This window comes from Netta rufina, assembly GCF_964035555.1.
Source record: "Netta rufina genome assembly, chromosome: Z".
Taxonomy (NCBI): Eukaryota; Metazoa; Chordata; class Aves; order Anseriformes; family Anatidae; genus Netta; species Netta rufina.
In genome coordinates, this window is record NC_140126.1 from 39015917 (window position 1) to 39141244 (window position 125328).

A 125328-nucleotide genomic window follows, 5' to 3' on the forward strand; every position below is an offset into this window, starting at 1 on the left:
TATATATATATATATATAATTTAAATCCCTAAAAGTAATTTGAACATTAGCTGCTTGGAAATCAGTATTTTTCCTCTTTCATATTCAGGAAGTTGTTCTTACCCAAAGTATCTGAGCTTGCTTTTACATGAAACAGATATCCACGATGCTAGATGTTCCTGACAAGTGTTAAGAGGCCTGTGCACTTTTATAGTAGTTCTCCATTTCATTGTGATATGTTTCAATTAGGAGTTACTAACAGGATGAGCATGCTTTATAGGGAAGAGAAAAAAATCTTTAAGCTTTTTCCTCTTTTAATTTGCATTTCTTTTCACTTTATATTTTCCAGTATTCTGAGAACAACAGACCTTTCCTAGTGTCACTGGAAAGGACACAAGTAGAGTAGAGTAAAGGTAAATAAGTGTACTTTCAGAAAAGCTAGAATTCTTTAACTTACATTTTACATTACACTTCTCTAAAATTAAGCATTTAATTTAAGTAGATGATAACACTTTATTGACTTCCACACCATCAGTATTGAACAATTAGTCAAAGCAGAGACGCTTAGAAAATGTCTGATAAGATTCGAAAATGCCATAAAACAGACAATAAATGTCATTTTAAAAGTGAGTATTGTAAAATACATTATATGGAAAAGTCTTCAGGAGCTAGAAGCATGTAATGAGTTTTTCTGATAGGCATTCTTGAGTTTTTGTCTTTTTAAGATTCTTGACTGTTCATTCTTCAACATTATGTCATATTTTCACCTGTTTCTAAATATTGTAAATAAAACATTGGAAGATATTTACATTCCATTGTCTCCTTTTTCGATTATGTGAGTGTACCTTGGAATTCATGAAAGCACACAGCTTATTTGTATAACTACATCAAAGCTTCAGAATCAAGTTATGTATTCTACCAACATTGGAGATAAGGAGAATTTTTAATAGTAGAGAGAAGACACACATGCCAACAGCATCAGAATAAATTTCCTAAGATATGTGTATGTCAATAAACAATGAAGACTAAAATGAAACTCCTCCGTGTTACTAATAAGAAAGAAAAACTGAAAAAATACTTACTGTCTGCAACTAGAATAGACTGGAAAGGAAATCCTCATTCTCTCAAATCAAGAGAATCACAATATCTTAGTGGACCTACAATTTAATTAAACACATCTTAAATGGACACTGAAGCATACACAACACGATTTTGTTAAGACAACCTTTTGCCTGAGTTTTATCCAGTCAGCTGTCCAGTTGACTATTAACATGAATTATATTTGCACAAATCAAATTAACCATACCAGAAGGAAGTCTGAATATAATTGCCTTCTTGTAACCTCGCATTGCCTATAGGATCCTGTGTCTGTACAATTTGATTAGTTTTCTCCCTCTCCTTTTACCCTCTCTGCAGTATCTGCACAGTGCATGACTGCTCACGCAGCCCTCTGAATGCATTCTTATGGTCATTTAGTCCAGGCTTAGGTAAAAGAGAACTCCATGGAAGGCTTTCTGCAAATATACTGATACAAAAAATATCTGCCAGATGACATCATGCCCACTTCACATGGATCTTCTCTATAAGACATAAAGTCATACATTATGAAAAAAAAGCTGTCAAATAGAAAAACAAATGTTTTCTGTTTTGCAGTAATCAAGTAAACTTACTTGATTTTACCAGGTAAAATTGTGATAATTTGGTTACAAAACCAGTTGAGTGTGCACTGTAGGTGCAGTAGTCAGTTGCTTGTGATGTTAACAAAATCTCAAAGATTGTTATGAAAGAACAATTAAGATTTTAATTCTGGTAGTGGGAATAGCAATAGTGATAATGTTTCCAGGGCAAATATGACCGCAAGTATTTTCAAGTTTGTTCATTTGGATAAAGCATTCTCATTTGAATGAAACATTTCCCACTACCTCACAATTAATCAGTCAAGAAATTGAAAAGATGCCAGGAAAATTCAATTACTTTAGCACAATCATACTGCTATTAAAGCATAATTTGCATTCAGTCACTGGACACCTTAAAGGAATCATTGTGGTCTGCCAGTAATTTGAGGACTGGCTGCTTGGGTGATAGCCTAATAACTTGGAAGGTTCTGGTCTTTGTTAAAAAAGTCATAAGAGGTATGTGAAGCCTCAATTAAATGGTCAGAGACAGATAACATGGAAAAATGTCATCCATCATTCATAAAATTTCTGAAGTGCTCTGGAAAAAGGAAAAGAAAAAAAAAAAAACATGCTGGCTGGGATACTTAATGTACTTTCTCAGAATTTCTGCTGAGGCTAGATTCATAAAAAGTCACATTACTCATTTTAGGTTCAGAAACCAGAATTGGCAGAATATTCTTCGTTTGGGAGAAAGGCTTCTATTTGTGAACCTAGTGATATAATCTGCTTAACTGATACAGTTTAACTGATAAAGTTTAATAATTTTACTTCTTCAGAAGTGGAAATAACTTAAAAGTTTAGTAAAGAAAAAACACATGTAACATTTTTTGTTAAGAATCAGCACCACTATATGATCTCTTATGTAAATATAGTTGGGTTTTTTTGTTTGTTTTTTTGTTTTAATGTTCAGTGTCATGAACCTATTCATTTTGCAACTACCTAGAGAGCCTTTTCTTAACAGGAAAAAAAAAAAAAAAAAAAGTATATCATTATATTTGGATATATTTTCCCATAAACTCAACCCAATATTTCAATAAATGTCTTTGGTTGTGGCAATGCCCATTGAACAGCCTTTGTTTATTAAAGAAAAATAAAAACCATCTTCTGTCTACCTATATCTATGATGGCAGTAAAACATTATGATAGCATTAGGTGAATTTTGGATGGGAAGAGTTAAATTTAACTGGCTGGATCATTATAATTAATTATATGACTAAACATGTTCATTTAAGATCTCTTTTTGTATTTCAAAACACAATTTCTCACACAGAAACTTGGTATATATGACTTGATAATAATCATGACTGTATGAGAAATGTTACAGCAATTTATTTAGAATTAGCACTATTTCCCATTATGGAACAATTCGGTACCTGTAGCATAAAGAGCATACTTCCTATGTAGCACTTAACATTGGCAACTGCAGCCTCTAAGACATTTGCAGCTTACTCATACAGAAAAATCAATATGATACAATCATCCTTGGTGTCCAAACAGTGTCACAGTCTTTTCGTGGATATTTCCACCCTTTTCAATGCGTCTGTGTCAGGCCATGTACCCTGGCAACCTGCTGGCGTTGCTCTTTGTTAGGAGTATGAGATGTCCAAGCTTGGTTGATCATAACCACTTTTGCTACCTGAAAGCTGTCTGCCTGTCTATCTGTCTATCTATCTATTGATCCATGTACCCAACTACCTTCTTTGGACTGGAGTTTCCAGACATCCCAGAAATGCCAGCTTAGACCAACCTGCCAAACTCCCTAAGTCCCTGCTGTGTTCACTGTGTACTAGCAAAGCAACTCTGCCATTTATGTATGGCGTGGATGGTCTGTGCAAGAGAAATAGATGCAGTGTCTCTGGTGTCTGACTCACTGTGCACGCACACGCCATCGTGCACAGTGTGAGCTGCAGGCCTGAGCCACCCCCTGCCCAGACTACACATAAAGTGTTAAAGTGTTGCTCTCTCCCCACTTGTATCTGGGACACATTCCTACTGCAACGCTTGCAGAAAAAATAAAAAAATAAAAAAAATAATTAATAATAGTAATAGTAATAGTAATAGTAATAATAATAATAATAATAATAATAATAATAATAATAATAATAATAATAATAATAATTGCTCCAGTCATGTGCTCTTGTCATCCACATTCTCCATTTAGACAGCCGCAGTTTCCACAGAGGCCTTCACCCAATCCTTTCTCACACACATGGGTATCTGTTATTCCTACCTAGGCTATGCTGCGTTCCTTGCTGCAGCACTAGCTGCAGGCAGCAATTTCTCCACCTAGGATATTTTGTGGAACTAGAAGATAAGAAGCTGAAAACCAGCCAGATAGGAAAGTGGTGACTGTCTGCCTTCAGAGACGGCGCAGCAAGAGGCAACCTTTGAAGACACAGACATACAACGTGAATACTTGAGGTGACATTTCAAAAAAGAGGTCCACAAGCAACATCAGGGTGTTGTGTTGTGTTGTGTTGTGTTGTGCTGTGCTGTGCTGTGTTGTGTTGTGTTGTGTTGTGTTGTGCTGTGTTGTGCTGTTTTGCTGTGTTTCGCTGTGCCTGGCAGTGAAGCAGGCACACATCTCCAGTGCCCTCATGGAGCCGCCAGGTGGAGCAGCTTCCACCAGCACCAGCGCCGCGCTTCCTGCCACAACCTGCCCGTGGCCGGGGAGGTTTTGGCCATTTAAAAAAACCGTGAATCCGTGAAACCTAAAAGGAAGTAGGGTAGCGGGGCTGACCGCGGCACGGGTTAGAGGTGAATTAAGGCTTAGAGGCGGAGGTTTATGAGCCAGGGGGCATCCAACAGACACGGATGCGTGCTTTACAAGCCTGATACAAACTGAAACGAGGGCAGCGTTAGGAACTAACTGCACCGAGCAGCACCGGGCGGGCCGTGCCGGGCCGGGCCGGGCCTCCTGCCCTGGGGCGGGACCGAGCAGCGCCGCCCCACCGCGGTGCCGCCCTGCTGGAGCCGGGGGCGGGCCGGCGGCGGAGGGGAGGCCGCTCCCGGTCCCAGTCCCGGCCCCAGGTGCCGGTCCCGGTCCCGGTCCCGATCCCGGCGGGTCTGGCCATGGTGCTGGTGGTGGTCATGGGCGTGAGCGGCTCGGGGAAGTAGGTACCGGGCGGCGGGGCACCCCCACGCCGCGCCTCGGGGCGGCAGGGCCAGGTCCGCGGGTGGCAGGGGGACGCACACCTGCCCCGGGGCCCGCAGGTAACCAACCGGCTGTGCTTTCTTGCAGGACCACGGTTGGGTCGCGTTTGGCAGCGAAGGTACGACTGGGTTGTTCTGTGGTGTTTTGGCATTGCTTCTGACCAGAGAGCCTGCTCTGACTCCATCCGGCAGCCCAGAGCTCGCCCACGGGTGGTACCCAAACCTGGCGTGGCAGCTGTACCTTCAGGTGCAGTCTGCAGACGTGAAATGGGTGCCCACCACCAGTGCAGCGTGGGCTACTAACAACAGCCATTACCATCAGCTCTTGCTGTTACTGAGCTGACTTGATTTTGGGGATAAACATCATTGCATAAATGGTGATTCACGCGGTGGTGTAAGAGGCCGATAATTTTTGGGTGTCGTCCTGTTAAGTTCTGTGATCCCTGTTAGCTAGTCTGCTTTGGCTGAGTGATCCACATTCATTTCTTTTTTCTTAGCTGGGATGGAAATTCTATGATGCAGATGATTACCATTCTTCAGAGAATAAAAAGAAGATGGCATCAGGAATACCACTAAACGATGAGGTAATTTGTATGAATTGTCAAAGAATAGTCATCAAGACCTCTTTGCAAAATCTGACCTTTCTGCAAAACCTCTAGCAAATCACATTAAAATAGGTTGTGTTTCATGTAAGCTAGGCTGACTATAAACTGACTATAGGTTGAATGTGTAGGTCTGCAGTTAATAAGAGAGAGAGAGGCTTTTTATGTTACAAGGGATTCTGCAATAAATAATAATAATTAAAAAAAAAAATCAGAACATGCCTGATAGCTCAAATAGTTTGCTGATTCAGGATCTATCAGAAATCTTTCCTCTACATCAGCATATAGTACTGCAACTTTAGATTACGTGCTTTTGGTTTGAATTAAAAACACAAAGACAGAAAAAGGTCTTCCTGTTTCTCTACTGAAGTACATCACTCTCAACAACTGTAAAGACTACCCTTAACTTTCTGTTTTATATGCAATTACTTAAAATGTGTTTCCTCCCCTTCAGCCTGTTGTTTAACCTAAACATGCCAAAATGATCAAGCTTGGGTTTACAAACAATACTTACAAATTCAGAGTCTCGAGTAAATTAGAAAAGCTACAACAAGACACCTCTTGAACTTTTTGTAGGAAATCTCTAGACATGTAAGCCTGAGCTAGAGAGTTCTTCAAAAGAGTGTCTTTAGACTGAAGATAATATTGTAGGTACTTATTAAATACTTCAATTTGTTTGGAAGTTCATGAAAACCATTATGACATGTAAAGTGGCACTGCACAGTTGGATGACCAGCGGTTATTGGTGTATGGTGCCAAACAAGGAGGAAGTAACTCTTTTGAAACATCAGTGGTCCAAAATTATAAGGGCTTGCTTGAATGCCATCAGGAAGTGATTGTCTAATGACAGCAACTGTTGTGTTTATGTATCCGTGTTTTCATTTGTTGCACTCACACAGTAGTAACTACACTGAAAGATGGGAGCAATAGTTTAATGCTCAGTTGGTATGACAAATGCTGCTGTGAGCTTAGGGCCTAAAATCAAATTATACTAAGAAAACTACCTATCACTCACACTGCCTTTTCCAATCTCCTGAGCAAAGGTGTTGCAAAATTGTGGCTATGAGTACATTTACTTGTGATTGCTACTGCAATAAAAATGATATAATTAAGTTATTGCACATAAGTACATTTAGATCTGTTTTGACACCTTGGAGTAGTTCCTGAAAGCCTCAACTCTGATCTGAAGCGTTGTATGTATATGTCAAGACATAAGGAAAAAGAAGTAACCATTCAAGCAGTGAAAGCTGCTATCTTACAGCAGACTTAACGTTTGAATTGTATAATAGAAAAGTAAAAGTAAATTGTATAATAGAAGGGAGAGAGAATTTGATTGTCCTTCAAAGGCTTATGAGGTGCATGCTATGTGTAAATACATATTATTTCCGTCAGATACATCTAAGTATTTGTAATATAACAAGTACTATTCCCCTAAAAATACCATATTAATAAGATGCCTTGCACTTCTTAGCATTCAGGCAGTGGTAGCATATCTACATTAGTAAGAAAGAGAATGTAAACTGAACTTGCTATATATTTTAATGCTAATTTTCACCTCTAGTTAAATGTTCCCAATGTTAAAAGTGATTCTTTCAAATCAATTTCCCAAACAACTTTGAACTAACTTGTTTTGTTTCTAGGACAGGATTCCATGGCTTTGTACATTGCATGATATACTAAGGAGGTAAGAGAACCTCTGGATTTAAGGAATTCAGGTTAAAGACAAGATAAAATCCCCCCACCTCAAAAATAAGTATTTTTCCTCATTGTATTCTGAAACAGAAATGTATGTGATAGTGTAAGAACTTTTGCAGCTAGTAAAAGCATTCTATTTTCACTAATCTAAGGTGTCATAATAATTGCAAAGGGTGAGCTAATCCTTGAATCTGGGGTTATCCCTGGGAAAATCATTTATGATAGTTGTTTTTCTACTGTCAGTAGATCATTTCAAGGATCTGGTTTGATAATAAATCTGACATTGGCTACTTACAATGGGCATAGCCACAGAATACACTAATAATTGGATTAAAATTTTCTAAAATATTTTTAGTAATAGTAAGATACAGTCCAAAATGCTTAAGCATTTGATATTTAAAAGATATATTCAGAGGTTTAAATCAGGTAACCAACTCTTTATTTAACTATGAATTTTAATAATTATGTACTTCCTAAGCTCAAATTACCTTGCCTCATCTATTCAGAGACAAAGATAATTCAAAGGAAATTTTCTTAAACTTAAAAATGCTTTAAAAAGCTTTAAACTGGAGCACTTTATTTACATCTTGCTTTAATTCAGTGTGTTATGCTAAACCCCCAAGAAGCCTGCTTTGTAAAGAGGAATTAGGGGTATGGGGGCCCAGCTGGTGGGGGGGGCTCAGTCTCTCCTTTGAAGGAAAACGGTGTAAGAAGGAAGACGCTGATACTTCATGCCAGCAACTGGTTGCAGAACTGGTGTTGGCAAAAGCATTTTGGTTTCTATGACAATGGGTCCCTGCTGGAGGATCAGTATCTGCTTGGAAGAGGTGGGTCCAACTCATTTGGTGAGGTGCAGGTATGGCTGCATGGCTGCAGTGCTGCACTGGAGGGATGGATGCAGGGAGGAGAGGCTGGAAAGCCAACGAGCAGGAGTTGCCCTTTATGTGAGAGTGCCTGGAATGCATGGGGCTCTGCCTGGGGAGAGATGAGGAGCCAGCTGAGGGCTTATGGGTGAGGATTAAAGAGCAGGACAATACGTTGACATCGTAGAGGGTGCCTGCTATAGGTTTCCTGCCTAGGAAGAACAAGTAGATGAAGAAGCTTCTAAAGACGGCTCTTTAAGGCAGCCTCATGTTTGCAAGCCCTGGTCATCAGGGCCTTCAACCATGCTGATATTTGCACACAGGAACACCACAGCAATACAGGAGGTTTGTAGCATTAATGACAAATACTGACCCAGTGACAGACAAGACAACAAGAAGTGTTCTACTGAATCTCACTCATCCTACCGGCAGAGAAGGGCTTGTTGGGCATGTGAAGCTCAAAGCAGTGGCTGCAGTGACCACGAGATGGCAGCATTTAGATTCCTGAAAGGAGAAGGCAGGCAAAAAGCAAGAACACAACCCTGTATTTGAGAAGAGCTTACTTTGGCTTCTTTAGGGATCTGCTTGGAAGAGTCCCATAGAATTAGGCCATTGAAGAAAGATGGGCCCAGGAAAACTCCCTAATATTCAGAAATCACCTGCACCAAGCTCAAGAGCAGTCCATGCCAACAAGAAGGTCAGGCAAAAATTCTGAGGCCTGGGAGGAATGAGGAGCTTCTGGCAAAACTGAAACATAGTAAGGAAGCATACAGAGGGTAGAAGCAGGGACAGATAACCCTGGCAGAATGGAGAGACACTGTCTGAGGATGCAGAGACAAAGTTAGGAAAGACAAAGCCCACCTGGAGCTGACTTTCGTGAGTGATATCAGTGGCAACAAGTAGGGCTTCTATTAGGTATGTAAGTGGAAGGCTAGGTAAAATGCAAGTCTGCTGCTGGATTGGGGCATGGAGCATAGTGACACACAACATGAAGAAGGTGTTCTGTACCTTGGCCTTTCCTATCGATCTTTACTAGCAAGACTGATTTTTTTTTTTTAATTATTTTTTTAGCAATCTCAGGCTCCAGTCACCTGTGGGAAAAGTCTGGAGCAAGGAAGTTTTACTGCCAGCAGAAGAGGGACAGGTTAAAGAATAGCTGAGCAGAATGGACTTACATAAATCCACAGACCCTGATGGGATACACCCATGAGCATGGAGGGAGAGGGCAGATGCCACTCTCAATGATCTTTGGACAGTCATGGCAACTGGGAGAGGTAGTTGATGACTGGAAGAAAGTAAATGTAAAAGTAAAACTACTTTTTCTTCAAGAAAAAAGGAAGGGGGAACTGCAGGGAACTGCAAGCTGGTTAGCCTCACCTTCACCCCTGAGAAGGTGATGAAACAACTAATTCTGGGCACAGGCACATGAAAGAAGAAACTAGGTAGGAGTAGTCATCATGGGAGTAGTTGACAAAGGGTTTGTCATGCTTGACCAACCTGATAATCCTCTGTGATGAAATTATGGGTTTAGTAGATGAAGGGAGAGCAGTGGATCAACTGGGACTTCCATGAGGTTTTTTACGCTGTCTTGCATAGGATCCTCATAGAGAAGCTGATGAAATAGCGGCTGGATGAGTATATTGTGTGACGGATTGAAAACTGGCTGAAAGGCCAGGCTCAGAAGCTGGTATCAGTGGCGCAAAGTCTAGTTGGAGGCCAGTAACTAGTGGTATACTCCGTGGGTAAATACTGAGTCTGATGCAGCTTAGCATCTCCATTAGTGGTCTGAGAGTACACCCTCAGCAAGCTTGCAGGTGACCCATAACTGAGAGGAGTGTCTGATATGCCAGGTGGTCCTGCTGCCATCCAGGGGGACCTGGGCAGGCTGGAGAAGTGGGCTGACAAGGATCTCATGAAGTTCAACAAGAAGTGCAGAGTCCTGTGCCTGGGCTACTACACCATGCTGGGGGCCATCCAGCTGGAAAGCAGCTCTGCAGGAAAGGACCTGGGAGTCCTGGTGGACACCAAGTGGTGAGCCCTTGCTGCAAAGAAGGCAAACAATACCCTGGGCTGCCTTAGGAGGAGTGTTGACAGCAGGTGGAAGGATGCATGATCCTTTCCCTCCACCCAGCACGGGTGAGGTAACAGCTGGAGTACTGAGTCCAGTTCTGGGCTTTCCAAACTGGAGCTACTGGAGAGAGTCCATCAAAGGGCCATGAAGATTAAGGAACTGGAGCACCTCCCATAGAAAGAAAGAGAATGGGGACTGTGTAGCCTAGAGGCAGCTTGGGATTTCACCAAGGTGTCTGTTTATCTGGACAGGGGGTTGTAAAGACAGAACCAGGCTCTTTAGCGTTCAGTGACAGGTCAAGAGTGAGTATGCATGAACTGAAACATGGGATGTTTCTTCTGAACTTAAAGAAGAACCGTGCGTGTGACTGAGCGCTGTCAGCAGGCTGCCCAGCAGTGGTGGACTCTGTCCATATTCAGAAGCTGTCTGGACGTGGTCCCAGGCAACCTGCTGTAGGTGGCCCTGCTTGTGGACCAGATGACCTCCAGAGGCCCCTTCCAACCTCAACTGTTCTGTGAATTTCCAGACAGCACTAAAGCTTAAATGCTGATTTTACTGCACTCCACCTCCTCATCCTTTTTGAGTTATCACCATTATCAGGTGTTCTTTTAGTTTTTAAATAGGTTGGAAACAGAAGAATGGATTTTGAGAGTTTGAGAGTTCATGGGGCAGAAGTCTGCTGAACTGCTGGCACTCAACCTTTGAGCAAGCTGCTACCTATTCAGAAGCATCTAGGAGCTGAAATGTAGAGAAGGGGAGGTTTAGTCTGGCAAGATGCCTGCCAAAAGCCATCAAGATTGGCACTTGCCATAGCGAGTTAAGGCTGTGACTCATCACATCATATTTGTCTGGTTACAATTGCCTCCATGTGGTGATGGTGCATTTCACCTGCTTGCACTTTTACTGCAAATAGGAAGAGGGTGATTAACACGGCCACCAACTGCCCTTTGCCTACAGCCTGCTCCATGTATACCATGTCCCTTCGTGGATCATGGGATTGATCATCTAGGGGCAGGTTGAAGAGGAAACAAACAACACCAAACGCTGTGCACCATCAGCCTCGTATTTCCCAGAGTGTAGGGAATTACCTTGCATACGTAAAGCATCTCAAAAGTTACTCTGACAAAGTGTCATGTCTAGCCAGCTTCCTCAGCATCGTATTCCCTAGAGGTCTTCTTGCTCTGGCTTTATGCAGTAGCAATTACTAGTGTGTGCGCACCAGCTGGTCATACCTTGTTAGAGTGGGGGTTAATTTACTGAGAGATGTTTCTAGATTATTATGCTAGTTCCATCACTTTTTGTCACATGCTAGCCCAAGGCCTCTGTCTAGCTCCAGAAACTTTCCAAAATCAAGTCTACTTCAACAGGGCCTAATGCCAACATGTAATTGCAAGTACTTGGAAGCAGGTAGCATTGGTTTGCCTACCAATACACCCGAGGTTGTTCTCTACAAGGGTAAAAGGTTTGTCTCCTGTGACATATTTTTTTTCTATTTGACAGAGAAGAATCATCTAGCCAAGATGCTGTTCTGGCCTGTTCAGCACTGAAGAAAATGTATAGACGTGTACTAGTTAGTGGAGTATCTGCAATTGAAAGCAACCAGCCAGAGAAACCAGGAGAAAATGTAGCACTGAAGATCCTCTTTGTTCATCTGGATGGTCCTATAGAGCTCATTGCTCGCCGCCTGGAGAAGAGGAGAGGACATTTCATGCCACTGGAACTACTCAAGTCTCAGTTTGACACTCTAGAGCCTCCTAAAGCACCAGAAAACTTTATTACTGTCAGTCTAGAAAAATCTCTTCCTGAAATAGTGATGGAGATTGAGAAAGCCATTTTTTCAGGGTAAGGCTTTTCCAGAGTAAGATCCAAAACTACAAATGCAGAAATTCACCTGGCAATACCAGGGTTATGAAACATTTTAATTAATCAAAGCAACTTGTTTTTCCCAATACTTGAGTTAGAATGTTAAGAGATGGTTCACTACTCTTGATATTTTTATAATTTTAAAATGCTATTTAAAACACACGCAATATGAACTTTTAAAAAACTGTCAGCAATGTTTGAATTCCTTACCATATCAAGTTGAAATGTGTATTAGAATCTAAGCAGAGCCAGCTTTTGAAAATCCCATCAAGGGTTGCACCCAAGAATTATTATTATTTTTTTTTAATTTTTACTGTCGAACATGAGAAAGGCACATCTTCTATTAAATGATGGAATAATGTACAGCTTTGTTAAATGCCGTATATTTATTTTCTTACTAGTATAAAAGTAACATGCATGATGAAATTTCATGCCTGACATTGCCACTGTCTCACTGCCAGGTCTTTAACAAGTTGTAACTTCTGTGTTTGTGTCCTTACCAGCCTCCCCAGGGCAGTGAGGAGGCTGGCAACTTCACCAGATCTTCAGTACATGCACTGAACCCCAAATTGGAAAATGTAAGGGGAAAAAAAAAACAGGTAACAGTTGTGGGGTAATGTACAAAATACAACTGTCTGGAAAGCTTCAGAAATAAAGTGTAAGGAGCATCATATTGGCTTTCATATAAAAAGTGTAACCTTGGATAAAATACTGGATGCGTCAACCAGTGAAGATACCGAATATAAGATTGATGAATCACACAACTCATGCTTCAAAGCATCTTTGGAGTAATTTTTACCTGGTTAACTAGTTGACAAGTGTTTGCTTTATCATTTTGTATTAACAGTAAGCGCTTTGTGGCTTACCATGCAAATTGCTGTGCTTTGATCAGTGCTATAAATGAGCACTGCAAACTCTCAGAAGCAAAGTGCTAGAGATGCCTGGGTGCTTAACAGCCTCACATTTCAGATACCTAGTGACGAGTCAGAATATAAGTTTAGTCAAGTATGACAAATAAAAGAAATGGCACCCTCTTGTGGTACCTCTGCCTTTAATTCAGTCTTTGTATTTTCCCAATACACCACTAACAAGCAAAGTGCTTTTCTAGTACATCATCTGTTAAGTAAAGACTTAGGCTTTTTTTTTCCAGCTGCAATAAACTAGATCAAGGACACTACAGTAGACAGTAAAGCAATTGCATCCTGTCACAAACATGATTTAAACCCTCAAATCAAAAAAGAAACTTGGTTGTTTTCAATTGTTTTAAGAAGTTCGATTCCAGATTTCAGATCTGCGTGTCCTGTGTTTATATTGTGCTCACAAATTAGCCAGTATTAACAAAAAATCCTGCTCAACACGTATCAGGTCTCTTACCACATACAACAGCTCCCCCAGATATACTAAGATTGTGCATGTGTATAGCGGGAGGTCACAGAACAGTCTCTGTACATGTTTCATTTACCTGCCCAAATTAAGACTCTATTAGAGATGATGTGTTCAGGGTAGGCACAATTCAGGTTATTTATATTTAGCTCAAGTTATTTGGATAAAAGTTTTTCTGTCCTTATTTTGAAATGACTTTAACAAAAGCAGCAAAAACTGGGGAGGAAACATCTGGAATTAGAAACTGCTTTTCCTGCCTCAGACATGAGTTCAAGTATAGAAGATACACACGCTACCTCCTCAAGAATATGTACCTAGCAGTTTGTAACATGCTGTGTAAATGCTGTACATAACTACAAAAAGCACTTAGGAGCATTTTGCAGTATTATATTGAGGAAATAAAAATGAAATGTTAGTTCCCAATAGCAGTATTTGTTCATACATTAAATACAAGAAGGGTAGAATCATCTTAAACCACACAGGCTTATCTGTAAAGGCGGAGATCCAGCTGCCTGCCAGCTCAGTTCTGAAGTGAGATGGTTATTTTATTACACAGGCACTGAACAAAAGAATTGGTCTACATCATTTACAACACTAGCCATCTTGCTGACACATTCCCAGGTGTAATCTTTCCCTGTTAAAGAGGTAACGAAAACTAACCCACCTATGGATCTTGCCCCACCTCCTGATGTTTTTAAGTTGTTTTCTGACAAAACTAGAATTCCTCGTGCAAAAGATGGCTCACTGTTCTTCCAATACTTTTAAAAAAGTTACTGTTGTTACTATTTGATAAATATTGATTATACCTCAAGAAATAAACTTACTGCAAGGGCTTATTGGTATAATACAGAACAAATATCTTTTCTTGAATTCCAATGGAATTCAACTTCAACTATAGTGTCTCTTACTCGCATAGGTAAAATGCACACTTCAGGAACACATTCGTGCAAGTTAAATTCATTGTTTTAGTGTCTTGGTAAAGCTTGTTAAAAAAGCATTGCTCACCTCACCTTCATCCTTTCATTTGACAGTAGAATTATGGATGTTATGCATTGTATTCATGAAAATACCTACCTTCTGAATGACACGGGGTCTCACTTTTTTAAGGCAAGATCCCAGTAAAGCACAGCATTATCATGAAGTCGGACTAGTTACTGTGAAGATCCCACCTAACAAACAGCTATTGTGAAAGTCATTGTAAACAGGTAGTACTTATTCTACAGAAACTACTTCCCATGACTTCCCAGTCATAGCCTTCTACTCAAATGCAATGAAAGCTACCCACTGAAATAGAAGTCACTGTGAAGATTAGTTCCCATATGGGTTTATTATAATTGACTAGAAAATAAAGTAATAATAATTTTGTACCCAAACTACATGTATTTGAATAGGTTTTGATTATACAAAGCTTATCTTACCAGGATATTCTATTTTAATCTATTTACTTATTTACTACTCTGTGCTGCTGGATCTGAGACTTTGATCCAGAGGCACAGGCCAGCCAACCAAGAGACTTTCTTGAACTTTTCCCAGTAGCATGCATCAGCATTATTTTATCAATCTACTTACTGGCAAAATAAGAGACAAGGTTACTGGACAGTGAACTCTTATGTGTGAAGAATACAATTCAGTTACTGCCAACAAAACTGCTTTGCTGGAAGTTTTAAGTTGTTAAAAGTTTTAGATTTTCACACTTCGGTCAACTTTTCTCTTTTATATCCTGTTACAGTTTTGTTTCATTAAACTGGTTAACACCTTTGAGTTAAAACTGGTTTTAAGCCATTTGCAAGCCATGATTTTTAAGCAAGCTGAATTTTTACTTACCATCCAAAGACCATTCAAGTCAAGTTTAAAAAGCAATATGGGAATTCACTGAGAATATCTACAACTAAAGCAAATCCTATTCAGTAACACCCAACAGCATATTTTATTCCATAATCCCCACTACATCTAAAGTAGTAGTCTCCAGTATCATATTCCCCTTAGCCTCTTCCTTCCACTTCATACTCCGAGAGTTCTTTACAAATCCCAGCCCCAAATTGGTAAATATTCACAGTTTACGGTCAAAGGCCAGCTATTAAGGTAGTCAGTCATCCTGAATTCTAAATCATCCAATGCAAACACACAGAGGCAAGATGCTTAAAGATTTTTTAATTTATTTATTACCTGTGCACAACAGAGGTAACTACCAAAAAAAACTCAAAAGATATACAGTATTTTTACATGGTGTTTAAAAGCAATTCGAGTATCACATGACTGTGAAAAACTAATGTTGCCAATTGCAAATCAATACATGTTAAGATCTCAGTGGAACAAACCCAAAAGCCTTAGAAGCAGTTTGAGAGCACAGGGCAGTACTCCTTAAATTTGCACAATGATTGAAGTAATTTACAGTTAATCTTCAGGAATATTGAGACAATGTTACAATCCAAGTTTCTGTACAGTTAGATTTAAAGAGATAACCAGAACAGTACTTCTAGTATATTTTAAACGAACTTGCTTAAGCTTTTTTTTTGCTGAGATGGTTACCAAATAGGCTGAAAGATTCTACACCGAAAACATGTCTTGTGACTTTTTTTCTGGCTTTTTTGGTTACTTATAATTTCATTATATTGCAATGTGTAAATTCTAGAAATGAGCTGTTTCCATTTTATATACTGTGTTTATACTTTATACAAATTAAAGCAAAAATGGTAGATTACTCAAGTGGTATAAATCTTACAGCATTTTGCTAGCAAAAAGTACATGCTGAAATCACAATAAGCAGTATTGGTACCCACAAATTATAGCTTTAATTTGTTTCCTTTTAAATTTGTATTCTACATAAATTACTACTGAAGGCTAATGTTTAAGTAGTAAATAAATTGGCCAGTTGCAGGTGAGACAAAACCTGTTCACCCAACTGCGAAAGCTGATATTGTTTCAAAAAATCACAAATAATGCAAAACGAAAGAAGTGTGATGCATGCAACAACTGAGGGAAAATTCATTGATCCCCATTATTTGAAGTAAACTACTGCACTCCACCTTAAAATGCATCAGACTGATTTTAGTTATAACGAGACAATCCCAAGAGTCAGAATGAAATAAAGCAAGTATTTTAAAGATTTAAGAGCTGTTATCAAAAATAAATTACATTTTTTCAAGTTAAAGAAACACTGCTATGAAGGCTGAGAGCCCAGGAGCCTTTCAATAGCTGCATTGATGTCGCCTCCCGTTGCTATTAGTGCTTGCAAGTTTGCTTCACGGTTCAAAAAGCCCATTGCACTCAGCTGCTCCAGTTGTTGCTGAAATCTAACTTCTGGATTTTGTAACTGCTAAGAACAAAATTTTAAGCTATAAAACCATAATACGTATTTGGCAAAGTACATGATTTAAGCATAGTTGGTCATGCAATTTCCCCTGTCTTACTAAGATCAGCCTAAACCTTTTCACGTTCCTGAAACTAGAATATGACAGAAGTTCAACTCTCTATTGAATTATACTGTATTTGTGAAGAGTATCTACACTTAAATGACATTCTTGAACTACAGGAAAAGCTGCTTGTTTGATAAAAATGGAATACAATTAAATCTGGTAAATTTATATCCTAAGAATAATTTCTTAATATTAGCTACAGATACCAATTATATGCATATTATATACTGTGTAATATATATGCATATATGTAGCTATATATACGTACTATATATAGATAATATACATACATATACACACACATACACAAGATATATATAGTTTTGTTGTGTTTTTTTTAAACAGTTCAATATAGCAATGTTGGACAGCAAGATTTTAATGATAATGCTGCTGGCAATGGTGAATGCATTAGGCTTTCTTTGCTTGGTATAAAAATCAACTCTTTTAACGTTACAAGTATTTGTTGATTAAAGTTACCAGAATTTTAACTATTAGAAAGCTTCAGCATAAAGCAAGCTGACAGCTTTTATAAACTGATCCTGTGCATGTGGCAAAATTCTTCTAATTCAATTCAAAGGCATTTTTCAGTTAGAAAAAATATATGAAAATAACATGCTGGATTAATACCAAGACAGTTTTTGTAATCAATGAGAATTTAGATATTAAACAAAATTTTTGCAACTAATGCTAATTGTATTTTTGTTCAAATTCAACAATTTCATCCATGAAGAAATTACTACCAGTAATGGCTCCAAACCAGTACAAAGTAAAGACATAACCTGACACTTAAGAATTCACCTCACTGGCACCATCTCTGCCACCACCTGCTTCCCTAAACACAACTAAGCAGAATACTCCATCAGTAGCCTAGCACATGACAGCGTAACAAGGTACACTGCAGCCTGGACGTGCAGGATGTCCATGAAGCATACAACAAATTCAGGCCCCAAAAAAATGAAGTGTGGCTATTCCAAAGCCTACGACAGAGACTTAGTCACAGCTGCAGAGTAACAACAAAAAGCACAGATGATTGTTTTCATCAAGCTTAAGCTCTTTCCTGAGCCCACCTTTCGTTTGTCAATGAACCTCACCACCTCAATTTGCATCTTTCCAGGCATTTTAGAAATTCAGGGCTATGAAGATGAGCATTAAAAAAAAAAAAAAAAAAATCCTGTTCAGAGGACACTTTTACTCAAATTTGATGTTTTTCAACTATTTACTTGCACAGCTGCAACACCACTTTTAAGCCACTTCTGCTTTCTTTTGGCCATAATTATTCTGAGCTCTTCTTTCAATTCTCAGACTTCTTTTTGGTGGTTTAAAGTGAAAAATGATATAATCAATAATAATAAAAAAAAAAAAAAGAATATAGTGATCTACATTACCTGAGCATTTGCACCAGCAAGTGCCTGCAACATCTGTTGAACAAACTGCTGGTGACTGGGTTCAGTAGATCCTGATGCTGGACTTGTATTTTCACTGGGAACAGAACTAGAAACAGTGGACCCTGTAGGAGCTCCTGTGCTTCCCAGTCCACCTAAACCAGGATTAAATCTGCACAAATGACAGAAAGAAATACCTCACTTGAATAATAAACACAAGCATAATTATAATGTCTCTTCTGATCCTAAACTTAATAACCAAGTAAAAATACTGCCAAATATAGAGTGGCTAACAATTTAAGTAGCATACTAAGACAAAGACCATAGCCATCACTGTTTAAAAATGCACTGCATACAAAATCATGAAAAGATTCCAAAACAAGTCTAGTGAAACTAAACTAAAAATAAAAAAAAAAATAAAAAAAAAGGCAAAACAAAAGTCTTTATAATATAAAGACTCTCTACATGTAAAAAGAAGGAACAATACAGTACAAAAGAGGAGTTCTTGTCTAAACTTGTAAGACCAATTCTCACCCGGGTATAAGTCCTGGTGCTTCTGTTGCTAGTGTCTGCAAGCCCTGCTGAATCTGTAGCAAAGCCTGCATTGCTCTAGGGTTTGACATAGCTGATAATGTGTCAGGATTCTGCATCTAAGAAAAGAAGGGAAACTTGTAATTGAATCATATACACATGTTCAATGTTATTTTTTGATCACAGATGTTTTATAGAATCTGACATTCTTTCCACAGTTGTTTTTCAACTTGAAATTTGAATATTTACATGAAATCCTTCAGGTACATTATCATTTTTTTGGTAGAACTTCCACTGAAGGTCATCGATGAACTCTCTAGAGATGGGCAAAGTCTTCCAAATAAGGAGTACACCATGAAAAGTATTTTTCGTTACTTCTAGCAGACTATCACCTTTGAAGCCCATACGATTGTATTTGTCCATCATAATTCTAGGGTTAATCTCTGTTTCATACTACTGGTGAGCAACAATACCGAATACAATGAAACTCAGCAAAAAGATATCTAATAAAAAGATGTATTTCCCTTTCCTAGCTAAATTCAGACCACAGCAATAAGATCATGATAGCTTGTGCATGTGTTGATACTTTTAATGACCTTGCCGACTGTAGAAATATAAATACATACAGTACAAAATAAACCAGCAACCAAATGCACAGCATTAAAGAGCCCTCACTCTACTGTGACTTCAACTAAGAAGTGACTTTCACATCCACAGATGATATAAAATGCAATTCCTTTTGATTTCTGAAATGTCTAGAAACCAGCCTACTTTAGATAAAAATTTAAAACTGTGAGCTTATGCTCACCTCTGCTTAGAGATGCCACCCACAAGTAAAAAGCTATTTGTTTCAGTCACAAGTGACGCAGTCTTAGTACGAAGACTTAATTCAAACAGCAGACAGGCTGATTAATCTTAGCAGCCTTCACTTGGCAACTAGACCAAATTCCTTCTGCTGCAAAAACATTTTAGATTAACAAATAACTGCACATATTACGGTCAAAATTCCTCTGGTCCAGGGCAGAATTGCAGCAAATCTGTCTGGAATATGGGTGTGTAACAAGACACAGCCATCTATTAACACCCTGCATTCCTCTCTTGGATTTTTATATTCGTGATAGCTAGAAGTCAGAGAATAACTAAGCATATAGCTGGCAAAGTCTACCCAAGTCTTTAAAAACATTCTGGGTCCCCCAAAGTAAGTTGCTGCAATCACTGTAAGAAAACAATCTATAAACTGTGAATTACTGTCCAATATTCAGGAGTTGTTTATACAGAAAATGGTGTCCCGATGATTTTCAGAACACTTAGGTGATCATATCTCTACTAGTGTTACTAATTTCAGACGTTGAGCAGCAATTCTTGTTAAGACTCATAAAAGCTGCCAGTGGAGTATCTCACAGATGAGTTTTCCTAGTTTTGCAGGTAATTGCCCATTACTGCAAAAGATGTGTTTCCATTACACTCAGGAACATTTTATGGTTACTGTCCCCCAGCCCCATCATATAATGCCAACAGGCAAGTGAGGAAGTACAAACTGCAATATTGTCAACATTCTGAGATTAACACAGATATTTTTTCAGTTTAGTTCATCTGCTAATGCTATCCATCATCTGACACAACATAGTGAGAACTAAGAAGCGGCTGTATCTACACTGTGAACATGGTGTGGATACTGATGTAAAGAGAGATCAAAGGAACAGAAATCACAGAATCATAGAAATGATTCCTGCTGTGTCTTCGCTAACTAGCATTTATTTGTGGATTTCAAAATATAAGCGTGGTATTAGCTTCTCACATACTGAGTCATCACAACATAGTGACATCATGAAACATCACAACCATTCATGTAGTTAAAACAATTTAACTAGTTTCTTCTGAGCACTGAACTTGCTACTGTAATTCACATGTGTCTTAATTTGACTCATAACACTGCCTGCTTGCAGTAAGATCTTAGCAATATGCATTTATTTACTCCAATTCACAGGGATAAACTAATATGGGACAAATGTAGTGTCTAGAGAATATATGTAACAGTCTTTTAGCCAAATAAGAAAGGACAACAGCTTACTGAAAAAAATCACCCACTGAGTTGTGACATTTATTATTAACAAGTATCTCATCTTACTTGCTGAAGGAAAGTAGGAAGCTGTTGTCTCATTTGTTCCTGAAGCTGAGGATTTCCAGCAAATAAAGGATTATTCAACATCATCTACGGGACAAAAATGTTTAACATTAAAGACCAAACAGTAGAAACCAGTAGGCTTTAAGACAATTACTTACCACATATAAATCACAGAGAGGATGGTAATCATCTATGAAAATGACCTCACAGAAAAATCATCTGCTACTACTTTGACCAGAATTCATTATAAACCACCAACATGAAAACAACGTAGGGATTTGTATTATTCTTTATTTAATCTTTTTAAGCAAAAATACTGCCAAATACTTGGCAAGACAACCTAACTTTTACCACAAGACAATCCTTTTCTGCTCATGTCCACTACATATTTAAATGCCACAGTTTCTCTGTAAACATCATCTGCACAAAGTCAGGCATATTTTCCAAGCCAGTATTTCTTAAGTAAAGTGATTTCTGTTCTGTGAGTTCAGCATTTGACTTTGGATATTATTGCTCAAAGTAAAGTTTGGAAGCACTTCTGTACCATTCACAGAACAGCAGTATCTGTACTTCTATAGCAAGCAACAGTCACAGGTAAGAAAATAAAACCAGAATAACACCTAAAACTGGCATCAACACCTCCCCTTCACTTCTCTCAGCCTAGTGCTGGTATTTATTTGCTAGCAGATCTATCTCCTGTAACTCCTTAATTTGTTTTATTTAACTGTCTCTTAAGCAAGGTCACAAGTTTAGGGCTGTACACAACATACACAAACTTACAAGTTACTTCAAAAGAATGTCTGCAGATTTCTACTACAAATTCAAGGAACTCACTGCGACGGATTGTTAAAGGTAACCAGGTAATAATTTCATTGAGCTAGGCATTGACATACTTCAAGAACTGTGCCATTCACTGCAGACAGTTACTGAATCTGGTCAATACATACCTATCACAGATTCAACTGGGAAAAAAAAGAAAAAAAGAAACTTAAATGCATGCGTTACTATCTGAGATGCATTTACCTGTACTGCAAGATCAGGATTCTGGCTTAATGACTGCATCATGCTTCTCATATAGGGTGCAGACAACATGTTCTGCATCAGTTGTGGGTTTTCTGTTATCTGCTGTAATAAGCTCTGCATTCCTGGTGTGTTGAACATACCAGCTTAAAAAAAAAAGTACAAGGACACTTTTGTAAGCACCATATCAAATGAATTAGACTAATTAAAACCAAGAATCAACCACTTGATTTCTACAAGTTTTAATCACTGAAATGTAACTCTGTGTGGTTTTGCTTACACAGATGCATACTAGAAATATGTTAAGAAAAAGGCTGCATCCAACAAGCAGTCCCACCAGGCATTTAAATTATTAACTGTTTTCCTGTTTGTCTCCAAACAAGAAAAATACTATCACTCATCTAAAGATTCCCCACCTTTGTTATTTTAAAGCAATACCCATGTATTATCACTCTTAGTTTACTTTTCATGTTTGTTTTTGTACAGAGGACTTTGACACTAGTCAAATGTTCTACTAAAACAAACTGTAATAAAAACTTTAAATCCAAATCTTTCTAATAAAAGTATCATTCCAGCAAATTCTGCAGTATTTGTAAATATATATAACTACAATAATAGACACACCTCCTAATCCAGGTCCCAAATTTGGTATAGTTGAGCTCTGTCCCGTACTGCCAGAGTTGCTATTTCCAACAGTACTACTGCCACCACTCTCACCGCTGTTGCTGGTATTTGTTGTGGAACTCTGAGAACTGGACTGAGGAGCCCAGGGATTTGGTAAAGGATCTCTATTTTCTGTACGAGATGGCTGACTGTCCCCTCCTGATGATGCATTGCTTACTAAAGAAGCAAATGGGTTACCTCCAAACTACAGAGGAAGGAAAAGCAAACATATCATCTACAAAAGCCAACTGTTTAAAGTCCACTATAAATGGCAGGTTACCTTTCCAAATATAAACATGAAGATACATGTTGATGGCTGTTGACTGGTTATACTCACCAACCTAAAGTAACTCATTGTAAGTACTCTTAAGACTCCAACATTAAGAAACGCGAGCATCTCAAAAAAAAAAAAGAAAATCCCATTTCTTTCAGAAAGCAGTGTTTCTACTACACTAGTATTTTGATCACAGTAAGACCACCTCCTGTATAGCAGCTTCCAACTTCATCTTAGGTTCCAAGTCACTAAACAGGCCATTACAGTTTTCCTAGACCTCATAATTTTACAAGTCAAAGAAGTAAAGCAATTTTGATTTTTGTAGTAACTTAACATAGAAATTCATTAACTTTAAAATAGCTTCTTGGACCCACAAAACTTTATCTGTATTTCTTCAGTTTCAGAAAGGCACGGAATTTGTGAACATCTTTCCTCTGAAGAGAGAAGATGCTACATAGTGAATTCAAGCTTATAGAAATGCTTTGCCAAGTACACACTTGAAAAGTTACATTGTTTATATTCTTTCATTTTGGAAAAATATTTTCCCTCAGAGGCATTTGTAATCTTTTCTCACCTGTTCCTGTGCTGCATTCAACATTGGCTCCTGAATATCTGTGTACATACGTCGCAAAGCATTGTATCCACCTGGTATACTTTCAAGGTTGCTCAAGGCTCGGTCTTGGTTTCGCATCATTTCCTGCATCATTGCAGGGTTTCTAGCAAGTTCTAGTGTCTAAGGAAGTGGAACGTTTAATCTGTATTAATAAGAAATCCATTCTAAAGTGAAAACGTCAGCATTTGGCAGTATCTCAGTTACTAATATCTATTCTTGCTATGTCATTCAGTTACACAATAATGAAACGTCATGAACTTACAGAGATCTTTCTACATACCTGTCGCATTATATCTGGATTATTCAGCATATGACTGATCTCCGGATTTCTCTGTATCAGTTGCTGCATTTGAGGGTTAGCCATAATTAACTGCCTCATCAAGTCAGGATTTGAAAGCATGCTCTGAACGAATGGGTTTTCCATTATCTGAACCATCATTTCTGGGTTGGACATAAGTTGCCGCTGCATCTGACTTTGCAACTCTGAAAAGTTTGATGTATTTAAACCCAGGGTACTCAGACCTGCCAAACCTCCAAGGCCACCTTTAGGGGAGGAAAAAATGTAACTGAGCTTTCAGTTTCTGGTATACTTTTAAACACAACCATGTTCTTTCAAAATGCAAAATACTTGAACATATCCCACACTTCAAAATAAATGCAATAGTCCATCTTCATGAGCCTGATGAAGTCATCCACTTAATTTGCTTCTTTAAATAACAAGACACCTGAAAAAATGTTCAAATTGCATTGAAATATAACTTGTTAGAGGCCTTTGGAGTTTTCCCCTCTAACATGTTCCAGTGCATTTCTAATAATCATTTATTCATCTCCTCTTGTTTACAATATAACCAAGAGACCTCCTGTGAGATACGTTCATCTGATTCGTGTCAATATGGAACAGTGCTGGGGCCGCATGGTATGATGAATGTGACCTTCTGTCTTACATACCCTTGTATAACCACAAGTCTAAGAAAAACAGAATGGTTAATGTATATAGTTCTTGTACCTTGCAAAGGAATATTTTAACACGTGAAGTGTCAATAGAGAGCTATTTGTATTTGTATGTTCTTTCTTTGAAGTCTCTGATGTCTGGGGGTTTCAGAACAACTGCTAACAACTAGTAACTGTTATGGCTTCTGAATGGGACACTATGCAAGTCCCTGATATCTGCCCAGGTGGCCAGGAGATTAAGGAGAAGAAAGAAAGAAGCTGAAGGACGGCTAGAAGACAAAACTTGCAGGGGACACTGTGTAAACTTTTGACATGCTGCCAAGGAGTACAAAGGGGAAGGACAAGAAAAAAAAACTGAGAGGAAGACTACGAGCCTTCAGCATGAAAGATCCCCAGAGATCCCCAGGGGGACCACCGGAGACTGATGCGCATGCTCCAGTAGGAGGGTTTGGATCCTGGAAGATAATTATAATAGCCCTTTTTTTTTAAAAAAAAAAAAAAAGTAGTAATGAATATGTGTTAGCCTAGGAGCATAAAAATCAGCTACTTGATGTAACTGGTGTGTGTCTAGGTGGAGCGGAGACTCCTGACGCACCCAGCGCTGTTTGCTTACCTCTATTCCTTTAATAAATTGTAAACTTTGATTATAATCCTATTTTGGGACTGAGCGATTTATAACACTCCTAATATGACACGTATTCCCTATTCTAATTAAAAGTAGGGCACTTCTTTTTACTGCTGCACCAAGAACTTTTCATTTTCCTCCTTTGCTGAGTCTGAACAGAAAATCCACATTTTTAGAAGATACTAGTCTAAAGAACTGTTTACACCTAAAAAGCACTTGGCCTAACAGCTTTTTCAATTCTGGTTTGTTTAAAAAGCATAAGATGTAAAAGCATGAAAAAAATATTACAGAAATACACAGTATTTTTAAAATCAGACTGCAGTCTTTTTTCTTGAAAGAGAAGATTGAAACTAACAAATGATTAATTATAAATTTAGCAGGATTTTCCTGCTTCTGTTCCAGATCTTAGCTTCACGTAATAGATACAAGATACAACAGATGCACTGGAAAAAGTTTCAATACCCATAATGCCAGCAAACAACATCAGTGGGTCCTTACTACTGAAGGTGAAACAACCCATGTCTACAACCCCATCTACAACCCACACATCATAGATATTTGTTTTTTTTGTTTGCTTGTTTTTGTTTGTGTTTTTTAAGTCCTGTTTACTATAGAATAAAGTTTCAGTGACAATTATCTGAATCCAAGGGAAGATACCTACCATGATACCTAACAAAACATTCTTACCTAAGCCAAAAGGGTTACTGTTTGTTGAAGCTGTTGTTGAGGTACTACTGCTTGATGTTGATGTGGTAGCAGTACTGCCAGCGGTATTTGTTTGTTGAGCTGTGTGGTCTTGTGATCTAAAAGAAATTTTAAAATAACAAGTTTAGCAAGATTATTTAAATAAGGTCATTAAATACAGGAATAGCATCATCATACTTGAGAATCTTAAATTTCACTCTGATAACTTCTCAGAAATCACAGATCTCTAGATGGCTTCCTATAACAAACCCTTCTCAGACATCAGCAACATCATCTGTTCTTCACAACAGTAGTTTCTAACATTATGAAAATGGATGGGCCTTTGCCCCTCTGCAGCCGTTACCACCTTCTTATGCAATGCCTGGGACACCCAACAACATATTGCTTTCTCAGTCCTTACCTTGCTTCAGGAATCCTCGGCCTTATTCTGCAATAACACTAGCCCTCAGACAGTACCAATTACATGCCTGGGGCTTAAAGAAATAAAGACTAGCAAAATCTAATTTATTCCATGTCACATATTTAATAGGATGCCTTACAAAATGTGAAATTCAATTAGTGTTTTATTTCATTACAAGACAAATATCAGAACCTCAATAAAGTTTCAGACTCAGAACAGGGTAAAAACAGCTGCCCAATTCATATATTCATCACACCTGTCTATAGCAGAGGCATATGTTTAGGTGCTGCCATGGGGTGAAAGAGATTACGGAACTGAGCTCATTTAAAGCAAACTTGCCATCTACACAAAGAAATGAGGCTAGTTTCAAGCACAAATCAGTTTCCCTATCTGGTTCAAACGATTTGATAAATAACTGTACTTATTAAAAATCACAGTGTAAAATAACTCCAAGAAACTATTCACTCAAATCTCACACAAAGATATGAGGATTACATTATGTTAAATTTTACAGTTCAGCTCATCTCAGTGCCTTTCTGGTACAATAAAATTCTATTCTTGTTTCAATAAAGCAAAGACAGAACAAAATTCAAAAATAAAAAACATCCTTCTCCCCACCCCCCCCAAGGCTGAGAGATGACTCAGGTCCAGAGGCCTCCCTAGAATGTTTAAGAGCTCTGATTCCAGCTAAATGTCACATCTGAAAGAACCCAAGGGGAAAATGAAACATTTTGCAAGTCATCAACATGACAGTATAAATACCCCACCTGCTACTATATCCTGCTGATTTTGACCAGCATTCTTGTAAATGGCAAATAAAACATAGCATGCCGAGTCATGAATGTTCCAGGTGATATGGGACCTAATAACCTCATTCAAGTTCCTATTGATATTCCAATTATGAAAGAAAATTAATCTGGGTCCACAAGATCTAACAGTTCATTAAGTCCATAATCACTCCTATGAATTCAGTTTTGCCTGTTTTAATTTGCACTCAAAAAATAGACTTTTAGGTCCACCAAAACACACACACAATCTGCTGAATGAAAACTCACTCTAGAGGGAACTTTCCAGATAACAAGCTAATGATCTGGGAAAGGCAATACCTGAATACTTGGCTTTGACATAAGGTGGGTGAAATTCTGGGCTCCTGAGAAGAACAAGCATTAACAGCAACCACCAACTTTTAACACAAGATTACTACCATCAGCCAAGCAGCTGTAACTTCAGTGATGAAGATCATAAACTGCAAAATTGGTAACAGTGAGTATGAACTTTCTAATGAAGCTATTTGGTTTCATTTGTTCAAGAAAACACACAAATCTTTTCTCTGTAAGCAAAAGGTAAAAAAATAAACAATATCTTCTTTGGTTCTTCAACTGAGGAGCTATTTGGAGAAATAAATGTACCTCTCCACGTAACTGTCAAGAGATCTCAAAGCAGGAGAGAAAATTGGACAAGACTGAAAACTTCATTTCAGCGTGCTTCTGTTTTGAAATTGGGGGTATACACCCTCAAGATAGTGCTTTAGGTATCAAGTCTTTCAGCCTCAAGCCTTTGACTGAAAATCCTTGAAAGCACACATCTTTTAAATCTGCTTTACCATGATGTTTCCTCTTGTCAGCACCTAAAACGGTGTTTGCTTGTAACATTCAGAACTTCAGAGCATCTTCACTACCCATTAATAATCACTGCTACTTTGAAGCTGTATTGGCTAAATTAGAAGACTATACTGGAAGCCTGTATTATTTAAAAAAAAAAAAAAGTTTAAATATTTTCTGTAAACACTAGCACTTTTCAATAAAATACCTGTAACCAATCCTGGTTGAAAAATATATGTGAGGATTCCTACTTGAAAGCTACACGTGCAATGTTGTTTACAATAGAAAAGATGATCTTTTTGAGATCTAGTTTTGGAGGAGAACTTTTGTTTGTTCAGGTATATGGCATCAACAGTAGCAGTAACAGTTGAGAGAAAGGTATATGGCATGTGTGAAATGGTTTGAAGCGATTCAGTTCTGATACTCATGGCTGAAAATCAGCACTTGCCAGGCCACACTGGCAGGTATAAGGGTCTTGCTTTGGAGTAAAGCAAAAAAACAAGTATTTCGGTAAGAAGAATGAGAAGGTATAACATCATCCCGAACTACGTCAAAGAGGATTCCCACTGTGCTGGCAATTAAAGGAATCCTGGTTTCACTAACTATGGGTTCATGAAACCTCTCAAATGAAGCCTCTTATGAAACCACACTCAAGAGCCCAGTTAAAAAAAAAAAGTCACAACAACAGTAGAATGCTAGTTCAGGTACATGGAGCACAAAATTACAGTATTGGCTGATACTGAATACAATATTGAGATGGTCATGAGACCTTACTTTCAGCCATCACTTTTGACAGGTGCCTGAATGTAATGAAAATGCCTTTGACCTGGTGAGGCCTACAAAGTGTAAGCATACTTCTTTTCTCTCCTTACTAGTCTCACGCTCCTTCCTCCAACATCTGATCTTTTCCCACAGATGATCCTCACTACAGACAAGGGAGCCAGCTCAACTTGATGCATCTTTCTCACGATCATTTAGAAGTAGTCTCACCAAAACAAAACATCTCAAGCGAAGTCTGTCTGCTCATCCAGATAAATTAGTTCCATTAAAGGTAGCTCGCTCTCAAGAATTTTATTTCCCTGTTTTACCAAAGCAGTAAGAATTAACCACTTTTTTTTTTTTTTTTTTTTAAGTGTGAAAGGTGCACAACAGACACTTACAGTCAGTTAAACATGATATCTAAGAGAACTACAGAGCAAAAATGCAGCCAACACTTGGCAATAATACCAAAGTTAAAAAACTAAAGCAAAAAGACTTGAATTTAGAAACACAAATTCAATCAAAATACAACACAAGCCTGAGAAAAGAACATTGTAACTTCACACTTATTTTGCGCCAACTGTGACAAAGAAGCTGACTTGAGTGGTTTAGTGAAATCTAGTTTTGCCACACAGAAAGCTGTCGGATCAAGAATTAAGAATATTTTTACGTCCTAAAGGTAAATAGAAGTCTGTTTATCAATAGCCAGTTACCTGTTTTGTGTTTTGATAACCAGGTGAACGGTAAGTCCATCATGAATCCCATGCTGAGTCAAAGTATCTTGATCTTTTAAAATTTTTCCAGCAAATATCAATACAAGCTGATCGGTGTGGGACTTGAAACGCTTAGAGATTTCTTCCTTAAACTAAAAAAAAAAAAAAAAAAAATTACAGTTACATAACTGAATACCAAAGTGCTAAATTTCTTAGTAATTTAAAGGACAAGCTACTTTGTTCAAGTTTATCGTATTAATGCACTTGTTCTACATGTTCTGATTCACACAATCAAGAAACACTTCCTTAAGTTCACTCAACCTTTTTTTTTCCAAAGAAAGGCAACCAACTCATTCCTCTTCCATGTAATAAAGATGAAAGTGTTTCACAGTTAGTGTTTCACAGACCGCTAGTTATATAGCTGACAATAACAAAAAATCTGATTCCACTTAAAGTCACTCTGTTGTGCCTTCAAACAGGCACACATCCATGACAATGTATACTAGTACATACTACTGATACGTACCACACACATGCCTATAGGTAGTTTTATATAATCACATCTTTAATTACATAGCAGCATACATAAACTAATATATACTTACACAATTTTCTTTAGATACACGTATTTGCTGACAGACTGAGGATACAAAGTTACAACAGAATGAATCTGTCTGCACTTTCACTGGAACTAACCGAAGAAGCACTCTCTCCTCAGACAGTTTTGATGCCTTTCACAAACCAAAACCAGCACACTTTCCACACAGGTAAAAGATACTTCTCAGGTGACAATGCTTTCTCATTGTTGAATGACGTAGCCACATGAATTAGAGTTCCAGCCCAGGCCATAGTGAATGACCATATACCTCAGCTGACCTGGAACCTCCTCAACACCACTGAACATGGAAAGCCACTGTATGCCTCCCTGCCTTCTTAACCAGTAATAACCATGGCATGCTTTGGCTGAGTTCTGACTTAGATTTTACTTTTCTAGAGAAAAGCATTCTCACAGAAAGAAAAAGAAAAATCACAAAAGGTAAAGTGGAAAATACCCAGGAAAAAAAAACATTAAGGAATGACTATTATAGCAAAGCCTGGCAAATTCTTAAACACTAGTCAGTAGGCTAATTATTATAAAGGTATCCTAGGCAGTTAGGAAGACCTCCACGAGGTCACCCTATTTAACATTTTAAATTTAAATTGACCACACTACTTGAAATGAAAATTTCCAAGCATTCTAGGAATTCTCACTGCTACAGAAAATACAAATATTAATCTTGCAATAAGATATAAATTGCATTTTATAACTGGCATGACTGGAAAAAAAATCCCAGAGCATTATACTTTGAAAGAGAGTCTCTAATTGAAAGGTTTTATTGTAAAGGAAGAGAAAAAACAGATGCAAAGAAAAAAAAAAAAAGGCTGAGACACAATAGAGATAAAAGGCCTCTGTATATGGATAGGAGGTACTCCTTGGTTATTTACATCTGTTCACACAGTTAGTTCTGGTTCTTATTAAAACAACCTTTAAGTCAGATTTCACGCTGGTAATATTTAGACTTGCAAGTACTCCACAAAATTCCAGTCCATTTCTTCCCAACTGGGTCACTTACCTGAACCATTACTGGCATGTTTATCTAGCCTCTTCTCAGAGGCCCCCAGCGACAGACTCTGTCTTTCTTCCAAGAAACCTACTCCAGTGCTTCACTCTCCTGTTTCTTCATTGTCCTGCCCACCACGGCCAATGCAAACAAACTGTTCTTCTCCTAAGAACTTTTCCTTAAGGGCAGTGTTTTCTAATCCAATAATTCTCACCACTCTGAATTTTCAAATCCAGTCATATTGTATGGGTAAGACTCGAAAGTGGTCACAATATTCCACATGCATTCTTATCCACCCTTGCTAGGATAACAGGATGAACTCCACATCTTGCAAGCTGTATTTCCATTTGTAAGAAAAAGAAACCCATACGTAAAAATAGCAGTGCTGACTATTTAACAGGTATAAACTCCGGGCCCTTTTCTGCAGAGCAACGATGTAGGCAGTTGCTTCCTATTCTGCATTCTTTTGGTTAATTAGTCCTGAGAGCACACATTCCAGAGCAACATAAAAACTGCAGAAATACTTTAAGTTTGGTACAAAGATAATGCAGAAGAATAAAGATATTATGCCAGACCAAAGAACAACGTCATTACCTAAACCCATTTACTATCATATGTTCACAAGATGCTGTAACAGGGAGATCCACAACTTAAGCTCTGCAGGAGGATCTGGACAGGCTGCACCGATGGGCTGAGGTCAGCTGCACGAAGTTCAACAAGGCCAAGTGCCGGGTCCTGCACCTGGGGCGCAATAACCCCAAGCGGAGCTACAGGCTGGGAGAGGAGTGGTTGGAAAGCTGCCAGGCAGAGAAGGACCTGGGAGTGATGGTGGATAGTCGGCTGAATATGAGCCAGCAGTGTGCTCAGGTGGCCAAGAAGGCCAACGGCATCCTGGCTTGTATCAGGAACAGTGTGACCAGCAGGGCTAGGGAGGTGATCGTCCCCCTGTACTCGGCTCTGGTGAGGCCGCACCTCGAGCACTGTGTTCAGTTTTGGGCCCCTCGCTACAAGAAGGACATGGAGGTGCTTGAGCGGGTGCAGAGAAGGGCGACGAAGCTGGTGAGGGGCCTGGAGAACAAGTCCTACGAGGAGTGGCTGAGGGAGCTGGGCTTGTTCAGCCTGGAGAAGAGGAGGCTCAGGGGCGACCTTATTGCTCTCTACAGGTACCTCAAGGGAGGCTGTAGCGAGGTGGGGGTTGGTCTGTTCTCCCACGTGCCTGGTGACAGGACGAGGGGGAATGGGCTTAAGTTGAGCCAGGGGAGTTTTAGGTTAGATGTTAGGAAGAACTTCTTTACTGAAAGGGTTGTGAGGCATTGGAACAGGCTGCCCAGGGAAGTGGTGGAGTCACCATCCCTGGAAGTCTTCAAAAGATGTTTAGATGTAGAGCTTAGGGAAATGGTTTAGTGGGGACTGTTAGCGTTAGGTCAGAGGTTGGACTTGATGATCTAGAGGTCTCTTCCAACCTAGAAATTCTGTGATTCTGTGATTAACTACCATCAGAAAGCTGATGCCGTAGTATAAATGGTATTTATATTACTTTATCTTAAACCATGCCCTGTCACCTGTTTCTAGAAGCAGCTATTCACCCACGAGGTCAAGGAAACAAGACGCCTTTTATAGACTAAAACCACAGAGTATCTAATATTACTGGTATATAGGCATCAAAGGCTATACACATCCTTTTCCCTACTATCATGTGAAGCTGATTAGATGACCTGCAAAAACATTACTGTAAGACATGAATGCAAAAGCCAGTGTACCAGGACAACAAAGGAACCTCTACCGCAATGTATGTGCATGATCAAAAAATCACAAGGGATCACCTTTCCAGCCAGGATAACGCATCTATCCTGAGTACTGAGCCCATTTCAGTTAACCATGGCCTACTGACATTAATAGCCCAGTAGCAGGGTGGGGGGATAGAAAAGATGAAGTCAAGTCTTTGTTTTTTAATCAGTTTCACATGGATTCAGCACCATCTTAAGATTCCTGAAACGAATGAGAAGGTACTAAGAGATTCCAAGCAGGACTGAGCTTTCTTTGACATTTCACTCACAAAAGAAAAACACTGAAAAAAAATAGGTTAACATGGAATTTATTTTGCAAATGAGTCTGCTGATTACTCTCCACAATCAAAGATACCATCAATAGCAAAACAGGCCAGTGAACAGCACACTGTTTTCTCCTGAGGCAGAGGGAAGAAAAAGGAGGCTCACAGAACATTTTGAACACAAAAGTTTGGTTTTTTGTTTTGTTTGTTTTTTTTTAAATTGTCAGCATCTAATGTGTTGCTTTGGGGTGGAGGAGGTTTAATATAAGCCAGTCTTCAACAGCACCTGATCCCTGCCAGTACCAGAAAATGATTAGATCTACATTTGAGTGTTCTTGTGAGACCCAACCTGGAGCACTGCATTCAGCTCTGGGGTCCCCAGCACAAGGAGGACATGGACCTATTAGAGCAGATCCAGAGGAGGGCCATGAGGATACTTAGAGGGCTGGAGCACCTCTCCTATGAAGACAGGCTGAGGGAGTTGGAGTTGTGCAGCCTGGAGAAGAGAAGGCTCTGGGGAGACCTTAGAGCAGCCTGCCAGTGCCTAAAGGGGGCCTACAGGAAAGTGGGGAGGGACTCCTTGTCAGGGAGCAGAGTGATAAAACAAAGGGGAATGGTTTTAAACTAAAAGAGGGCAGATTCAGATTAGATATTAGGAGGAAATTCTTCACTCAGAGGGTGGTGAGGCCCTGGCACAGGTTGCCCAGAGAAGCTGTGGATGCCCCATCCCTGGAGGTGTTCAAGGCCAAGCTGGATGGGGCTTTGGGCAGCCTGGGCTGGTGGGAGGTGTCCCTGCTCATGGCAGGGGTTGGAACTGGGTGAGCTTTAACTTCCCTTCCAACCCAAACCACTCTGTGATGATGCACATAGCTACTGTTTGAACCGTGAAATAAAGTCAGAGAGGGTGGAACAGAGAACTTTCTCTCATCCACTGTGCGCAAGCAACTCTCACTGCTACTGGTAACTAAATCACAAGACCATTGCCCCACCATAAAGGTGAAAACACAAAAGTTTCTTTCAATTCAGACAATGTAAAGACAAGAAAAAGGACTGGCAATTACTTTACTCCCACAGATCCTGCCTGTGCAGTTTTGATAGGACTCCTCATCACATTTGGCAGATATTGTGCTACAGCACTACGGTAGTGAAAGACCATAGGTGTAAACTCTGGAAGCTCCTAGATGTGACTAGCAAAGGCAACTCTATCAATTTTATTTTCCCAGGGGTCAATCCAGTATGTACCAACTCAATATCTCACATTAAACATATACAACCAACAGAAAAGGAAGTAAAGGAAATGAGATGATGATGAGACACTTAGGCAGATGTAAGAAAATAAACTTTGGGACTTAGTACACTTTCTATTTGTACAACTGAACTAAGTAATACTGCCAGTAAGCTACAGTGAATGCTTTAAAATACTTCGTCACCTGGGAAAAGCAAGAGTGGAGGAGTCCGAAGTCTCATCAGCTGGCGAGAAGCAATGAGTGTTTATGTGCAGTTCTACCACGCTGACTTCCTTTTCATCAGCATGCTGCACTGCAAACAATAGTTTTAACCAACTCGATTTACTGTTCAAAAATTCAGTTCAAAACAGCTTTTCTTTCAGTGTAATATTAGGAATAAATAATGGCTTACCATACCGAACACCTATCACGCTCACAGAAACTAGCTCATTGTGCTGCAAATACAATAGAAAGTAAAAATACAATAAAAATAAGGTTAAAAGTGACATCACCTTTAGACAACATTGTTAAAGAAACAGTATAAAGAAATACAGTGAACAGACTGAAACACAAGACTAACATCTAGACAGAGTGTCCTGGTTTCCCCAAGGAGGAAATAAAAAACAAAACCAATAAACAGCTTTCTTAACTAGAGTTGTGAGAAACTAAGTTGTGTTTTTGCAGTAGAGAACTAATTTTCTGTATTCCAAGGTAGTTGTGTAATCATAACAAGGAGAAATGCTAAGTAGGTAAGTGGGCAGTAGAAGGCCTCACTCTTCCAAAGTAAGATAGAAGCTTGAGAGAAAGAGGATGAGCAGTGAGGGGACAGTAGAACAAAGATCACAGATACGAAAAACATAAGAAAGGAGAAATTAAAGGGTTGAAAAAAAAGAAAAATTGTACATGTATGGTATAGAGGAGGGTCGAGTAGCTTGTGAACCTGTAGTACTCAGCCAACGAGGAAACAGGGGAGATGATCAGGTGAATTAGAGCTGATGTTGAAGTCATGTTGAAGCACTTGGTCTATGTTATCCTTTTACCTTGTTTCTATTAATTTTTCTTTAAAGGATGAGAGCAATATTTTTTATTTATTTTATTTTTTTACATTTAGAGGATTAACTTTTTTTTTTTTTTTTAATAAACAGCAGTCCTTGTTAACAGTCTCAATTTGAATGATACTATGTGCAGAAGTCACACTACTTTCAGTAAAATTCAGCCCAGTGCTCGGCTAACAAAACTCTGCTCTTTTGTTCCATGCTCTCACAGAAACAGGCTCCACAAGTCATGTTAGGCCTCCTGTTACACCTCTCAGCTTGACTACCACTCAAGGTTTTTGCAACATTCAGGTGAACAACACTGTTGATGCCCAGCCCTGAACCAGCATGAAAATAATCCAACTTGCATAATTCCTACATGAGCTAGTTATAGTAAATATTTTGTCACTGAGCAAAGCCCATGTGTCTGAATATACATGAACTACAAAAGCTGACTAGAAGAGACTGTTCTGCAGTCACTTTGCAGAGCACATCCATACTTTACACCTTAACCTACTAACCTCCCATCATCTGACAAGTTTGTCTAGGAGGGTCCCTTAAAAAGCTATTCCAGGCAAAGTAAAAATCAAAAATGCAAACCGTACTTTGATGTCTTACTACATTAGGATTCAAAAGCTTTCTGCTGACTCATTCTCTGCCATCAAAATCAGCAACAATGGAGCTACCCACTCCCTCCAGAAAACGCTGTGTAAAAACTATAAAAGGAAGAAAACAGATCAATGGGAAAAAAATTCAAATCCTCTCAACCTTGACTTAATGCAACATACTGAAAAATTAAATTACAGTAACAGTCTGGAAGAGGCCTCAGGGAACTAACATCCAATTACTGCTGAAAACCCATGTATAGGAGGCTCCAGAAAACTGCAACTGCTTTGAAAATACTAAGCTACAACTTTATCTGGGTAACAATAAAAAAGCAAAGTTGCACTCTTCCCAAACCAAACTGTTTTGAGCTTGGTAACGGATAACAAGGAAGCAAAGGTTTGCATCTAAATGGCAGAACTGCAATTTAGACTCCCAGCAGTCCCTCAAATAACAGCCCTGTTACATACATATTGCCTTTTGTACAACAGAATCAGTGGCTACACGTACACCGAACCCAAGATGAGGAACCAGAAGAACCAAATAAATGCACGCACGGCAATGCAGCTGCTGATAGCCACAGTCTCCTATCCTGATGAATCATATCTGGTGATCTTATGACTGTGAATGAAAGGGTATCGACAAAAAGGGAGTTTTCATTGCACAACTCTTGGACGCTGTACCGGAAGGGGGACAAGTATTCGTGGTTACGGACAGCAAAGCACGTTTGGCAGAGCCCACTGTTTGCAGCAGACAAAGCAGAGCTGGAAAGTGCACCCAGAATCAGGCTTCCACACAACCCTTTTCTGTCTGTCCTGACTTGATGGAAAGTTACTATCTGCCCTTGCCCTCATCAATTACACGTGCTAGTTTCACAATCAAATTATTGCCTCAAATTCTTACACCAAATCAAACTGACAAAAAAGTAATTCTGAGAAACAAATTCAGATTCTTGATGAGTTTACAAGCCAAACAAGTCCAGAAAGGAAAACCGGGGCAGTGCAATCTAGTGGAAATACCCAGGACTCGTGTTATAGCCAGTTCTCTCGCTTCCAGGCAAACCTCAGCAAGCCACTCCGCTTCTTTGTGCAATGACTTCGGAGAAATGATCAGCGGCACCTCCCTCCTCTGAGGGAAAAGAGCTCTGCAACCTGCTGATGGAAACCATGGTGCTTTCAGCAGAACAAGACTGTTCTCTAGCAAGTCAGTGAGACTGGAAAAGGGCATAAAAGGACTATATGCAAATTGTGATTTGTGCAGTAGAGCTGCTTTTTGAGAGCTTACCCTGTAGTTGCTTTTTCACAAGGGACAGCTTAAGACGTCACATTTTTCAACTTCACTGCAAAGAGCTCAGGCAACATTTATTTTTCCTGAGGAAAAACCACCGTGTGAGTTACTGCCGGTAGAATTATTACTCACTTGACCACACAGGTAAATATCTCTAAATTATTTGACTTGAGCAAGCCTTAAATTTAATATGATAGAGAACATAAAACAGGAGTGAATGACAGACATGATGGCTAGGTCTGTCACGCATAAGTAGCTATTAACCCCATCACCATCAAGAAGTCTAAAACCAGATTTTTTCTCCATGTAACCACGTAATCCCCAATTCTCAAAATTTTGACCAAACCTTACTCCCACTGTTAGTAACCTCACTACATCGCCAAGGTTTGTAGTCACTAGATTCAGATGCTGACCGGCTCAAATATACAGAACATCTTACCATGTTACCTCTACAACAGGTATTAATTAATCCATTAGGATTTTCTCAGGCTTTCACAATTTCAGACAGTACACAGGAGAATCTTTTACAACTCCATGCTCCCTACTCCAAAGCAAAGGATGACCGATGACTGCAGAACAAACCCACAGAAATCCACAGGAGGAAGGCCAGCACTGTATTGGGCACTATTTGACATGGACAGCTCAAAAATCAAAAGCATCAAAATGAAATGTATTCTACATAAAAGTATCTGCACACAAAATACTTCATAGTATTCTGACAATCATTTATCAGAAAACACTTGATAAGTATCATAAATGAAAGTCAGAAACACCAGTTAACTAAGTCAACTGTCAGGAAAGACAACATACCTTCTTCTTCAGGTTTTTGTTCTGCCAAATAGCAGCTGTATCGGATTTACATGGCAAGGTTGAGTTAGGTGGGAGGGCTGCAGGGGTGGCCTCTGTGAGCAGAGCCCAGCAGCTACAACATGCCAGGTCAGAGCCAGTTCCAAAAGGGATCTGCTGCTGGCCAGAGCTGAGCCAGGGAGCAATGCTAGTTGGGCAAGCAGATTGAAGAAAGGGAAAAAAAAATCTGCCATGCAACAGCAGCTGGGACAGAGGACTGGAAAAGTGAGAAAATGTGTAAGGAACAGCCCTGCAACCCCCAAGGTCAGTGCAGCAGGAGGTGCTGCAGGTACAGAACAGCAGTTCCCCTTCGGCCTGTGCAGGGAGAGGACCCCGGTGGAGCAGGCTGTCCCCCTGCAGCCCATGGGTCCCACATGGAGCAGATCTCCACGCTGCAGCCCCCCCATGGGTGGAGGACCCCCGGTGGAGCAGGTGGATGTGGCCTGGAGGAGGCTGCGGCCCATGGAGAGCCCCCACAGAAGCCCCCTCTCCTGGGGGGAGCTGCTGCCCACCCGTGGGGGACCCGTGCTGGAGCAGTTTGCTCCTGGGGGATGGATGGATGGACCCCGTGGGACGGAGCCGTGTGGGAGCGGTGCTTGAGGAGCTGCTGCCTGTGGGCAGCCCCTGCAGGCTCAGTTCGGCATCCATGGGAGGGACCCCATGGGGAGGAGGGGCAAAGAGTGACCATGAAGGAGTGGCAGAGATGAAGCATCAGGGACTGACTGCAGCCCCCATTCCCCATTCCCCTGCACTGCTCAGGCAGAGGAGGCAGAAGCAGGGAGTGGGGAAAAAGGTGCTTTTAGTTTGCTCTTATGTCTCATTGCTCTGTGCAACTGGCAACACATTAATCTTCCCCAAGCCAAGTCTGCTTTCACCACAACAGTAATTGGTCAGCAATGTCCCTGTGTTTACTTCAATCCACAGACTGTGGGTTTTTCTTCATTTTGATATCTTTACCTGTTCTGCTGAGATGGGAGAGTGAGAGCACATGTGGTGGGACGTGGCAGCCCACCACAGCAGCCTGACATTGTTCTAAACCAACTTTAATCATATTTCCCAACTCTGAGCAGTAGAAAAAAAAAAAGTCAGAAACAAAGTCAGAGAATGATTTGGATTGGAAAGGACCTTAAAGATTGTGAATAATCAGAGTATATGGAAAAGTCCACGAAGAGTCATACAGACACATTGATAACATGTCTAAATGCAGCAAGACACAAAACCATGGAAAGGAAAATGCTTCAACTTTGGAGCTGAACAATTTATATACTCAAGAGTCTTGAATGACAACAGGAATCTTGATCACGATACTGAGAAAGAACAGCATATAACATATGTGGTCTCATCTTATTCTGGTTGTACCATTCAGTAACCCTTGACTACAAAGACAGAACTGGATTAGGTTGAAGAACAAAAATTAACCTGCGCTTATGAAAGAAAACATCATATCAAAGAAAACATCATATCAAGTGTTAAAAGCTTATGTAAGTTGGGAAAGATGTTCCACTACCCAATTACACAATGCTCCCCTTAACACCTTTATACCTGTGTGATCTTTGTAAGTAGAATATAGCCTCTTCAAGACTACGAGTAGCAGCAGGCACAAATCTGAAATACAGGATTTATGTATCTAATGTTTCGACCATAAATTTCACTCAAGTTTTGATCACAGAATAGAACTTTGTGAGATCTCCACTTGTCAAGAAGCAGAGTCCCAACAGGATGTATACATTAACACACATAATTCAATTAGTTTAAAAAACACAAGCTGATAAACATGCTACTACTGCAGACTGCACTCTGCCCATCTTCCCATCTTGCAGTCTGCATACACATCACTGGAGAGCAACTCTGAACCAATTGTAATAATAAAACCTCGAACAAGGTTCGACGCACGTTTTAACACTTAGCATTCCAAGTAGCACAACGTAAATCTCAGCAAGCTTTTGCTCTTCCAATATTGCCCTGTGGTGAAGAGAGAGTAAAGGATGAAGTCACATTGTTTTTCATATAACCAGTTCCAACACCGCATCACTCAAACCACCAAAGTCATTCGCATTAGGATGTGAGCATTCATTAACGTGACTACGCCTTCTCTTCATGTATGTGCTTTAACAAAACACACTGCTAAATCAGCTCTGCTAACCAAAGAACTGTAAACGTTTTATTGCCATGAACTCACAATATAAAGCAAAGGAGAAAAAAAAAAAAAAAGAGGACAGTTTTACTGAGCTCAAGTGAATGGGAACTCGTAGTCATAAGGCTCAAAAGTATTCGTTTTCACCTACATAATAGAAATCTTGTCGCAAAGCACTCTACAGGCCTGCAAATTCACTATCATACACAGTCAAAGAAAGGATATATTCGTTCCTTGTCTACACTGAGCAAACGTGCTCAGCACAAACAGTTACAGAAGGGGAAAAAAAAGAGAGATGTGTGGCACTTGCAATTAACTAACTTCCTAGAGCAGCTTTGCACTTGGAAGCTATTTTGTGTTCTAACCTGCTTACTGCCTGTTCTGGATGCACAACACAGAAGCAGCAACAGCAATTCCTGTGTTCTTGAGGTCTTCCAACATGGGAAAAATCCTCCCTGACGTAGAACAGTTGCAAACCTGGTTTACGTTGAGTTGAGCACACATTATTCAAGTTTGTGGACAATACTAAATTAGGAAGAGCTGTTGATTCCCTTCAGGGTAGAGAGGCCATAAAGAGAGACCCTGAGAGATCAGAGCACTAAGCATCACCAACCACATTAAAATTATAAGATCAAATTCCTGATCCTGCACCTGAGATGGTGCTATCCTAGATGTACATGCAGGACTGGGGACAAACACCTGGAGCACGGCCCTGCAGAGAGGGATGTAGGCTTCTGACTCATGGTTTAGCTCAGTTTGAGTCAACAATATGTGCTGGTTGCCCAGAGGGCCAACCACATCTTGGGGTACAGTAAGCACAGGATGGCTACTCCACGAAAACAAGCAATTGTTCCACTATACTCAGCACTGGTGCCACTTCACCTCAAGTAGTGTGTGCAGTTTGGGGCTCCATGACATAAAACAGATATTAAACTATTAGAGGTGTCCAAAGGAAAGCAACAAAGATGGTAAAGGGTTGAGAGGTTGTGACTTCAGGGGAGCAGTTGAGAGTACTTGATGTGTTCAGCTTGGAGAAGGCAGAGAGGTGATCCCCCTATTGCTGCCTACAGCTTTACGAGGGGGAGCAGAGATGGAAACTCTTCTCTCTGACAGGATACAAGGGAACGGCTTAAAGTTGCTCCATGCTGGGTGTTAGGAAAAGGTTCTTCACCAAGAGGGTGCCTGGGTGCTGGAACAGGCTCCTCAGGGCAGTGGTCACAACACCGAGCCTGCTGGAGTTCAAGAAGCCTTTGGACAATACTCTTAGATACATTGCTTAACTCTTAGGCTGCCTTGTGTGGAGCCAGGAGTAGGACTTGGTGATTCTCAGAGGCCCCTCCCTTCCAAACGAGGATGTTCTATGATTCTAGATTAACAGAGCAACATAAGATACATATTGTGTAACCCCATGTTTGGCCCCAATAGCTCTAAGTATTTATCTTAAAAAAAAGAAAAAGAAAAAAAAAAAAGGAGCTTTATTCTGGCAGCAGACTGAAAGTGGCCAACAAATAAGCGACTCACAAAGCCATAATGTCAGCTATTGAAATATGCCACTGAATAGTTTTTATTTTGCTGTATGCGTTTAGCACTTTTTTTTTTTCCTCCTGCGAATATGGTAGACCTGGATGGCCCATCCGTAACAACAAACACACACTTACTGATCCCAGGCACATCTGAACAGATGTTCAACTTGTTCTGTATCTGAGACTGACCTGTTTTCAGGGCTGACTCTAGAAGCATCGCACTTACTGCTGACGCTTATTATTAACAACAGTCTATGATTACAGGTTAAGAAAAACAGCACGATACTACTCACTAGTGGACGGTGCACTTTTTAGTGCTGGTTGGGGCACCGTCTAGGACTCACAGCAAACAGTGGACCCCCATGGACAATCCTATTTCATGGGAACAAAGACATAACTGTGAATCTGATCTGTGTACATGTATCCGACAGAGTTGCAGTACAATGTTTAGTTTAAGACATATTGACAACGAAGATGTTTCAAGCAGCATGTTCTGTCAATCACCTAAAAATGTATGTCTGTTTTATGTTCTTTCTTGCTCGTCTATTTCAGTTTTTGAGACAATTGCCCACTACAGAAACCTCAATTGGCATCCACATCTGAAACAATCTTGTTAAAGATATCCTACAAAATTCACACCTTAAGTAAGTGTATTTATACTTCCTGAAATACCCAAATACCCACAATCAGACTGTTTTTCAGGACAAACACGATCTTTTAGTTGGATCCAGCATATGAACCCTTTTATTAAAAAAAAAAAAAAAAAAAAAAAAGCAAAGAACTTTACAGCAACTGCATTAACGCTGCTCACACATGCAGGGAGAAGAGAGAAACAAAGTACCTTTTTCTGGCTGAGATTTCTGGGAAAGCAGTGGACAACATCAAAAGCAAACACAGCCATTTTACCTTTGGGAGAAACGCCTAGATTAAGCTTGCGGACAGAGTGGCAGATAGCATGCAGTGCTGCGGCTGCCAGAAGACCAGTGGAGATAAGAGAGAAACACCTCTGGCAGCGGGAGCGAAGGCCTTGATAAAACTTGCGTCTGGGATTCTTACAAGCCAAATGCTGACAGGGAAGAAAAAAAAAAAAAAAGAAAAAAAAAAAAACACCTACAACAGACCCAAGGAGAAAAACTTTAAAGAAAAAAAAAAAAAAGCATCACTTTGTTTCTTTACAGCGACTAGGTGGAGCAAAAGTCTGATTTTCAGCCGAGGTGCTGCCACTGCACATTATGCTCGGGAGCGTTTAGTTCGTCTTTTGTGCTGCCCCGATAGCCACAACTGTGTCTTTTGTCTCATCCCTAAGGCACGATATCAGGCACTGTATCCAGACACCGGTGCACGTTAACAATTTTTGGATTGCAGTTACCGACCACACACAAGAAAAACAACGTGAAGCCAAAAGGTTGCCTCGTTCAAAGGAAACTCAGGGTACGTTTTAAGCAAACCCTACTGAAAACGAAAGCAGCTCCGGATCGCCCTGCGGGAACCTCACCTTTGGGAAGCATTTTGCCGTGGCGACGCCTTCCCTCCCCCACCCGCAGGGACCCCCCAGCTTCGCACCCACCCTGCCCGCACCCCTCCCCACACCGGCCGCCTTCCGACCCGTGCAGGCGGGCGGGCAGGAGCCGCGTGGCCAGCCCCCAAGCCAAGGCGAGCAGCAGCCGGCAGGAAGCAGCCGATGATTCAGCAGGTGTCCCCCTCCCGCGGCGTGCGCCACAGGCACCCAGCGCGCCCGGGGCCTTTCGCGACCAGCCCGGGAGGCCCCGGCGCTGAGGGGGGTGAGGGGAAGGGGACGGAGCCCTCGCCCCTCGCCCCCAGCCCCCAGCCCCCAGCCCCTGACCTGCCGCACGCTGCTGGTCTCGGCCACGGCGAACTCCTCCTTCTCCTTGGGGGTCTTCACCGTCACCTTGATGATCCGCGGCTCGGCGGGGCCCTGCCCGGGGCCCTGCCCCTGCCCCTGCCCGGGGGAGCCCGGGGGGCTGCGGCGCCCCGCGGGGCTCTCGGCGCTCTCCGACATGGCGGCCGCGCCCGGGCCGGCTCCCCTCGCGCGCTGCTGCTGCTGCTGCTGCTGCCGCCGCCGACGGAACCTCCCGAACCCCGCCGGAACCACCCGAGCCCCGCCGGAACCTCCCGAGCCCGGCCGAAGCCTCCGCCCCGCTCGGCGCTCGGCTCCGCTCCGGCTCCCTCAGCGGCGGGCGGAAACACCCGGCTCGGCCGCCCGCGCGCGCTGATGACGTCGCGCACCGGGGAAGTTACTAGAAAGGGGAGACGGCTGCCCGGGGCGGGGCGGGGCCTCTGTCAGCGCGCATGCGCGGGGGGGAGGGGCGGGGGTGGGGTGAGGGGGCCGCGCCCGTTGCCCGCCGTGAGGGGCGGGGAAGGGGCGGGCTGTGGTAGCTGGGTGTGTCACAGCATCCTCAGTAAATACATAAATAAATAAGTCATAAATAAATAGATGTGTCATAAATAAATACATATGCCAAGGCAGCGGCGAGGTTTAGCTATCGGCACCTGCTGAGGGTGCCTCCAACCTTCAACTTTGCTTGTTTGTTTTACCAAAGCGCTGTAAAACTCTGACAAAAGGTTCTAGAACAGCTGACAGCAGCAGGACACCCCAAGTTGGGCTGGTCCAAGAGCTTCAGCCATTGAAGAAAAAAAAAAAAGAAAAAGAAAAAAGACAAAAAAAAAAAAAGAAAAAAAGAAAGGGAAAAAAAAAAAAAAAGAAGAAAAAAAAAAAAGAAAGAAAAAGAAAAAAAGAAAAAAAAAAAAAGAAAGAAAAAAATCACGCTTCCCGTCACGCTTGTCCCGTTTCCAGCCCCAGCGAGTCTGTGCTGCCCTGCCCAGCAGCTGGCAGGCCCAGGGTTGTGGTGCAGCAGCGCTTTGCACTGCAGCCAAGCAGGGATTTCAGGCAGAAATCAATCCGATCAAAGTGCAAGGAGATGTGCCTCATCCGGGGCTGTTCTTAGTTGATAGATAAAATAGCTCTCGCTGACTGTAGGGGTACTGCAGCGTGGTTTGTACTAAACTAGCGCAACTGCTACCCGCTTTAGGTTAGCTGAGGGTTCCTGGTTAGACTAATAATCATCTGTGCTATTTACAGAAAACACCTAACAGACAAGCAATACTACAAATTCCTATATAATAATAATTTGAATTTATAAAAAGCTCTTAATTGAGCCAAGGAAACGTTCACAGAGAATGGTTATTTCTTCATCTTTTTCGGTACAGATAACAGCAGTAACAGTGTTCATTTGCCCACACTGGAAGCATCGAAATGGAAAATACCCTGAAACAGGACAACATGCATGTGTTTGCAGTGAGATATGCAGAATGCAACTTATGCACAATGCATGGACAAGTGAAAACGACACAGAAAAGTCCTTACACCTCCTTAGGTTGCCACGTTTTTCAATAATATCCTTTCTTTCCTCTTTGTTTTTATCTTTCCCCTTTTCTCCCACCTTTGCTTTTATTTCACCTTTCTATAACCATCTGTACAGCTTTCCTTCATTAATTCACAATCCTATCAAAGTACTTACTGCAGCAGTTCAGTTTAATTCCCAACTCTGACTAGACATCTCCAGTTTGATATTTTTTTCCATAGGTAATTGATTTAAACAAGTGCAGTCAGCTAAATTGGCTTAAAATAAAACAAAAAAGAGTTCACAGCAACTAGAGATTATTTTGCATCAAAATGAAAATACTGGCTGAAGTCAAGTTGAACCAAATTAAGAATATCAGTAGAAGGTCCTGACCCAGTTTAGCTAAACTCTAACGTTCTACCTGGAGCTAGTGATAAAATTTTGAATTTAGACAAGGTCTCATGTGGTCTAAGTACAGTAAAGCATACATGCAAGAGCTTCAAAGTTTTCATATAAACTAGACATAACATTCCCTACATTTCCGAATATTAAAGCCAAAACATAACACAAATACCTTGGTAATCAGTTTTTAATAAATAAGGGAAGAGAAAGAGCATACATCTCAACTCCTGTGGGACCTTTACAAGAATACACTCCTATTAAGCTTCCCATTCCTAATTTGCTGGAACAAAGGCTAGGGTTCTTTGTTTAGGCACAGCTAAAGGTGTTAAATAAAAGCTGCATGCTGAAGTGTTACCAGATAGACAACGATTATCTTTTGCTGCTGATATGGCGCTCCCTGCATGGATACACTGCTGCCTTTAGTACAGCAAACCACGAGCAAAGTGCGTTGTTAGAGCTGAATCAGAGGGCAACATCCTTGTCAGCTCATCAGTAATTCCAACAAATAAAACGCTGTTGTCTCACTTTCAGTGGGATTTATCTTTACTCTCTGGAAGACACTAAAGATTTTCATAAAAGTAGCATTGCACAGGAACAAAGCCCTGAGCTTCTGAACTGTTCATCTGTTTTATTCTCCTGAGTAGTTAACAGGCATTTTCCAATTGTGCTATACTACCGAAGCCCCATCCACTCTTATTTTTGCTGTTTTGATTCACAATCTTTTTGGGTATCTAAAATTTTGTAGTCATACAGGTCAGAAATTTATTTCTCCATCTCTACTCTGTATATATCCTGTGCTTTGGTCTTTCCACTAGGCTCTTGGTCTCTGTAATCTGTATTGTGTGGAGCTTTTCTTTGAGCAAAGACACCTCAGTCCTCCCCTCCTCCTCTCCCCCCTCCCCCCACTTAATTTATTACTATTCTTAATTTTAGTACAGGAAACTTCTCTGTCTTACTGTTTTAACCACCTACCTTAAAGGTAGCACAGAACCTAAGCATATTCAATAAATAGGAGCCTTTTAGTTTTTGTACTTCTTTATTACCTTACCTTCACTTAAGAGATTCTGATGATACTTTCTTTTTTAAATGCACAGGGGGGTTGTGTTTTTTTTTTTCCCTTTCTTTCAAAGCAACTATGACAAGCAAAATATTGTTGAAGATTTGTACAGGAAATCAGAAGTTTGCCTATCAGTAAATTAAGTCACTCACAATCTAAAATGACACATTATGGGAAAGAAACAGCAAGAGAACAGCTGATTTTTCATAAGAAGGCGTAGTGGGAGTATCTCTCCTGAAACAGGTTGCAACAACTATGAAAAGCATTTTTGTCTTCATGAACGTTCAGTTGTTACAAATGTAAAAGAAGCAAGATATGGGAAAATAGAAAGTTTTTGTCCAGATATCATACAAAACTTGTAGGAGCAAGAGCAACAGAGTAGAGAACAATTCAGCTCATTAAATAATTTGTGTAATTTATGCAGATCCCCAAAGGGCAAATACAGAGGATCAAGATGAGATGCACTGAACAATGAAAACTACATTCAGCCTTACCCCAGTTAGAAATGTGTGTTTTTAGCACTTAAACACAAAAGTTACTTTTTTTTTTTTTTTAAACGAACATGCACTTTTAGAATACATTTTATACTTCTTTAAAAAAATCCTTCTGTTGTTAATCAACAAGTATTATACAAGCAAATTCTCATTTATGTCAAACACTAGTACAGGAAACAGGTTTGTTCCACAAGGCTGGAAGGGGGGGGGGGGGGGGGGGTGAAGCAGGGATTACTGATAGCCCTAGAAAGCAAGGAGAAAAAAAAAAATGTAAAATACAAACAGAATAGTAAATTAAAACTTACAGGAATACTAATGTATGACGTAGCTTGTAGCCAGTCTTTTGGGTTTTACCTTCTAGACATCTGAAGCAATACAGCTTTGAATTCTTACCTCTACATATAATTTAACAATTTAAAAGCACCTGGAAACTGACTGGATTTTAGGAGGAGATCTATATTCTGGATTTCCTAATTTAAAGTTGCTTACAAATACAAACCTGTTGGAAAAAAGTCACAGCTTAAACTTAAAAGCACCACTGTCTTGACCAAGAAGTCTGTCTTGTTCTGGTAAGTATTTCCTATGGAGCAGCAGATAATGAAAAATGCCTTCTCTTGCCAGAATCAGTTTTGTTGGCTTTCTTTCAAACTATTAAAAACACAGGTTACTTTCATCCACCTAGCAGTGTTTGACAGAATAGGACAAGATGCTGCAGTTATATGTGGTCACAATGTACAGTTTTGAAAGAGCACCATCAGGCCCAGGTATCTATCATTTCATGGGAATGTAGCATTTGGAAAATAATTTCAAAGAGCTGGCAAAGGCAAGAAAAAAAAAAAAAAAAAGAGGACAAAAATCAGTGAAATTACAGTAAGACTTCTAGTCTTACTAAGAATTTTGAATTAATATGGGCTGTAATGTCTACATTTCTATGTGAAATACAATGACTTAGTTCTTAGACAACTCTTATTCCGCTGTTAGCATCTACATGGTATTAATTTTCAGAAGTCATTGCTAATTATAAAAGTGTTACAGATCCACTGTACCTTCACTGATAAAGACTTTTGTACCGTTCTCCTCTCCTACCTTCTCATGAAGCACCATCTTCACACCTATTTTGCTTTGGAAATTTTTTTAGTGCTTTATTGCAGGCAGTAATAAGTCTTCTGTTTTTAGATCTCTTCTGGTTTTAGCTCTACAGTTGTTTGTTTGTTTCCTCCTTCCTCTCTTCTGTGGTTCTTTCTCTGCATCTTATGTGGTCCCAAAATCCCAACAGTGATTTTCTAATCCATTTCTAGTCAACCAACTGTTACTTCACTTCTGTAATGCTCCACATTAACAACTGTGCAAAAACATCCCAGGATTTAATGCTACATTCAGTTTTGCACAAACAATTCTGTATTTGTATAGTCATATCACTGACAGTTTATGCAGGGCAAAAGAATGTGTTAGAGATTTGTATCTTATCCCAAGGTTAACTGTATATTATTGAGTCTATTGTGAAGAACGGCCCAGGGAGTTCTTCAAAGCTGTGTAGGAAAGCTCATTTTACACAGTAGTTGAAGGTCACATATTGCATTTTATGGCAGAAACTCACATATGACACAGATGTCCCGTACAGGGAGAAGAGACAATGACTGCTAATTTTTTCACATCTGGATTCAGCAAACAAAGAAATGCCTTTGCATGGGCTTTATTTATTTTATTTTTTTGGCTTGGTGAAACTATGTTGCATGCTAATGCATCTGTAGCTTAAGAGTCATTAAGTGGAGCTTTTGAAATGGGAAAATCTATGAAAGCAAGAATTCAAACACAGAAATGGAAGAGTAAGTTTTATTGAATGATAAAAAACTAGTAGCATTACAATTACAAGTTTAAGCTTTGCCAGAATGCTAGTTTTCTTACTTTTCTTTTAAGTGCAACAAATCAATTATTCAGAATGTTAATCAGACTAGTAATTAACTTCTCTTCAAAAACTGCATAGTTCAGCAGTTGTACAACAAATATATAAATTTCTGCAAAACCCTGAAGAAAAAATGGATGTTTTTTGCATTGAATCTGGTGGCAAAGGAGATCACCTGCACTGGTCAGATTCTAAGTGCCTTTTACCTCTTTTCCAACTCTGTAAGAGAAGGTAAACAAATGCTTAGTTAATGTAGTAGACATGACATTTTCCATCTACAGTTATTTTCTTTATTAAATTAGTATAAATTATCAAGTAAAAGAAAAGGAGTTGCATAAGATATACAAATATTATGGGACACAAACCCATCTGAACACCAAATACGGTTACATAAATGAAAACAGATGAGGTATTTATAGGGTACAGAATTGAGATTTCAACATCTGGTGATAAAAACCACTCTGGTTTATTGCTTTTCTTTATTATTTTTAACCCACACATTTTTGATCCAAATTTTTTAAAGGCTTCCTCATATTTCAGAGAAGTATTCCCTAAAGATAGCAAACCTGGTGTTATCAAAACCAACGCAAGAAATGGAGGTAAGAAGGGTTATTGTGGTCTTCCTGGAAATATTACAGTGTAGAATAATAAAAGTAGAAACAATGATCCCTGCATGGCAGACGAGACCATTTTTTTTTTAAATAAGCAAATAAAAAAAAAAAAGCAGAAAAAAAAGCATTAAAAAACACAGAAAAACATGTAAAGATAAAAGCATATACCAGGGGATGTGGCAAAGACTAACAGACGAGGTGATTTTGTGGTAATTACAAAAGCATGTAAAGGAAGATGTTTTTCAGTCAATACTGTTACACTGTTAATCCTGCTTATTACAAGTCATGATGAACTTTTCTTAATAAAAATTGTCTGCTTACAAAAAATACTAAATATTAGCAAAATACTAGCTATAGTAGTGAGAACAGTGATATGAATGAATGCAACAGTAATGGATTTACTTTAGTTTCACTTAGTGGTGTGAGCAGTCAGCGTCTCCCTAAGGGGAAGGCTTCTGTAAGGCTTCTTCTGTCTATAAGGGGCTGAACTAGCTATTTTTGAACTACCTATATTTGGCAACTGCTGCACAATTTTAAGAAACAGCTTGTTCACTTGCGGTAAAGTGACTTGGAGATGACAAAAACAGAAAGACAAAAAATTACCTGTAGAATCAATGTAATGTCAGCCACAGAATTTACATTATCTGAAGACATTTGTTTGCCAAAGTCTACAGGGCTACCTTAACAGTTTCAACTATATCCTATAAGCTCTCCCTGCAACTTATGCAAAAGGTCACAGCCAAAGAAAAATATAAAATGTGCCAAGCCATGCACAAGTACAAATCCTCAGTCTCATGGGATTAAATATTTGCTGTCTTCAAAAAAAAGACAGAATGTTGAGCATCATATTGTTTATACTGCGGTTAACTGAAATTTACTGATATGATTTGTGTTAGTGGCCATGCTAAACAGAATATGCACAGTCAGCAAGACACTGATCTTAGCACTCAATTTTGACACAACTTGGTGTTCATCTCCTACAAAGATTTGGCTAGAGACAAAACTCTGATACAGAACTGAGGGAAGAATGTGTGAGAGAAAAAAAAAAAAAAAAAAAAAAACACTATGAAATCTACAGTTAGTGCAATTACACAATTAGGTACAGTATGGGTGGAACTTCTTGCTTTTATTTACCAGCATACTTCAAGTTTTAAAGTACAAATTGGTTTTGCTACTGTGCGTTTTTTTTCCCCTACATCTTGAACTGAAAATTATTTCTTAAATTAAAAACATTCAAGCTAACAGGTCAGCTTGGAGCACGTTACCTCATGACAGTCTCAGTTACATCAACAACAGATAAAATTACAGGTATGTAAAATAACAATACCTGGTATTTTGTTAATTCTGCCTGCAGTAGTTTCACTTTGGACCTTTCTTGCTCTAATGCAGCATGAAGTGTAGTTACCTAAAAAATATACAGAATATTCATTTATAAAGTATGGTTAACATCTACAAGTTTATCAAGTCAACTTAGTTCTCCATTAGCATCATGTGGACAAACCAGTAATATGTGCTGGATTCAAGAAAAACTACCAGCTACAAAACATTCTTTAATGACCATTATTTCCAAAGCAACATTTACAGGTTTACCTGTATAATGTTGTTGAAAAGCTATATAGTTAAAAACTCTTCTGACTTTTGAACTCTGCATTAATTTCTTCCATAGAGCAATTAATAGATGCAATATTATGCAATACAGATAAGCTTACTATGTCGTCCTTAAAAACTACTACTTGATAATAAGTTTAGACAATTTACTAAATTGATAATAAGTTTAGATGAGTTAAAGGCTTAGAATAGTAGCCATAAACTGAAGCTAAGCTTAAAAATCTTGTGTGCTCTTCACAGTGGTGGCTTGCCAACTGTCATGCTTATAAGTCATCTGCACTTCACTTGTGTTTATACAGCAGCCTTTTCCAAACCAGAGACTAGAAACAAACAAAAACAAAAACAACAACCTCCAGACCACCACCACCAAAAAACAATGCTGAAACAGCATACAGAAAAAAAAGCATCTTCTGAAGCACCCTTCATTGCTTCTGAGCTGGGGTTACCAAAGGATGATGTTCTTAAGGCACTGTTGAAGGCAAAATCCTTTCAGGCATGCTGAAGTCTGCTGTCTTTCCAGAAAGAGTTTTCAGTTAACCATACCAGAGATTTACATGTCCTCTGACATACATTTCATTAGCCTAGCGCTACATAACATTTTTTACTTCAAGCAAGTTGTGGTTTCAGCTTCCTCCTATCATTGCCTTGGCATTTTTGAAGTACATTAAGAAAACCTTGCTTACCTGTAAGGTCAATTCATTTTTGATAATTTGTGATTCATTAACCTGTTGGAGTATCTCTGCTTTGTCTTTCACTACAGAGACAAAAAGAGACAGCAAAGCATGAGGATTTTTCCTGGATCTGCAGGTCTTCCTCTGCAACAGCACTATGATGTTTCTTTAATTCACTATTTTGTTACTTCTGAATAACTCTGCCTTCACTGAGACAACAGACAATATCTATCAAAAGTAGGTATTAGCTACCAATGCCATTAGTAGCAGCTTGAAAAATTCTGAAGGTTAAACCTCAACCTTGCACTACTTACACAACACTTAACCCCATAAGCAAATTTTGGAGACAAAATACAGAATACTCTTAACTCTGTACAAGATCAGATTTGGTAAAACCACAAAGTTGCATGTTTTTTATATTCCACCACATGCATAGAAAAAACCTTCAGAACTTTACCTCCTTCCTTTCAAGATGAAAACATTTGTACTTGGTTCAGAACTGACTTGAAGTAATAAAGTTCCAATGAGTTAACATTATGAAACATTCATAATATCATTGAGAACTACAAACAGCTTAGCTTTTTTATAAACTCACTTGCAGAAAAAAAAAAAAAAAAAAAAAAAAGATTTTTTTTAACTCAAAAATCTAACCTAGAGAGGAAAATACACGTAAGAGATAAATTAAGAAATTGAAAAGCAAAGGCAATTTTTTAAGACAATTAGTGTGCCTGGTATCACAGACCCATACAATTACTTCATACAACATTAGGGATATTAAGGGATAACTATGCCTAACACATAAAAAGATACTAGAATAATTATGTATATATGTGCATAAATATGCACATCTGTGTGTATATATTTTTTCAATCTTTGACAAAAACTCTGAATTATAGGAACTATGAACAGTGCTACAACAGAAGAGAACTATCATTTCATGTATAATGGTGTTTAGCTGTCCCTATTCATTGTATGGCAAAATGCTTGACGTAGAGTGTTTCCAACCATTCAGAGCAGTTTGCAAAAATACAAGAACTGAACATTTACCAGAATCAGTGCCACTTGAGGCTAATGAGATCAGTCCAGAACAGATCAAGTCACTAGGAAAACAAAGTCCAACACAAAGAATCACTCTACCTAAAACATAACTAAGCAGTTTAAATTTCAAAGAATAATCTCAAAATGCTTGATTATGTAGTATCAGAAATGCAGTACTGTGAGGTCCAAACCCTCTGTTTTACTGGAATTTCTGCAAATCAATGGCTTCCTAGTTCTTTCTAGTCACTATGACAACTATTTTTATTTAAAAAAAAAAAAAAAAAAAAAGCTGCTTGGAAAGTTTTCCCAGGTTTTTAAAAGAATTTTGAAATTCCCTGATAAAACTCTTACTTACTTTCACCTTCTTGAAGCATATTCAGAAGTTGTGCATTTCTTGCTTTTACTTCTTTATACTTTGCCTGTATGAAAGAAAATAAATTATTACCTGTATACACTATAAAAACATTCTTTAAATAACCACGAATAAAAGGTTTTCGGGTTGAAAATCATCACTGCTGCAGAGAATCTGATTTGTCTTAGATAAGTAACAACCAAAGTAATGGATACGTGACAAGTGAAATGGGTGAATAACTGAAAGCCCAGAAATTAAGGCAACCACAAGCCTTAGAGGAAGTTAAAATATGAGTTGTGTCAGTACAAGAACAAGCATTTAGAGCTGCCTGAATTATAAAGGCCTGTTGCATCAAAGGCTTTATGGTTTCTTGCCAGAAAAGCATTCAGACAGCACACAATTATAAACACACTTTCTGGATAATACAAAGAGTTTTCATATTACTTGTTGAGTAGAGTAAGATCTTGCTGCTCTACAGACTATTTCACTCAGTATTTTTAGTTCGTAGTTACCATCTCTCCTTTTCAACTCTTTAGAGGTTACTTTTCAAGAACCCCTTTTTTGATTTTTTTTCCAATATGATACACTTTCTTCATAAGGCAGCCTTTTCCTTAACCGGCCACCAATGTGCATTTTAGCCATGTTATCTTAACTAAATTTATTTTTCTTGTCATGAATCTCTGGTTCCCGTAGGCTCTTGAAAGAAAACTGCACATGAAGTTCTATTTCAAGCATACTTTTTTTTTTTTTTTTTAAAGAAGCTATCACCTTCCACTTAGAATATCACCTAGTCCTCACAAATCTTACTCCCCCTAAAAAAGTTGAAGCTACTGCTTACCCTCCAATGCATTGAAAACATGAAAAAAAAACACTATTAATATTGTTCGTGGATTTTCCAGTTTCTTAATGTCATGGAACCATGCACATGTGCATACACCCAGTAACTGCAGCCCTACCACAGTTTGTAGTTGTGTTTTTTTGTTTTGTTTTGTTTTAAATAATAGCACTTCCAATTCCAGTATACCAACACACTGTATCACAGCCACAAACAATAAATATTAACATTTACAGGAACTGGAAGGAAATGAAATGGCATTTTAACAGATGTGGTATTTTAATGTTTCAAAAACTTACACTTAAGCAAGACCTTTGATGGCCACCTAAAACTCTGGACTACCTGGACAAGTTTACAAAATTAAACAGCTGTATCATCATCTATCATCTCACCAATATCCATATGCATTTTCTGTATTCTGCCAAACGCAGTGAAGTTCTAACAATGGTAAATCTGAACAGATTTATACTTTAAAAAAAAAAATAACCTGGGGATTACAACTCTAGTACACAGTGAAAACAGCTTTTAATAAAGTTTATGTCTTTATTAATACCAGTAATAGTCTTCTTTGAAGCATCAGAAGACTCCCAAATCAACTTGCTCAATCTACCTTAAGCAATGAATAAAAATCATAATAAAATAATTTAATTCCATGCTGCTTCACTCTTTTTGTTGCAATACCAGTTCCTCGACGACATTTTGCTGCCCTTGTTGCTCTAGATACTCTCCATAGTGTTAATACTGCCTGCACACATGGAAACAACTAAAGGCATTTTTCCTAGCTATTCCAGTATATAGCAATATTGTGTAATTATTAAAGAGCAAATCTATTTTCCTGGTGTGCATCAGTATATATTGAGTCTGACTCCAGTTTTATTTGTATTTAATAGAAGACAGAATACAGAATTTCATTCTTGCTACACCGCAGCTTTAAGGGAATCCTCTTAAACCTTTCCAAATACTGTTCTCTTTAAAAAGAGATTCTAGAGATACACAGTTCAGATAGTAGACTGAATCTCTAAAGAAAAACAACAACAAAAAACCTACAACAAAGAAGTAGTTACTTATTTGAATTTGAACTATTTGAAAAGCTTATTTGAATTAAAAAAGAATAAATTCCATTTTACAAATTGGAAAAGACCTGAGGAAATCCAACCTCCTGCCCTAAGCAGAGCTAACTTCCAAGACAGATCAGATTGGTGAATACCTTGCCTAGTCTTAGATTACTACTTTAATTTTTTTTAGACAATGAATAAAATAGCAACACTAGAAAACAACTAGTAACAGATATGCCAGATACAAAGTTTATTTCAGGGTATTCTGCATTGATTCTCCTAATTATTTTTAGATTCTTAACTTACCAAAAAAGACCACTTCACGTAGCAGAAGAGGAATATTTTTGCTCTATAAAGACAATTTGTGTCCAAACTAAATCATCTCTACAGATTAATACATACTTTACTTCAAAATGGATAATAAGACACAACTAAAGTTAAATTTTGTTCACTACTTTAAAGCTTTTTAAGCTACATACCTCCCACTGAGTTATTATATTTTTAAGTTGCTGAATTTCTGCATCTTTCTTTTCAAGCTCAAGCTTTAGTTGTTCTGTTCTTCCATCTTTCATAAGGCTTTCCTGTAAACAAGCAAGTATCATTTATTAATAATTGAGTCATGTGAATTCAGTTTTTAGGAAAGGCAACTTATTTCTCTATTATAAACTAGATTTATTTTTTTTTTTTATGGAAATCGGATCAGAGTATCTTCACAAATGCCAAAAGAATAAATAAGAAATACAGTAATAAGTATTGGCATGTTCTGTGAGGAAAGTATTTTGATCACACATGATTTAAACACCTCTTCAGTTTAATAAAAGTATTAAAAAATATGTTACAGGATTTTGTCAGTTTTTGTTCTTTGTTTAGGTTCTTTAAGATTATCCAGCTTGTAATTAGCACTATCTTCTCATCATTGTCATAGTTTCAAGAAACTTTTTCAATTCAGAGTGACTTCTATTTTACATGCCTGGTTGTGCTCATGAGATGTGCAGTTGTCTGTTTCATTGCAGTCAGCAAGCTGGTCTCTTCTTTTTTCTCTTTTAAGTATTTTGTGAACATCATCATCTAGCCTGTTGAAAAATCTTCCATCATTCAGTGAAGTCTGGGAAGAGCTCACCTCCTGTCAAAAGTAAACATCATAACAGATTTCCCTTTACACAGATTATTATTGAGCTTCATGCTTCATTGCTTCATGCTTCAACACGCTTCAAAAATAACCTCAGTCATGGAAGACAACATCCTGATATTATTTTGTCTTGTACAACCTGACAATATTGTGATTTCTACCTAAAGAATATGATACCGGTTGAAGAGCTAGAAATTAAAGGTCATCATTTAACTGATTATGGGATTACACGAAACATCTAATTTTAAATCAGATTTAAATACTTTTGCACTGTGCCCTTGCTGTTTTGTTTCACTTCACTGTTAACTGTTTTTCCCTCTACGAGCTTTAATATTTGTGCACTGTACCACAACATGGTAACATTACAGCACTTTCTTAACCTTTTCTTAGCCTTTCTTAACTTTCTTTCTTAATGCTTCTTGTTTGTATTACGATTTTTATTTTTGAACGTACAAATTTACAATTTGCATCAAAGTTTAACACTATCTGAGAACTGAAGAAGCAAGAGCTATCTCTAAGAAAGCCAACACTAAGTTCTCAAGTACTACACTACAGACATACATCCCTATTATATGTGCACCTGTAAAAGTTTTCCAAATGCAGATCAGCCAGTTTGGGAATATATAGCTGTTTGTCACTACAGAGAGTGCCCAAGCAATTACTTTCTAAATATAAGATTTATTTTTATTTAGTAAGAAAATTTAGCTGAGTAAGAAAAAAGGTAAGACTTACCTCATGTTTTTTAGCAAGGTTATCTGAAAGGAATAGAAAAAATGAAATGACAACAAGAAGTCACTGATATTTTATATAGCTCACTATTAACGCAAGCCATTTTAAAAAGAGGGGACAAAAAAAAAAAAAGTATTGGAGTTCTTCCACATTAGTTGCCTCTCAATGCCACATTAAAAAAGTAAAAAGCATTATAAAGTGCATTTTGGGTTAATCTCTGTATATTTGATTTTTTTCTCAGTCCTTTCACACTATTTAAATCAAAAGCAGCATCCCATATACATTTGCTTCAGTTAAAGTGGAAGGCAATGTTTTTGGCACATATGCTTACAACTTCTTGTTCAGTATTGTTTTTAACTTAGGATTTTATAGCATATTTCTCACTGTATACCTGAATGCCTCCCATTGCCTCGTCTTAAGATACTAACACTATGCTATTTCTCTTTTTCTTATATTCAAATTATCTGGAAAGAATTTGAATTATAATGTTGTAAATTTACATAAAAAACATCCTTAGAAAGAGGATGTTAGGAAACAAATAACTTCCTTTTCCAGACTCTGCCTTAAACTTACTTCCTCACTAAATTTCAGAAGCTTTTCTCTATAGACGAAAATATATAACCCATAACAAGTATATAAAAATTCTTTCTGTATTTGCACATTTTAATAAAAAACAGTATTGAAGAAAGTCAAACTGACTTGCTATTATTCAAAACAGAAGAACTCAGTTGCCTGAAGAATGCAGACATACTACATCACTCCAAAAAACACTTACAGATTAAAATGGACACAATATTTGAGTTTATTTCCCACCCCAGGGATACATTAAATTATGTTTTCTTTAATCTTTTCTTTTTTCCTGCTTATTTAACTAGTCTATTATTATATAATGAACAATTATATTTTAGACTTTGTAGGACATGTTAACTTCAACTCATTTAGTGTTTTTTCAAACACAGTATTAATGAAAAGAGACAGAAGGTCATTTTGCTGTTAGCATACACACTATCAAAATTCCAAGTAGAACAGCTCACATGGTATGATAAGGCATACCTATATTACTGTCTGACTGAAAATCTTTCAGGGGCACAGTGAGAGGTTTGTCTTTTCCTTGCTGGTTCTTTCTTTTCTCTTTCTTATTCACAGACTTTGACTGAGGTGAAGTACATTCATTGTTTTCATATTCCTAGAAGAATAAAGTCCCACTGGTATAATTTTCTTCAATACCCAAATATTGTTTTATCTGAAGCTTTATAAAGGAAAAATATAGTGATGATATATTAAAGGAGACTTTGGCCTGAACAGGAATTTGCAGGCTTCAGATTGGTTTAAAGAGTGTAAGGCACGTATCAGCAATTAAGCATCGGTTCTGTTTTCTGAAGTAGAGCATTGCTCTTCACTAAATCACAAATGAATTATCAGCCTAATACCCCCTCAATCACCTCCACAATTTTATATAAAAACTCAGATTTAGAATATAAGGTAATCAAATGCAAGAAGGTTAGCATTTCCTTTAAAGAAAATAAACAGGTCTACTGTACCTTCATTTTATTCTTAAAATATACTTACTCATTCAGGAGGAGTAAGAATAATTAGTGTTCAGCAATGCTCTTAACAGCTGTCTCCTTTTGAAATCAGACAGGCTGGTACACGATATCCATTTGAACCTAAACAACACTTCCCCCCATATCTGCATTAACATTTTTAGCAAAGTGTCACTGTCCCAGATGTTTTGTTCTATTTTAGCCCAACTAGGGAGTCTTAAGGAAGAAATGTTATATGAAAAAAAGATGGAAATTGAGTACTTTTCTTTCCATGAAAACAATGTTTTTAACCTGTACTTGTGTACTGTTTATTGAAAGGTAATTCTCAAAAAAGTCTGCACAAAGTAAAAAATGCTACTACGCCTGAAGATTGTCTTCATTTTCAAAAAGTACTTCTAGTAAACCAGTGAAAAATTTAACTCTGGGTTTTAAGCATTGTGGTATTCTCCCTCCTCTAATAACTGAAGTACCTTATGAGTATATTTGCACAGAAGTGCATGTGTAAATTTTATTTCATCACAATGCATAATTATGGTTAAACTTGTATTTTTTATAACGTTTCATTGTCTCCTGAGTTAATGCTAAGAAGCAAGTTCCTGTTAGAAATTAAAATTTATTTAACCACACTTTTAAAGAAAACTCCTCAGTATTTTGTAAGAACCACTCAGAAAATAGCAGTCTGAACCAATCTATTCCCTGACCAGCTGAGGGAAATGTATACAGCTTATCAGAAATAAAATATTTAAAACAGAGAAAGGTTGTTAGTGAAAATGCAACAGCTTTAAATGTAATTAACAGTTTAAGAGAAGTCAGTGCTTTGATCCTCTGACTCTCCAAGTGTGCCAGATTTGTTCTGAGCAAGATCAGGATCTGGATTTCTTGTTGTACTCTTCACAGGCCAATTAAAAACAAAACAAACCACCCAATATATTTTTAGATATGCTTTCTCTCAAATCCTCTATTTTTCTAAACTCTCAAGGATCTGAGGAGAGGAGGCAGACAATGTAAATGAAAGAGCCGTACTTTTAAGAGTGATTTACTTTACTTTTAAAATTCAAATCTCAAAAACTTCCATGGTTTTTACATTAGGATGAATCCCGGAAATACCTTTTTGTGCTCTTCATATTCCAGTTTGCTCAGCAGCAAAGCTTTTTCAAGATCAGCTTCAAACATTTCAGATGTCAGCTGAAGAAACAAAATTAACATTCCTTGTGACTGGTTTGTTAAAACATTAAAAAAAATAAAAATAAAGAGAAAAAGCAGACCAAACCAAGACCACATTAAAATTTCTGTTTTGATTCATGTATCAGTAGAGTAACCAGAAAGCTTTACTGATGTGAACATGGCATTATTAATAACAGATATTCCTTTTTTGTATTATGAGTAATAAAATAACTTGCTTTGCCAAACTGTTTGATAGATGTAACCAAACAGTAAGTTATAAAAATCTTTATGGAACACGTATCCCATCTTGAAGACTTGTTTATGAGATTTATTTCAGACTAAAAATAAAAATAATTTTAAACAAAAATAAGAGGGATGCTAACGGATTAAAGCATCATCATCAAAAGATCAGAGTCTGTGTTCTTTCATTGTGCAGAGAAGAGTAAGCACCCTTTTTTTAGACCATTTAACAGGAGAGCAGAGCTAAGCCAACCTGAATGATTTTGAGATATTCTCTGCTTTTATTTCTGATAAAAGAAGTGCAGCATGCAGCAATGAGAATGGGGAGCAAAAAGTGGGAAGGAAAGGTTTTACAGAGACAACAGTGAGGTTTCTTCTGTTTGACTTCTGGATGAGGGCATTGAGTGCACCCTCAGTAAGTTGGCAGATGACACCAAGTTAGGTGCGTGTGTCGATCTGCTCGAGGGTAGGAAGGCTCTGCAGGAGGATCTGGACAGGCTGCACCGATGGGCTGAGGTCAGCTGCACGAAGTTCAACAAGGCCGAGGGCCGGGTCCTGCACCTGGGGGGCAATAACCCCAAGCAGAGCTACAGGCTGGGAGAGGAGTGGTTGGAGAGCTGCCAGGCAGAGAAGGACCTGGGAGTAGTGGTTGATAGTTGGCTGAATATGAGCCAGCAGTGTGCTCAGGTGGCCAAGAAGGCCAACAGCATCCTGGCTTGTATAAGAAACAGTGTGGCCAGCAGGGCTAGGGAGGTGATCGTCCCCCTGTACTCGGCTCTGGTGAGGCCGCACCTCGAGCACTGTGTTCAGTTTTGGGCCCCTCACTACAAGAAGGACATGGAGGTGCTCGAGCGAGTCCAGAGAAGGGCGACGAAGCTGGTGAGGGGCCTGGAGAACAAGTCCTATGAGGAGCGGCTGAGGGAGCTGGGCTTGTTCAGCCTGGAGAAGAGGAGGCTCAGGGGTGACCTTATTGCTCTCTACAGGTCCCTTAAAGGAGGCTGTAACGAGGTGGGGGTTGGTCTGTTCTCCCACGTGCCTGGTGACAGGACAAGGGGGAATGGGCTTAAGTTGCGCCAGGGGAGTTTTAGGTTGGATGTTAGTAAGAACTTCTTTACTGAAAGGGTTGTGAGGCATTGGAACGGGCCGCCCAGGGAAGTGGTGGAGTCACCATCCCTGGAAGTCTTTAAAAGACGTTTAGACGTAGAGCTTAGCGATATGGTTTAGTGGGGACTGCTAGCGTTAGGTCAGAGGTTGGACTCGATGATCTTGAGGTCTCTTCCAACCTAGAAATTCTGTGATTTTTGTTTGTTTTCGAACCTTATTTCTTTGTTTTCTTTCAGTACTAGAATCAGTAATTAGGAATTAGTTAAACTGACTGAAATTCCTCCCCAAATAAGTGAACTGCTTTTGCCCACAACTGTTGAATCCACTCTGACCATGGTAGTTATCTATCAAAAATTAGGACTTTTCTATTACACCGAAAAGCTCCATATTGTGATATATGTTCATCTGATTCGTGTCAGTATGGAACAGTGCTGGGGCCGCATGGTATGATGAATGTGACCTTCTGTCTTACATACCCTTGTATAACCACAAGTCTAAGAAAAACAGAATGGTTAATGTATATAGTTCTTGTACCTTGCAAAGGAATATTTTAACAATTCGTGTCAATAGAGAGCAGTTCTGTCTCTGGGTCCTGCACTGTCAATTTAATTCTTCCACAGATGTGGTTTCTTCCCTTTCCTCCCAGTGTCCCAGTCTCCCCCTCATTATAGTCAATTTATCAAATCTTCAGAAATATTCCTCAAATCCATGAGCCTATTTGTTTTTGTTATTCCAAACTCTTGTTCCTAACAGTTACAGCCTTTTTGCCTTCTTTGTGGTTGATTTAGCACTGCTATAGATGTGACTGGAGTGTCCCTGTGAATGGCCTGTGAGGAATGTTTTAACAACATGTGAAGTGTCAATAGAGAGCTATTTATATTTGTATGTTCTTTCTTTGAAGTCTCTGATGTTTGGGGGTTTCAGAACAACTGCCAACAACTAGTAACTGTTATGGCTTCTGAATGGGACACTATGCAAGCCCCTGATATCTGCCCAGGTGGCCAGGAGATTAAGGAGAAGAAAAGCTGAAGGATGGCTAGAAGACAAAACTTGCAGGGGACGCTGTGTAAACTTTTGACATGCTGCCAAGGAGTACAAAGGGGGAAGGACAAGAAAAAAAACCTGAGAGGAAGACTACGAGCCTTCAGCATGAAAGATCCCCAGAGACCCTCAGGGGAACCACCGGAGACCGATGCACATGCTCCAGTAGGAGCGTTTGGATCCCAGAAGCTAATTATAATAACCCGTTTTGTTTATTTTTTTTTTTTTCAGAAGTAGTAATGAATATGTATTAGCCTAGGAGCATAAAAATCAGCTACTTGATGTATTATGGTGTGGGTCTAGGTAGAGCGGAGACTCCCAATGCACCCAGCGCTGTTTGCTTACCTCTATTCTTTTAATAAATTATAAACTTTGATTATAATCCTATTTTGGGACTGAGCAATTTATAACAATATGAACATTTTAAAAAAAAAGAGAGAGAGTGAGAGAGAATGAGGATAGGGAAAAAAATACCCAAAAGAGAACAGTTAACATACAAAAATATGGTATGTTCACAAAAAGATTAACTTAGCATGCTTTTATCACTTAGTGTGTCTGTAAGCAGCAATTTAGAATCCTGTGTGCTAAATAATTATCACAAAATGGTGCTGCCATACTGTTACTATGAATATTAAATAAATACATTATGTGATCTCTAATACAACAATAACCCTATCATAATTAATTTACCTAGTAGCCATTCCGTTCTGGACAGGGCTGAGCATGTCTGAAGCTGTCCATAAGCAGAACAAAGGTCACTACTTCTAAAGCACTCCACTGAGCTGCTGCTTAGACCTGAGTATTCTCAACAACAGTCATCTACCCAAAAGACTCCCAAGCACATTCAGTCCTGCTTCAGTGCACACAGTCTTAGTTTCAGAATGTGCTCATTATCACTTAAACCTATCCAAAATCCAGAAACCACAGATTCCTTTTCTTATGTACTCATGATACAATTCTAATAACTAAGCTCTGAGTACACATAATACCCCTCATAAATAGAAATCCATGCAAAAAACTTAGTGACTCTCTTCAAAGCTTTGCTGAAAAAAGACTAGTATTATCCATCATATTTACGCAATAGCTCTATAATTTGGACAAACTTAACTTTTGATGTCAAAATCCAATAGAAGGAAACTGTCATGTAGCATGGCAAATTGAAAGGTAAATATGCCAGGAGGAACTCTTCATGTATTGGGAGCTGCTCTTTGTGGAAGTGCATCCACAGCTGGGACCCACTGCTTCTCATCTGGTGCTGAGCATCACCCTCCCTTACAGTATACCATTCAACATTTACCTCTTCATCAATACTGTATTATTGGACAAGGGAAGCTGCGGAAGTGAGAGAGTAGGATTTCATGCCTTCTGAATGTGAACAGTTTGAGTCCGTATCTCTTCTCTCTGATAAATATGCGCAAGTTGCAATTTGAACCTTCCTGTTAATCAGTTTCTCCCATTCAGAGATGTTTTTATTAGATCTGGTAATACTGTCAGTATAATTTTTACCCCCGCCAAACAAAGAAACAAACAAACAAACAAACAAAAAAAACAGAAATCAAGAGTTGACAACACTAACCAACATTTGATACGAGCTTTTGAGATGCGTATGATACAACCAAACTGAAGTCCTCACCATTTTCACTTGTTTCTTTTTTTCCCCATCATGCAAGAAAAAAAAAGCCATTTCAATGCCTGACAGTGCTGTAATTCAGCAGTGGCAACTACGAACAGTGAAATAATGTAACGTTTTAAAAGGAGATTATTGATTATGCATATCTTATAAAGAATATCCCAAGATACCCACTTCATGTTATATATTTTGTACTATGGCAAACATTTTCATTGTTGTTCTACAACAGGAATCACAAGTGACAATTTTTTTCCCCATCCATTAGATTTTAATATTTACATTTTAAGAGTTTCTGGGTCAAGTAAGAAATTCAAAGTAGATCTGGACATTTTTGGCACTTCGATATCTTTGGTACTTTGGTGTAAACCTGATGATTTAAATCATATATGAACCAAAAAAGTTCACCATAACCTCTATGGCTGTCTAAGAAACCTACAGTGCATGAGTTGTATCAGTAAATTGAAACAATTATTTTGTGTTTACACTGCAATTTAACAGTGATTATGCTGAACAGCTATTTCTCTAAACATTTACTGTAGCAAAATTAAATTTAACAAGGAATTTCTTGGAAAAATACTGATGGCCCACAGTGTACCTCTGTTCCTTACACTCAGTCCATTGTAACCAGAGAAAGCTGTTCGAAGTATAGTTGTGCTACGGAACAGCCTATTTTTCAGTCTCAGAGTTGTGACAGAATTTGGCTACTTCTTTTCCTTATAAAAATGAGAAAGAAACGTCTTTAGGACTTTAACAACTGTATGCCACTATAATAGTAATTGGTCTAAAGGTATTTTTAAAACAAAAGAATTCCAAGGCAACTACACAGTAGTGTAGCCTATGTCAGTAAGATCAAAATGAATAAGAACTTATTTTTTTTTTTATATAATTGAGTTAACTTCATCTGACCATTTCACCATCCAATAATAAGACAAGATTCTCCTTTTTACCTCAAGTAATTGCTTAGTAGCATACAGAATACAAAAATTTTACCTACTGAACAAAGCAAATCTGCACCTCAGAAGTAATTCTAAAGTAATTAGCTCTGGAAATTTTCAAAAGGATTATTAGGTCATTACTCCACTGATAGGACAACCATCCAGAAGCCTGCAAAGGTAAGAACTTGGATATATTCTGTTTAAGAAAGAACCTATATCAAAGTATTAGCAACATATAAAAACCAAGGGCAGCATCCAACTGTCAATCTTTTGTCAATATAGCTTTCTATATTTTCTATTAACTACAATTGGAATTAGTTCAATACAATCTTTTTTAGTGAGATATAAGCTGAAAATCTCTGGATGAAAATATCATCCTACTAGCTGCCAGCATAGGAGTTCATTAGTTTCATTAAATACTTTTTAATTCCAGTCAGTGTCATTTATTTGCAGTTTGCCTTGAAAAAGTTCATGCAAACTACTCTGAAGGACGTAACAAGACAGTCAAAACTGCATTATCCACAGTGAATTCAGATGTCTGAGGTTCTATAGGGATGAAATAAATGAAAAAGAATAAACCTGCATAGCAGACAACCAATTTGAAAGAATCTCAAAGAAAAAAAAAGTGTACCAGAAGATTTCTTTAAACACTACCCAATAGATAACCTTAAAAGATTATTTACTTGCTCGGCTCTGCTATTTTATCCTAAAATAGTTGAAATACTGCAAACAATTCAAAACATTAATATTCAGCATGGTACAAGAAAATCACTGCATATTCTTCAGTACCAAAAAGGAGTATTTCAGTGCCAAATTAAAGTCAAGAACCAAGAAGACTTCTTTTAACCTGTGAATTTCCACTGAAACTTCTCCTTCCATGTGGCAGTACTTTATTGCTTCCTCTCCAGCCATATCTCTTTATCCATGAGACTTAATAAAGAAACTTATTTCAGGAAAGTCAAAGACTGCTAAACACAGTAAGCTGTACCTGCTCATCTCTTTGTCTCCACTCTTGCCAGTTTTCTTCCTGAGAGTCCTTCTTCATCGTAGCATGCAGTTTTTGTTCTTGCTGAGATAAACTGCCTCCAATAGAAGATTTCTGAGGAATCTTTTTAAAAGCAAGGTTTCTGAGCTGAAAAACAGTTATGTTTCATATTAAACAATATATTAACAAGTACACAGAAAGAGCCTTAACAGACTAACAAAAGTATTTAGACACATGCAAACAGACATATACATGTTTTACTCTACTCTACAGTTTGGGCTATATTTTTGTTTAATTGGCTATGGTACGTACCAAAACAGAATTTCTCATATATCTTAACAGTGGATTAGAAACAGCAGTAATATAACAATATAAATATATATTTCCTGCTGAAAATACTTTGAACAAATCTGAATAGGTAGCGGTGTCCTACAGTTTTCACGTTCTGCCAGACACTACTGTTTGCCCATACCTGAACTAAATTAAACATAATACCAACGAAACTGTGGCATACTGTTTTGGCATGCATGAGCAGAAGAACAAGATGTTCAGGTAGAAAAAAAGAATAATGTAGATAGCCCTTATAGTTTGCAACAGGTCATATTTACAAACCTGCAATAAGAATTACCTCTAATTGCTGCACCATATGGATACAATACTGCCATGTTTAAAACACCTTACATAATTAGAAAATGTGATTGTGACAACCTGCAAATTTTGCAACTCCAACATTCACTGCTAAAGCATAAACATTAACTGACAGTGATTATTTCACTGAGTGAAAATGAAGGCACAAAAACAATTTAGTATTACTTTATCAACAGGGACTTCCTTAACATATGCTTTACCCTACTACTCTATAGCCTGGGCTACATCTGTGTTTAGTCAGATAAAGTACACACTAGCTTGTAAAAAATGGAATATCCTACTTTCACCTAAAAAAGTAATTTTAAAACAAAACAGACAAAAAAAGATGTAATCCGTGATTAAGTATTTCTTCTTTCATAGGGAAAACAAAAACCAATGACTTTTCAGGGACAGCAAAAACTCTTTATGAGATAACAACCTTACTCACTGTTGAAAATACAATCCCTTTACCTCATTGGCCTCACTCTGCTGCTGTTCTCTCTTTTTTCTTCTTTTCTCTCTTTTCTTCACATTTGTAGATCTACACCCTGAAGCTAGAGATTTACCAGCACGTCGGCCACTTCTGCCTTTTCCAGGCTCTGAATCAGTATCACTTTCCAGTTGTAGTAAGGCAAAACGAGATGCAGTGGTAGGGACTGAACTGATTATAGCAGATTCCATTGCCATGTCTGAAATTCTACTGAGCTGGCTTCTTTTAATTATCAGTTTCCTGGGAAAGTAGCACAGAAGGTAGAATGAAAACATTGTTTGATCAAACAAGCAATAATTCATATCATTAAACCACAGAACTGTTTTTTTGGCTCAAAAAGCATAAGACAGGGCTGGAATTGTGGGAATGAGGGAGAAATCAAAAAGATACAGTATAATTTATTTATATTTTAACTGACTACACTGTATTACCTTAGGTAACTAAAGAAGAATTACATAAAAAAAAAAAATCTACCAAACACATTTTAGGCTAATACATTCGCTCTTGAGAGATTTAGTGGAAAAAAGACGGCTCTAAAAGAAGCTGGTCTTCATGTTCTGGGTGGAAAAAGACACCATAGAATAGAATAATTTAGTGCTTAGAAACTATTTCAGATGCCATCCCCAGAGCCTGACAAACACAATTTAAAAATGAAGTAGATAATCCACATATGCAAGCTCCAGTTTTGGGTAAGCAGCCTGATCTCTTATTTTACAATAAGTTTCATTTTGTTTGCAATGCACTGGAGATTCAGCAAGCAGTTTTCTCCACAGGAAGGTGAACCCAGCATTTTAGCTGGTACCGTCCACAAACATCAAGTTCACCTGTTCTTACAGCAAGACACAGAGGATACGCTGGGGGGAGACAGAACTAAGTAACACTTATGCCTTCTGTTGTTGCCTGTAGCTAAAAGTCACATGTACATCCCTGTGACACCATTCTAAAGATCAAATCATTTACCTAGCATTAAAGCTAGATCCTGGGTATATCTATGTTTGTCAAACTGCAGTTTTTCCATCCAGAGTTTGGTCAATTAGCAGAGTATTGAAAGTGATGATATCCATCTCTGACTATAAATTTCATAGAAAACAGACATCTAGATATGCTGACATATTATGACAGAGGTGTAGTGAGATAATACATACTTCTTGAAATTACCGTTCAAAAGGAATCTTTATAGTTTGAAACAAGTTCTTTAATTATCTGCTTAGATAACCTAAAAATCTGTTCCTTGTTAACTACTATTACAGAAGAACATGAGACTCTGCAGAAGTTTCAACAGGCTCTCTTTACCACTTAACTCCAGAATTTCTCCAGTCCAAAATCGTATAGGTGCTCCATATATACTCAGGTATGTCAACATGCAACAATAGCATGGCAGAGACCATTACCCAAAATAATTATTTAAAAGGAATATGTCGTTTCACTTTTCAGAGATGAAAGAACCATGTTCTACTCCTAAGTTTACAGGAGACAAAAAGGTTACAGAAAAGAGCATTCTGGTCATACAAAGTTACTCAACTCCATTTCTCTCAAAATAAGAGAAAACGAAGCCGGACATCTTAGGAGAAAACGGCCATTGAGCTGTGAATCTACTTGATGCTGATATTCAGATTAGCTGCTCAGACCACAACTATGTATCTAGAAAAAATAGGTCAATCATATCTACATCATAAGTAATTCATATTTGTCAATCTTTAAATAACAGAACAGGATACATTTGGATTTTTGTGCAGACAAGACTGTGCACATATGCACATGCATGCATACATTTACAAATATTTTAATGCTAAATAACTATATAGTTAACCAGCTGAGGAAATTAGTTAAAGTTGAGAGACTTCGTGCTCTTACTAGCTGGACACGAAATACTTGAAGCTCAGAGAAAAGATTACAGGTGCATCTTTACAGCAAGAAAAAGCACCAGATAAAAGTGCTCAGTCATGTTACACAAGAACTTATGATGCTGGATGTTGCTCTAAAGCAGACAACACTAGAAGTTTTGTCTGCAGACTCCCTGCTGTGCTTGGCTTAAGAAAAAAAAAAGTGAACTACAGTATGACTCTTCAGTAAAAGCTTGGAATTTCTAGTCTCTCTCTACTGTGGTGTATTTATATTTAATGTAAACAGTACAACAGCACAACACAGTCTTTATTTGTACAGTGGCAGCAGTGGCTAATGCTGCCAAGTACTTCTTTTTGCACATACAATCTGAAAATAATTACATGTAACTGAACCTCTACACAGGTACGTAAAGTGGCTGCAAACTCCCTTCTTTCATCTATAAATACACCAATATAAATACACCAATAAGTATACCTTTGCTGTCTTATTGTAGTTGGCATGCAATTAAGAGCCCAGCTGACAAGTACATTTAACAAGTACTACCCATGGAATTCTGCTGTTCCAATTCACTGAAATACTATAGTGACAACATGATATCAATTTACAAAACCTTATTCCTGAATTATGTGTTTCTACATAATAATAATGGATGGCAATGAGTTTATAAAGTGAATTGCAAATACATGAGATTGCAGGTTATTTTCTAGTTGAGTTGCAGATAGTTGTTAACATTGCTAATTCAGTTGGTAGGACATTTCAATACTGTTCATATTACAGCAGGATCAAATTATCCCACTTCTGCAACACCTAAAGATGGATCCAGTGATTCACCAAGGCCTACCACCATGCCAGGCTTCATATTTTAACACCACACCTACAATTCTGGCAGACACATTTTATTAAGCACCTAGCACTTCAGTTTCAAAGTATGGCTCCCATTCCCCCCTCCCTGAAAAAACAATGGGCTGATACCTCAAAAGCTTTCAGCTAATTAGAGGTGCTTGCTAGCACCCTTTCAGAAGCTGGTATAGTTTCCCCCCCCCCCCCTCAGGACTTATGAGCAGTGTTATTCTGTATTGCTATAGAAATGACCAGTCGTAGAAAATTAAAAACACACTGGTGTAATTGAGCTTGAGGCTGTGTTTAAGGAAGCTTTTTGATCACAACAAGAAAGCGTTCAAATACCACAAGGAGTTTCGTAATTCCACAGATCAAACTATGACCTGAAACATCATTTCAACTTCTACAGTAGTTTTCAAGTAAGAGTTTTGAAGTCCAGTAAAATATTGGAAGTAAATAACAGCCTGTTGCCCAAGCCCTATTTATCTAAACACAAGATTCCCTACTACATAGGCTACAGGAAAAATCCGCATGAAGGTAAAAGGAAGCAAAACCTGCTGGCAAATATTTGAAACTGTTTCCATTTGTGTTATGTATTAGCAATAGCCATAGTCTTGAGAGAAGACTTTCACTAATGTGTCAATGAAGTAATTAACCCTGTTACAAAAAGACCCCTCAATAATCCTAATTGCAACACCATAACGGCATGGATTGACAGCTCCCATAAATGACCCAGTTTCAAAACTTCCTGCTCTGCATATCACTAGCAGGCTGTTAGTGCAACTCTCTGTGCAGTCTGCTCCAAGCAGTAAGAGTTGTGAACACAGCTCCTGCAGCCAAAAGTACCTATTACTCAGATTCATGCATCACCAACATAAGATGAGCATTATACACATGTACCGTATAATTTTAAGGCAACATTATAGCAATTGTTATTTCTAGCACTTCTAGCACTATTTCTAGCAATTTGTAAGCACACAGAGCTTACTCCACCCTAAATACTTGATAAACAAAGAGACATTTAGAAAGCTAAACTGTGAAATGACTGAAACAAAAAGGTGTATTTCTAGCTTTAGTTCCCTAAAGTGTATAAGTACTTCTCAGAAACATAAGACAGGACAATGCCCTGAAGATCTTCAGTCTAGTTTTAGACATGATGTAACAAAGCTAATTGTGATAAAAGTAACATAGCCAGTATTTCAGTAACATTGAATCCCTTTTCTATGTTACCCACCTTAACCCACACTGCAGGTCAAATAGCTCTACTGTAAGCGCTGCTGTAAGCCCCCAAAACACATATTAAGAGGAGCGTAATGCACACCCAGAAACTCAGTTTGAGCATCAGCAGCTTCCTGGTCTGCGTACAGCTTTGTATACATGAATGAATTTACATTTAACTGGCAAATGTTCAAACACCACAAAGAAATGAACAGCACATCACAATTTAGGACTCTAGGCTGATGTTAGTAGCAGACTTTCAAGCATCTGTGGAATAACCACATAGCTTTAAATACAGTGATCTACTGTTTCAAGGAAAATATGCTGAATAGCCCAAAAACACAACCCAGTTCCTCTTGAACCACTTCCATCTTCAAATAAACTGCTAATAAAGCCATAGATTTCCAAAAACTTTGAAAACAGCATCTTCCCACACACTGTCTCCTTGTTTCTATTACTAACATGCTTATTTGCCATTATCTATCATCGAAACACGTGCTCAGATAACACCTAAAGTACTGACTGATCCCAGCACTCACTGGTACACCTAAAACACCACCAAGATACACAATAACTGAAGGAGCACGTCCATCCTCTGCTAGCACCGACCAACCTTCGCGCTGCCTGCACACGACAGTATTGATCTTTGGCTGCTTGTACACTTTATCACGGCAAGCCCAATCTACTATTCCTTATCAGTGCGTTTACAGGAAGCTTTGATCCACCCAACAGGATCGGCTTTCTCACTTTTAATAACCTTTGTTTATTTAAGCCATCTGATCAAAGGCTATCAAGATACTCTATTTAAAACGCTCTAAATCCTTAAAATCACTTAGGATCAAGCCACCAGCTCGCCTCCGAGCTCCAGGAGCAGCTTCCCAGCCCCACGCACCCTGCCTCGGGAACCCGCTTCAACCCGCAGCAGCGGCGAGCACATGGCAGGCAGCGATCCTGGCGGTTTAGAGGGCGAACAGGTTGTGAGTGAATTCACCGGAATAAATAACTTCTTTTTTTTTTCTTTTTTAGAAGAAGAACTTCAAAAAAAAATTTTAAAAAATTAAAAAAAAAAAAAAAAACACACAGTTGAGGTGCACCGTTAAAACGTAACAGCCACCGGTTTTCTTGAAGCCCTCCAACCCCTAAAAAAAAAAAAAAAAAAAAAAAGATTAAAGGGCATTTATTAAGCTCGCAGCTGCTGCCTGACGGCGTTTTCCACCCGACCTCCTGCCCCAGGAGCCGCCCAACGCCCGGCGGCAGCGAGCCGAGGCAGCCCAGCCGAGCCACGTCCCGGGGCAACGCGGCCGGGAGCTTTTTATTCACCTCTCCCCAGGGCAGGGCAGGGCAGGGCAGGGCAGGTGGTGCGGGCGGCCGGCGGGACGCTCACTGAGGCTGAGGCTGAGGCTGAGGCGGTGGCGGCGCCGTGAGGGACGCGGTCCGGCCGCAGCCCCAACGGCTCGGCTCTAACGGTCCGCAACGCCGGGGAACCGTCCGCGGCCGGGCCCGCGCCGCCCGAGGTGGAAGGGAGGGGGGGGGGATATAAAGGGGAGAGGCGGGGCGCCGCCGGGTTTGTTTATTCCGCCCGGCCGGGCGGTACGGGGTCCGGCCGGGATCAAAAATCACCGCGGGCCGCCGCCGGAGGGCCGCCGCCCGCCCGCCAGCCCGGCCCGGCCCAGCCCGGCCCGGCCCGGCACGGCCGCCCTCCGTGCAGCGCGGGAGCGCCGCCATGTCGCGGGGCGAGGCGGCCGGCGGGGGCGGTTGTGGCGGTGAACAAACGTAAATGCCTGCTGGGCTATCCTTGGTGAAAATTAGTTTTGGAAGCGCACACAGTGTGTGCTCGCTGAAGTGGCGCAGCGCTCATTGCCCTTGTGCTTTGCGATTCGCTGGAAGCCCAGCGGGGAGTAACCCGCGCAGTCAGCACAGCGGTCCCGAGCAGCAGAGTTACCCCGCTGCTGCTGCTGGCTGCTAATAACACCGAGCAGGACAGAACTCGCACTCTGTGATTAAAACTAGGATCTCATGTTTGAAGAAAGTTCAGCCTTCCTGGAGAGCCCTGCCTTTAGAACTGCCTCCCCAAGGACTCTGTCAGCCGGGTCTCTAAACAGGCCGGTGTCTGCCCTCTGGAAATCCACGGCAGCGGTTCTGCAAGCTGCCTTCCTCACTTCGCCAAAGATCAAAAAACCCTATCGCTCCGTGATGGCTGTGCCCAGTTCGACCTCCAACCATCATGTCACCCACAGGTCCTTCCCTGTTTGCAAACAACAGGTCAAGTGGGGCACCTTCCCTTGCTGCTTCCCTCACCACCTGTGTCCACACACCCCAGGAGCCTCTCAGACCATTTCCTCCTTACTGCACTGTATCTCAAGCAGACACCTGGGAAGCTGAAGTCCCCCATGAGAAGAAGGGTAGTACACATGAGACTTCCCTTGCTGCGTATGCAGTATTTTATCTGTGTTTTTTGTTTGTTGGGGGGGGGGGGGAGGAGGGGGAGAGGGATGTTCTTTTTTTTTCTTCCCCGTTTTTCTTTCTTTCTTTTTCTTTTTTCTTCTTCCCTCTTCCCCGTATGATTGCCTTGCTGTCCTCTCTGTCACATTGTTCTGTTTGTGTATTGAAATTGCTAGCTCCTATTCATGGTCAACAATTCATCCAGTTCTCAAAGATCACAAATGTATCCAATGTATTTACCTCCTGTAGTGCTACAGGACATTGTACTTATGTCTGGAAATGGATACATATGGCATGTTTGAATGACTACTTAATCTGTAGCGTCACAGCTGCAGAAACCTGCGGAGCATCAGCAGACATCTACTACCAACTGAGTTGTATGTTTCCTACATTACCTCTTGCTTATTTTTCATCCATAAAGAACAGAATTTTCATTTATGCAGACCTCAAGAGGAATTCATACTTAGTTGTAGAGTAGTGTCAGGTATTTGATAATACACAGTATCATCCGAAGAAGAAATTCCTTCGGCAATTCTTTCACCTCATAAAGAATAGTAAATAAGTGCACATTTTAAACTGTATTTACTTGTTTGTTTATTGCTCTTTGACAACAAACATGGAGTGAATAATATAGACACTAATAATAAACTTAACATTAGCAAGACTTGTTACTTCCATGAATGTAGAAATAATCCAACAAAAAGATGACGATTCTTATCTCACAATTGAGATGAACAACATAGAATAATTAAGTATGGTTTACCTAACCGTTTAGAATATAGTATTTTGCAATCTACTCAGAAAAATTGTAAATGTGCCACAAGACAATAGGCCCATTTTATCATGTTGTAACAGCCGCTTCATGATGTGGACAAATTTATTCTGTGCTTGCAGCAAGGAAAAATGCAGTCCTTTCATATCTACAGCCACACATGTTATACACTACTTGCCCAGATGACAGCAGAGTAAAAATCCCTTTGCTAAGTACATCTAATAATCCACAACAACACTTTCAAATATGCCCACTTGTAGTCCACCGCTAACGTAAAACTAACCTTACTTTCAAAAGTGCCTTTTTTTATATATTGGAGAGAGTTATGGATAAAAGTTAAATCCATTTAAGTGCGGACATTCTGCTCTCTGCATTCAAGTTTGTGCAGCTATTAAGTGTATGCTTCTCAGCGAGTACTGTACTCTTACAAAAAAGGTTTGCTTTTCATCCTGAACTGATTACCAACAAAAGTAAATCAAAGGATACATGTAGCCCTTGCAGATTGGGAATTCAAAAGAATTATCTATCTTCTAAAAAAAGACATGAGTAATTAGTACAAAGAAAATACTGTATTTGCCCATCTAGCTTACCTAGAAAATGCTGAATTTGATCCTCTGTTTTGTTTGTTTTGTTTTGTTTGTTTGTTTCTACAGTAATGGTACAGAAACAAACAACACGCTTTGATATTCCCAAAGTGCAATTTTTTTAAAGCCCCAACAAACAAAACCTTCAAGTGAAATAAGCAGTTCCCTTAATTTCACAACCAGACCATAACAATTATTTTGATTTTTTTTTTTTTTTGGTGGAGAAACAAAATACTTCTAGGTCATGCAATAGGACACAAAGTAATTAGATGTGATATTTTTTAAAGTACTTTCATGTTCCTTTTCAATAACAAATTGATTTTTAGGCTATTTTAATCTCAAGCAAGGCTAGTATAAAATGTATGAAGTATTTAGAAAAAAGAAGTCAGAGGTCAGTCATTATCAATACCAGGTAAGACTCTGGAAACTGTATTTTCTAGCTATATAGTGAAATAAATTATGTAGTTTGTTATTGTTTCTAACCCAATGAAATGAAGCAAAATGTTCTTTCAGGAAACCTAAATTACACAGGTACAGTGCACTTCACAGTGCAATTTTTGAAAAATATTTTAAGTTAGTGAAATAAAAACAAGTGAACAATATAAATTACTTCTTCAATGTTAAAAGGTCTCTGAATGATATGTCCATAGATACTGAATTAATTACAATCCATCTCAGATTCACTCAAACTGTGTGAACATCACAAGCACCTAATGATTTGATCGTGACCAGAAGAACTAAAGGGGATTAAGTCGTTCATCCATGGCTGCTACTTAACAAGACCATCAACAAAGAAATCTAACACAGTACCTTCAGTACCAACAGCTATTAAAATTCAATGAAGAGTAACTATGTCTTAGTGATGCTAGACCTTTTGTCCATTTCAATGGAGTCTGGAGCAATAAAACTGACACCTGCACCAAGGCTTGAGCGTCTCAAAGATAATTCTGAGGGAGGGATATGACGTAGCTCTCTGCGAGATAATTTTACAGAGGTTACTCCTTGAAATTGTGTTATGGTCTCTCTTCTGTGGGTGACAGAAGGTAGCTGAGAATGAGATTTTGAAGGCTGAGCTTCATCTCTTCCTATTTTGTCATCACTAGTGCTTGACAAACACTCTTTGTTGCATCCAAATTCTGATATATCTTCTCCAAGCTTGTATGAATTCTGCCGTGACCTTAGAATATTTGTTCTGTCTGCTTCCTTTATTTTTCCTGCTTGACAGTTGGTTTCCAGGTTATGTGTTAGCTTGAATTCCTCAGAAGCAGCTTGTGATTCATCTTGACTGGATGCCCTGTCACCAGCACTGTTACCTAAAATGATTTTTTTATCAGGAAATACACAGCTAAAAGTTATATCAAGAAACATTAGTAAGTTGGTATGGTTTTACAGCATGAGTAACTTGTAGTATGAAAGTGGTAAAAATTTACAGTAATCTCACTTTTTTCTGTTAAAAAGTTTATCATCTACAAAAACATCAGAGGGATTTAGTTTCCGCTGGCTCTGTGCTTGTAATACAAGCTTCACCATTCTAACTTGCAGTTTAGGCAATCTTAAAACAACTGAACCATGACAGTAAAATATGAAATTATTCGTATTTTCAAAAGTAGTCTGCAATTTCATTAGCAGAACACACAAAACATATTCTTTGAATGTGACTTTAATGTACACAGGGATTTTTGTTATTTTTAAAGCTCATCACTTTTTTATTACATTGTATTACGCCCAAAAATATATTCAGAGGAAAGATAACTAAAGGTAATTGTACAAAAATACAGAGCACTTCTTACAAACGTTACAAACATATGTATTTGAAAAAGTTAGAAATTCACAGGGACATTCACCTTTCTACACTTCGCTACAGTTTGGCTGTTTCCTCACAGCAAAACATGTCCTGGACTACATGCTTCTTTGTGTATTAGACACAGAATAATCCTCCCCATGCTCATTTACAGTCCAGCCTGTGGAATATTCGTGTTCACACCTTCACAGCATACTTTCGAGTAATGAACCTCTAGGCTTATTATCCTGCCTGGAGAGCTAAACCTCAATTCACTCTGGTAGTAACAGATGCATATGTGACCAGCATGTACGTGTTACAAAGACATGGCACTACCTCAAGTGTGACAAAATTGAACCATCAGTTAAGAGGAAGAATGAGTCACGCTGAGCCTTAAGACAAAACACGGGGCCAAGAAGGCTCCACTGTGCACGTGAAGTGTTGGTGGTGGCAGTGTGAGGTGTAAGACAACCAAGATAATGACAATGATTAAACCATTTTTGATCCTACACTAGAACTACTTCATTTTAAGTTTGAGTTGTGGTTACTAGGTTAGTAGGACATGGAACAATCAAAAACTTTTAATAGTTGTTTGTTGGTCCTTTTTTTTTTGTTTTTTTTTGGTCAAAGCATAGATCACATTAGGAAGCTTATCTTCTTACTACAAATATCTAGGTCTTTTAACCTTAATAAAGAATGATTTTAGTTAACTGGAAGTATGGACCTCCTCATTGACAATCTTCCAATAAATAACTTCTATGAAATCAAGTGCTGGCAGCAAAATCAAGTTAATTGTTTAAAATACTGGCATCTAAAAGCATAGCATATTACACATTTGTTAATTATAATGCCATTCAGAGTCTTTCAGATAATAAAATACCGTTTTCTCAACCACAACAGTGTGAGACTGTAGCTTCTCAAATTATGCTCGAATCCACAGAAAACCAAACATGAATTTAGAACAGTGTTATACCACTGCCTCAATTACAAACTGATGTTGTCTCTCCTTTGCAAGTGTGGGGAGATGTAGTACCTTCCTGGATAAGAGTTAGTTCAGTAAAAATATGATTTTTATGTCTATCTGATATACTTTTGTCTGTTTGCTACCCCTCAAATGATCTACTGACAAACACAAAAGCATTTTAAGATAATGTACTTACATTTAGTAGGTGCCATTAGTTGATGGGGTGACTCTCCAAAAAAGCCCTTCAATTTCTTCTTCAGCTCTCTGCTGGTTTTCTTATAAAAAAATAAGTCTTTTTCCAGTTGCTGGACTTTTACTTCATACTCTTTCAAGGTTTCTGCAATACCTTCACCATCTTGTTCTAGGGCAAGTAAAACTAGTATGAGAACCAAATCTTCACTTCACTTCTCTGTGCCAAAGTCAAGATGCCCAGCTAGAGAATGTCCTGTATTTTGCTGACACTCTGCTTTCAGTGTGTACATTTAAACTAGTATGACAGAGGATCAAAAAGCCCATGCCAACCACAATTCTCCATTTTAATAGGAGCATTTAGAGGATAAAGGTCAATGTGATTGGTATCTTTCACCTTTCCAATGTCAACAAATTGAATATAAAAATATGACAATTCTGACAGTTTTTTAAAAATGGTCAGCTTTTTTCTTTTATACAAGCACCTTGTGTCTGTTCATCAGCATCCTACACGACATCAGAATTAGTAACAGCCAAAATGTTATCTTTGTACCTCATATATTCTTTTTTCTTTCATATGAAACACAGTATTTCTCAACAGTGACTAAAGATAGTATCTGCTGCACAATTCCCCTTTGAAAACAAACAAGCACCCTTGAAATGATGCAGTATCAACTGTAGTTTTTTCTCATGTTCTCTGTGTTGTAGCGTCAGCTGCCTGTCACACTGCAACTTGATGTGCTCAAGTGCAGATTCCAATTCACGTATTATATTTTCCTGGTCTATGACCTTCATTTCCTGTTCTTCAGTCTGCAGTTGTAATTTACGTTCAGACTCTCGCAGGCCAACAATCTAAGAAAGAAATACACTTCTATCAAACCATTTCAACAAATACTTTTACAGTTCTGCTTAATAGATGAATGGATACAAAAGCAATTGTCTCTATAAGCTTATACTGGAAACAGATTTGCCTGCTGACATGAGTTCACACTTCAGAATTGAGCTCTGTATATTTTGATCACATGGACTAGTGGATTTTCTAATGCCCTGTGCAGAACTTAAACTGATACAAGAGTTTTTTTCCTGTTTCTGGAAAACTTCCAATTTGTGTACCACAGACAACTTGTACACAAAATCACCCAAGGTTCACCCATGGGCAAAGAGAGACACCAAGTCCTAATGCATTTCTTTTTTATGTTTCCAGGTGTCATTATGATTCTTCAGTATATGGTGGTAAGCGCTTATTTGCAGAAAGATTTTATAATGGATTTGGAAAAAAGAAATACTATCCTGAGGTTAATAAAGACTGCAGGTGGGAAGAATTTCAATATGACACCACTGTTTAAATATGTTGCTACTTGAGAAGTTAGCAGCATAAAGCAGTGAAAAGGAGCAAGGAAATTTCCAGATTTGCAACACCTTTTAAGCTAATGACACCAAAACAAGATACAAACAAGTAATATAAAAGCATCCTTTTTTATGTTGATGTCAAGATGGAAAATATCCAAGTTAACAACAGATGTGAGTAACCTAAGCAGGCTTTCAATGAAAGTGGATTAAATTGACTTTACTTCTTGACACTATTTCATTTAATTATTTAGCACAATAACAGGTAATAGGATAAAATATTGATCATTAGCCAAAGCAAACCTTGTTAAAGTATTTGAAGAGGATAGCTCTGAGCTCATCAGCAGACAAGGAAACTAGTTTTCCTATTACATTATCCTCACTCTGTGAAAGGATCTGTGAAGAGGATCTAAGCAAGTACTGGCGACTCTGAATACTTTCATTCTTGTAATCAATAGCAGCCTCCAGGGCTTCAATTCCTTCTTCCAGCTGGAAAAGGACATGTTCTTCCTACACAGAAACACAGGAGTGAGATTGTAAAAAAAGTACAAAACAAATCTTTGTGTGCATAAGACATTAACTTCATTCTCAAAGGTGAATCTAAATTTAAGAGCAAGACTAACTAGTAGTAGTACAGAGAATGGAATGGGAAAAATAAGAGGAAGAGTACAAATCTAGAACCTGTTTGGAGCAAGCAGGAAATGTCCTGATATCCCTTCCACAGATCAGAGTTCAAACAAATGGTTCATCACCACAAAAGCCTAAGTTCTATTCTTCCTTCATTTTCCCCTCCCCACAATTTGACGACTTCTATTACTTTTTCAGTTGAACTATTTTTCTAATTAGCGATTAATGAATCGATGAGATCTGTGAGCAGTTTGGTGACCATTATCTGTGCAGGAAGGTGGCAGAAATTAATGCCCTGAAGTATTGCAGAAGATTCTGTGGAGTGAAGCAAATAGGATTCTTTCTGGCATGCTATCAGCTCAGTAATAGGCCCAAACTGCTGCTTCTCAAGACCTAAAACAAATCTGTGTATTTTATATCAATCTATTCAATCTTCAACTTAATTATACTGATCAATTCAAGTGTGTAACATTCACAATATGGCTTATTTTCATTGTAACTATATGGAGGCTATTTGGCTTATTTTCATTGTAACTATATGGAGGCTATTTGGTCTTTCACAAAAGCCTATGAAAAAAAATCAAGGGATATCACTATTAGAGTACTTTACCTTGTTCTATGTCCTGATATGAAAATAGCTGCCTAAGATAAATTGATGTACATCCTGTTTCATTATTTCTAATAATATAATTGTTAGGCCAGCGACATTTGTCCAGACTCTAGCTAAAGTAAGTCCCTCTGAAAGTAAATGTTGTTTACTGTTATGTAAGTAGTTCTATTATAGCAGTATTTTACTGTCGGCTGTTAACAAAAACACCCAACCTCAGTTCCTTGATTCTAGACTATCTAATACTGGGAGACATTTTAGGTCATGATTGGAATACTTTATTACACAACATTGCCTAAAACTTTTATGTATCTCAGAGATAGTTACTTACTTCAGCTGACAACACTTTACCCTCTTTCAGTTTCTCATCCACACTATTTCTTCTTCTGAGTAGCTGATCCCTTTCCTTCTGAAGAACCTGAATTTTGTCCAGAATGTCTGTCTTATCTTCAGTAGTGCTGTCCTGAAGCTGCATACCTTTATCACACAATTCCTGGTCCAGCATACTTAAGCGAGTAGACAATTTCATACTATCTTTGTTTAAAGCCTTTAAAAAAAAAAAAAAAAGAGGGAGAGAAAGAAATAAGAGGAAGAATGAGAGAAAGAAAGAAACTGTAAGTATAAAACTCCTTCCCCATAAACATGTACATGAGACTGTCGCATCCTAAAGTGGAAGACCTGTCTACTTTTTGTAAAGGGACGCCATTTAGGCTAAGCAGACAGCTACCATAAAATTTACTATTTAATCAAAAGATGAAAGAAAACAAAGAAAAGCAATGTGCAGTTTTCTACATATGTTACATGAGTTAGTCATTACGGTGACAATGACATTTCAATTTCTGTTTCTCAGTAGCCAAAGTAAACAATACAGAATGTTTCTCTGCCATGTTCTCTAGTTTGCAAGCATTGAGCAATTTTTTAGATATCGTTATTTAATGTGCTGCAATAACAGAACTTTGGAAGTCAGATTTTGTTTTGTTGTTAGAATTTCGAGGTGTCATGTAAATAAAGGTTATTACATTGTATTATTCGTGTCTAAAATGTTGATTTGATCAAGCCACACAATAATGTAATGGCAGCGCTAGAGATACAAGTTGCATGGCTTAAACCTCTTCTGTTATCTGGCTGCCCTCCTCCCATAGTCTTTTCAGTCAGCTCTACAATTGTGTTGAGTTTCTTTCTTTCTTTCTTTCTTTCTTTCTTTCTTTCTTTTTTTTTCTTTCTTAAATCACCTGGCTAGATCTCAGTTTCTTGATTTCTAGGTGGCTTTTCTCTTGCAGTAGTGCTTCTTTTTTAGCTACAATGGCTTCTCTTTTCTTTAAATCTTCTTCTAGTTCTGCTAACTGTTGGTGCTGTTGAAGAATTCTTTCCATTTCTTCATCCAGCCATTTCTTTTGCTCTTCTAATTTCTACAATTTAAACAGAGATCCAGAGAGCATTAACAAGGACTATTAGGGTCAGAATTTTATGACTATGTTTTTCCTCTTTTAGAGTAACTGATAAAACGTGAGAAATCAACATTTCTATTCTTAACATTAATTCTTCAACAGAATCCTGATTCAGGATAATACAGAAATAGGACTGACTTAAGGAGAGGCTCAGCAATGTTATATTACTACATCTTATGCAAACAATTTTATCAGATGCTTTTAAGGAAATGTATTATTTTCCTAAAAACAGTTATATAAATAGATGTCAGATATAGAATGACAACAACTAAGTTTGAAAGGTACCACAAGAAATCAGCTAGCCCATCCTCATTGCATTATTCTTGCCCAAGATCAAGATTTGTGGAAAAACACAATGATGAGAAACTGTGATGCTGAAAGAAAGAAAAAATGGGAGTTCTGATCCTGCTAGCAGAGTCTATTATAAGTCTCTTCTGAAACAATGGTTTATCAGTGGGCATATTGCTGGTATTGCTAAAAAGTTGCTTTTATTTCATTTTTTAAATTTATTTTCACCTCTAAAGACTTTGGCTAACTCATGAAACTCTGATGTTCCAATGTCCAGTTCTGAAATCATGCAGGTAGCACTGCTGCACAGGAAACCTACTATTCTAACACTGTTATGAACAACCAAAACCATAGCCCTCTGTCATATTTGTCAGATGAGAAAATAAATAAACAAACAAACCATGCAACATTTATAACAGAGCTCATCAGAATCACCTTCAAACCTACCAGACAACCAAACTTGTTGAATTTCCAGCTATCTGAATTACTACCTTTGACAAGTCATAGAAAAAACAAAGACATTACAGCCCTCTCCTTTCGTTCATTCAAAAACAGTAAAAGAGCTTCTTGACTTGTCTCAGTTTTTGCTACAGCAAAAAAATAATAATTAAAAATAAAAACAGGGGAGGATGGAATACTCTTCTTCCAAACGCTTTACAAAGGTGACAAGGGGTGAATAAAGACACCTTTTTTTTCAGTGTCCACACAGATTTGGAATAGATTAGCTACCTCTGATTTCTGTAAAGTTCCCACCGAGTTATTTTTCTTCTTTTTAAATGCAGCAATCTCTCTGTCTTTAAGTTTAAGAATCTTCTGTTGCTGTTCCATCTTAAGCTGAAGTTCCTATAAACAAAAACAAACAAACAAAACTCTCCTTCCGCCTCAATCAGTGTGTTTTTCAAACACATTTAATGACAGAATCTACACAATCATAAAATCAGACATATTGAACTAATTTACATGCAAAATTGCAACTAAGGGCTAGACATCACATAATAACATTTAAAAAAATAGCTGAAGAGAAAGGAAGAATGAAGATTTCTGTGAAAATACTTATACACAATTTCTTCAGTGTCAAGTAAGCAATTACTTAAAATGACAAAATCTGGTAGTATAGTACATTGTCTTTGGGAAAACAAAGGTAAAACTGGTTGATCCTATTCTTTGTCATAAGGAAACAGAAAGAATCCTACTTTAATTTGTAGCTGGTCCCGCTGAATCTCTGCTTCTAGTTGCTTCTTTTTTTCACTCTCCTCACGCAGTCTTTTCTCTAGCTGGGTCTGCTGATGCTTCATCTGAGCCACATTCTGCTCAAGTTCTATTGCTCGTTTTTCACTTTGGTTAGATAGAGAAGCCAGATTCTTAGTGTCTTGCTTCTTCTTCTGTAAGGCCTGAATGTTCATGGAAAATTTCAGCTTAACAACAGGAAAACTTAAAACTAAAACATGACTCAGGTTACAGGTTAATTCTCTATTTCAGTGAGTTATGACAGTGAGCAAGACTTACTAAATTTTACCACAACAATCACACATTATTTCTAAGGTCTCTGAGCCTTCGTAAAATCATCAAAGACAGAACTATCTAACTACTTATTTGTTAAATAGTAGTGGGTATAACTGTGTGAAGGTTCTCATTGGCTACTTCAATCCAACTAGCTTCAATTGTGTGAAGCTGGTGAGAGTTTCACAAGCAGAGTGTACAGATTTCAAAGGTGATGCTGAGACAGGAATTTGCAAATCCTAATGGTCATATTGGAAATACCTGCACTTTCAGCTTAGCTGCATCCATCTTCTTCCGGAACTCTTTTTGTAACTTGGCTTTCTCAGGAACGTCTCTCAGCTCCTTATTCTCCAGCTCCTGAAGCTGTTTTTGTGTTTCGGCCAGTTCCATTTTGGCCTGCTCAGATTCTTGCTCCAGTTTAGTTATCTTCAAGGAATATTGCCTGCTTACAGACTCTGCATCCTTACCTTAAAGACATCATATCCAAATAGTTTTAAAACAGCAAGATAATAATTTGCAATGTATTACTTAAACCTGTAATTGAATCGTTACTTACTTCATCCTGATTAAACCAAAAATTTCTGAGACATTTTCCAAACCTAAACAAACAGCTCCCTTATAACACTCAAATATAGATAAATGAAGGAATCTTAAATCTGAACTCTTCATAAATCATCTGATGTCACCAAAGAAAGTAACACTTGAGTGCCACATCAAGTGAAAATTTTCTGCTTACTGCAGCCCTTGGCAAAATAGCTTGCCTGTATTATTATGTTTTTTTTTTTTTTTTTTTTTTTTTTTTCCCAGAAGAATATGGTACATATTTCTCAGCTTTCAACTTGGTAATCAGCAAAAAAACCTCTCAATTGTGTTTCTACTGATTTGCCCTGTTCGGGCAATCTGATTTGCTCTGTTTGGAATTCCGTAAGTACTGTTACTGGGGGTGCACAATGTTTCTCAATGCCAAAAGACTGCCTCAGGAGAATATGTACACAGTAGAAGAGTGTGATTGAAACAGGTAAGGACAGATCTTTAGGGTCATCATAATGATAAGTTTCTGGCAAGCATATATATATATGAGGACAGATGTGTAATTATATAGGCTAACAGGGACACTGACCTTTTCCCTCATCCACTTCTGACTCCTGCTTCTCTACTGCTATGATGGGAATGCAAGCATTCCCAGCACAGTGTTGTATCTTCTCTCCTATCCCAGACACTGGGTGACAAACACATGTCCATGAAGAGATCAGTTGCACTAAGCATACATGAAAAATTACACTATAGGTGGATAAACACAATAAGCTACAAAACGCAAAAAAATATTTAACAAACAAATCTGTAGATCACAGCTGAGTAGGACACAATAAAAATTTGCAGCCTTCAATGCAGTCATAGCAAGTAATTCATAGAAGTTATGAAACTGTAAGTTACGAGAAGTATTCCCGCATAAGAAAATTACCCAAAAACTAAGACATGCAGGACTTCAGAAGTTTTGTGTCTTTTTTCTTGCTTATTTCTGAATGTCTTCATTTCAATTTTTCCGTCACTTACCTGTTCTTACTAATTCCTTAATAAGTTCTTCTTTCATTTTGATGTTAAGTGCAAGTTCTCTCATTTTTTGCTTGGCCTCAGTGAGTCTCAACTCTGAATTCTTTAACTTCTGCATGTTAAAAACATGACTTTTCTGGAGGCAGTCAATTTCTTCACCTTGAAAGAAAACAAAGCAATGTGGAGACAAAAAAAAAAAAAAAAAGGAATAAAAAAGGAATAAAAGGAATACACTCTTTATCCAAAAGACAGTGATCTGAAATATAGTATGTATAGAATTCTTACAAATGAAGTGAAAGAGCCAAAAGGAGAGAGTATTGCAAAGAGTCTTTTCCCTGCCCTCTAAATACGGAAATGATAGCATGCATTAGCATTTCAAGAATGCTAATGAATGCTAACCTGAGAGAGAAAAAAAATATTATTTAAGCATTTTCAGTGCATCTCTGATGAAATAATAGCATGTTTCCTTTTCTTGAACTAGTACTAGATTTGTATGTCAAGTGCTTTCTCGCTAATAAGTAGTACTTAAACATTAAGGTCACTGATGTCAATTTCAGAAAAGGGAAAAGAAAAATAATTTAAAAATAAATTTATGTTGAGCTATAATGAAAAAAGTATTTGTAGCAAATAAAGACATTTTGATGAGAAAAATAATTACATGCGATAAAGACATTATTGCATATTCTAATATTATATCTAACACAAGTTACTCTCATGACTTCCATTTTACCTGTGGCTGTATCAGTCTGTAGCACAGATTTGTCACATGAGCTGGACTTGTCAACTTGACATTTCATGTCACTTTGCTCAAAGGGAAAGCACAGAGAAACCTGTTTTCGTGTCCATGTTTGGTTTATTGAATGCCTAAGGAAGAATGGAAAACATGATACATTCTAAACACAAAGGGATTTTTTTTTTCTTTTAACTTTATATAAAGTACATGATATTAAAAAGAAGAGTGCCAAACTGAGAAAGCTTACATAAGCATTTGCACCTTCTTCTTCCCTTGCTCGATCTTGTTGGATGATGTCCCCAAAACAAGGATCATGCAATCTTTATCGCATCAAAAAAATGTGTTTTTTAAACTAATTTCATAATATGCCTAGTTGGTCCTGCAAATTTATTTTAAGTAGTATCACAAATGGCCTCACATTACACTAGGGTTAGGCAGTAATATTATATTTGCTGTATATTTATCTGTAACAAAAATTAAAGAAAAAAATTACTTAAATGAGAAAAAAAAATACTTAAATTACTTTTTACTGTCCGTATTTTCTTTCTCTTCATCACTCTGATCAGAGAGGTGGCAGTGAAGGACTTCATCTTGATCTTCTATGTAGCTCAGTATCATCTGGCTACGAGCACGGAATCCTGCCATCATCCGAGCCAGGGAAAAAGCAGGGGGACTGGTATACACCTGCCAAAAAGCACCCAAAAAACCACTTGTAATAGTTTAGTAATTCTTTATTGATATTCCAATAGTATTTCAGTTTAAAAGTCTTTAACTACCTGACCTTGTATGCAAAATTGCAGGTGTTTTAAATAATATTTCTGAGTACCTGTGTACCAGAAGGTTTTGCAAGAAAAGGTTCCGCTTAGAACACTTGTCCCAAGTGCAAAAGAAGGTACTGTTACCAACTTATTACCCAAAATGTTCAGTGTATCAGTACAGAATAATCATTCATTTTGGTAATGCTTCCTATCTGAACTGTTAAACATTGCACAAAAAGATCACAAAAGACTACAGCTTTATGACTGTGATAAATTCTGTGTTTTAAGTCAATTTGTATGGGGCTTTGAGCAACCTGATCTAGTGAAAGGTGTCTCTGTCCATGGCAGAGTTCGACTAGATGATTTTTAAAGGTCCCTTCAAACTCCAGCCATTCTGTGATTCAAAATGTAAGCCCATACATTTTGGACAATTGTGACATAGCATGTGTCACAAGACATTAGAAAGTACTTTTTCAGTCTTCAATGCTAAAATGCTTCAAAGCTAAGCAGCAGCTGACAATAGGTCACCATAATTTGTCACACCAAATATAATTATTGAACAATAACTGTTAAAAAAAATGTAATGCTTAGGTAGACCTTACCTTTCGGGTCTCTGTCCCTGAAGATGGGTAAAGGGAGTGTAGCAGACTCTTTGTGAGTGGGACACTGTATGGCCTTCTTGCAGACGCCGTAACAGCAGGCCCATCTCCACAAGCACTTGAGAAGTCCGAAGTTTTCACAACCATAAACTTCTCTAATTTTTCTTTTAGTTGATCAATAAGGATTTGCTGTTCCACCATTTTTTCATTCTCATATTCAAAAAACAAAACAAAACAAAACAAAAAAAACCACAACCGTTGCTGATCATCAGGTCTGCATCATACCTTTCTAAATTCATTATAAAGGTCAGTCTTCTTGTATATCATTCACTAACTCTAAATTCTTCTGCAGTGCACAGGCAAATTCTGCAACAAACTGAAAATTCTCTGGCATGACAGGTAGAATCTTACCTCTCCCCAAACTCCAATAATTTTTTTGAGACATTTTTGTGTCTAAAGGACCTGTCCTATATAAATTATGTCAGCTAGATTTAGACATCTAGTGAGAAGTAGATAACATATTTATCAGCCCCTGCTTGCCTTATTTGTGTGTTCATGGATAAATAAAATGGTAATTCAAGAAAAATGTTCAAATGAAGCACATGGTCTGAGTTTAAATAATGAAACATACATACATGTAGGCTTCCTCTTCCTCTTTGAGCGGTCCAACTTGAAAGATTATTTTTATTAATTAACATAATAACATTGTACGTGACCCCAGGATCCCTTGTATCAACCATTACTTTATTTTCTACCCAGCCTTAAATTTGTCGGTAATGCTAGCTTGAAGAATTTACTTGCCTTTCCTAGAGCAATCTCTGTGCACTGTTCAAAATTACATATCTTCACTGAACTGATTTATCCATAAGGCCAAGACCATACGATTTTCAGTCTTCTCTGTTCCTTTCAGAATACATCTAAAATCTTGCCTACCAACAGGAAATTTGAATAACAGCTAGAGATAGTTAACTAAAGTATGCATTCTCCTACTTTGAATCATATATTTTTTATTTATTCTTTTTTTTCTCATCTTCTTAGACTGCAAGTCCTTTCCCCATATATAGACAATGCCCCACAAATTGACATTTTGTTGGAATACAATACATAATATTTCTGTGTCACAGGAAAAAGAATATATATGTGAATACCATACATTTTATGATTGTGGAAGAAGTAATGGGCAACTCCACCTTGCAACTTTTTTTTTTTTAATCCCTATAAGACTCTGTCCCTTAAGCCCTTGTACATACAACCCCATAGTGCATAACCTGTTACATAAAATACATGTGTACAAACATTTACATGCTACTTTTACAGTTCTTATTCTATCATGTATCATTGAAATGACACTTTCCTGTGCATACACCTTTAAACCATTTGACACAAGCATTTGATTTAATTATTATACTGATTTTTCTGTTTTTAAGTAAAAGTGAGAGCTGTGATCTTTTGCCTACAGTACAACTGTTTCTGTTCATAACATCTGCCTTGTATCCTCCATAGGATACAATTATAAGCATAATTGTATATAAGCATCTATGCATATTTTAAGCATGGATTGTTTCAGTCTAATAAGCTGACAATATGCAGTATGGGTTAAAAAAGGAAAACACACAAAAAAAGCCTATCCAGAGATGACAGAACAGAAAAAAAGTTACAGAGGGAAGGAAAAGATGGTGACTAGTACACTTACCTTTCATTCATTGACTCTCCCCAAGCCATCAGCAAAGAAGAGGAAGAAGGAGAAAAAGGAGAAAAAGGAGAATAAGGAGAAGAGTACTAACTAGCCATGTTTATGCTGTTCCCTTTAAAAAAAGTCAGATCTATCATCCTATAAAGTCAGATCTATCAACTATCCTATATATGGTCTCCTGGATCTTGAAATGCTATTCACTTACTACCCATTACAATTTCATTAGCACATACAAGATCTAGAGAGGGAAGGAGGCAAGCGGTGTTTCCACTGTGTCACTCAGTTTCTTGTAATAGTAAACTCTCAGAATACTAGGATGAAATTCTGTCTTAAAAAGCCAAAAGGCAACAATACTTTACTCTCACACTGAATAAAGATATAACAACGCATGTTTCTATATAGCCTTTCAATTAAAGCATTCTGTAGGAACTTTATGGTCTTTTTGAGATTCTAAACAATCTTTAAAAGCCTTTCAAGTCCTAAATCATGAATCGTCCTGAAACAACTTAGCAACAATACAGATCTGGAGGAAGGCAGGAAGCTCAAAGAGAGGGTGAATGAATCACTTAATATTGTACAGGAAGGCTGTGGCACAGTTATGCTGATACACAAACTTCAGGAATCACAGTATTGTGATTCACCCACTAGATGATCTCAGCTCATTAGGGAATACAGCTCTAATTCAAACAAGGTGCTTGTAAGACTGGTAGGTGTTTACATCCAAAAAAATTCTGAAGGATCTGTTTTGAAATAATGAGTACATTCCTACAGTGGATGGATGGTTTGATATAGATATATGTAATGTATGCCAGAGGAAAAATACCTGTAATCTATGTGTTTCTTCAGCCTTCTTTAAAGATTCCAGTTGCTCTTCATTTTCCTGTATTAATGTCTTTATCTGATTCTGCAATATCTTCAATTCATGATCCTTCTGGCTGAATACTTCTTCATCCATAGCTAGAGCCTGCTAGATAATAAAAGGAAAATTCAGCCAGTGGAAAAGCAGGCATTGTTATTCTTGAAGTTGGAAAATTAAATACATACACATATTTATTTGTTGTTAAAAGATGTGATTGGAACTGCAAAGTTGTGATGTATATATGGCAAATTCTCCCATCATGGAATCACAGAACAGCTGAGGCTGGAAAGGACCTCTGAAGGTCACCTGGTTTAACCTCCAGCTCAAGCAAGGCCACCTTGAGCAGGTTGCCCAGGACCATGTCCAGGTGGCTTTTGCAGGTCTCAGAGGATGACTCCACAACCTCTTTGGGCAACTTGTTCCAGTGCACAGCCACAGCCACCACACAGTACAGAAATGCTTCCATATGTTTGGATAGAAGCTCTTGTGTTCCAGTATATGCCCACTGCCTTTTGTCCTGGCTGCATGTTCACTGCACCTTCCCTTCAGGTATTTGTAAGACATTGCTAAAATCCCCCACTGAGCCTCCTCTTCTACAAACTGAACAGTCCCATCTCTCTCAGCCTTTCCTCATTGGAGAGGTGCTCCAGTCCCTTAAGCATCTTTGTGGCCCTCTGCTGGACTTTTTCCAGTATGTCCCTGAATCTCTTGCATGGGGGAACCCAGAACTGAACAGAATAAAGTAGAATGGAGTAGAAAAGTTGGAAAGAACCTACAAAGATCATCAAGTCCAACTGGCTGACCACTTCAGGACTAACCTAAAGTTACAGCATGTTGTTGCAGGCAGTGCCCAAATGCCTCCTGAATACTGACAGGCATGGGGCACCGAACAGCTCGCTAGGAAGCCGGTTCCAGTGTCTGACCATCCTCATGGTACAGAAATTTTCCCTGATGTCCAGCATGAACTGGACATCCCCCACAGCTTTGTGCCATTCCCATGCATTCTTCCCTCAGTTACCAGCAGCAGAGACCAGCACCTTCCCTCCTCAGGAAGTTGCTGAGAGCCATGAGGTCGCCTCTTGGCCTCCTATTCTTCAGACTGGACAACACAAGTGTTCTCAGTCTCTCCTCATAGGACCTGCCTTCCAGCCCTTCTACCAGCTTTGTTGCCTTCCTCTGCACACTTTCAATTATCTTAACATCCTTCTTACATTGTGGAGCCCCTGAGCACACAATACTCAAGATGAGGCCACATCAATGCTAAATATGGTGGGAGAATCACCTCTTTTGACTGGCTGGCTATGCTGTGTATAACGCACCACAAAATACAGTTTGCAACTGCAACTGGACACACTACTCCAGGTGTGGCGTCACTGAGCAGAAGGATCACATCTGTTGACCTGTTAGTGATACTTTGCCTAGTGCAGCCAACAAAACCACTAGCCTTCTTAGTAGGAAGGGCACATGGCTGACTCATGTTCAACTTGGTGTCCACCAGGACTCCCAGATCCTTTTCTGCAGGGCTGCTTTCCAGCAGGGTGGCCCCCGGCATGCACTAGTGCCTGGAGTTGTTCCTCTTCAGGTGCAGGACTCTGAACTTTCCCTTGCTGAACTTCATGAGGTTCTTGTCAGCCCACCTTTCTAGGCTGTCAAGGTCCCTGTGGTTATGGCAGCATGGCCCTCTGGGGAATCAGCTGCTCCCTTCAGAAGTGGTTATGTGTGGTTTCCACCAGTTGTTTCTTTACTTCTGTTTCTCATCTATTGATTTTGTTTTGACAAGTTTCTTTCTCCCAAAGGAAATAATGTACCCATAACCAACACTACCTTACAAAGTGGGTATTTAAATCCAATTACTTTCTTCAGTGTGCTGTGAGATGTGGCTGCAAAATCTCAGCATCAATCATAATATTAATACACTTCTCAAACAAAAAAATAAGGATGGCCCTCCTCATTTTTCATCTCAAATAAGAGCCTAAAGATTAAAGAAATTATAATGTGGTTTTTTTTTCAGATGTTTTTCTGGGTAAGTGATCCAATCGCGACTGAAGGTTACTTCCAAATGTAGTTGGCCTTCCAGAAAACCTTTAGGAGCCAAATGCAAAGTATAGACACACACTGTCTTACCATTCTAAAGACAGATACTTCTGTACAACTAGCTTACCTATATCTTTCAAGTAAATACAACTCTTAAGAGCTGCTCAAGAGCCTTTATTGCCCTGTTTATTTTAGCATCTCCCTAACCATCTCCTCCTAGCTGTGGATGGCATGCTTACCTGGGTATCTTTCAGTTTAAACCCAGCTCTTACACTGTTTTGAACCTGGGAAGCAGAGCTGTACAATAAGCCAGAGAAAAAAAATGAAGAATAAATAATGTAGCTGTAATGTAGGATGATGAGAACCAAGAAAAGCCAGAATTTGTGTATGCAATTGCGAGGTAACAATCTACAGGCTTACCAGAATTCAGTGTGAAAACTGAACATAGGTTGATTTTAGAGTTCCAACAAGTTAGAATTTTATATCTCCTCCTCCTACAAGACAGACACATTAGCTTTCCTGATTTGTTCATAGGTACCTAAACAATCAACTTATAATGAAATACCTGGCATTTCTTTAGTTCTCTCCTCAGCTGAAGAATTGTGATATGATGGGGCTCTTGCATGGTGCCAGTTCCAGTGTCAATTTGCTGCACGGTGAGAGCTTCCTTCATTACTTCCTGTACCATGTTGATCCAACTCTGCAACCTGTCCCGATGACTTCTTTTTAAGCTAACATCATCATTCAAATCAACCAGGAATGGGAAGGCTTCATCTAAACAGTTTCTGTAGCTGAAGCACTGAACTTGAAGCCGGGTGAGCTGTTCTTCTAGCAAACTGATTCGGGTTCTTTCTTGATTTAAGTCATGTGAACACTGATTACCAACTTGTTGGTTCTGCAAAGCTTCTCGGAGCAATCTGATTTCAAGTTCCATTTCATCAATCCGGTCTTGATCAGGGTTGTAGTTTACAACTGGTTTATTTCTAATGTTTTTGGCTCTGTTTGCATATTTGAGCGAATTTAAAGATTCATCAAAGTCTGATGAGGATGGACTTATACATGTTATCATGACAGTCTTGGCGTTTCCTCCTAGGGAGTCTTTCAGAATGCGAGTGATTTTAGCATCCCTGTATGGAATATGTACGCTTTTCCTTTTTGGGTCTCCAAGAGCACTGATGACATTTCCCAAGGCCAACAAACCACTATTGATTTGAATTGATTCTTTGAATCGTTCACCGGTATTTCCAGTCTTTGTCACCCTCTCTGATCCTGCCAAATCCACAAAATGGAACTTTGAAGCAATCATCTGGACTGATTTCCAAGATGAATCCTGTGGATCACTATTTTTTTGAGACTCTGCAGATTGTTTCTGACAAATACTGATAGTAAAAATGGCATGTGATCGACTAGAGTGTTCATTCATTTGTGTTGTGCCTGTGTGACGAGCTGCATTGCCACTTTCCAACAGGCTCATCACTTCATCTGCACTTTCTACTTGGAATTCCTTAGCACCAACAATCACTTCAAACACCAAAAGAAAATCAGAATAATTAAATTAATTTTAAACTTTTCAGTAAAAGTTTACTGCAATTATGAATAGTCAATCTATAAACACAAATCACAGAAGCATACAAGACTGCATTATTATAAGGTTGTAGCACATAGCTAAATAAAATAAAACAGTATGTGGAAAGCATGAAGTACAGCACATCTGAAACCTGCAGAGATGTAATATATGGGCATATTTTGTCACAGCATTTGAAACAATATCCTAAACAGAATACACAGACTTAGGTGTTTACACATCGTCTTATGCAATTTGCAACCTAGTGCTATCTAGAAAAAAGTATGAGCAAACCTAGCTCAAAGCTTACTTTGTCAGTTAAAAAAAAAAAAAGACAGAAATTTTGAAATTTTGTAGTAAAAGTGACTCCCAGCCTATGTTAAGAACATAGTTCTTAGTGGAATGGAAGCAGATATTTACAGTATAAGTAGCTTAACAAATATAACTTTGAAGTGAGAAGCAAAGGCTTAATCTTAAAGCATTCATTCAACTGAATAATCATGCACAATTGTTTCTATGCTGAATTTGCAGAAGCAGTAAAAGTACTATCTTACCACCTGATGCTGCTTCTGGAGGAACATTGATATTGTTCATAGGAATGTAAAATGAAGGCTGCTTCAGATCAGCTAAACTGAATTTATATTTTTAAAACGTGACTTCTTCTAGTATTAGTCATCGATAAGCCCTCTTTTCAAGAGATGGAAATAATAATTTGTGCACACAACAGAAATCAAATGCACAAAGTTCTAGAGCTGGAATCCTACCTGTATTTCCCTTTTCATCTTCTCGGATATGTAAATCTTTCACAGAGGTCTCCAACTCCAATAAATCTCGAAGTTCTTCCTTGTAAACCTCTATATAAGATACTTTCACACGGAAATCAATGTTATGGTTTTCAGAAATATGCTGAAATAACTCCTGAATAGCCCGTGGGATTATGCCTTTTTCATCCTCTGAAACTGATGCTAAAATATAAACACATATGTCACAGACACTTGCAGTCATTCTGTCACACAAATTACATAGACTGAAACTAAAGAGAAGTCTGCAAGGTTTATCACTCAATATAATAAGGAATAGGAAGAGCTCAGTTTTCCCAGGTTTTCATGTAAATATTTGCTTTTCTGTTGATCAGAAATGCATGGAAATGATACAGAACTTTACTACTTTCTGCAGGTATGAGACTAAAAGAAAATTAAATTTGTAAAAAATCATGCTAGAAGAAAAAAATATTTTGAACTTGCTAATGAATTAATGACAAAACTTCAAATCCTTTATGCAGAAAGAATGAATACGTAATCAAGGACCAAGAAAAATCCAGATAGTCTTCTAATTCCTGCTACTCCACTTCTTCTCTCTTATTCAGCACAACACACAAACAAATTGTTACTTCTCGATATGGAAGGGAAGATAACCAGAGCTGGTGATACAGGATTCCAGAGAAAGTCAGAAAGCAAAATCGTATACATGCAGAAGCTGCAGAATTCTTCTGCAAACTAATACAGAAAAAAAGTAGTTTCCAGTCTCAGGTGTTTGAGAAATACTGACTTGGAAATACCAAGTAAGTCGAATAGTAGAGTTTCAGATATCTGCCTTTAAAAAAGCAAAATTTGAAGTTCAACATAAAGTTCAACAAGGCCAACATGCAAGGTTCTGCACTTGTGCTGGAACAGTTCCAAGCACAACTACAGTCTGGACAGAAAACAGATTGAGAGCAGCCTTGAGGAGAAGGCCCTGGGGGTGTTGGTTGATGAGAATCTCAACCTGAGCCAGCAATGTGTGCTTCCAGCCCAGAAAGCCAACCACATCCTGGGCTGCATCAAAAGCAGCATAGCCAGCAGGGTGAGGGAAGCGATTGTTCCCCTCTGCTCTGCTCTCGTGAGACCCCACCTGGAGCACTGCCTTCAGCTCTGGGTCACCCAGCACAAGGATGTGGAAGTATTAGAGAGAGTCCAGGAGGGCCACAGGGATGCTTAGAGAGCTGGAGCACCTCTCTTATGAAGACAGGCTGAGGGAGTTGGAGTTGTGCAGCCTGGAGAAGAGAAGGCTCTGGGGAGACCTTAGAGCAGCCTGACAGTACCTAAAGGGGGCCTACAGGAAAGCTGGGGAGGGACTCTGGCGGGACTCTTTGTCAGGTGGTGTAATGATAGGACAAGGAGTAATGGCTTTCCAACTAAAAGAGGGTTGATTTGGACTAGATATTCAGAAGAAATTCTTTATGCAGAGGGTGGTGAGGCCCTGGCACAGGTTGCCCAAAGAAGCTGTGGATGCCCCATCCCTGGGGGTGTTCAAGGCCAGGCTGGATGGGGCCCTGGGCAACCTGGTCTAGTGGGTGACATCTTTGCCCGTGGCAGGGGGTTGCAACTGGGTGATCTTTAAGGTCCCTTCCAACCCAAACCATTCTATGATTCTATTCCATGAAATTTATACATGAAATCTCTTTCCAGTCTCTGAAAAAAGTCTAAGAGTGAGTTTGCTTAATACAATTACCTAAAGCAGATACTTTCTAAGTAGGATAAATGTAGCAAAAATTTCTAAAGCACTGTGTTTCAGAAAGTAGTGTAAGTTGCCTGTTAGAATAGAGAATGGGAAAGAGCACTTTAATTTTTTTAATTTTTTTTTTTCTCTCATACTTCTGGTATAGCCTAATGGACACAGAATTTGTGTTTAGAACACAACCATCACATAAACTTTGGAATATATATATATTTTTTTGCTATACATTTTTTCATTATCTCTTAAAAATTCTCAAGCATCATCTGTTATGTATTAAATACTTAATTTGCAGAACTACATTGTTCACACACACACAAAAAAAGACTTTTTACAACATACCAATGTGACCACCTCCAATGGTGTAAGTCTTCCCAGAACCTGTCTGTCCGTATGCAAATACCGTAGCATTATATCCCTCAGTCAAAGACACTAGAAGAGGTTTAATGCAAACTGTATAAACTTCTTCTTGGGTTGAGTTTTTGCCAAATACAAAATCAAAAGTGAAGACACGGTCTTTCCCAATGATTATTTGCTGTGTATTTGGGACTAATCTCACGCATACTTGGTGGTTATGAAGTACTTCCTTGGAAAGCAGAGGTCTGACCCTTATTGCAACTTTAACCGGGATCTCCTCCATGCCGGCCTCCATCTCTGTGCTCCCCACTCAGTATTCATGAAGTCATTACAACATCTGTTACAATTCCTCTGTTCACCTCATTTGCAATTTTCTGCACCTAAGAAAAAATGTTTTCTGAGTTAAATAATAAAGAATTAACTCCCTGCTGAAATAGAATGTTGAAGAGTTTCCCAAAGAATACATAAGCATCATTACACCCTGGAAAGTAACTGTGATAAAAAAGCAGATATATTAACAACTGTTAAACCAGTGCATAAACTAATTTTGCTTCTATTACCTTCTAAGCTAGCAGACTTAACCTTTGGTCTGAAAGTGGTCAGACTTTCTGTTTGGACATTATACTGCCATATGAAGCAACAATATTGTAAGATCTTGTTAATGAACTGTTGATAAAGCATATACTTACAATGAACCTTATTTTCTCACTGCTACAGTACTGATGCATAGGCAACAGAAATTATTCAAACAAAACCTTTTTATCCTGAATTTATACCTGTACACACACACGTGCTTTAAAGCCATCATAAATACTTGGCTTACAAGGGCCAAGCATTTATAATTTCAGAAGCACAGAAAGCTGTCGTGTTGCTTACATGGTAGGTATGATTTTAAATATTCGTGATTACTACACACAAAGCATTCCTCTGATTTTAATCCGTCTGTTTATGCCCATATGTAACTATTTTTTATTAGTTATATATTTCAGCAACCATAGTTCCTTATACTGCCCCCCATGTATTAATTCTGAAGCACAATAAGAAGCATCAAATAGTATTTCTTTACAAATGTCTATCAGAAACACTCAAAAGCCTCTATGGGTATCAAATGCTGCCAGATCCCAAACACATCTTCTGCTTTTGCTGATTCTTATTCACACAGGCTTTGCCATGCAAAGGAAAGTTTGCTGAACTTCCTTCTTACTGAACTCCCACACAGCCTTTTTGCTCTGTTACCCAACTGGCAGAACTCACCAGCTAAGCACATCAAATTCAGCCTTCATGAAAATGCAACCAGATTTAAACATAAGTCTTCTGTGGTTGCAAAGAGAAGAGTTTTTGCATTTCACTTACACCCATTTGCATTGAGGGCTTGTCCATTCAGAGCTGAGAAATTTTGGAAGCTGACAAAAAGCCTTGTTTCACAGAACCGAGCAGAGGGAAGCCAAGGAAGATAAGCAAGAGCCTGAAATCCTGCTCATTTCATAAAGGGCACGGCACTCACGAGCAGCTACTTAAGACTTACTGACTGCAGATTCCAACCACGTTTTGGTGCGTTTCTGCCTTTATTTACCCAGGTGCCCTCTTTGTCTGCAGCAGCGAGGCCTGCTGCAAGCGGCTGGCAACGCCCCCCCCCCCCCCCAAAAAAAAAAAAATTACACCTAAACAACGAAACAAGTCGCGGGGAGGGGCGAGATCCCATTTACTATTTCCTAAAAACAAACAAACACAAAGCAAAATGCCGGCTCGGCGGCAGGGTGGGGCGGCTCCCCCCTGCCCCGTCCCCGTCGCTCCCCGCTCCAAACCTGCTCCGGGCGTCGGGAGGCAGCCGCCGGGCGGGCTGAGGGGCCGGCGGGCCGCGCCTGGGCCGCCCGCGCGGCTGTTGACAGCGCCTCGCTAGGCAACGGCCGCCGGCAACGGCCGCAACGGTCGGCGGCAAACGGCCGGCGGCACCGCCCCGCCGCGCACAGCGGCCCCCCGCGGCAGGAGGGCGCGGGCGGAGCGGGGGTTGAGGGGTGGGTGTGAGGGGACAACGGGGGGCAGCGGGGGGCAGCCCCCGGCCCCCAGGGACGCGCACACCTCGCCCTCGAGTCCTGGGGAAGGTGGAGGGGGCCGCCTGCTTGTGGTCTGTGCGCTTTAATCAAAGCAGGGGTGCGAAATGCGGCTTACATGTCGGAGATGTCTCCTTACGGCTCCGGTGGAGCTCAGCAGTAAAGCCTGGGTTTTCCCGCAACGCAAGCGGTCTCCACATAGGCGTGCCAGGCTCACAGCAGCTCGCACCTGCTGGCCCAGCAGCCGCCTGGAGTGTCCAGGCACACGTACAGACACATACACATCTGTATACACATACCAACAGAGCTCAAGTAGCAAAACCTGTATTCATACAACTTTTCCAGCATGATTTTACACTCTTAGCTCCAGGCACAGCTAGAGAAAGATCCAGAAAACAAAACAAAACAAAACAAAAAAAAACATAAGAACATAAGTTGGTAATGTAACATCAGAAAGTGAGCGTTTGCTTGATTCAGCAAGCTCCAGGTTACTACATGAGAAACCACTGCATTAAAAAAGTAGCTGTAACAGATACCAGACGGGACTCAATAATATATACACCGTACGCGATGAAATGGAATATCTTTCATCTCTTCCCTGTGATCCCTGGCATAGTCCCAAAGGTAATAATCGAGTAAAACCGCGTTGATCTGATCGCGCATGTCTTGACCCTTCTTCTCGTAGAGCTCCAGCAGGTGCTTACAGATCAGTGCACAACACCAAATTGAACAACCACGGATCTCCACCTCCTCTTTATCTCCAGACTGGAAAATGGTTCCTGCAGGACACAATAGACAGCAATGCAATTACGTTCGGGAGGCAGCAGTCCAAGGATATCCTGAATTTTCTCTTTTTATTTCACGTTTATTCTATTCTGGGACTGCAGCTTTCATGAATTACAGTGCAACTACTGTGTTACTGTACATTTTCTATTGCTCACTTTAACATTGCCATATTTTTAAGTTTGCCTTCCATTCAATTGAAAAGCCATCCTGTATTCTAAAAGACTGAGTTTAAAAGCAGAACAAGACTCTGGGTTACACTGCACATTATATGACTATTTTGTTTGTAGAGGATACAATAACATAATTCCAAATGTGTGTACGTTCTGCAAGGATAATTCTACTCTTTACAAGGATCAAAAATTAAACAGACCGCGTAGACAATTTATCTTTTCCATGCATCCTCATAAGGCCATTTCCATCTTGGCTGTTCAAACAGATCCTGTATCTCTCTCTCTATACACAGACACACATGATATACAAACACACACATTAATATGCATACATATGCACACATATATGTATATGGCCAGTTTATTAAGATTCATGGGCTATTGCATTAATTTGTTTATCTTGCTGTGTAACTTTAAAATGGCATAATGGCAGTCCTATTTATAAATACACTCATTTTGCAGTGGAGAAAAGGTTGGTTTCTGTTTTCATTTGTTCAAATTTCTAGTTACTAAGTACTGGAAGATGTAACCTGTCCTATACAATTATATTCCTTAAAAGCAATGGCATGTATTTTTTTTAAGTGGACATTTATGGTATTACCTTGCTTGTCCCTCATCTAAACAGCAGCTGTTGTTTCGTACAGATAAACAAGAATCCCCCTGCTGTTATATGTTCTTTAAACTTCATAAAGAAATTGCTGCTTCTATTATTATCTAAACCTCAAAATCACAATGGTACTCATGTTGGAAAGTGACTCTGGCAACAGTGGTTGTTTTAAAACTCGGAGATCAACTGCTTGGAGTCTCTTTAATTCTGTGCTTAATCCAAGGGAGTTAGATCTTCACAAAAAGTAACCTTAACATTTAATTTGAAATCACTATTAGAGAAAGAATTCCTTTCTGTTACCTGACCACTACAAAAGTACCAGTTTCTTGGAGGGAAAAAAAAATATATATATAATATATATATATATATATATATATATAATATATATATATATATATATATAATATATATATATAATATATATATAATTATATATAAATATATAATATATATATAATATATATTATATATAATATATTGTATATATTTATAATATATATAAAATATAATATTATATATATATATATATAATCCTCAGAGAGAGCAAATGCAGTATCTTAAAATCAGCTTTTATCTTACTCTATCAAAACATGATTACTTGACATTAGAAAGGAACAAACCTTCCCGTAGTTTCTTCATTAGCTCTTCGGAATACTTCATTGCTTTTAAGTGAACAAGAACTTGAGGAATTCTGTAGTCAGCAAATATAGTCAGACTAGAAATGTCACTAAAAAAGCCATCTCCCTTGCCTTCCAATACACTCCATGTATCAGCCACAAGTATTTGTGCCCGTTTGTAGAAAGAAACCTTTTTTTCCTGATGAAAGAAAAAAAAAGCAAATTGCTTAAGTGCCAGAGACACATCAAGAAACGCAGAAAATGGCATCTCGAGAGAGACACGTAAGTTAATGTTGTTCTAGAAAACACAGCCCAAAATATTACTCAGTTAAGCAAAGGTTACTTAACTAAAAGAGAATAAAAGTGCAATACTGTAAATACCTTAATACTTAAAAAATATTGAATCACAAGCAGGTATCAAGTGGAATCCTCATTAAAAGAAAAAAAAAAAAAAAAAGAAAGGTAGATACTGTTGCCATGGAATAAAAAAATACTTGTATTAAAAAATGCTTGGATATCAGAAAACAATGCTTGTTTATTTCCACTTCATGAGCACTGGCTGCAATCCAGCACACTAATTCTTTTTGAAACCCTAGAATTCATCCAACATCCAAGCCTAACTAGGAGGTATTGGATTAGACAGTTAACATATTACGTTAACTTATCCCAAATGTTAAGGAAATAAAATTTCGGTGAAAACTATAATGAACAATTCTCAGAGGTGTCTAGCATACCTTGCTAGTTAAGGAGGAGAGATGATAATTAATTTCAGTAACTGGTGTATTCACAAATATTAGATGTTCTTACAAATAGACCCACACATAGTGTTTATTACATGTTGTGTTTTTTTTTTGCTGGTGCTAACCCTGAAAAACATTACATGCTTTATGACTACTCACAAGGGGAAAAACTAATGCTGTGCTATGATCTGTACAGAGCTGAGGCTTGTATTCTCATTACAAACAAAATGCGCAAATGTAAACCTGCATCCTTCAGAAAAAAAACTGAGTGGATTATGTCCTTTTCTTTGCTTTATAGCTAGTACACGTCATTTTCATCTTTTGAAAAAATGTCCTTAACAATATCATGCAACCGAAATGGTTAAGCAAAAATACAAGTAGATGGAGATTCTACTTATTTCAAGCTCTGTTCCACCACTCTTCATATAGCCACAATTTAAAATGGCATTTCAAAAGTTCATTTAATTTTACTTGACTGCCAAGATGCTACAGGCTGAAAACAAAGTTGATTGTTTGTCGTTGAGTGCTATTCTACAAAAACGTTGAGAACAAGATGTCCAGCTGCATTTCACAGAACAACTTCTGTAAACATTCTGAAAACTTTCCACTTCATTCCCTTCTTGATGTAGATGTACAAACTTCCTTCTAGAAAATACTGCATTTTGTACATGTATGCTAAATAATAAAATACCACTTGAGACTCACAACAGGAAATAAATAAATGATTAACAGACCAAATTCCATTGTAGCTCATACCATCCTGAAGTTAATGAAGACCAAGGACATTGCTCTTCTAATAGTATATTTTCCAATATAGTAAGGTACAGATAACCCCCCAGAACACAATATTTTACAGCAGCAGAAGACAGACTTCAAGCAGAACTTCTCATCTCATGCTGCAATTTAATTTGGAAGAAAAATACTGACTGGGACTCTTCATAGAGCATATGAATTTATGATTTCATTGTTTCAATTATTGTTAATTTTTATGCTGCACAGATCTTCTAGAGTTTGTGTAAATTTTCTATATGAAACAGACTATGAAGCATTTCCAGTTAATTTTCCCAATATTCTTTTCAACAGATAGCAAGCACGGAGATGGATGACACTAAGTGTCAAAGATAGTGTAATTTGTCCAATCAGGAACGCTGTACCTGATGAACTATACTTCTTTTCTGCAACATCCTCACATTCCAGGAAAAGCTACCAAATATGGGGACACTTGTGTCTTCTCTCCACTACAATGAGCCAGTATCAAGAGGCATAACTAATTCTGGCCTACTGACATTAAAAGAAAGAAGGGGTATTGTGCTGGCAGATATCAAAATGCCATAGCATGGCTAGGAAGAAAAGCAGAGAACAGGAAGATCATGAGAATTTTACCACCTCCATCACAGGTGATGGGAAATATAAAGTACATACATACAATATGGATGGCTGGAAGCCCAGAAGGACTCCACTGTATGTCAGAACATGAAAAACCTGACACACAAGTATAGCATAGTCTAATACTTAAACTTCTGCCAGGATTCAAATTCAGCACAGCATCTTAATATGAAATATCCATATACAGGCAAAAAGGCTTCAGGGATTTTGGTTTGCAATTCACTTTTCAGAAGCAAAAGAACATTGACAATTTATGTAACTACATTCAGGAGTGTGTAATTATGAAAAATGTTTTGTGCACATGTTCGATAAAACATACAGTCAAAAAACTGTCTTAAATTTACAAGTTCTTCTAGGAGGTCAGATTACAGGAGAGCTATACTAGTCTGTGATAGTGTGGATTATTATTATAGTACACAATTTGTTTTACTATCATATATGTATTTTTATTACGGAGAGTCAGTGAAAAACACTGGCTTGTTGTTGGATACTTCATCCTATTTCCAGTTCCCTCCTAATCCTCATAAGTACAACTTTGCTTTTGTTAAAGATCTCAGCCTGCTGCCATAGAAATAGTTAGGATAACATGATCCACGTCACCACCTCAGGATAGGTGACATTACTGATTTTACACGTGTTGTTTTTAATATTTTTCAACATAAGTAGGGTGTAAACCTGGTCTGCATTATTCCACCCACCTTCAAAACACCTTCAATACAGCTTGCTTAGTGAAAGTAGAAAAATAGCTTCTGTATTCATGCAACAGGCTTTACTACTATGTCACTGCTTACGGTCTGGGATCATTTTTGGAACGGCTTTTCAATCTGAAGTCTGCTGCTTCTTTTAGGGAGCCTTACTTTATAAAGTATTTGGCATCATCTCATGAAACACATTACATCAGTGAATACAGTCACAATAAAGATAAGAAAATATTCTATTTATCACTTTGCCTGGAAAATAATTCCTTTTACATCACAATAATTGTAATTAAATTACTTCATATGTAAAAAATCCCTATAAATTAAACTAATAGCTCCAGTGATTACTCACAGAGAAACCCTGATTTTTCATGTTAATATAGTATCTTTTTTCATAGCAGGAGACAGAGGAAAATATAATGATGCCACCTATTCAACAGCACATTTAAGTGAATAATGCTATTAGCTCAAAACTCCACTGAACGGTGTTCTAGGGATTTATCTTCAAAAGACTGTACAAACTATTAGTATAGGCACTAGAATAAAGTATTTTGGTGATCTGACAGCTGAACTGTACGGATGACAAACAGAGTGCAGGAATAGCTACATGTCACTAAGGCTAAATAAAAATCATGCCTGTGTAGGGAAAACGAGACACAGAAAATACCAAACATACTCTTATTTACTTCTCACCAGTTTCTGTCAGGGAGACTGCTGTATAAAGCTTCAGCACACTGTCAACTCTGAAAAAGGTGTGACATCTGGGGTTAACTCATGCCTGTAGTCATTTGTGCAAGGTCTGTTTAATCAACAACAATTCATGTGATTCCCAGTTAGCTGGGTATTTTCACTATACTACCAGAGATTCATTTACATGTAAAGATCCTCAAGGTAAATGAAGAAAAATTGATGGGACATGGGTTGAGGGGTAGCAATTTAAGAGGAAAAAAAAAAGATTCTCACTTTTCAGGCAGAAGTTATCTCATATATTACACATATTATAAGGCACACAATGTAGTTATGATCTATTTGGGAACTTGTTGTACATCAAAATTACAACAGAGTGAAGATGACAGAGAAAGCATATGAAAAACTGGCTCTCCTCTGGTGAAAAAAAAAAAAGACTCATCATTAGAAATATGCTCCTGACTGTCAGTACTCAGTCCTTAAGATAATGAGGATTCCTTTACTGTTAAAAGATAGATCGATTTTGTCTTCAGAAGTTTAAATTGACAGAGAAATGAAATCTCAATAATTTTATCCTATCTTAACAAAATGTGTACCATGGTCCAAGCTCATTATTTCAAAAGCTGCTTTCACTACCCATATTACCTACAATAATTGATATAATTAAGATCGACCACTTCAAAGTCTGATTTTCCTTCTGCTATATAGACCAATCCCTTTACACTTTTGAGGCAAAATATTAAAATAATAATTTTCTTTCCTATTTCCCTTGAATTTTACTCATGAATTTCACTGAAGTGTTTCTGTTCACCTTCCATTTTCTGTATTAAAAAATGCCAGCAATTCACTAATTTTACATCAATTCTGAAATGACTATCCTTTCAGAAAAAAAAATACTCCATAGCTGACCTAAAAGCTGTTTTTTATAGCCACAGTCAGAAAGGAATAAGGGAATAAGTTCTTACCAAAGGAGATTCAACATTACAGCTAACTTACCTCAAATACGGCCTCATCTCTGTAAGAAGAAAAGTTTTCCACCACTAGGCGTAGTAGTTTCTGGGCACTGTTCTCACTCATTTTAACACAGGTGAGGAAGGAGCCTCCAAACTTCTCCAGAAGAACCGTTCCACTTTCATTCAACACCCGGTGCCTCTCTTCGATCAAAGGCATGGGCACTTCTGTGTCTGAGCGCAGTACATGTCTGACTTGGTCAAGCGTCATGGTGGCATAGTACGACGCGCTGGTAATAGGTATTCCTTCAGAACAGTAAAAATAAGATGTTTAGGATATTGTACCACACGCTGTGATTACAAAGGAGAGCGTTCACACCCTTAGTAAGATATGGAAGGCCTATCAGCTCTTGAAATTGACGCTGTTCTGTGACAACCACACAAACAGGAGTTTTATAACCAGGCTTGTGTTTGTTCTCAGCGCTCCCTCCTCAGATAAGGATTTCTGACACGTAGCTGCAGCTTCTTACTTTTTACACGCAGCCTTCCCTGACGGATTTTTGTCGTTCAGTACCGCGTTTACTACATTGGCACACACCAGCCAGACACAATAATTCGCAGCCATATTTTATATCCCGCTTCTCGCTGTGTATGTATGAAAAGGGCCTCAGTGCACACTTTCCTCGCACTCTAGACAGACAGAACTGTCCTTAGCCCCACCACCACCACCCACACCCGTCCGCGTGCATTTTAAGTGCGCTGTGCCATCCAGCAGCCATGTCGCCGCTCGACGCCCCGCACTAACCCTCGTCCAGCGCCCTGTTGACGGCGGCGCAGAGCGCCCAGTACCCGCTGTAGGCCGTGCCCTTGTACTTCACCAGGCACTTCTGGTCGTCCCGCTCGGGCCAGAAGGAGAAGTTGAGGGTGTCCACCAGGAACACCCAGCTCACCGCCTCCTCGCTGGCGGCGCGGGGGTTCAGCTCGTGCAGCTGCTTCCAGCCCGCCAGGCTGAAGGCGGCCGAGGGCACCTTGTCGAACAGGGCCTCCGCCACCCTGCGCGCCCCCTCCTCGGACACCGACACGTCCCGGCTGCGGCCCGCGATGAACCGGGCCGACTCCAGCGGGGTCGGCGGCGCCTCCATCGGCAGCCCCGTCCCCACGGGGGGCCGGCGGCGGCGGCGGCAGCAGCACGGCGCGGCCCAGCCCCGGCGCTGCGCAGGCCTCGGGGCCGGCCGGCGGCGGGGGGAGCGGCGGGGAGGCGGAGATCTTCGGGGATCCGCTGTGCTTGGCGGAGATCCGGGCGGCTGCACAAACAAAAGGAGGCTGGCACGCCTGGCGCCTTCACCCCCTCCTGCAGCCGCAGCCCGCGGGCGGCACACGGCAGCGCCCGCCTTCCCCTTCCCCTTCCTCCCTTCGCGATGTTGTGTAGACCGCCCCTTTCCGCGGCCTGCGCCGGGCCCCTCCGTCCCACAGCCGAAAAACGAGCTGCTGCTGTGCTGCGTTTCGTGCTTTTTTTTTTTTTTTAAAAAAAAAAGAGCTGCGCATACTTCTACCCACGAGGCCTGCCGCCACGCATCGATCTCGCACCCTCCCCGCCCTTCGCCCCGGATCTCACAATGTAGCATCCTGCTACATGGATGCTCCCACCCCGTTAAAAGTTATATAAAAAAAGAAGTAATAAAATAGACCAGAGGGAGAAAAAGAATCCACTCTTATTCTCACACCCATCACATCCACATATGCAACATTCCTTTGAAGTTTGTAAACAGTTTTATTATTATTTAGGAAGTGAAATTAGAACTGGTAAACTATAAATACAAACGCAAAGGTATTACATGAGATATCCAGAGGCTTCATCTTTTTTAATTTCTCACATATTTCCTACGGAATTCAACATACAACAGGGAAATCAAACAAGGTTAAGTTTTGAATACAATGAAAAACAAGTTACAGAGTTATATACTGTCGATTTGCCAATTTATAAGAATGTCTACCTTATACAAATGAAAGCTCTGAAAACAACTAGAATTCATTCCATAATGGTACACCAACTGCCATTTCTAAGTGTTATTTGCATTAAGCAAGCTGCCCAAAACCAGGTGTACTTTACCACTGTTTAATCAGTGACATCACAAAGTTTTAAAATATTTTATTTATATACTGTCACCAATATATATATGTACTGCTAAGAGGGCCAAACACTTGCAAAAAACTCAAATCTTACACAAAGTTTGCATGAGTATTTTTGCATTTTTCCCCAAACAGCAAAGCTGAGCCATTGTTTTCACACGGTTTCTTTAATTTGTCAAGAACACAGAACTCCATCTATTATCAAATAAGCATAAGAGCAAGCTTAACAGCCACTTTCATGTATGCATTTTCTTGTGGGGAGAAAAAATGAAGAGTGTATCAATTTTAGATATTACCTTATTTAGATCTAAAGAAAGATGACCACCAAGAGTAGGTTCACTAAATTTATTTAAAAATCATAAAACGTTTCTTACAAAAGAGCATTACATTCTGCACACTGCTCTCAAAGAATGCCAGGAACACGTGGACTACCGCCATTCTCCCCCCTTCAAAAAAGTACAGTGTACATAAAAGCAGGGTGTTCACAATAGTTACAGAGAAACATTACAATTTACCACCAACAATGAACAAAAATAAAATTCACTCTCTCTGCTGCTGTTTCAAAATTTCACGTTAGTCTCTCGCACCCTTTCCCTCCCCCCAAGTATTTGTAAAGAACTAAAACATTACATCTGGTGGACAGCAAAGATTCCACTACACCTCAAATGCAGAACACCTATGAAGCAGAGGAATGTTGGCTTTTTAAACAGAAGCAGATAAAAAAAAAAAAGGTTGCAGGACTCCTTCAGTTCTTCACTAGTCTTAGAAAAACTTTCCAGAATACTGCTTCACACTATAAAAAAGAAAAAATAATCTTGCATTAGAATCCTTCAACATCTGCATACTGCTTCACACTATAAAAGAAAAAAGAAAAAAGCATGTATTAGAATGATTGACCATACATCTTGCATCAACATTCATAATGACATTCTTAGAAAAGATTAAATTACAAATTTGTAACAAATGTAAAAATAATCATAGAAGATTAATGGCTAGAAGTTATACATATATGAATATTTTAGGCACATTTAAATATTAGTAATCTAAAGCCAACGTTAAACAGTATAATCTACTATGATAGCTAACATGTTTATAAAGACAAACTAAGCAAATTATATCTGAACCTGTTAGTATTTGGCAGAAAAGACAAAGTAATGCCAGCAAGGTGTGAAATGCTGCATAACAGCACCAAATCGATTTCAACTTGTCCTGTAGAGGCATGATCTGTGCCATATGGCAGACTGTGATTTGTTGTCAATTTAGTTATCTAAAAACAACAAAATCACTAGTCTTCCACACAGAACTAGACCAACATCCACTGAAATCTTCTATATTTTCTACAGGCTCTATGTAATTTATTACAAGTAGTTTTTTTTTGCAGCAGTTTTCACCACAGAAATGAGAGGACAGCTTGGTTAAGGTGTCTTCCAGCAAGATTAGTTTTGAGGGTGTCTTCATTTTAGTTAGAATGGAGAACAGAAGAGAATCAAGGCAGAACTACCACTGGAGAGGTTAGGTTCAAATAGTTACTTAAAACCTGCCTTCTAAAAACCGTATCACAGAGAACTTCAGAATGTAGCAGGAAGAAAGTCAGTGTAAAATCAACAAAAAGGCCAATGTCAAGCTTTTAACTTGCCTGTTCTGCAGTAAATACTGTGCATTTTGTATCTGGTCCTGTGTTCCTGTAATAGTTATAATCCGATCTTCTGAGCCTTCTAATGGTTCATCAATTTTGATCGAAGCTCCTGACTCATGACGTATTTGTTTGATTCTCTGGCCTCCCTTTCCAATAATAGATCCTGCCAACTAGGGGAGAAAACAAAAGCAGTCACTTCCTGATATTTCTTTATGAAAACAGAAACAAAATTCCCAGCACTATTTCAGTAGCTTCCGCGACTTCAAGAGCTGCAATGGCAGTTTACTGTTTAAAAGCCTCAAAACATTCCCTGCAATACTAAGTATAGAAATGCAGCTGAGATTAAATGAGCAACCACTTGCTCTAATTTAAAAAAAAAAAAAAAAAAAAAAGAAGTTACATATACCATTACTCAATATTAAGTATTACTAAAATTGTTCTGTGCATCTCTTTTTTTTTTTTTTTTAAAGAAACAAACTGAGAGCAAGTTAACTTTACTTACATCTTTGGGAATCGTTACTTGTGTTGTGATGATGGGTCCACCAAGATCTCCGTATGAACCACGGCCCCCTGCATAAGAATAGTCTGATTTAAACGTATGCATCAAGCTCTTCAGTAACTTCTTAACAAATAACGTATTAAGGTTCTGTATAAAAACTTACCATATCCAGAGCCACCCTCAAACTGTAACAGAAAGAGAAAAATGCTTTAGTGAATAGCCATGCTTCATTAACATCTTTTCATTTTCATTAACACACTGCTAACTGTTGAAGCTCTTTTACACAGAAATCCCAACCCACCAGCTTACTGCCAAAGGTATACTGGGGAAAAGAGGGCAGACCAGAAACAAAAAGGGGTAGAAGTCTCACAGAATCGTTCTGGTTGGAAAGACCTCTATAATCAAGTCCAGCCATTAACCTAGCACTGCCAAGTCTACCTGCCTGTCAAAACCTCTAGGAATTTGACAGAAAATGACATTAACCATCCAGCTATATCAGTTTATCAAGTAATCGTGCAAATTCAGCTGCTGGTAGACAGCTCTTGATGCTTACCTACTCATGACTGAACTAGCTTTCTAGTCAGGAGATTTGAGTACAGCTTTATTCACAGTATCAGTGTAGCTCAGGAGAGAGGAAAGCCTCAGAGTTTGAGCACCAGAAGTTTACCAGTGACTCCTACAGTCCTCCTACATCTTCAGGAAAACACAACTAAGCTCTAGATATAGTTCTATAACTTGTCTCTCAATTCCAACTAAACTACAGCCATTGCTGTCTTAAAACAGACAATCATGACACAAGTTATTTCTGTTCTGCTTAAACAGCCAAGTACCAAATCTAAATCACTGTAACGAGCACTCTCGACTTATTTTTAGCATTTGCAGACTGGTACTTGACATCATGTATTTAATTCCATCTAGTACCTTCTAAACAAACAAACTTATTTAATTGTTTTCCTATAAAAAAAAAACATAATAGATAAGCACAGTTCTCTAGAATTCAACTGCAGAGGGACTGTAAGGGTGGCCCCTGTGAGAAGAAACCTTGGTTGTCCTTATGCCTGATACTGCCAGTTCCAGCTGGCTCCAAAACAGACCCACTGCTGGCCAGAGCTGAACCAACCCACAGCAGAGCTTGTGGCACTTGTGACACCATATTCAAGGAAGGGTAGAAGATGTCTATCAGCTGTGAGAGACAGGAGTAAGGAAAAGAAATGCCTGAGAAACAATATTGCAGACACCAAAGCTAGTGAAGGATGACAGGGGGGCACAGTGTGGGCAGGAGGTGCTCCAGACACCGGAGCAGATTCCCTGGCAACCTGTGGAGAAGATCATGATGTTGCCCCCATACTGGCCATGGATGACCACATCAGAAAATGTATTCACAGTGCAGCACACAGAGAACCCCATGCCACAGTAAGTGGATGTGTCCTGAAAGAAGCTGCAGGCCATGGAGAACCCACAGGAACAGGATCCTGGAAGGAACTGTGGACCATACAGAATAGCTCCAACAGACAGGTTTTTTTTCTGGCAGGAACTGTGTCAAATGAGGGACCCACACTGGAGCTGTCTGTTCCTGAAGGACTGTACCCCACGCAGAGGGCACACTCTGGAGCAGCTCGTGAAGAGCTGCAGCCTGTAGGAAGGACCTGCACTGGTGCAGCTGGGGAAGGATGGTATCCTGAGGGAGAGCCCCCACTATGGAGAAGGGACAAGTGTGAGGAGGAAGGCGTGGCAGAGAGGAGCTGTTATAAGCAGCATGGCACATCCTCCCTGCACTGCTTGGGTTGGGAAGGAGGTAGAAGACTCAGGATTGAGGGAGTGAAGTTAAGACTGGGAAGAGGACCTGGGGGAGGAACGCGTTTTTAGTGTTTCTTTGTTTCTCACCATGCTACACAGCTTTTAAGTGGCAATAGATTAATCTTCCCCAAATCGGATGACAGTAACTGCTAAGCCATCTCCCCGTCTTTATCTCTTCCCGTGAGCTTTTTCACCTTTTTTTTTTTCCCTCTGTCTTTTTAAGGAGGGAGAGTGAGAGCAGGGCTTGGTAAGTCCGTCAGTCAGGCAGGGTCAACCCCACTACAACTACCAATTTAAAGAAGTTGTAATGCAACAATGTTTCCCCAAAAACTATTTTTACCTGCTACCTTTTTGGATCATCAAAATGGAAGTTATTTGGACCAAAATGTTAAGCTTATCACAGAATGGTTGAGGTTGGAAGGGACCCTTGGAGGCCATCTAGGTCCAACCCCCCTGTTCAGGCAGGGGCACCCATAGCAGGTTGCTCAGGACTATGCCCAGCTGGCTTCTCTAAGGAGGGAACCCCTCTAGGGCAACTTGTGCAAGTGCTCCATCATTTGCACTGCATGGAAGTGCTTCCTCATGATTAGGACGGCACCTCCTGTGTTCCAGTTTTTGCCCACTACCTCTTGTTCTGGTGCTGCACACCACTGGAAAGAGCCTGGCTCCATCCTCTGTGCAACCTCTCTTCAGGTACATTGATGTCATACACTGATGAGATCTCTCAAGCCTTCTCTTCTCCAGGCTTAACAATCCTAGCTCTCTTCGCCTTTCCTTGCCTGTCTCTAACTAACCCATTGTGTAATCATATCACATAGAATTACAGATTATAACTGAGCAAAAGAGTTTGTAATAAAGTGCAAAATACAGGAGAATACAGGACACTGCTTAAGACTTCAGGAGCTAATCAGAACAGCATATTGCAGAGGTACAAACACATCTCTGCTGATATTTACTACAGGATCACTTTTTTGAGTTGAACTATACTCCTTCCCTTTACCATTTCTGCTTCTCCTCCTGAAACTACAGGACAGCACATGAATTTGACAGCAGGTAAGTAATTACAGCTGCAGTGTGTATGTGAGCTAAGAACTGATGTTTAGTATGTGACAGTGCTTTGACAACTTTACAGCATGAACGTTTGAACCCTGCTGGAACTTCCATTCTTTAAACCTGTCCTTTCCAATCAAATGGAATATTCTCAAATACAAAGGATAGCACAACCCAATAGTTTATCCACAAGGTTAAGTAAAAGGCTACTTTAAATATTCCCTGAGTGATATATGAAAAAACACAACATAATGAAATTGAATCAAAATATATAACCTAAATGTGTGCAGTCACAGTGCATCAGTTACGGAGAAAGCATTACTATTTAGAATGCTAAAATGATGTACAAAAGAAGCAATGCAACAGAAAAGTTCCTCTCTTTTGGCTGTGCTGCTACATACTTCCACATCTCTTAACATTACATGCCTGTACAGGACTCACTGTTGGGACAAACTGCCAATAAATTTTGAGTCAGCAGAGCACTGTTAGGATTTTCAACAGACGCAAGCTGCTACTGACTATATTCAAGCTCAAGAAATTCCTTTAACAATTAACCAGTTCAATAAAGCAATTTTGAAAAAAAAAATAAATTGAAGACACTCACCAGCTCTGGTGGCTGCATGTCATCACAGGCATCCACATGACACTGCATCATCTTCCAGACAAAACAAAATAGGAAGAAAAGAGAAAACAAATCTAAATTTCATCCATATCACGGAGACTTGTAGGTAAATTGGCAAGCAAACACCATACAAACAGGTACAGGGAACATCTTCCTGAACTACCTATACTACCAAGGATTCAAAATTACACAACGTAAGACAGTTTTAAGACTTGTTCCCTTTTATTCTCAATTCAAGGGAACTGTAACTGGTCACACTTACTTCTTCCCTCTTTCTGTGGTGTAACATTTTCCTCTTGTGCTCTTGTGACCAGACAGCTAACAGCAAAGTTTGAATAGGCTTTTTTTTGCTTCTTTTTACTTTTTTTCTTAAGAACATCTTAAAGTGCTAAAGCTATATATTAAAAAGCATTACTCTGATACCAAAGTCACCTTTCTCCTATTTATGTATTTTTTTTTAAGTGTTTATTAAAACTAAATTAGATGCGACTTTTATGTAATAAGAATAAGCTGGTGAACTCTATCAGTGATTACACTGATGCCAACAGCAAGTCAAGTAGTAAGGACACTGCTATTCATGTTCTATTAATTAATTGCTATGTATCTCATATAGCAAATATGCTAGCAATATACTGCTGCCTAACTACATTTAAAACACAAGATCATGGCTTTCTGTTCTTTCAGAGTTCTACAAAAAATATTGAAGAATCATCAAATGATGTTAAATATACTCTTCCTTTACCAATTTTCCATGCTTCATGTCACATTTCTTAAACATGAAGATCATTTTGCATTTTTAAATGCATGAAACTTTTCTGAAGTGTTTACAGAGATGTGTTCACATACATACATATGCTAGGAAAAAAATCAAGAACTAAAATATCTGAAGGAGCAAAAGCACATCAAAAAAGGAGACATGCTCCATGCAAGTTTGTGAAGATACGGTACATTTAAGAGACATATATTCCAAGTAAATTCTTTTATTAACCTTAGCAATTAAGCTAAAAAGGGGAGATGGAAAATGGAAAAGAGAGAACAAACTGGCTTTGAATGCTTGTTTAAATGCCACCTCTGTACTAGTTTTGGCTGGGATGGAGTTGATTTTATTTACAGTAGCTTGTATAGTACTATGCTTTGGATTTATGATGAAAACAGGGTTGGTAACATTCAAATGCTCTGGTTATTGATGAGCAGTGCTTACAGAGTCACACTCTTTTCTGATTCTCACACTGGCCCACTAAAGAGTAAGCTGGGGGTGTGCGAGAAGCTGAGCGGCGACACAGCCAGCACACAACTGACCAAAGGGGTGGTATATTCCATACCACGACACTGTGCTGAGTAACAAAAGCTGGGGAGACAGAAAGGAAGGGATGTTGGGAATTGCAACATTTATCTTCCCAATAAACTATTAGGCATGATGGAGCCCTGCTTTCCTGGAAATGGCTAAACATCTGCCTGCCATATGGAAGTAGTGAATAAACTCCTTATTTGGCTTTCCTGATGTGCAGCTTCTGCTTTACTTGTTGAACTGTCTTTATCTTAAACCACAAATTCACATTTTTATCTTTTCAGTTCTCTCCCCATCCCATAGAAAGGGGAGTGAGTGGCTGTGTGGTGACTCACTGCCTACTGGGTTTAATGCACAAATCCTTACTTTACACCCATACCAACACCTTTGTGTTCAGTTATGCATCTGAAAGACCAATAGCGAATGAATGCATTAAAAATAAATACTGTAAAAATACTAGTTTTCAGAATACTCTTTGCAGTCTACATGCATTTGATTTGGAGTAGCTACAGATTGAAATGCATTGTTTCTGTTACAGAAACAACACAGAGCTGTTGTTCAGGAAAAACCTTCAGAACAAAGGTAATAAATCAAGTGAACTTTGTCAACAGCTTACAACTGTAAGCCAGGCTACCATGGGCAAGGGAAATTAGCATTTATCTTTTGAAGCAAAAATGAGTTATTTGCATCTCAGAATCTACAAGGCTGTCAATTCTGTCTTATCACAGGAAACCCATAGAATTAATAGTTCTACATTCAGACTTAATTCACTACTGCAAGTTTTTTCCTTTACTGGGAGAACTAGCAAAATATGAGGATTTCCGTACACTCAACATGTCTAATGTCTATGTAAAACAGAAGCTATTTTAAATATCATTTATCATCTCTGAAAGCAGCCTTTCCCATGCATTACTTAACAATTCACAATGATGTTTACTTTCAGTGTTTTGCTAGAGGATGTTTTTTGTATGAAACCAATGGTGTCATAGGAAGACCTTATGTGTCCACCACAACACTTCCAACTCCAGCCTCACAATCCACATGAAAACTTCTTGTCTGCCATGTAGGATACCATGCTTATGGTTAACTAAAACTAGAAATTAAATACAATTTGTGTCAAAAAGCAGTCCTCACTTGAAGCAGACTACCATACCTGGGCATTAAGCAGCCAAAACTATGAGGAGCTTCACTGTGAATACAACTGCTATTTGGAACACAAGAAGTGAGCAGACATGATTTCACTTACTTGTAAACATTCATGTCAAGAAATTAACAGTCAACCTGTTAACAGTCAGAGCAAATAGATTTTCTATTCTACCTGGAATGGAATAAAACTAGAAGACATTACTGTCTGAGAATACATCTGGGCAGGACTGTGCTCAACCAGATACCCAGGCAAAGGCGGTTTTACATGGTTTCTATGCACTGGCACAAACTTTACTAGCTGCAAGTGTGAAAACACAAAAACTCATCTTGCAGAAGTATGAATACTGATAAAGAACTTGAAGCGTATTTCTCAATTCTTCCAATTTCTTAGGACACTGAGCAGCAAGAAGTGCACGTCTTTCCTTTTCACACTTCTAGTGAATATCCAGTGTTCTTGTAATATGTACTTCCAGTCTTATTTCCAGGAGGAAGTGTGTAAAGCCCATTTAGATATCCCAATCTGATGCCTCCTCTTTTTTGTGCATTCATTTAGTAATACAGAAATTTAAGATCTCATCTGTCATCTTAAGACAAGTGGCCAACAAAGTTAGAGAAAAAAGTTAGGACAAACACCTGTAATTCTCTTTCCAGGAATCTAATACAACTGAACATGACTGCTGTGGAAGCTATACTCAAGAGTACAGCACAGAAGGGTACCCTTCTGAAGCTTCCATAAGTCATGAGATTTTTTTCTCCCCTCAAGCAGACATTAGCATTAACTTGATTAAATGTGCCTAATTTCATTTAGCATTCAACTTACTAGTGGCCCTGACTCCATAATATATGAAATTACAATAGCTTTTGCAACCACAGAAACCATCAAATAGACAAAAATTGATTAAAAGAGCAATCATCTTCCAAGATCACCTAGAGCTCTTCATTGGTGCTATTCTATATTCTGTGTTATTCTCTGTTTTCCAAGATATGCATTAAGAATGCTTCTATGCATCAAACAATTTAAGAGAACTCTTCTGACTTGTTTTCTTCATCTGAGAAGCCTACCAACTCCTCCTTCTTCCATTCTTTTTAAAAAATAGCCAGTGCAAGAAAACTTACACAATAGAGCAAAAGTCAAACTTTGTGTCACTCATGGTCAGGGAAAAAGAAAGAAAATGAATCACATCTCAGATACTCTTTATCCTTCAAACACACCTACACAAAAGGGATCATTTTTATGGAAAAGTCATTCTGATCACATCAACATTTCAGAACTATGCATGTCCCCAATTTAAGTGGTTGTATTCAGCAATAGCATATTCAGGCATTCAGCGTGCTAATGAAATGCAACTACACAAATGTTAAGATCCTACCATTCCATCATAACGATCTCCCGGTCTGCCCCTTCGGTCGTAAGACATCAGATCTCTAAAACAAAAAAAGCAGCAGCAAATAAGTGACACTTGTCCTGGTTTCAGTTAGGACAGTTAATTTTCCTCCTAGCAGCTGGTAGGGTGCTATGTTTTGGATTAGGATGAGAAGAGTGCTGATAACATGCTGATGTTTTAATTGTTGCAGAGCAGTGCTTACACTAAGCCAAGGACTTTCCAGCTTTTCACTCTGTCTTGCCAGCGTGCAAACTGGGGGTGCAGCAAGAGCTGGGAGGGGACAGACCCAGGGTAGCTGACCCCAACTGGCCAAAGGGGTATTCCATACTGTATGAGGTCATGCTGAACAATATATAGGGGTGGCGGGCCGGCTGCTTGGGGTTAGGCTGGGCATCGGTCAGTGGGTGTTGAGCAACTGCATTGTGCATCACTTGTTTCGTACACATTATTATTATTGGTACTACTATTATTAGTATTATTTTCCTGTCTTAATAAACTGTCTTTTTCTCAACCCACAGGCTTCACTCTCCCATTTCTCTCCCCCATCCCAGACGGGGGTGGGGGTGGGGGGGGGGGGGGGTGAGCGAACGGCTCTGATGCTTAGCTGCCAGCTGGGTTAAACCACAACAACACTGTAAACTAGTACTATATATTCTAATTCAGATTTTCACATTCATGAGTCTCACATGCCTTTATTTCTAACTAATTTAGCCAAGTCGTGAACAACAAAGGGCATTACACAACTACTGATCACATTCCTAGCAGTTTGCTACAGAATAGCAAATAAATTTCAATACTTTTCCAAATACTCCAGAGCAATAATGTAAGATTGTGCTCATATAATCACCACCAACACTGAAGTGTGAAACAAACACTAGGAACATGAATACAATTCAGTAGATGGTACACAACTTGAGTTTCCTACAACACCTTTATGCACCAACTCACCCGCCACGAGGAGGTGGAGGAGGAGGAAGAGGAAGATTACGAGCTCTGCTGCCACCTCTGCCCCCACGGCCTGGCGGAGGTGGTGGAGGTCCTCTGCGAGGGCTCATATCATCATAATCTCTTCTTGATGGAGGCATAGGTCGGCCACCACGACCAGGAGGCATTCGATCAAAACCTCCTCTCCCACGCATCGGAAAGCCTACTGGACGTCCCCGTCTATCATCAAACATCATTGTGAAGCCACCATAGTCATATGTTTCATCATAGAAATTGGGATCGTAAGGCTGGGCTCGTCCTTTTATCGGAGACTAAAACAAATAAAAAAACACCACCCCCCAGTTAGCAAGTTAGCACCATTATAATTAGCACAATTTAGTTAAATATATTACATGTATCAAAGTGAACTTAGGCATTTTGGAACTTATTTTTGATTTCACAATGCTGGTAAGAAAGGAGAAGATAATGTGTTTTCCTGGGAACTTAGCTACGACAGAAAAACTGCTGTTGCATATCAGTGGTACTTGTCTCCCTCTCTGATTTTTAAATCTTAATGACAGGCAAGGCATGAATAATGGGCCACTAGTACAAAAAAATTGCTTCCCTCTCTTGTAAGTTGCAGCACAATTCCAGGAAACAGCAGTAATTTCAAGAAGTGGTAATAGTCCAACACTTTGTTGCTTGAAAAGTGGGAGATATTGAACTCAAAATGGAAACTGGTAGATGCAACGTTCCAACCACATGATCCCTAGCATTCATGCATGCCAAAGAAAGAATAAAATTAAGTTTAATGAACATTACCTCAGAGATCAGATCCAAAATAATCTTGATACATTCAACAACTCTATCAGGTTTTCCACCAATAAGCACCACTCTGTCAGTTGAATGAGGACAACACTCCTGGAAGAGCTTAATGGTAGTCTGAGTGTTCTGTTGAAAAGAAAAATTAGTGAAGATTTAAAAAAAATATAATTAAACAACTTTATAAACCTGTCAAAAATAAAAATGGGTTAAGATGCATATTAATTGGAAAAATAAACTCAATCCAAAAGACAACTGAATTCCCAATCATTTCAAGTGCTTGCTTACTTGTTTTCAAGCTCCCACAACAAATTTGATTTTAGGAATGCACATTTTTAAAGCTTTGTGATTACATCTTTTTGTCTGAAGAAGGAAAAAGCTCAATTTTTCTCCTCTTTCAATTATGCCTTATGTTTGCCATTTTTCAATTAAATAGTAGGAAAAGGATCACATATGCACTACAAGCTCACACGTTTTATTAACCTTCACCTGACAGGAAAAACATTTTTTTGATACAAGACAGCAATGTTGCTGGAATTATGTCTAGCAGTCTTGCCTTCCTCAGCCCACACAAACGTTTGTCAGCTTATACCTGAACTGACCTGAAATGGCCTCTGACACAATGCCACGGAAGGACAGAGAACACAGGTCTTTAAATCCACAGAGACCATTAATTCTTTTGGACATTACCTCATTCTTTCACTTAAAGAAAACTATGGTCTTCAAGCTTCAGAGTGATATGCAGACATATTCTGAACTACCACCATGAGAAATTTGTGGAAATGGAAAAAAAACTAAATCATTTTTCATATCCAGCTATTCCAAGGAATCTCATCTAGGCAGCAGTTCCTTTTAGGAGGAGTGATGAGCACCATTTTCATCAAAAATGATCCTTTATAAATGTTACTCCACCACTAACACTGCTTAAAAGCTTGAAAAGAAAGTTTAAGTTCTATTACTAACCACTTCTTTATTTCTGTAGGTTTGCATTAAAGTTTCAACTCAGATTCCTCTCAGAACACAGAAATCACATATGCAGTATGTTCAAAAGGACTTACTGCACAGAAGATACTTACACTTGCTCTTTAGGAACACAAACCACTAAGCTATTTATAGAACAGAATTTGAATCAAGAAGAACAGAGAACAGTACCTCTCTGAGTTCTTTGATTTTAGCACCCTTGACACCAATAATTCCTCCTGCCAGACTTTGGTGAATAAGAAGTCTTAATTCGCAGTCGAAGTCGCTGCCTTTGTAGTGTTGATACTGCATGGAAGACGCATAAAGAAGAAAAATAAAAATGTTAGCCTCGATACATTAAAATAATAATTTTGGGTTTTGTTCAAGATTTTTCTCCCCACCAGACATGGTGGTATAACTTGATTTATTGATTATACACCTGTATTTCCCTTGACAGACTAGCACCGTGCCTGAACATGAACTGATCCAGATCAGTTTTCCTTACTTTTATTACACTGCACAACATTCCATACACTTTTAGGAAGATACCAGACACTCTTGTGCTTTCAAAACCAAGGCATGATACAGATTACAACAGAACTAACTTCAAACTAAGCCTATTAAGAGGTAATTGTTCAAAAAATCCACAGGGAGGGGGAAGGCTGTTCTAAATATTCACTTAGTAATTAAAGACCCTCTCTGTCCTATACCGAAAAAGACACCATCGTGTAGTCAGAGAATCATACCGTCACACCCCTTGCTTAAAAGGGTTTTGTTGTTTATTTTCTAATTTCATGTATTAAAGTTAGCAGCAAATCATCTAGAATGATCATTTTAAAAGCTAGCCTCACACCTCTAAGGAAGGAACATGTTAAGATACATACCTCTTCTAAAGTAGGGATAATCTTCTTCAAGATTTCTCCAATTGTCTCTATATCTGCACTTATACTCAAGATGCTGTCAGAAGCCACAGCGCCAGACAATACGGAGATGGTGGAAAAGAAAAAGTAAAAGTAAATTTTGTATTCATAAACAATATTCTAACAAGATTTACTACACAGAAGAACTTACAGTTAATATTCCCCGTTTAAAGTAAACCTGTTTACTGAATTTAGAACACATGCATCTTTCTTTGTTTATGCCCAATACGTATGGTTGATACATTTAAGATTTGGTAGGTCTTGCAGAGAAAGAGAGAGAAAGAGAGAAAGAGAGAAAGAGAGGACTTTTGGAAGGGCTCAGATTAAGTGGGCAAGAAATTGACGCAGAACTGAAAGTAGAAGTGAATATTCATGTTCCCCGCCACCACTAATTTAGGATACCCTTGCTATTACATTGGTAAAACTGGCACACCTTCTCGTAGTAAAAGTGGGGATATGCAAGTGGTGAACACTGTATCTGGAGTAAGGTTATGAGACCAGTTAGAAATTAGATTACTAATGGGCTCTGCAAGAAAACAAATACAAATGCAAGACAAAAAAAAAGACAACACAAATGAGAAGTGAAGGAAAGTGAACCAGAGTTAGCATTTCATCAGAAATAATTATGAACAGGCAATGTTGAGGGAGCAAGGTGGGCCACAAAGACAGAGCGAGAGACTACTTTGAAACAATCTGATTTACAATGCAGCGAATATGCAACACTTGAAGCTGTGCTCCTTCCATTGAAATAAAATTAGTGGATTGTTTGGGTGGGCAACTCACGTAAAAGTTCAGTGACAAAAAGACTTAATGGGGAAAATAAGACAGAAAACTTGAAAAAAACAATACACCGTCTATAAGGGGATACTATTTAATTATATAAAAGGCAGGTAATAAAATACATTTCTCTCTTTCTAATCAGGCAGTGAGGCATAAACTGTTGGGACATACCGCTCGGGGCCACTGCTGTCTGGGACTGAAACACTGGCATTGTACTGCATTGGTCATTGGCGTTCGTGGATGTTGGCATTGGGCATGGGTATTCAATCGGAAGTTGTCAAGTATGGTACCCGTTTGGCAACGAGCACATTTTTGGGCATAGCCAACCAGGGTTTTCACATGGGCGTTCAGGGGCGGATGGGCCAACGTCATGGTGGGCAACGCAGGGGCAAGTCGATCCAGTACATGGGCAACGGAGATATATGGCCAAAAAAACAAGGAGAGGGAAAAGGGGGAAAAGCAATAAATTTTAATTTAATACAAACTATACTCATTACTCTCAATTAATGAAACAAGCTTAAGTTGTTCTGAAGACTAACACAATAACGGATTGCTACACCAACTGTGGCTTAACAGTATGGACCTTAAAAATGAGTCACTTGATCTGACTGAACTACTTTTTACTGTTATCGTATGACGTTTCAGTAAGCAGGCTGGCTCATGAGGGTAGACACAAAACCTGTCGAGAGTGATACTACTGAATCCTCGGGCAAATTGGGAAAGTTAAGTTTTCCAGACCACGCTAAATTATCTGGACTTAGGTGGATGTATTGATTTTGACTTTAAAAAAAAAAAAAGAAGGAAAAAAACGGAAAAAATAAAAGAAAAAACCATTAGCTGCCGAAGAGAGCGTATGTATGATTCCTGACCATTTCAGCTTCAGCCTCAGTTCTAGGAAGTTGCTGTAGTTTATGACCTTAGTTGGAACTGATTTGCAATGACATATTACCAAATATTGTGTTGAACAGAGTACTGCTTGAAAAAAATTGTTGAAATTGTAGCTGATGTTAAGTACAAGAGTGTAAACAAACAGAATTTAAGAAGCGTTGCCAAGTTTTATAAATATGTAACATTAACGTAGAACATGTGTCTAATCACAAGAGTCAACCCACTATAAAATGTGAATAGGCATATAAGTCATGACTTTAAAAATGCTTCAAAGTAATAGAATAAAATGTTTCTTCGCTGTTCTATACCTATACTCTAATCAAGCGAATTTAACATTAATGCTTTTGTGTTTGGTGTGCAAGCTGTTAAGGAACAGATGGGCCATTTTGGGGGGTGGGGTGGGAGGGGAGATTGTTTTTGTTGTTGTTGCTGGGGTTTTTTTTGTTTGTTTTGTTTTTTTTTTAAAGGAAGTTGAAGAATTCCTCTATTACTGGGTTAAGCCAGCCACCTGCAATGGTTTCAGTAGCACTATAATTGATTCACACATATGGGAAATAGTACAATTAAGGGGTTTAAGCTTTGTCAATATTTCTCATTAGGATGTTAACTCATTTGAAGTGTGTAATTTAGTGGAATCCTATTCAAAAGAGAAGAGGTTTAATATAAACCTCTCCCACACGAGTCAAGCTGGGCTTTAATTACAGTACAAACTGAAGAACTGAGTTACCTACTCTATCAAGTATTACAAATGGCTTGTAACTAGAATATTGATGTCTAGGGTTGAATTGTCCCATTTCTAAAAATGCACGCAACCAAGCTTTCGATGTAGTGCTCTGAAAGAATTGGCGTTAAATTAGTTCAAACTCATATATACTCACGTCTGTACGAAGTGCCTTAATATTTTTGCCACCTTTTCCAATCACTGCTCCAGCGTTCTGGAAAAGAGTTTTCAGAAGTTACACTTGGCCACCACAGACTGTATCCAGAATAAGAATGATACATCTATTTTTGTACTACCCTATGCTACCCTGTCTGCTAAGGAGGGGAGGGGAAGGGAGAGAGCAGGCGGGTACTTGTTTTTCTTTTGAAAGCTTCAAATCAAATAGAAACGAATTGATAAAGCCTGTCCATAAGAAAAAAAAAAAAAAAAAAAGACCAATGGCTCTTACCACTGCACTTAACTAGAAGAATATTCAGTTTTGCAACCAGTATTATTTAAATTCCAAATTCAAGTTTCTAGGCAATTCCACCTATGTTAGAATGGTCTCATAGTTGAGACCATTGGCTTAAAAAAAAAAAAAAAAAAAAAAAAAAAAAAAAAAAAAAAAGGATTCAATGAATGTTACAAATGTCAATGATTTCCCTTATTTATTATTTTCTTTTTAAGTATTATGGTTTGGTCAATTTTGCACTGTAAGTGTTTCTTGACAATTTCAGGGGCTACTTTTGTTTATACCTATGTAAGACAACTGACTTTTCAGGTTAGTACATTTGAAAAGGCGACTGTTAACATCTCCTTTGTCTAAATTTAGGTTTCTAAAAAAGCACTGGGAATAAACTAGCAGGTATTAAAGAAGAGTAAATGCAAAACTGCATTTTTACCAGATTATTTTAAGGACTACATGCAGAAAGTATGGCTTTTATTAAACGGTTCATACCTGAGGCTAACAGCACGCAAATGTTTCCACACAACTTGACTATTGGTCAGAAATGCCACACAGAGTTAAGATAATATTCCCTCATGCCAACAAAAAAAACAGTGAGATACTTCAAACAACATAAATTATGTTTCACAAATGTAAACAGTAGACGAAATTCATACTTGGCAACTTTACCATAACAATTCACACACTAGCTAATGAAAATGTTGCTATCCTGCAGCATTACTCCCACATTTCTTCCGGTCTGTGCATTTGAACAGATTTAGGAAATTGGTCAGGGAAGAGTTACTAAGATCCCAGACAAGTTCTCATCTTACCTACTGTACTTAATAATCACTAGCTGATCGTTTTTCTCAACCGCTTCCATTCTGAAGACTAACACACAATCACCCCCCTTGAAATAACAACCTCCCACTTAACTGTAAGAAAAACAGCTGTTCATTACTGCCGTTTTATTTTTTCAGAAACTAGAGCCCTTAAAAATAAATCTGCAGATCCTCAATGCCTTACCTTTTGAAGATCACTGAAGAAAATTCTATCACAAAACTATTCTACTACTACCCGTGCAAAATGGAATATTTTATTACTTATATCAATGTTCTTTCTGAACATACAACCCAACAGACATTTTGTCACCACTGACTTTAGCAACACAATAAGCAACAACAGAGTAATAATAAAAAGCATACTTTGCTCTGAAGCAGGATGCGCAGTTCAACCATCTCGTCTGTGTTCCGGGATCTTTTGAAGGCCTGTTCTTCCTCCATATCTTCTGCAGGACGTTTGCCTGTAGAGAGGTCCATAGGGGGGAAACACAAACATTTATTTAACTTTCTAAGTCATAATAAAATGGAACGGAAGTCATGTTCATGCTCTGTATTCCTTGCACATTCTTTCCTATTAGCTCAGCATTAATTTCTGATATCTACTTTAAGTATCCACATCAGGGAAACAGGTTTTTACTTTATGAACCTACATCCCATACCTACATTAGTTATCGATGTATAACACGCTTAATCACATTCACAACACGCTGTTTAAAACAGTGCAGCACCACCTGACTTTTTTTTGGTAAACACAGTTGTAAAAAATCTTTCAACTAAAAAGTTCAAAGGTGGTTTGTCCAACACCAAAATAACAGTGAAATAACAGGAAAGCAGTGTTTCAAAAACTGTTTGGAAAAACTGGCACGAACCAACTCAACACTAACACCCTAACTTCCTGCAATAAACAGTTAAAAAAACCATGCCTAATAGTATTTTTACATACTCACAGCTATGTATGCTCTCTCTAAAACACGTCCACAGAAAAATTATATGTTTTCATGCTTCAAAAGCACGTAATACATGCTAATCAAAAATGAAAACATTTAATGCAGAACGCAAAACTAATGCTGAGAAAATCATATTTCATACAATTAAAGCATTAAAAATATTTTTGAAATATTTTGAAGGGTTCTTTCTAAAAAGAAATAGACCTTTAAAAAATTTACCATTTGTCTCTGTGTTGGTAAAGGTCTCCTCCTGTTGTTCAGTCTCCATTACCTCTTTTTCTTAGGTGGGCAGACAAAACCTGTTGGAAGAATATTAGAGCTAGCATACCTATTTTGCGAAAAGGCAAATTGCCCATTTTACTAAAAGGAAAAAGCGAAAGAAATGCATGCTTCTGGAACTTACCGCTGTTATATATCCTTGCAGAGAAAAACTCAAGTATTCTGGGCGGGATCAAAATCCAACAGCCTATTGCTTCACGAGCCTATGAAAACAGCATAATTAGTTGCGTCTGCTCATTTACAGCTATGATTCTTGCTACAGACAGAAAAACAGAGGTTTGACCTAAGTTTCATTGCAGAGCTTTTCTTAATAAATGAGAAAACGTACCAAGGCCAAACACACCACTAAGAGAAAATATACAAGTGTGTAAATTTACAGATAATCAATTATAGTCTGAATTAAGACAGTTTTCAGTCATTTGCTAGTTTTAAGTAATTTTATTTACTAACAAAGATTTTCGGATACTTAGAATACAATTCCTCTATTTTCAACATGCTATATGATACATGTCTAGAATTCACTTTTAAAAGGAAGCTGTGTAAAAATCTCTTCCTGATGTCAGTTCTAAACAATTTCCATCAAAAAAAGTTCTCTGATATCTGTCAGCATTATTTTTTTTAATCTTTTTTTTTTTTTTTAAATCAATCCTGTATCAATGTACCAATAGGCTTTTCAGCATACCTTCTTTTGTTTAGTCCATCTGGGAACATTTCAAAGTTACATTAAAAGCCCAGATAAAAACAGATTATTTTACAGTTTATTCTTTCCAAAAACCTATCTCTACAATAGTACTGCAAAACAAACCTGTATCTTAAACGGTATTTTATTGTTTAATTTGAATTTCCTCAGGAAAAAGTCGACCCCTCACTCTGGCTTCCATGAAGATGAAAATGAAACAGACTCAACTTTTTAAACGCACTCTCAGCTAGTTGTTCATTTTGTTATAGTTACCTCGTTTGTGCAGTCTAACAACAGGGACTGCTGAAAGGCATTCAGCCTACCACAGCCAGCCGCTGCTGAGCAACTGCCTTCACAGAACACGCTGGCCTTTCTGTACATGCTTAATGTGAGCTAACGGAGCCTCTGCCACGCGTTGCCAAAACACTAATA

The 125328-nt window shown here is 38.6% G+C and overlaps 6 protein-coding genes across 16 annotated transcripts; 1 reads left to right on the forward strand and 5 right to left on the reverse strand.

The window, feature by feature from the left end:
• The first annotated feature begins 4640 nt into the window (after positions 1–4640).
• IDNK (IDNK gluconokinase) lies at positions 4641–12357 on the forward strand. The gene is made up of 5 exons (XM_084304652.1): positions 4641–4768; positions 4897–4927; positions 5306–5392; positions 7051–7094; positions 11540–12357. Exons 1-5 carry the CDS (start codon positions 4728–4730, stop codon positions 11883–11885), a joined length of 549 nt encoding a protein of 182 aa, XP_084160778.1. The 5' UTR covers positions 4641–4727; the 3' UTR covers positions 11886–12357.
• Positions 12358–15415: 3058 nt separating this feature from the next.
• UBQLN1 (ubiquilin 1) lies at positions 15416–43580 on the reverse strand. 3 transcript variants are annotated; one of them, XM_084304722.1, is made up of 11 exons: positions 43211–43580; positions 29064–29215; positions 25573–25688; positions 23590–23852; positions 23271–23429; positions 22384–22627; positions 21763–21905; positions 20743–20826; positions 18618–18733; positions 18087–18255; positions 15416–16598 (listed from the first exon to the last, which is right to left on the reverse strand). In XM_084304722.1, the coding sequence occupies exons 1-11, from the start codon at positions 43385–43387 to the stop codon at positions 16446–16448; spliced, it is 1776 nt and encodes a 591-aa protein (XP_084160848.1). In that variant the 5' UTR covers positions 43388–43580; the 3' UTR covers positions 15416–16445. The 3 variants fall into 3 exon arrangements, with proteins under 3 accessions (XP_084160848.1, XP_084160847.1, XP_084160849.1); XM_084304721.1 differs by having other exon boundaries at positions 15416–16601; XM_084304723.1 differs by lacking the exon at positions 23271–23429 and having other exon boundaries at positions 15416–16601.
• A 4921-nt stretch (positions 43581–48501) lies between these two features.
• Positions 48502–71785, reverse strand: GKAP1 (G kinase anchoring protein 1). 3 transcript variants are annotated; one of them, XM_084304937.1, is made up of 13 exons: positions 71597–71785; positions 71169–71415; positions 66355–66613; positions 65260–65403; positions 59265–59342; positions 57667–57799; positions 56617–56639; positions 55726–55878; positions 55235–55336; positions 52869–52932; positions 51488–51558; positions 50524–50601; positions 48502–48804 (listed from the first exon to the last, which is right to left on the reverse strand). In XM_084304937.1, exons 3-13 carry the CDS (start codon positions 66568–66570, stop codon positions 48757–48759), a joined length of 1110 nt encoding a protein of 369 aa, XP_084161063.1. In that variant the 5' UTR covers positions 66571–66613; positions 71169–71415; positions 71597–71785; the 3' UTR covers positions 48502–48756. The 3 variants fall into 3 exon arrangements, with proteins under 3 accessions (XP_084161063.1, XP_084161064.1, XP_084161062.1); XM_084304938.1 differs by having other exon boundaries at positions 71661–71782; XM_084304936.1 differs by lacking the exon at positions 71169–71415.
• A 3138-nt stretch (positions 71786–74923) lies between these two features.
• Positions 74924–95769, reverse strand: KIF27 (kinesin family member 27; the record flags this gene model as incomplete). The annotated part of the gene is made up of 17 exons (XM_084305717.1): positions 95451–95769; positions 93380–93580; positions 91617–92572; positions 88982–89125; positions 86469–86675; positions 85632–85792; positions 85106–85239; positions 84379–84534; positions 83086–83291; positions 82518–82715; positions 82054–82167; positions 80821–80997; positions 79920–80135; positions 78658–78864; positions 77661–77859; positions 77015–77179; positions 74924–75387 (listed from the first exon to the last, which is right to left on the reverse strand). Exons 1-17 carry the CDS (start codon positions 95758–95760, stop codon positions 74924–74926), a joined length of 4215 nt encoding a protein of 1404 aa, XP_084161843.1. The 5' UTR covers positions 95761–95769.
• A 1727-nt stretch (positions 95770–97496) lies between these two features.
• Positions 97497–105530, reverse strand: QNG1 (Q-nucleotide N-glycosylase 1). 2 transcript variants are annotated; one of them, XM_084305162.1, is made up of 4 exons: positions 104963–105530; positions 104204–104463; positions 99700–99895; positions 97497–98295 (listed from the first exon to the last, which is right to left on the reverse strand). In XM_084305162.1, the coding sequence occupies exons 1-4, from the start codon at positions 105297–105299 to the stop codon at positions 98063–98065; spliced, it is 1026 nt and encodes a 341-aa protein (XP_084161288.1). In that variant the 5' UTR covers positions 105300–105530; the 3' UTR covers positions 97497–98062. The 2 variants fall into 2 exon arrangements, with proteins under 2 accessions (XP_084161288.1, XP_084161289.1); XM_084305163.1 differs by having other exon boundaries at positions 105108–105182.
• Positions 105531–106618: 1088 nt separating this feature from the next.
• HNRNPK (heterogeneous nuclear ribonucleoprotein K) lies at positions 106619–124422 on the reverse strand. 6 transcript variants are annotated; one of them, XM_084304614.1, is made up of 15 exons: positions 124342–124422; positions 124158–124237; positions 123355–123452; positions 121883–121939; positions 120288–120331; positions 119301–119373; positions 118609–118722; positions 117457–117585; positions 116659–116966; positions 115696–115750; positions 111874–111924; positions 108586–108607; positions 108426–108508; positions 107924–108093; positions 106619–107080 (listed from the first exon to the last, which is right to left on the reverse strand). In XM_084304614.1, the coding sequence occupies exons 2-15, from the start codon at positions 124204–124206 to the stop codon at positions 107050–107052; spliced, it is 1284 nt and encodes a 427-aa protein (XP_084160740.1). In that variant the 5' UTR covers positions 124207–124237; positions 124342–124422; the 3' UTR covers positions 106619–107049. The 6 variants fall into 6 exon arrangements, with proteins under 6 accessions (XP_084160740.1, XP_084160739.1, XP_084160737.1 ...); XM_084304613.1 differs by having other exon boundaries at positions 106619–107141; XM_084304611.1 differs by having other exon boundaries at positions 106619–107141; positions 118609–118736; positions 119300–119373.
• Positions 124423–125328: the final 906 nt, after the last annotated feature.

What these genes read in the sequence shown, in the direction of transcription:
- IDNK (XM_084304652.1), top strand. Translation starts at nt 4,728, where the DNA reads ATGGTGCTGGTGGTGGTCATGGGCGTGAGCGGCTCGGGGAA. An exon ending in GGTCGCGTTTGGCAGCGAAG is followed by an intron (nt 4,928 to 5,305) that starts GTACGACTGGGT and finishes CTTTTTTCTTAG; the next exon opens with CTGGGATGGAAATTCTATGA. An exon ending in TTGCATGATATACTAAGGAG is followed by an intron (nt 7,095 to 11,539) that starts GTAAGAGAACCT and finishes TCTATTTGACAG; the next exon opens with AGAAGAATCATCTAGCCAAG.
- UBQLN1 (XM_084304721.1), bottom strand. Translation starts at nt 43,387, where the DNA reads ATGTCGGAGAGCGCCGAGAGCCCCGCGGGGCGCCGCAGCCCCCCGGGC. An exon ending in CAGTAACCCTTTTGGCTTAG is followed by an intron (nt 23,853 to 25,572) that starts GTAAGAATGTTT and finishes CCTCCCCTAAAG; the next exon opens with GTGGCCTTGGAGGTTTGGCA. An exon ending in TGAATGCAGCACAGGAACAG is followed by an intron (nt 22,628 to 23,270) that starts GTGAGAAAAGAT and finishes CTTCCTCTGTAG; the next exon opens with TTTGGAGGTAACCCATTTGC.
- GKAP1 (XM_084304936.1), bottom strand. Translation starts at nt 66,570, where the DNA reads ATGGCAATGGAATCTGCTATAATCAGTTCAGTCCCTACCACTGCATCT. An exon ending in CATCTCATGAGCACAACCAG is followed by an intron (nt 55,337 to 55,725) that starts GCATGTAAAATA and finishes GCTTGTTTACAG; the next exon opens with GAAAGCCTTATGAAAGATGG. An exon ending in ATATAATAACTCAGTGGGAG is followed by an intron (nt 52,933 to 55,234) that starts GTATGTAGCTTA and finishes TCTTTCATACAG; the next exon opens with GCAAAGTATAAAGAAGTAAA.
- QNG1 (XM_084305162.1), bottom strand. Translation starts at nt 105,299, where the DNA reads ATGGAGGCGCCGCCGACCCCGCTGGAGTCGGCCCGGTTCATCGCGGGC. An exon ending in GAGATGAGGCCGTATTTGAG is followed by an intron (nt 99,896 to 104,203) that starts GTAAGTTAGCTG and finishes TTCTTTCATCAG; the next exon opens with GAAAAAAAGGTTTCTTTCTA. An exon ending in AATGAAGAAACTACGGGAAG is followed by an intron (nt 98,296 to 99,699) that starts GTTTGTTCCTTT and finishes TGTGTCCTGCAG; the next exon opens with GAACCATTTTCCAGTCTGGA.
- HNRNPK (XM_084304609.1), bottom strand. Translation starts at nt 124,206, where the DNA reads ATGGAGACTGAACAACAGGAGGAGACCTTTACCAACACAGAGACAAAT. An exon ending in GCATCCTGCTTCAGAGCAAA is followed by an intron (nt 121,940 to 123,354) that starts GTATGCTTTTTA and finishes ACTCTTTTCCAG; the next exon opens with AACGCTGGAGCAGTGATTGG. An exon ending in TGAGGGTGGCTCTGGATATG is followed by an intron (nt 108,509 to 108,585) that starts GTAAGTTTTTAT and finishes CGTTTAAATCAG; the next exon opens with ACTATTCTTATGCAGGGGGC.